This window comes from Myotis yumanensis, unplaced genomic scaffold (genome assembly GCF_028538775.1).
Source record: "Myotis yumanensis isolate MYYU_CA2020_CCGP unplaced genomic scaffold, mMyoYum1.0.hap1 SCAF_19, whole genome shotgun sequence".
NCBI lineage: Eukaryota > Metazoa > Chordata > Mammalia > Chiroptera > Vespertilionidae > Myotis > Myotis yumanensis.
Window position 1 is genome coordinate 17898481 of NW_027223770.1, and position 142224 is coordinate 18040704.

General features: G+C 48.2%; 2 protein-coding genes across 5 annotated transcripts; both read left to right on the top strand.

Annotated features, from left to right (window-relative positions):
- The first annotated feature begins 11484 nt into the window (after positions 1-11484).
- APLP2 (amyloid beta precursor like protein 2) lies at positions 11485-69192 on the top strand. 4 transcript variants are annotated; one of them, XM_070399773.1, is made up of 18 exons: positions 11485-11677; positions 39462-39635; positions 40481-40604; positions 45737-45849; positions 46549-46745; positions 47099-47310; positions 48367-48534; positions 51512-51642; positions 52803-52877; positions 54593-54751; positions 56057-56185; positions 59398-59497; positions 60988-61140; positions 62603-62638; positions 65223-65308; positions 66206-66280; positions 66502-66657; positions 67850-69192. In XM_070399773.1, exons 1-18 carry the CDS (start codon positions 11573-11575, stop codon positions 67949-67951), a joined length of 2295 nt encoding a protein of 764 aa, XP_070255874.1. In that variant the 5' UTR covers positions 11485-11572; the 3' UTR covers positions 67952-69192. The 4 variants fall into 4 exon arrangements, with proteins under 4 accessions (XP_070255874.1, XP_070255875.1, XP_070255876.1 ...); XM_070399774.1 differs by lacking the exon at positions 62603-62638; XM_070399775.1 differs by lacking the exon at positions 48367-48534.
- Positions 69193-80598: 11406 nt separating this feature from the next.
- Positions 80599-118581, top strand: ST14 (ST14 transmembrane serine protease matriptase). Its single transcript, XM_070399437.1, has 19 exons — positions 80599-80883; positions 99328-99487; positions 100223-100350; positions 100502-100572; positions 100892-101049; positions 101249-101284; positions 101555-101795; positions 105349-105488; positions 105811-105908; positions 106861-106970; positions 107135-107265; positions 108875-108979; positions 109310-109420; positions 109527-109640; positions 109946-110068; positions 110964-111150; positions 116458-116732; positions 117724-117860; positions 117936-118581. Exons 2-19 carry the CDS (start codon positions 99331-99333, stop codon positions 118095-118097), a joined length of 2484 nt encoding a protein of 827 aa, XP_070255538.1. The 5' UTR covers positions 80599-80883; positions 99328-99330; the 3' UTR covers positions 118098-118581.
- The last annotated feature ends 23643 nt before the right edge of the window (positions 118582-142224 follow it).

Genomic DNA, 142224 nt, shown 5'->3' on the forward strand with positions numbered 1-142224 from the left:
CCCTTTCTTTCCTTTTCTCACTCCCAGATCTTGCTACGGCAGAATTTCTCAAGCAGGGGTAAATTGACTTTTTTTTTTTTTTTTTTACAAAAAGAAGTCCTTGCATTTCCTCAAGGGACTGGCTATAAAGGGAGTTAGCAGTTTGAGGAACTAAGAGGTCATGGATAACATAAAGTAGATGGACAACAATGGAGTGCTCACTTTGTTTGGTTTTCATCAGACACCTCTGAACTCAAATTAGAATTGACTTACAGCTGAGTGATAGAAAAACCGGAACGCAAGATTGAACACCCCAAAAAATTTCATAAAGAACTAAGCAAAATGGCATGATGAACAATTATATAGAAAACCTATTGTTGAAAGCACGGATTTTTAGACTTATCTGCTCCCTTTATCAGTGATTATTCAACCTCATGGGTCTTGAAAGCTTCAACCTTAATCTGTGGAGGGCAGCAGCCAAGAGCAAAAGATTAACAACAACAGTGACAAGAATAACTCCTCTTGCAAGGATGGGTTATTGCCCCATACATCGTCTTTACGACTTGAAATTGTTCTAATCTTTTTATTTGGTGATATTAACTTGATCTTCAAGTATTCAAGGATCACTTATCCTTACCAAACATGTCGGTTGATGCATTTGTCTTATAGTTTATCTTTACTGTTCTCTGTGCACTTCAGTGTAAATATTTCCAGCAGATCTGAAGGACTATACACACAGTCAAATCTCAATGATCCAGGTAATGCACTTTTAAATTACAGTTGACCCTCGAACAACACAGGTTTGAACTGTGAGGTCCACTTAGACGTGATTTTTTTCAATAAATACTGTAAATATATTTTCTCTTTCTTACAATTTTTTTTTCTTTGTTAATCCTCACCTGGTCATATTTTTTCCATTAATTTTCAGAGAGAGTAGAAGTGAGGGGGGGAGAGAGAGAAACATCAATGCGAGAGAGACACATCAATTGGTTGTCTCTTGCATGAGCTCTGACTGGGCCGGGGATCAAGCTTGCAACCGAGGTACATACCCTTGACCAGAATCGAACCCAAGACCCTTCAGTCCTCGGGCTGGCACTCTAATCACTGAGCTAACCGGCCAGGGCTTACAATTTTATTTATTTTTATTTTTTTATTTTTTTTGCTAAAAGTATTACAAAGGGTATTACATAAGTGTACAATTTTCTTAATAACATTTTCTTTTCTCTAGCTTACTTTATTGTAAGAATACAGTATACCATATATATAGCCTACACAATATGTGTTAAGCCACTGTTGACATTATTGGTACAGCTTGTGGTCAACAGCAGGCTATTAGCAGTTACGTTTTTGGGGAGTCAAAAGTGACATGTGAATTTTCAACTGCATGGGGATTGGTGTCCCCAACCCCCACATTGTTCAAGGATTAACTGTACTTGCATCAAACATTCCATTCTGCCTGCTCCTCAGAGGCTCTTCATCTAGGAGCCACCCCTTATTCATCAGTTTCACCCCTAGATACTTCTCAGTATGCATGTCAAAGGAGAAACATTTTCTCACATAACCACAATAATGTTGTCACATCTAACACACTTAACAAAGCTCCAATGAATCTTCGTTTCGTGACATTTTCTCATGGCTGTATAATTGAGTGTGTGCATACCGGCAACGTGCAGGTGCCACAACCCCGGTTTTCTGGAAAGATCTGGAGCCAATCTGGTCCTTCCGAGATCAGCAGCATCTGAAGGCATGACTCGGGGTTGCTCACCCCTCGGTGAAGAGCTCCTGTCTGGTCTGCCACCAACCACAAAAGGAGCGAGACCGGTTTGCTATCGCATTATCTGGAATCAGCTCGAGCCTGCAGCAGCCCTCCCTCATCATGTAAAATGGAACAGGGGTTTTACAAGCTGATTTCAACTATGTTGCTGGACTGCTGGATGCAGAGCTCTTTTCATCTCAAAATAGTACAGACATCATCCAACGTCCCCAGGGCAGGCGTCCAGGAGCCGCGCTGAAGGCTGCTGACTGTGCCTTAGAGGAGCTGCGCCAGAACATGGGATCAGAGCAATTGGTCCCACAAAAAAGAGCCCAGAATTTGGTTGCCAGGTCGCCTTCTGAGAGTGAAGCCACTGAGACTTAGCCCCTGCAGAAGGGACAGTGTTGTGGGTGAAGAGACGGGAAATGCCTGTTTCCGACAAACGGACAGGGAAATATTTGTGTTTAAAGCAGTATTTGTCTAGTCTGTACCCAAGAGAGACAGTTCTGGAAAGAGGCAGACCTAGGTTCAAATCCTATTGTTTCCACCGAATTTCTGTGTAACATGGAACAAGTGATCTAATCTCTCTAAGCCTCAGAGACTTGTTGTTAGTATTAAATTAAAAATTAAACGGCCCGGCTGGCGTGGCTCGGTGGTTGAGCGTCGACCTATGAACCAGGAGGTCACAGTTCCATTCCTGGTCAGGGCACATGCCTGGGTTGTGGGCTCAGTCCCCAGTGTGGGGCCTGCAGGAGGCAGCTGATCAATGATACTCTTTCATTATTGACGTTTCTCTCTCTCTCGCTCTCTCCTTCTCCCTTCCTCTTTGAAATCAATGCAAGTATATTTTAAAATAATAAATTAAAATTAAATGAAGTAATTTTTAGTTTCTCACATGCCTTGGCATGAAAAGGGTTCCCAAAATAGCTCGTGTGAGAATTCAAGTCTCCTGAAATCTGTAATCCCATCGTCAATTGGTGTATTATCTTTTAGTTCTATATGGCAAGCTCTTTGACTCTGGTTACCTTGAGATAGTACTGCAAAGGATCTAATAAGATCAAATTTCTAATCTGCAAAACAGAAGACCACCATGTGATCCAGAAATTCTACTTTTAGCTATGTACCCCAAAGAAATAAAAACATATATCCACACAAAAACCTGTACCCAAATGCCCATGAAATCATTATTCATAAAAGCTAAAAAGTAGAAACAACCGATGAATGGATAAATGAGATGTGATATACACATATAACAGAGTATTATTTGGCAATAAAAAGGAATGAAGCCCTAACACACACTGTCACATAGTTAAACCTTGAAAACATTATGCGTAGTGAAAGAAGCCAGTCACAAAAAGAGCACATATTTTATGATTCCATTTATAGGAAATGTCTACTAGAAGAGGCAATTCTGGAGATAGAGAAAGTAAATTAGTGGTTGCCTAAGGCTTGAGGGAGGGAGGCTGGGGGAAATGGAGAGCGACTACTAATGGGTTCAGTGTTTCTTTGGGGTGTAATGGAAATGTTCTGAAATTGATTGTGATCATACTTGCATAACGCCGAATAAACTGAAAAACAGTTGAGTTGTGAACTTTACATGGGTGAGTTGTGTGGTATGTAAACCACATCTCCATGAAGTCGTTATATATATGTTTAAAAATAGAGCAAAACAACAGCAAACAAACAAAAACAACCAGGAAGTGATGGAACTTGGGGCCCCACCAAATCCTTCTTACTCCGTGAGGCTCTCTCAGAGACAGGCCGGCTCACTCTCTGACATGTCTTAATTGAAACAACAAACAGACACTGCCAATATCTGTCCAGAAAGAAGAATATGACTTATTAGTTTGTTCTACATCTTATCTTCAACTCAAAGGTTTTCAAGTCATTTAAAGCTGAGTGGTTTCATAGACTACCTAATCAACATACATTTAGTGATGCACAGAACAATAAAGAGAGGACCAAAATGAGGACCCCAGGAAGGGCTTTTGGAAAGGAGGGAAGATGAAATTTGTGGCTAACCGGGCAGTGAGATCCAAGGTAAACTAAATGTTGAGAAATGTAGTCATTGACATTGTCAATTCCCTACCTAATATCTTCTTCCCAATTCTCCCTTCCTATTTGATTTTCAGCCTTCCCCCGAAGCTGCTCCCACTTCCATAGCCTTGGGAGGTCCTGGTTGACTTAGAACACCCAGCAGGTCATATTTTTGCCCCTCCCCCTGCACCATATCCCAGTTACTGATTCAGGAGCAAGTATGGGACCTAACTTGTTCAATCAGAGAACCTCAGGACTCTTGTTTGGGAGACTGGGGCAGGAGCTGTTTTTTCTTCTGGCCAATCTCCTGTGCTGATGTAGAGTAGGATCCAAAACCATTGCAGATGACTCATCGTCAGCCTGTGGATGAAGCTGCCCCATGAGGAGGACCAGGACAGAGGTGCAAACTGAACTCCTAGCTAGAGCGATGCCTGCTCTCTGCCCCTTCACCTCTAGATCTTTCCAGTTACATAAGCCAATAAGTACTATGTTTATTTAAGCCAGTTTGAGTAGACATTTCTATTATTACAGCCAAATACATAAAAATCAGACAATTCTAATAAATTCTAAACTCATATCTAAACATAATATACATTAAGATGCGTAGGACAATGCCTGGTACATGGTAAGTAGTAGGTAAGTGTTAATTATTATTATCAATAGAAGTGCTAGTATTATAAAATGGAGGTAATAATGATTAACCTATCTATTTAACAAGGCATTGTTAATAAGACAAAAAAGTGTACCGTTCCTCCCTCTATGCATATCCATTATAGAACATTTGAAAAACACAGAAATATATTTAGAAGAATAAAACAATTATTTACAATCCCAACTCTCCAGAAAAAATTCATATGTTGTTGTTTTTTTTCTTCCAGGTTACTTTAAATGTGTACTTGAAAGAAATCTATATATACAATTTTGCATTCTGCTTTTAAAAAATTTACCATATCTTAGAAGCATTTTCCATTATTTATTCACATTTTGGATTATTTTCCTTGAGTGGAGTCCTAGAAATGGAATAAGTGAAACTTACAGGGTTCTTCTGAACATGAAATGAGATAATGGATCCAAAAGAAATTTGAAAATTGAAAAGCACTATACAAAGATGAGCTCCTGCTGTAATCTCATTATCTCTTCCCCAAACTTGCATCTCCCCCTGAATTCTCTCTTTTGCTGAATTGCACCAGCATAATCACCACCATAAACAACCAACCACAATTACCGACTGTTCTGTGTTGAGCACTTATTATGTGCTACACAGTGGGCAAAACGTGTAAGAGCTTTATCCATTGTACCAATTAGTCTGTATAAGATCTCTGCTAAAAAGGCCTTATCTTATTTTGCAAGGAGAGAGCTAATCTTTGATGGAATTAAACCATTTAAAGTCACACAACCAGGAATTTTGGAATCCACATTTTTAGGGGCTGATAGGTGAATTAGAATGTCTACAGAGGCACATTGATGGCAAGAAAGTCTAGAAGCAATGTCACCAGAAACATAATGATAGAAATGAGTCTGTTCACATGAAAGAAAAGACTTTGAGAATGGGGAGGGGAGGGTGGGATATGACAGTCATCTTCAAATATATGATGAAGATTCGCTCAATAAAAGGACAACATTTCTAAGCACAGAGCTGTGTTTCTGCAGCCTTCCATTATGGATATTATAGAAAGAACATCTGCATGGGGTAGAAAGATGACCCAAATATCTTCAGACTGTTTGATTTGGGCGTCTCAAGCTGAGTTATTTCATATCAGCTTTTTTGGAAAAGCAATACCATATAGAAGTCACCAATAATAAGAAGTTTTAGCCCAGTCGGAGTGGCTCGGTGGTCGAGCATTGATCTATGAGCCAGGAGGTCACGGTTCGATTCCCGGTCAGGGCACATGCCCGAGTTGTGGGCTCTATCCTCAGTGTGGGGCAGTGATGGCGAACCTTTTGAGCTCGGCGTGTCAGCATTTTGAAAAACCCTAACTTAACTCTGGTGCTGTGTCACATATAGACATTTTTTGATATTTGCAACCATAGTAAAACAAAGACTTATATTTTTGATATTTATTTTATATATTTAAATGCCATTTAACAAAGAAAAATCAACCAAAAAAATGAGTTTGCATGTCACCTCTGACACGCGGGTCATAGGTTCACCGTTACTGGTGTGGGGCGTGCAGGAGGCAGCGGAGCAATGATTCTCTCTCATCATTGATGTTTCTATTTCTCTCTCCCCTTCCCTTCCTCTCTGAAATCAATAAAAAAAAATATTTCTTAAAAGAAGTCTTAGTGCAAGGAGTTCCCCACACTGAGGTTGTTTTGGTCCTCATTTGATATGTTTTACACGGAAAGCAGAAGAAATCGTTCAAAGAAACAGTGAACGAGAGCGCTAACACATGTGGCATCGTTCTGGGCAGCTGAGAAGTGGCCATTGCGTAGAGGCAGAACTCACCAAGTACAAGGAACAGGGGGCTTCTTTCAAATAAAGACTCGGGGACAACAACAAATGAAAGTCAGTAAAGAGACAGAGTCAGACGCAATAACAACTCCTTCAAAAGGGATTTGCAGCCAGAGGCAGTTTTCTCAGAGCTAATAAAGATTAAGCTTCGGTGCCACTCTTGCCCCAGTCTCCTCCAAGGCCCTGGCAGAGACCCACAACAACCTTACACTGTTTGTCTTTGCAAGGGCCCCCAAGAGTGTCATAAGTTTTAGGCCTTACAACCCTTATTCCCTTTAAGCCTGTAAACCAGTTCACCATCGAAACAAAACTTAGGATACGTGTAGTGTGTTTAGAATTGTTTTTCAAGCCTGTATTTTCAGACTTGCCCGCATACCCAGATTGTGATCAGTTAAATCGATATTATCTTTGGAAACAAAGGTATTTACATGTTTACTCCGGGGCCAGATTCCTTCCCAGGCCTAGACCCTGCTCTGGCATGACTGACTTTGGGTGTTCTGTCATCTAGACCGGTACGAGGTAGAAAAAAGACTCTAAGTTAAAATATTTAAATCGTAATTACCTAGTCATGTGGCAAAGATATGAATCATATAAGGTTAAACCTGTTCTGCTTCAAGCCCCATGTCCCTCTGAGAAGTGATTCCATCATCAGTAACAGGAAACACAGCAGCCTTCGAAGCAGAAGAGAAAGACGGGGCAGCTGGGAAACTTTCTAACCCCTTGAGTCACATTTTTATAGAGTGGCTTCTGTTTATGAATAGAAGTGTGATTTTAAAGAATATGGCAAAGCTACATTAAAATTCAAGCAAAAAGAATGGCCAATAAAACACACACACACACACACACACACACACATATATATAATATATATCCCACATTCAAAAGCTGTCAAATCTCATTGTTTACCCATATCTTCAGAAAAAAAATCACTTCTGTCGTAGTAAACAACCTGCTTCCCTATTTATAATGGTCTGGCAGTCTAGCAACTTCAGCGCGAAATTATAGCTAATTTGCCTACAAACATCAGGTGGTCATAATACTCTGGCATATATATATATATATATATATATATATATATATATATATATATATTAGAGAGAGGAAGTTGAGAGGGATAGAGAGATTAAAACATTGATCAACTGCCTCCTACACACCCCACACTGCGGATTGAGCCCAAAACCTGGGCATCTGCCCTGATCAGGAATTGAACTGGTGCATGAGCTGATGCTCAACCACTGAGCCACACCGGCTGGTCTCCACGGAGGGACTTTTTTTAGGTTAATATTTTCTGACATCTGATTCCTTTATATCACCTTATCCTTGGTGATTTAGAATTTCTGAGGTAGGGGCTTAGGAATTTGCCTTTTTATACAACTTTCTAGTTGCTTTGGAAAAGCATCCTGATTTGGGAGCAACAACCTGGTTCAACTCACCTGAATGGGTGTTAGGTAAGAAAGCATCAAATGAATGAGTGAGGGCTGCTCCTCTAAGTATACACCTAACTATACATCTAAGTATACATTTAGGGACAAAAACTTTACCTGCCCCCCACCCCCCAACAATGAAGTGCAAACTTCTGAAGTGTACATGGAAGAGAACTCTTAGAAAGTCTGATTTTTAAGAAGACAAAAGAAACAGGGGATTATTTTAGGACTTTTTGACGCACAGAGGGTGACAAAATGAAAACACAGTACTCTTCAAATGACTTGGTTACTGCCCTGAGCATATTTAGTATGAAAAATTATTGTTTGAGGATTGCAAGGATAGGTATGGGCCTCTCAGTGTCATTTAATAAAAAGAGGGTAGCACTTTAAAGTTAAGAATATTGGCCAAAACCGGTTTGGCTCAGTGGATAGAACGTCGGCCTGCGAACTGAAAGGTCCCAGGTTGGATTCCGGTCAAGGGCATGTACCTGGGCTGCGGGCACATCCCCAGTGGGAGATGTGCAGGAGGCGGCTGATCGATGTTTCTCTCTCATCGATGTTTCTGGCTCTCTATCTCTCTCCCTTCCTCTGTGTAAAAAAATCAATAAAATATATTTAAAAAAAGAATATTGATAAACGGGGCAATAAACTCCTATTAATGATCGTTCAGTGACTTAAAAATGAAACTAAACTTTTTTCAGGACCTAATTTTAGAAGGAACACTCCTTAAATCATTTTTCCATATTTGCTTGTCGAATCCCATGACACTAAAGCTCAGTCTTCAATAGACAGTCCCAAAAGCACAAATATCGGGGCCACCCCTCTGAACTCAGTAATGTCACTTGCATTTAGATTCACAGGAATAGAGAGACCCCCAAGTTCAAGTCTCTGATTTTTTGGGCAGGGAAACAGGCCCCAGAGGGACTACAAAACACACTCAAGGCTCCACAACAGATCTGCAACTTGCGCAGTCACTTGACACTGTTTCCACACATACTTTCTTAGAAACACTTGTACATGGTAATGTGTTGCTTCACCCTCCTTTCACCTCTTAAAGTTTCTTCATGATCTCCACTATTGTACATTCATTTTTCATGGAATTACACAAATTAGTGAAGTGAGACAGGTGTTTAATTTTTTTAATATATATTTTTATTGATTTCAGAGAGGAAGGGAGAGGCAGAGAGAGATAGAAACATCAATGATGTTGGCTGCCTCCTGCATGCCCCGCACTGGGGATGGAGCCCGCAACCCCGGGCATGTACCCTGACCAGGAGTCAAACCATGACCTACTGGTTCATAGGTCAATGCTAACCACTGAGCCATGCCGTCTGGCAGACAGGTGTTTAATTTTCACACTTGACAGAGGAGAGTCCAAGTGATGAAGGGTGTGGCTTGTTCACAGTTGCATAGCTGTACTTAGTCAGCTCTGGCTGCCATAGTGAATTACTGCAGACTGGGTGGCTTAAATCACAGGAATTGATTTCTACAGACTGGGAAGTCCAAGATCATGGTTTGTTGATGATAGCTCTCTTCCTGGCCTCCTTCTCACTCTGTCCTCACACGGGAGAGGGTTCGGGAAAGGGTGCGAGGAAGAAGCAAGTTCTCTGTTCTCTTCTTATAAGGGCACTAATCCCATCATGAGGGCCCCACCCTCAGGACATTTTCTAATTCTAATTATCTCCCAAAGACCCCACATCTAAACACCATCACAGTGGATGGTGGGGATGGAGTCAGGGCTTCAACATAAATGAATTTGGGGGAAGTTACACTTTCGTCCACAGCAATAGTACTAGGACCAGAACTCAGCATAATTGGTTTCATTTGGTATATGGACCCTGAGAGATGAGATACCTACTAAGACGGCGCCCTGGTGGTTAACTGCTCAAATTTAACAAACAAAAACAAACAAACAAAACAGAGTCAAACAGCCATTCCTCCACAGAGGCCTCTCACACAAACTGCACGTGAGGGCAAAGCCTGCACGGAACTACCATCGTCTGCTGAACTGCCTGCCTGCACTGTTTCTGCCATCTGAGCCAGCCCTAATAAAGGAGTTCCTGGAATCCTATTTCAACCAATAGGACTGAGGCTTTCCACATGCAGCTTCAACCAATCAGAGCAACTCTACCCTGACCAGACAAACTGAAAGGATTTGGAGTCCTCATTTGCATGAGGACAGATCCATCAGGGATGCCGTGAAGGGGGCACTTCTGTCTATATAACCCAGCTCCCCTCTGGCGCTGGAAACACACTTGTCCTTTCCACTGAAGACTTGCTACCCTGGCTGGAGCAGCCTGGAGCAGCCTGGAGCGCAGGTGCAGTGCAGGACAGAGTGGAGTGGACCAGACCAGAGTGGGACAGGGCTGCCTCGCTGAAGCAGGGGCCTCGCCCAGGGCTGCGAACGAGGATGGGTGGACAAGTGACGCTGCAGAAGCATGTTGAGGTCTCCCCTGCGTGGGGGCCCTGCAGTATGACCTTCTGAAGTCTCCTCAGTGTCATAAGCAAAGTATGGGAATCATTAAGGGAGCAAGCGCTATGGTGGGAAACGGCACTCTCAGGCTTCCGGAAGTGATGCTCTGACATCTAATTGAACAGAGGAAGAAGGCAGATGCTTTCAACAGGTAGAGGTTGGAGAGTGGAATTGCAGGCCCAGAAAGGGCTATCATGGAAAGGTGTGGGTTGTCTTTGGGGAATGGGGCAGAGCCTGTTTAACCGGCAGGAACGGTGCAGGGCGTGCACCGAGGCTGGAAAAATCCAGTGCTCTCCCTGCTCCGCTCTGTTTCATCTATGGACCCCGGCCTGTTCCTTTTTACTGTTTTCTGGGACAGAGGCCCTGCCGTTTATTTGGTTGAACCTTAAAGGGACTAGCGAGGACTCTAAGAGGGTGGGTTATAAATCACATGGCTACTGAAAGAAAACAAAGCCTGGTGAGGGCGTGCCAATTGTGAAATGGGGCGGCAGAACGTTCTCCCAGCTGAAACACAGTGGAGCAAGAAGGCACAGAGGAGCTGTTCTCTTGCCAATGATCTTGACTCGAAGGAGAAAGCAACACGATCTTTTTACCTATAACACAGGAAAGGCGACCTGTCTGGGTTTAAGGTCAAACGTGGTCCTTGCAACCACTGGGCTCCAGTGGGAGGCAGCCAAATCTGGCGCGAGTGGCCTGGGAAGGAAGGGCAAGCAGAGGGCCCAAGGAACAGAGGTCAAAAGCGTGCAAAACACCGCCCAGGACCGCGGGGAGGAAAGGGCGAAGCCGGCTCCGGGCGAGCGGCTGGGAAGGGGCGCGCCCTGCGCAGGGGTCGGGAGAGGAGGAAACTGCCTCATTTACCCTTCCCTGTTTAGGGGAGGGCCCCCGGTAACCTGCCAGGACTGGGGAAAAAAATGTATCCTGGCTTTTAAATCCTGTTTTGCATAAAACCATTTTTCAGAACCCAAAGGAGGGCGGTACCCAAAGGAATCTGAAAATACCCCGCAGGGGCGGGGGGGCGGGGCGTGACCAGCGCGGCGGGGACCGACCAGCGCGCGGCGTGGAGGCGGTCTGTGCGAGCTCGAACCCTGGGCCGAAGCGGGCAGGGAGCCCATCCGACGCACACCTCCGCGCACACTCCCGCACCTCGCGGCCCCGGGTCGGGCGGGGGCGGGGCTGCCAGCGGCCGGGGGCGGAGTCTGGCGCGCGGCCGGGCAGGCTCTCTCGCTCTCTGATTGGGTCCGGGATGACCAAGAGGCGGTGTCTTGGAGAGGTTCCACGAGCCGGCATTGGGCTGTGAAGGGGGAGGGCGTGGCTTTGTGAAGTCAGTTCCGGTCGCTGTAAAACCCCCTGGGCGGCGACGAACAGGCTTCAGATGCTTCTGGGTCGCGGAGCGAAAGGTCCTACTCCCCGTGTTTGAGCTTCAGGCCGAGCGCGAACGAGAGCGACCCGGAGGGATGGCGGCCACCGGGAGCGCGGCCGCAGCGGCCACGGGCAGGTTCCTAGTCCTGCTGCTGCTCGGGCTCACGGCACCCGCCGCGGCGCTGGCCGGCTACATCGAGGTGGGCAGCGGACAAGCGCCCGAGCGCAGCCTTCTTCACCCGCCGTGGGAGCGCGGCCTGCGGGCGGGCGGGCGGGCTGGGGGCGAGCCGCGCGGGGAGGCGGGGGTCCGGGCTGCGGCGGGTCCGGCGCTCCCTCCCCCGCCCCTGCGTGGTGCAGTGCTGAGCGCTGGATGGATGTCGGGCCGCCTCGGTCGCCGCAGAGGCCAAATGAAAGGCATCGGGGCTGCGGGGGGCGGCAGACCGCCTCGGCCGCCGCAGCCTCCATCCCGCCTGTGGCCCCGCGCGGTCCAGACGCCACCGCGTTTCCTCCCCCCCATCCCTCCCCGGGAGGAAGCGAGCTTCGGTCTGTCCGCAGCTCCGACCTCGGGGTGGCCGGTGGTGAGTGGGCAGCGCGCTCCCCGCGGGACAGTGCTGGCTTTCCCTCCGGGCAGCGGCGGGGGCATCCTTTGTGGGCGAGGTGGGCTCCGGTGTGGGGGGCAGCAGCTCCCCGGCGTGGCCCCGAGGAAGTGCCGAGGGTCCCGAGCACAGGGCGAGAGCGCTCCTGCCCAGCCGCGGGCGTCCCTCTGCCCGCCGCGCGCCTGCCTCCCTCTCCGGGAGGTCCTCCGCGCTGGCACCCGGCCTCGGAGGGGAATTCTTAAATAGCGCTGTTTGCCTGAGTCTGGAAAAGGGGGGATGGGGGGATCCTTCTCTGGGGGCCGGGGTGGCTCCCTTTTGAGAGTGGGTTTCCCCGAGGAGGGAAGGTGAAGGCTCTTTTTTGGTTACCCTACTTTTTTTGCTGTCATTTTCCAAAAGTCCTAGTAGTTGTGCATCTGATAAGCCCTGTAAGCATTTTTGTGCCGCGAGGTGGGTCAGTGGCCTGGGTTGCGGGCGATGCTGGCGTCGCGGCCGCGGGACTGCGGGTCCCTGGGTGCGGGTGGGCTCTGCCTGGTCGCCGCCGCGCCACGGCAACCCTTCTCGCTCGCGGGGGACCGGGGACCCCGTTTCCACCTGCCTTCTGGAAATGGCGCTTGGGCGGTGGGGCTGGCTGGAATGAGTGTGTTTCTGCTGTGTCGTTGGTATTTCTTTTTCCCTGTTCACTGTTTTAAAAAGGACAGTTTCTGCATCGTTAGCTGATCTTAGAGAGAAGTGGGACTGGATCTGATGACATAGGAATTGACAGACTCTCTAATAAAAACCGCAAGTTAGAATGTGTTCTACAGAAGGCTTAACTATTTCCACGGGTGAAAAGAAATCTAACCAGGAACAAACTTTTGCAGATGGACTGGCTGAACACGTTTGTATTTATTCTGCTTAAAGCTTTAAGGAAAGGTTTAGGGGGAAAGACACGATTCTGTAGGGAGAAAGGGAACTTAAATTTTAATAGTAGAAATAGTTCATGTTGATATAAAAATACTTTTCAATGATGATTATTTTAGCTTCTGCACAATGGTTAGTTAGATATATGTCTTTAACACACACACCCCCCCCCCCCCAATATGATGTCGCATGAAAGCAAGTTAGATCAGTGGGAGGGGAAGGGAAAAAGGGATTTTGTATAGAATATAGAACTTAAAAGCTGACAAAAACCATTGTTCACCCTCTTACCTCACTTCTCAGGGGTATGAGTAACATCAGGCACTGGTGAATTCACAATAAAGGATTCATCAGTTGTAAAGAACATCGTCCTTTCGAGTTTAAGCAGAATATTAACAACGGTATGCCTGCAGAGAAAGAACTAACAATATGAGGATTTGTTGTGGATTAGATTTTGATGGTTACCCACAATATTGTTCAGTTGAAAAGTCTGGCTAGGCAGTAGGAAGTAGACGTTTCCCAGGAACGGTTTCTAAATGCTATTTTATGATAACGCCTGTTCTTGGGAACTATATCTTTGCCCGCACTAAATTATTTTTCAAATGTTTTTGTTTTTTTTTTCATTTGTCAAGCAGGCAGAATTTTATTCATTTGCGTATATCTTGATTTTACTTCTTTGTTGTCAGGCAAAAGATTGCCTGAGCCTTAATTTAGATGAGAATGGCCTAAGCGTGGATGTCTCTGGGAAGGTCCTTATTGAGATTAGCCAAAGGGATTCTAGCCAAATCCACGATCAAGTTGCTTGGCACAGAATTATTAATTGGAGAATCTTTAGTGTTGCTTGGTGTTGACTGAATTAATCTCTTACACCTGTTTAAAAAGAAAAAAAAACACCTCTGTACTCAGGGTCACTTCCTCTTTTAAATCCAAGACAAATCCTGTTGTGTGCAAGCTTCCATTTGGGATTCTCAAATGGCATTTGTGCTGAAACTCTGCACTGTATAAAGTGGACATTGAGACTTACGAGAGCCAGAGCTGGAGTTCTTTCTGCCACATTTAAAAGTTAGTGGGCCCATTGATAGCCAGTTTTCAGAAAAGTCAAACTCAAAGTGTGACAGCTGCAGCCAGAAGGTAAAGAAGCTTTGTGTTGGGATATTTCTGAGTGGTGGTATAGGGAATGTCTGATTATGACTTGCAGGTAGGAATATCAGTCATTTTATCATAACTGTCTTAGAAATCTTTTGGTAACTATGATAAACTAAGTGTTAACAGTCAGGTCCTCCTTTCATAGAGGGAATTCGTTTCATCATCTAAACCCGTCTGCCCCCTGTTGTAGCCACATGTGGCTACCGAGCTTGCAGTTGTGGATAGTGAGATTGAGGAATGAATTTTCCATTATATTTAATTTTAATTAATTTACTTTTCCATTTAAAGACTGACACTCAAATCAGTGATTGGAAAACTTTTAGCTATGTTTGAAATAGCTTGGCTATGTGAATCCACATCCTAAACTGTACATTTTATTGAATATAAATGCAGATCAGATATTTCCTATGAAAATTTAGCATCTGCCTGGAGGTGTGCTGTAATTGTAAAATACGCACCAGATTTTGAAGACTTAGTATGAAAAAATGCAAAATATCTCAATACTTTTTACATTGATTATATTAAAATGATAATATTTTATTTTTTTAATGTTTTTGTTTTTGTTTTGATTTATTGCTTAAAGTATTACAAAGAGTATTACATAATATTTTAGAATTGGCAGAGTAAAATATATTAATATTAGTTTTAGTTGTTTCTTTTAATTTTTAATATGGCCACTAGAAAATACTACATCTAGGGCTCACATATTTCTACTAGATTGCTCCTTTAAAAAAATTTTTTTATTGATTTCAGAGAGGAAGGGAGAGAGAAAGAGAGAAACATCAATGATGAGAGAGACTCATTGATCTTTTGCCTCCTGCCCGCCCCACACTGGGGATCCAGCCTGCAACCTGGGCATGTGCTCGGACCTGGAATCAAACTGTGACCTCCTGGTTCATAGGTTGATGCTCAATCCCTGAGCCATGCTGGCTGGCCTGGATTGCTAATTTCATGTCTTGCTTGAGTTGGTCCTGCATGTGTTTTTATTAGCACAATTTAAATATATTGCTTTCCAACCCCTCTTCCCCCAATAAACTCTTGCTTGAAGTCAGTCCAGTGTGATGGTATTTTCTTAGGACAATTTTGAATGTTATTTTATCTCTATTGTCGTTTTTTTTTCAATTAAATTTTATTTAGAAATTTCAAGCTTACATAAAATTGTACAAACAGCTCTCATACCCTTTACCCAGATTCACCAGTTAACATTTCCCCTACTTAGCATGTGCTTTATCATTCATTCTGTTATGCATTTTTTTGCTGAACTGTTTGAAATTAAGTTGCATATATCATGCCTGTTTACCTTTGGAAACTTCCTTGTATGTTTCCTAAGAACCAAGGACATTGTCTTGCATAACCTTAGAATAGTTATCAACTTAATGAAATTTAACATTGATGCAGTGATTCAATCAAATCAAATACTGTCTGTATTTGTTTGTCAGTTGACCCAATAATATAAAGCATTTGAAAACATGGTTATTTTTAAAGCTAAAGAGCTTTAGAATTCTTGGCAGAATATGTGAAATGTTATTAATTTTCTCCAAATAGAAAAATCAGTTTTTTAAACTCCTCTGATATTGTTGACTTTGGAAAATAAAACCTTTTAGCATTCTTTATATTATGTACCCTTACTGAATTCTCAGGCTTTTGCATTTTCTTCTCTTTTTTAAAAATATATTTTTATTGAGTTCAGAGAGGAAGGGAGAGGGAGAGAGAGATCGAAACATCAGTGATGAGAGAGAATCATTGATCGGCTGTCTCCTGCATGCCCCACCCAGGATAGAGCCTGCTACCCTGATCTGGAATCAAACCATGACCTCCTGGTTCATAAGTCGATGCTCAACCACTGAGCCACGCCAGCCTGCATTTTCTTCTTGAAATAAGAACTTAAAGCTTAAATATTACATAGGTAGTGCTGTTCATTATAAAAATAAAAATAAAATACATGTAAGCATGAGAAATGAAAAAGAATCTGAAATCCTGTTACTCAGGGAAACCTCACAGCAGACATTCTGTGGTGCATAGCTTTCTGGATCTTCCAGATACATGTGTTCTATATCAGTGGCACATGTTGCATATTGAAGCTGGTACCTAACAAGTATTCATTTGAATTGTCCTAAACTGAACTATTGAAAGAAAATAAAGTTACCTGTGTGATAAAAAATAGGGATAAAATTTTGCCCAGTCATGTAGTCTCTATGGAGGGGGCAATTTGAGAGGATTTGAAATCTCCCACAATCTAGTTTTCATGAGTTGTTTTTTAAAAATGAAATTACTCTAATGCTTACTGCTGTAATGTAGTATACCTTGATCTGTGGCCCGAGATGGAAGGGGAACCATGGAGGTGCATTGGGATAGAAATGAGTTCCAGTCCTTTGTTTCAAATGTAACTAATAATTCCTTTTGCTAAGGGACGTTTTCTTCCATAAGTACCATGAAGTCTCTTTTAGTGACATCTTTTTAAGCATAACGGAAATCTATTTTTAAAATAGGAATTCTCATTTGTTATTCACACTCCTGGTGTCAGCTGTTACACAGCACAGCAGTAAAAACAAGTCCTGCACAGTGCTTTTTACTCTAGTGAATGCCCTTGCTTGTGATTTCTAGGCCACCCCAGGGATTCTCAGTGAGGGCATCTGGGACTCTCATTTCCAAATGCTTCCTAGGTGATTCTTCTGAGCAAGAAGAGAAAAACAAAACAAAACAAAACAAAGCTCCAGCAAATAAAAACCCCACTAGCACACTGTCTCAGAAATGTTCCCAAACAGGCTGGTGAAGTAGGTATTCTTATCTCACCTAAAAATGGAGTCAGTGGAGGCCAAGGGTTTATGGTTGCGCATCAGTGCCAGGGTTGAGTCTGTTTGTCCTGTTCTCAAGTCTGTTGCTCTTTCTTTTCCTCTACATCAGGATGTTTCATAATCTTGCCCTTTTGGCTGCAGATTTCCTTTTATGTATATCTACCTATCTTTCCCAGGACCAAAAATCCTGATAGGAGTATTTTCTTTGAAAAAAACTAATTTCATAGGAACTACTACCTATCATGAATCAAAATATGCCAAACTTTTACCAACGGTTATCTTTGAAGGATGTAATTACTGGGAACTCTGTGTTTTACATTTTCTATGGCTTTTTAAAAACTTTTAGTGCCTTTTTTTTTTAAAATCTTACCAGAGGATATGTTTATTGACTTTAGAGGGAGGGACAGACACATACACACACAGACATCGAATGGTTATATGCTCCCTGACCTGGGATTGAACCTGCAACCTAGATATGTGCTCTGATCAGGAATTGAACCCACAACCTTTTTGGTCTCTGGGACAATGGTCCAACCAACTGAGCCACCCAGCCAGGGCAAACTTTGAATTTTAATGCCTTTTAAATATGCAGGTTCTTTTTTGTTTTGTTTTGTTTCTTAATCCTCAACCAAGGATATTTTTCTTTCTTTTTTTTTTTTTCTTTTTTAGAGAGAGAGAGAGAGTGGAAAGGGAAGAGGGAGTGGGAGAGAGAAACGTTTATGTGAAAGAGACACATCGATTGGTTGTCTCCTGAACATGCCTCAACCGGGGCAGGGGATCAAACCTGCAATCCAAGTACATGCTCTTGACCAGGAATCAGACTCACAACCCTTCAGTTTGTGGGCCAAGGCTCCAAGCACTGAGTCACACTGGCCAGGGCATGTGCAGGTTCCTTTTTAAAAATAATAATCTTGCTTCATCTTTGTATTCAGCAAAAAAATTTAAGAAAACATGTGGAGAGTCTTACAAAACTCTCGGTATGGGGTTATTCGGAAGAGAAAATACTACGGGTACCAGATTGACAATCACTGGCCTCGTTGATAGACAAAACATTGGGAAGAAGTTGATTCAATAGCCAATGACTGGGATAAGATTGTGGTCTAGAGAAAAGATACCCAGCATTTGGAGTAGGCCACCCATAGGGGTGGTTTGTCGAGAGCTCAGCACAACCTTTTCAGTCTGCCTTCGCCTAAAGCAGTGATGGCGAACCTATGACACGTGTGTCAGAGGTGACACGCGAACTCATTTTTTTGGGTTGATTTTTCTTTGTTAAATGGCACTTAAATATATAATATAAATATCAAAAAATATAAATCTTTGTTTTACTATGGTTGCAAATATTAAAAAATGTCTATATGTGACATGGCACCAGAGTGAAGTTAGGGTTTTTCAAAACGCTAACACGCCGAGCTCAAAAGGTTCGCCATCACTGGCCTAAAGCCTCGTGATTGCAACATGGCTCTTTCAGTTCCACAGGGCATGCTCTGATGTGCCGGCATTCAGAAGAAGAAGAGACTGTCTCTTCTTGTATATCTCCTTTTAAGAGTGAAGAAACCTTTTTCCAAGCCCACCAGCACAAGACCCCCTGCGGGGGTCTTACTGGGCAGAATTGTGTCAGATGCTTCTAGCCAAACCGGAGGGGAATGGGACCTCTGTGATCACTTAGACTTCGGGTTGGGTTCTGTTGCGAAAGAAGGCTGTGGATACTGGGTAGATAACCCAGTGCTTACTACAATTTGGGTAGTTCTATAGCTGGGCTAACTGGAAAGAAAAAGACCTAATTTTTTCTTACCAGGAGTGTCCGTGAATTAAAAGGCGAAATGAGACATTGGAGGAAACACACACAGTGCAGTTATTAGGATGTTGGCACTTCATTTTGGGGGGTATTCAGAATAAAATGGCCGGGATGATGAAGTATGTGAAAAATTGGATATGAGACCCGGATGATAGTTAGCCTAGAGAAGAAGAAAACCTGGGATTTAGTGGTGGTGGTCTAGAACATAGTATTTTTGAATATTTTAGACTTTGTTTCTGGAAGGCTAACTGATGACTTGCTTAAGTTGAAGCAGAATTTTTACCTGGAAAAATGAGCTGATAAGAGTGTAGGACCTTTTATTTTACTCCCTTTAATTATGAACATTTCCAACATAATGTAATAAATATATAAAAGATACTCATATATTCACCACCCCATCTAGTTTAATTTTAACACTTCCATATTTGTCTTAGCCTTTCTTTTTGAAACAACTAAAGTATTATAGATATGGAAATAAAACATTACGATAGGCCTTTAAACTTTTCCACATGCCAGTAACCTTCCTTCCTTCCAGAGGTAACTCTTATTTTGAGTTGGGAGTTGAGCATTCCTATTCCTGTTTGCATGCAGAGAGAGCTCTGTCATCTCTTTGGATTCCAGAGAAACTTGCTCTGGCTCTTAGTTGTAATAAATATTGGTTTATCAGTGTAGTGTTCATTGTTTGATGGTGTTTTGTGATATTTTAGAAGGTAAGATGGCTAAGATACTTGAACTGTAAGTAGAGGTAGTGCCATACTCCTGAAAACACCCAGCATACAGAGCACCATTCCTGGCCACCCAACATCAGAAGCCCCTGGGTATTTTTGAGTTTTTAAAATTTAAAAGTACACACACACACACACACACACACACACACACCAGTGTATTTTCATAAAACATGATTTGTGCAACTACCACCAAGGTCAAGAAATAGAACAGCCCCCCTCACCCTTTCCAGTAACTGTTACCCTGACTTTTATTGCATGTAATTGCTTCCTGCTTTTCTTTATAGTTTTACTGCCTAAGCATTCATTCCTTAACACCATATTTGAGTTTTTTCCTGTTCTCTAGTTTTATGTAAATGCAATCCTTCAGTATGTATTCTTTAGCATCTGGCCTCTTTCACTAAACATGGTTTTGAGAGTCTGTATTGTTGAGTATAGCTGTGGTTCATTTGTTTCCATTGCTGTGTAGTACTCCATTGTGTATGAAGAAACCACAATTTGTTCTGCTATTGATGGACATTTGGGATGTTTCCAGATTGAGGTTATTGAGATAATACTGTTCTCTCCCTGCTTGCCTTTTCACTCTCTTAATGATGTCTTTTGAAGTTCTTAATTTTAATGTCTAATTTACCAGTTTGTTTTCTTTTTAAATTATTTTCTTTCAAAGTAATTTAAAATTACAGTAGGTGCTTTTTGTGTCTGATTTGAACAGTCCTTTCCTACTCTGAGGATATAGTTATTATTCTACTGTGGTTGTGGATTAGAAGCCTTTTGTTTTGCCTGTCACATTTGAAAGTACAGTTTACCTGGAACTGATTTTTGTTTAGTTATGAAGCATCAGTTTTTTTATTTCTCTTTTCCATATGAATATCTAGCATAAACCAGCTTGCACCATTATTGTCAAGGTCATCATTTTCTTTCTATTTTCCCATGACACCTTTGTTGTTAATATCTCTACTGTATATGGATGAGTCTGTTCCAGGTCACTGATCCATTCTTTTGTATTAGGTCATCTGACGTTGATTCTTTCTAATGTATTTTTCATTTCAGTTATTGTATTCTTCGGGTCTGTTGACTTTTTTTTTTTTTTTTTTGGTCTACTTAGTTCTTTATACTTTCTAACGCTTAGTTGAAATTCCAAGTTCCTATATTCCACTCTCTAGTATGGTAAGCATTCTTATGACCATTTCTTTGAATTTGTTATTAAGTAAATTATTTATCTACATTTCTTATAAGAATTAGACAAAATAGCTATTTCTCCACATCTTGAAAATAGTGGTCTTATGGAGAAGCAGCCTCTGTATAGGCTCTGAATGCCAGGTGGTTTTGGCAGGCCAGTAGGAACCGAGGGGGTGTCTAAGGTGTTGGGGCCACTGGCCTATGAGCAGGAGCAGCTCTGGGTGGGGAGGGCAGGTGTAATAATGCCCTGTTGGTCCTACTTGCTCTGTTTGTTTGACCTGAAATGGGCGTGGGAGGTGTCTGGGAATGTGCTGCAGGGACTTAGCAGGCAGGCTAGGGCACCTCGGTAGAGCCCCTACCCACCCTATGGAGGTGGAGGCCAGCTTAAATCACCTCTAACCCTGGAGTGTTTTCACATCTCCTGGGAGCATCCGCGGCTCCTCAGCTTTCTCTGTATAAAGTGTTCTCTGTAGAAGTGACCTCTGTCCAGGTGCTGTGCGCCTGATGGTTTTGGGAAGCCAGTGGGAGCAGAGCAGGTCCTTTATGGTGCCTGAGGCACTGGTCTTCGGACTGGGGTGGCTCCCAGCAGAGGCCAGGACCCTGTTGTTCTGCTTGCTTAGGAGCCAGAAGGCTCCAGGCATTGTAGCCTGGAACGCCCTGCATTTGATCTTGCACGTGGGCCAAAGCCCCCAAGTAGAGCTCCTGCCAGCCCTCAGTGGAGGGGACATAAACAATGGCCTTCCAGAGCCAGCGGCAGCTCCCATAGTTTACCTCCTTCTCTAGCCCATCTCTTCTCTTGTTTGTTGTTCAGAAGCTGTTCATCCAGCCGTTTGTCTCACAGGAGAAATTGCTCTCTCTAGTCATATATATTTGAGTTTGTTCATGGAAGGGGGTGAGTTCAGCATCTGCCTGTGCTGCAGCCATCTTGGGCCTCCTAATAGTCTTTTTAAATAATCAGCTTTGGGTTTTGTTGATTGTCTCTGTATTTTAATTTTATTACTTCCTGCACATTATTTTCTCCTTTCTATAATTCATGGGATTAATTTGTTCTTTTTCTAACAATTTGAGATGACTGCTGAATTAAAATTTTTTCAACCTTCTTTTCTAATGCGTTTATGTAAAGCTATAAATTTTTTTCTGAACAGGGCTTGCGCTGCAGTTCACATGTTTTTTCAAGCTTTCTACTTAATTTTTTTAAAATATATTTTATTGATTTTTTACAGAGAGGAAGGGAGAGAGATAGTTAGAAACATCGATGAGAGAGAAACATTGATCAGCTGCCTCCTGCACATCTCCTACTGGGGATGTGCCCGCAACCCAGGTACATGCCCTTGACCGGAATCGAACCTGGGACCTTTTAGTCCGCAGGCTGACGCTCTATCCACTGAGCCAAACCGGTTTCAGCCTTAATTTTTAAAATTGAGTTATAATTGACATAGAACATTTTGTAAGTTTAAGATGTACGGTGTGTCAGCATAAGAAATGTCCAAACTGGTAAGAATTTTAATGAGTTTATTTGAGCCAAACTTTTAAAATTTACTCTAAGCAACTTTCAAATATACAATGCAATATTATTAACTGTTGTCACTGGACTATTAAAAGTTTTGTACTTACCATTGTGTTACAGTTGCCTACAGTATTCAGTACAGTTACATGCTGTACAGGCTTATAGCCTTACAGCCTAGGTGTGTAGTAGGCTAGACCCGTGGTTGGCAAACTGCGGCTCGCGAGCCACATGCGGCTTTTTGGCCCCTTGAGTGTGGCTCTTCCTAAGCCTTAGGAGTACCCTAATTAAGTTAATAACAGTGTACCTATCTATATAGTTTAAGTTTAAAAAAATTGGCTCTCAAAAGAAATTTCAATCGTTGTACTGTTGATATTTGGCTCTGCTGACTAATGAGTTTGCCGACCACTGGGCTAGACCATCTAGGATTGTGTAAGTGCCCTTGTGATATTCCCACAGCACCCATCCCTGTCATTAAGCGGTGCATGACTATTTTTTAAATACTCCTCAGATAATTCAAATTTTCAGTGAGGTTGAGAGCCTCTGATTTAGATTTACATATTCTCTTTGTTATTCTTCGTGTCTCTTGTATCTCTCACCTTTCTGGGATAAGTTTTTTCTTCCAAAACACACTTTAGAATTTCTTTAAGGGTAGGTTGTTTGATGACATTCTTTTACCAAATATCTTTCTCACTACCTTCCTTGCAAGGTAGGTTCATTGGGAATAGAATTTCTTTCATCATTTGAAAGATCTCACTTTCCTGCTCATATTTAATGAAACCAGTATCCTACTGTTGAATATAACCCACAACTTGACTTAGCCGTCAGCATAGTTGTTGCTCCTTTAAAGGTAATGTGTTCTTTATCTCTGGCTACTTTTAAGTTTTTCTCTTTGAATCTGGTTTTTAGCAATTTTGCTGTCTAGCTAAGTGTGGATTTTTAAAAAAATGTACAGTTGATCGTGGGTGTGAGGGGCTTTGACCCCAGTGGAGTCAAAAATCCTTGTATAACTTTTGACTCCCCCTAAACTTAACTACCCTTGGTGTCTACAGGGGGTTGGTTCCAGGACCCCTGTGTATACCGAAATTTGTTGGTGCTCAAGTCCCCCATATAAACTGGTGTAGATCAGCGATTTTCAGCCTCCTCCTTCTCACAGCACATGTAAAGTAATTACTAAAATTCTGTGGCTTACCAAAAAACCTACTTTTTGCTGATATGACAAAAAATAGGTATAATTTTGATTCATTCACACCAGATGGCTATTGTTGGCTGTTGTCATTTTTTGACAGTCTAATGGAAGAGTCAAGTATTGCATGTTTTTAAATTTCTAGCAGCACATCGGTGTGCCAAGGCACACAGGTCGAGAATTGCTGGTGTAGATCAATACACACACTTCGCCGTCCAACTTGCAGTAAGCATCTATTACTCATGGCGATTTCAAGTGAACTAAAAGCCACATTTGATAACAGAATTTTCTTTGATTGGCTGCTTGGACTCTGCCCTGCCCCACCCCCTTTTGAAGAAGCTTTCTGCTTAATGCTATACGAATGTTTTTCTTTATAGAAATTCCCCCTCCCCCCAGCAACTTTTAAGAAAAATTACTATTTGAGGCTTGATTAGCTTCCACAGGATCTACATTAATAAAATATCCAGCTGGGCTGTCATTTGAAAGAGTAATCTTGTGAATTGATGCAAGTCATTGAGGCTGAATGTTGTCTGGTGGTGCTTTTAAACAATGGAAATAGTAAGCAGGACAGATTAAAATGTTTTAAATATTGATGGAAAAAGATTAAATGCAAAGCACAGACTCAAACCTGATACGCTCCCAGTCACGTTGAGCCATTACAGGTGGTTTTGTGTGTTTATGTGTAGTGAGTGAAGACGCTGAACTTGTCACAGAATGGTGGTAAGTGCACATTGCAGATCTAGTACCAATCGCTATGGGTGAATGGGTCCTCATTGAACTATCCCCGTGGTGGTCTGATAGCTATACGAGCTGTATCGATGTCTGTCTCCGGAAAGCCAGGAGAAGATAAAGTAGAACATAAACTCCAAGTCTAGTTTGAGGTCAGGAAGGTTGCTTCAGTAAACATTATCAAGAAGAACACCCTTTTGGCATTCTTTTTACTTGGTAATTTATGAAGATAAAAAGATAAATTTCTTTTGGAAATTTGTCAGTCCTACATCAGTTTTTGGAACATTTTGGAGTTTTATGGCAAAAATGTTTGGAAGAAAGTAAAGAGGCAAAGTGACCAGAAGGGTAAAAAATGTCTTATACAAATATAGATAAGATTACATCATTTTATGCGAGCATATGTTGGCCAAGTAAAATTTCATCATGTTAAGTATTACTGAGACAAAGATACAGCGGCTTCGGTGATGTTAGATTTACATACATTTGGAAATGTTTGAAATCAATTTTTTTTTACAGGGCCAGAGAAGTCACTTTAATATGAACACGTGTTTTCATCCTGGCATTAAGTTTTACAAATGAATTGCAAAATTTTTTCCATTGAGCTTGTTAATAACTGTTTCTAAGAGATGAGCAGGGCAAAGGAAAATCATTTTAGTACAAGTCAACATGGATCGTCCAAATGTGGCTTGGGTACCGAGTTACCAGATAGTGTTACAGACCTAAATAGCTGCTTGACTTGCCTGTTTCTGAAGGGCTCAAGGTGAACTATTTATTTCTGATGACTTCGTAAGACTATTTAGAAGAAAAACAAGGAGGGATTTTTGTAGACTGTGTGCTAACACGTGCTGTTGGAAATTACTGAGGAGACTTTTTTTTGGTAAAGGCACTATATATGGTGGCAAAATAATTTTCTTCTTACAATGTTTGGATTGAATGTCATTTAGAGGCTGATCTAAGGACATGAACAATTGTAGTAGTGTATGTGTAGTAGTATCTATGTGTACATATATAAAAATATATATGTATTGTTGTGGATTGTAGTTATATATTAAAGAATAAAGACGAGCCCTGGCTGGTTTGGTTCAGTGGTTAGAGCGTTGGCCGTGAACTAAAGGGTCTCAGGTTCAATTCCAGTCAAGGGCATGGACTGTGGTTGCAGGCTTGATCCCTGGCCCTGGTTGGGGCGAATGCAGGAGGCAACCAGTCGATGTGTCTCTCTCACATCAATATTTCTGTCTCTTCCCTTCCCTTCCACTCTCTCTAAAAATCCTCGGGTGGGCATTAACAACAACAAAAAGAATAAAGACCATGTGGGAGTTCTTAACTATAAAATACATAAAATGAATTTAATAAGGTGGTTGTCTTTTTTTTTTATCCAAAGTATAATGGTTTAGAATTTGCCAATGGTTGCCATGCTCTCACCTACTTTTTATTGATTTGCTTTTATGGAGTATCTGAATTCAAATAAAAGTGGCATGTTATTATACAGAGTAATTGTAAATGGCTGTAAATCATCAAAGGAAGAAAGTTTTAGCACGAGGAATAGGATAGTTTTGATTACTCCAGGGGGAGAAAAAGATTAGACGGATTTGAAGAAAATCCGTGTTCAGGGAAGGCTACAAGCACGGCTACAGAGACATCACTGAGTTGTCCAGGAAAACTAGTTGAAATTGGGAGGATTAAGTCACTGAACATGCATCTTCGGAGAAATGCCTGGCTCCATCTTTGACATGACTGAGGCATTCAGGTGCTACAATGAATTGGCATTGAGAATCATCCAAGCTTGTAAACTTGAAGGAAATAACAAGGTTCTCAGAGCAACAAAGGACTACTCAGGCTTGCTCCAGAGAAGTTTGCAAGGAAAAGAAGTCCCCTTTCTGTACTTCACTAAATTTTTAAAAATATGTATTTTAATAGATTACAGAGAGGAAGGGAGAGGGTAAGAGAGATAGAAACATCAATGATGAGAGAGAATCGCTGATTTGCTGCCTCCTGCACGCCCCCCACTGGGGACTGAGCCTGCAACCTGGGCATGTGCCCTTGACCAGAATCGAACCCGGGACCCTTCAGTCCGAAGGCCGACACTTTATCCACTGAGCCAAACCAGTTAGGGCACTAGATTTTTTAAAAAATATATTTTTATTGATTTCAAAGAGGACAGGAGAGGGAGAGAGAGAAACATCAATGATGAGAGAGAGTCATTGATTGGCTGCCTTCTGCATGCCCCACACTGGGGATCAAGCCCGCAACCCAGGCATGTGCCCTGACTGGGAGTCAAACCATGACCTCCTGGTTCATAGGTCGAAGCTCCACCACTGAGCCACACCAGCCGGTCATACTTCACTAGATTTTGAGAAGCTTCAGCCACTCTCGCCCATAAAGCAAGCATTCCAAAAGGACTTCTATGATCTAGATATGTATGTTTAGATACATTTGTGTCTGTTCTTTTTTCTCTTTATTTTCATATTCAGGAATAGACTTCCAATTTGTAATATTATGCCTATAGAAAATAGAGGTATTAGTGTACCTTTCATTGTGGCTGCTTTTGACTGCCATTTAGGAAGCGATCAAACAGCAGTTGGGGATCTCTTATGGCAGTTTGAGACTCGTTCCCTTTTTATTAGGGCTGTTTTGTTTATATGCTGTCTCCCTACCGCACCAAGCCTCCGACAGTTGAGGTCTTTGAGGACTTGTGACCCATTCATCTTGTTATTACTGGAGCCTAATATATACTTTATCTGTTCTGGTTATTATTGTTGTCTTTAGGAGGCCTTTGGATTTTGTTCTGTGGGTGTCAGAAGCCTGGGAGCGGGGGTTTTGTTTGATTGTTTGTTTCAATCAGACGTGAACATATAAGTGAATCTAAAGAGTTGGGGGCGGAGGAGACTGTCACCCTGTGTGTGTGTCCCCTTCTCCCTGGCTCAGCAATTGGATAAAATAAGAACTTTGGCTCTTGGCACCTTACTCATTTACATAACCAATCTTTTTAAGAAGAAATGTCTCAAGGTCCTTTTTCTGTCTAATTCCTGTTCCTTACTTTACTTATAACCGCTTGTCTCTTGAGCTAGCCTGGCCTCTTCAGACAGCCTTTGTGGCTCTCACCCACTTAACTCTTGTCAACTTGAGGATTTCTCGGTCCTCAAGGAACCATGTGAGTACATTCCTGCGTCACCAGGAACACTTGCTAGTCTTCATGATGGAAGAAAGGAAAGTGCATTTATGTTATTTCATTATTATATTTTTGTGCGTTTTGTTAATCTTCACCCGAGGATATTTTTTCCAATTGATTTTTTCCCCCCCAGAGAGAGTGGAAGAGAGGGTGGGGAGGAGAGAGAGAATGGGAGGGAAGGAGGGAGAGAGGGAGGGAGAGAGAGAGAGAGAGAGAGAGAGCGAGCTGACACTCTAACCCCTTTGATGTGTGAGCTGACACTCTAACCACTGAGCACACTGGTCAGGGGGAAAGTGCATTTAAATGGCATGTACAGGTGAAAGAAAAAAAATCATTCAGGTCATGTCTTTCTTAGTACAGTGTTAACTGAACATTCAGCACTGCACGTCCAATAGAAATAAATGCAAGCCACATGTGCAATGTAAATTTTTCTAGTTGGCATTTTCTTTAAAAGCAAAAATACATGAAATTAGTTTTAACAATATATGTTATTTAACTCATGGCTGAAATTTTATCACTTCTACATGTATAATCATATTATAAAATCAACATGTAATATAATTAATGAGAAACCTGACGCTTTTCAATTTACATACTAAATCTTTGAAGTTCAGCATATATTTACCTTTATAGCCACATCTCAATTTGGATGCTAATCTTCTTGGGAAGTCCTTGATCCAGTAGACCCACCTTCTGTCTGCACTCAGCCTGTTTCCTCACCTCTCGTGTCTCCTGGGCTCAGAGTGGCCTTGTTTCTGCCCCTTTCACCACACTGAAGTGACGAGTGCTCCGTAACCTTGGGAAATGGTGGGCTGGCATTTCAGTTGGTACAGTTTTCTCTCCTGGTTTCTCCCTCAGCAGTGGACTTTCTGTACGCCTTCATGTTGATAGTTCTTTTTTAAAATATATTTTTATTGATTCTAGAGCAGCCGTGGGCAAACTACGGCCCGTGGGCCGGATCCAGCCCGTTTGAAATGAATAAAACTAAAAAAAAAAAAGACCGTACCCTTTTATGTAATGATGTTTACTTTGAATTTATATTAGTTCACACAAACACTCCATCCAGGCTTTTGTTCCAGCCCTCCGGTCCAGATTAAGAACCCATTGTGGCCCTCGAGTCAAAAAGTTTGCCCACCCCTGTTCTAGAGAAAGAGGATGGGAGAGGAATAGAGAGATAGAAACATTGATAAGAGAAACATCAATCAGCTGCCTCCTCCGTGCTCCCCTACTGGGGATTGAGCCCCAATCCCAGCATGTGCCCTAAATGGGAATCAAGCTGGTGACCTTTGGTTCATGGGTTGATGCTCAATCACTGACCCATACCATCTGGGCAAATGTTGATATTTCTTACGGTTCTGTTCTCCATTTCAGCTGCAGTCTCCCCAGATGACCCTACCTAATCTCGGGGTTTAACATTCTTTCAGCTTGTTACTGAATTGCAAATTCATAATTCCAGCCCATAATTGCAAATGCATAATTCCAGCTCTGGAGTTCCTGACCTATATTTTTGTCTGGGAAATATCTTCACTATTGCCACTTGGATAACCTTTGAATACTCAAAATACAAGGCACCCACATCGGAAACCTGACATCTGACCACCTCCCAGCCCATGGGTTGGAGGGCTGCATTCTCCTGTGAGCCTCGTGTTATGTGACTTTTCAGGCTGTGTACATGGATTCACTTGGCAAAAAAATCCAAACTTGCCATACTGCATAAGCTTCTTTTTTAAACTTTAATTTGGCATTCATTATCGATCTACTTGGGTGTAAATGATTACCCTCTATTCTCGTGCTGTTTCCAGATACTGTGTTTAGAAAACAGATGAGGGTCTCCCCTTGAGGACTGACTCACATTCTAATGGAGGGAGCTGGACAATGCAGGTAGTTTCAGATTGCTGGGGGAGGAGGGGAGGGGAGGGTGGGGACAGGGGGAGGGGGAGGGGGAGGCAGCCATGGCTTGGGGACTATCCTCAGGAAGGCCCCTCAGGACGCACATTTTGGTGAGAATGTGTCTGTCTCCTCAGGAAGAGCAGGGGAAGGGAGTTCTAGGTGGAGAAACTTGAGGTTGGAAAGACCCTGGCTGGTGTGTGGACACAAGGACGGGTGGTGGAGTGAGGCAGGGGTCATTGGTAAAGGCTGGGAATCCCTTGGAACCGAAGAGCGATGTGTGCTGAGATCATTCCGAAGGTGTGTGGGGAACAGATCATAGAGGGCAAGGGTGTGGCCACAGCTCCCCAGAGGCCGCCTGACAAGGGGAACAATAGTGCTGTTGTACTTTCCACTGTGGGTGTGGGTGTGTTTGCGCGCATTTACATCCTTCTTATTCGTTCTCTTTACTTGAGTGTAGCTTTTCTTCTCCTTTATGCATTTGTTTAGTAGGTAGGTGGCTTGATCCTAGGGAGGTTCTGAGCAGGTCTGCCTAGGGCTGGCCTGTAGTGTGTGGGTTCTTCACAGCATGAGCCCAGGTGATTTTGAGAGTAGTTATTAAAGCTGGGGACAGTGAAATAGGGAAGGGCTTAGCGTAAAAGGAGCCACAGGAGAGTCTAGGCGGGGTTGCTTTGGCTCACTGGGAAGTCAGAGAGAAGGGGGCCTTGGAGACAGGTTCAGGGGTTGAGCCTGGGATGAGCTGCTGTTACCCATTGCTCCCCTGGTTGCAAGTCTCCTGGAGTCCCTTTGAGTTTAGGAGATGCACGCCTCCCCCTCCCTCTCCCCCTGTCCCCACCATTCCCTCCCCTCCTCCCCCAGCAATCTGAAACTACCTGCATTGTCCAGCTCCCTCCATTAGAATGTGAGTCAGTCCTCAAGGGGAGACCCTCATCTGTTTTCTAAACACAGTATCTGGAAACAGCACGAGAATAGAGGGTAATCATTTACACCCAAGTAGATCGATAATGAATGCCAAATTAAAGTTTAAAAAAGAAGCTTATGCAGTATGGCAAGTTTGGATTTTTTTGCCAAGTGAAAAAGAAGAGGGGGAAGAAGAGGGGGAAGAAGAGGGGGGAGGGGAAAGTGCTGGCATGCTCCTGGGAGGGAGAGTGCTTGCTGGGGTCCTTTGTTTTGTTTTGAGGGTTTGTTTTTTTTAAAATATATTTTATTGATTTTTTACAGAGAGGAAGGGAGAGAGATAGTTAGAAACATCAATGAGAGAGAAACATCGATCAGCTGCCTCCTGCACATCTCCCACTGGGGATGTGCCCACAACCCAGGTACATGCCCTTGACCGGAATCGAACCTGGGACCTTTCAGTCCGCAGGCCGATGCTCTATCCACTGAGCCAAACCAGTTTCGGCATGTTTTGAGGGTTTTTAAAGGCTGGCAGTTTAGGGGAGAATTTCAGTAGAATAGTCATCAGCTTTTCCAGGTGGACCCTGGGGGTCATGAGCCATTGCAGCTGGTCCTGGTGTCACCCACCTGGTTTTGCTGCTTTTCAGGGCCTGGAGCTAAAGTACAACTGAGGCCTAGATGTTATCTCCAGGGAGGGGACCTTCTGGATCTGGCTGTAAATTGCTTGGCCAGTTTGTTCAGCTATCTTAGTTTCCCCATGCTACTTGCCAAGGGATTTTCCCAGCTTCTTACTCTCTATCCTGCCTCAGTGGCAGCATGCAATACACATACCGACCAGCAGCTCATACTAGCTTTATTACTTTATTTTTAAAATTGCTGATAATTACAATAATGCACATGGATGGGCATAGGTCCCAGACAGGAAGCATTATTGTCTGCAAGCAGATCTGGAGTGAGCTGATAATACAGCCTCTATTTACTTTCAGATTTAGATGCTGTGTAAATCATAGGAAAGATGCCTTTTGACTGTTTTGAACTAGGAGAGGGTGGGGCACTTTCATATTTTCGTTATTTTTACAATTGTTTTGTTGGATATTAGTAGTTAAAAGTGAGCTCTAGCCGGTTTGGCTCGGTGGATAGAGCATCGGCCTGTGGACTGAAGCGTCCTGGGTTTGATTCCGGTCAAGGGTACGTACCTAGGTTGCAGGCTCCATCCCAGGCCCTGGTCAGTGGCATGTGCAGGAGGCAGCCAATCCAACCAATCTATGTGTCTCTCTCACATCGATGTTTCTCTCTCTCTGTCTCTCCTCCTCCCTTCCACTCTCACTAAAAATTAATGGAAAAATATCCTTGGGTGAGGATTGACAAAAAATATAATAATAAAAGTAAAAAATAAAGAAGTTAAAAGTGAGTTGTGACAATCAAGATTGGTATCCGAATATTGCTTGCACCTAGTAAACATAGTGAAACAGTTAGCAGAATAGCATGTAGAAATTGCTACTTGTGTTTTAAAATAGAAATTTGCCTCTTTCTACCCTGTGAAAGTCATTTGGCAAATTGTCTTATTTTTACTTATAAACAAAGATAAGGATTATTCACTTAAGAATTTCTGCCCTTTCTTGCCTTTTTGGCATCACAGAACCTTAGAGAGTTAATAATAAGCCTTTGGTTTTCATGGGCTAGTAAAAACTAAGAAAAAATTTTTAGAAAGATAAGGTCAATTCTTAATATTACGGAATGTTATTTTAAAAAAGACCACCCATTTACCAATGCTGTCGTTTTATGAAAAACATTTTAAAGGTGGAAAGGAAGTAATGTTAGAATTCAGGACAGTCATTTCTCAAGAGAGAACAGTTAGCAATTCTGTTGTCCTCTAATCATGTGTGCACACAAATGCACCTTAGACCTTATTCTTCAGGAGGCCACTGAAAACCTGTTGCAGACCTTACTAGCCCCCTAGTGAATGTCAGGGAACCCCTGCTTTAACACAGCAATAAAAACCATTCTACACATTAAAACATGAATGTTTTCAGCTGCATGGATTTGTTTTCTTTCCCTGGATGTATGAAAGGAAAAGGGATCCAGTAGAATCCATTTGAGATCTCTGACACTGGCCTTTCTTGTTTGTGGTTGTAACTTTTTTTTTTTTAGTTGATTTTAGAGGGAAGGAGGAAGAAAGGGAGAGAGAGAAACATCGATGTGAGAGAGACACATAGATCGGTTGCCTTTGTGTATGTGCCCTGACCAGGAATCCAACCCACAGCCTTTTGGTGTATGGGATGACTCTCCACCCAACTGAGGCACCTGGCCAGGGCTGTGGTTGTAACATCTCGAAGTCAGATAGAGCTCTGCAGCCAGAGCAGACATGTTGGATAGTTTCCTGACTTAACCTTGGTAAATTCACTAGGTTGAGTGTTTATTTTAGTGAAATGGGTCTGTCTGAATACTTCTTTAAAAGGTGTAAGTTATTACATTTCAAGTACATGAAATTTTGAAATATGCTAAATAATTACCTAATTTTTAATGGCTGTGAGAATGCATTTAATAAACACAGTATCACAGAGCTTCAGATCAGCCAGAAGTATGTTTATAATTTCTGATAATATTGCCAGGTTTGTGCTTGGAATTCCACAGAAAACCTCCCATCAGTTGTATTTCTATCGTCTGTGACTCAATAGTAATGATTTAGAATGAACGTATTTAATTATTAATATTTAATCAGCAATACTTCTGGGTGTTTTTTAACTTGAATCATTTTACCCTTTGAAGGTTTAGAAAGCATTTTCCAATATAAATTCCCCCGGGCTTGCACACACTTTATTTAGTACATTCTTAGTAAATAATTGTTTAAGTAATACTGGCCCTGAGTTCAAAGGTTAAGCCCAAGTTCACACCATTAACATCATCTTATATTAATGCTCAAGCCTCCTGGCTTTTTGACCTCTGCGTTCAAAGAATGACAGATTGCTGCCTAGCTTAGGAATCATGCAGAATCTCATTCAAGGAAACCTCTTTGTTTCCCAGCCATGTTTCTTAGATATCAGGAGTTTTTGGAAAGTGGAGTTCTGTCCGTTCTAATGTGAACCAAAGTCCAAAGTTAATATTGTAGGTGTCATTTATTGTAATATCTAAAATTTGAGTAATGCCGTAGTTAGACTGCCCTCAAGTGATAGCTAAGATCAAGAGAGTGAGGAAATAACTTCCATGTAGAAGGAATATCTCTTAAGAAGACTCATTTAGAGAAATAATTTGCATAGTGCTTTTTTTAAAAAATCACAACAGCGACTTTAATAGTAACTGCAGATGCCACTTCTCAGCCAATGGAAAGCTAGACCAGATCCAGGAAGCCAGCAAGCCAGCAGCTCCTGGTGATTTTCCCTTAAATAAATAGGGCAGCATTAAAATGTTTATGTAAACATTTGGCAACTGAATTCCCACAGAATGAAGTGTAGAGAATTATTGCAGCCTGCTCTAGGCATGTTCAGTTTAATCTGTAAAAAGCAATGTGCAGTCCTTTAACCCCATTTCATGCTCCTCCTGGCTTTGCGGATGACTGGCCACTGAAGGATCTCACGTGTTCTTTCGTCCCTGGGTGCCCGTGGTTTAAGCCCCCGTTCTGTGTAATGGTAGCCACAGAGAATTAAATCCTTAGGAACCAGCCCTGCGGTAAGCAGGCTCACATTTGAGTGCGTGCTCTGAGGTCGGCATCGTGCTTAGTGCATTATCTCCATTTAATCCCCACAAACAGCCTGGGAGCAGTGTGTATGTTAGCAGCCCTGTTGTACAGATAAAGCAGCGCATCGCACACTTCTTCTGAGATCAGCAGTGGGTGAACAGACGCCTGATGGTTGGACAGGGCACGTCGTCCTGCCTGCGGGAATCAGTTTCTCACGATTCCTGTTTTATTATGGGACATTGGAAAGAAACAGGAGCCAGTAAAAAACTTGAGAATTTTAGGTCCATAAACACTGTTCTGCATCTTTTTTTTTTTAAATATAAAAGTACTGCCTGTGTTTTTCAATAACTTCTTTTATAAAAGACTTCCTGCTCATCTCAGAGACACAGGCGTAAAGACAGACCTTGCGTAAATCTTGGTGCTTGGACCCGACCAGTGTAATCCAGATGGACAAATTACAGGGACCCTGTAAAAAGCCTCGGAGACCGTGTAAGCCACTTTTAGTCTTGGCAGTGATACCTCACGTATGCTTTCATATTAGAGCTCTAATAAAAGCAGGGATTATTTGTATAAAGTAGTGCCTATGAAAATCACACATAATAGCTGGTATATGTCAGTGGAAGGATATCAGCCTTTTATATTTGGAATTTTTCTCTCCTAACCCTAATTCACCAGCTTCTCATTAGAAGTTCAAATGTAAAAAGAGGTCAATGATTTTCAACCGGTGTGATGAAAACTCATTTTTAAGAGTAGGTTTTGCTTCGTTTGCTGGAAAATGCTTGACAAGAATCCTGCTGTTTTATTCAGTAGCGGGTTAAAGTGTTTGAAGCTTGGATCTTTGTTTTTTTCATTGAAAGCTTCACTTTTGTACAGTTGATGAAGATACTTTAAAGGCTCCAAACTATAGGCACCTCTTTGACAGTAACAAGAGTGGACTTTCTTATGTCTTAGGCTCTAAGCAGAACTGCAGTTGTCCTCCCATTGGAGAGAAATCAGACTTAATGTTTGTACACATGGGATTTTACCACGTTAGAATGTGTGCTCATGTGTTCAGAATAAAACAGTATGTTTTGTAGGTATTGGGCCTGCTCTGATTATACTTACTATTTGCCTTTCTCTTTTGACAGATTGAATCCATGTAATCATGATTGAAATTCAGGCAGGCAATGAACAGGATTAAGAAACCAAAACCAGTGAATTTTGAACTAATTTTAGAGTTTTTTTAAAAAAGTTGCAAAAATACTATAGAGGGTCCCCTATACCCTTAGCCCACCTCCCTTAATATTAACATCTGATATAACCACGGTGCAGCTATCAAAACTGGGGGATTGACATTGGTTCAGTGCTATTAACAGATTTACAGCCCTGAGTCCAGTAATTTCTCCGCTTCTCCCATTAATGTCCTGTCCCTATTTCAGGCCCCCCCTTTGCATTTACTTGTCATTTCTCCTTCGTCTTTTCCAGTCTCTAAGTCCCTCTGTCTTGCCCAAGTCTTTCCTGTTGGTATTCTTAAATGTCTTTTTGCTGGTAAGGTTCATGTTGGTGCCTCCACTGTGAAGTAATTTGTTTCCCTTTTTGTAGTCGGTGAATATCTTAGGGAACTATCTTGACACTATGGATTTTAAGTCATGTTGACTACAAATCACTAGTATCCAGATAGTAAATAGATGTTCCAAAGGCGCTTACCATTGCTCAGATTTATAAGAACTAGAACTGAGTTAACTTGACTTTGCAGGGTGAAGCTTGGACACCTGAGAGGCTGGCATACAGCACCTTCCTGTCCAAGGAGACATGATTCACTCAGTCATAGGAGGAAGCAGCGCCCTCCCCGCAGGCACCCTCACAAACCCTAGAGCCAGGTTAGATGCAGCAGTAGCTTCCGTGAGGGAGGAGGTAATGGGCTTGCTTATTTGCTTGGATTGGGAGCCTGCCCTGGTCCCGAGTGGCCCTGTGAAAGGAGGCGGGGCTTAGCTGGGGGTGTGGGGTGCAACTCTCCAGTGATGATTAAAGGGCTGGGGATAAGTTAGGTTCAGACTTAGATTTATTTATTGCCTTCAGCCATTTCAGGTTTTCAACCAAGTTTCTAGAAGCACTTTTTACCAAGTTGAATTTCTGTCCCTAAATAGCTAAACTCTCTTTTCCTGATCCAAATTAATACAATGGAATTTCTTATTAAGAATGAATTATTAAGCAAAATGGAAGCACTGGGCTAGGACAGCAATTGATGTAATTTGTTTTCAAAGCCTTCAAAGTGCTGCAGCGCGCATAGATCACAGGCACTGGCTTAAGTGCCAAAGCACGGGCATTAATTTCCTTTCGGAGTGGATTCCAGGTTCACAGGATGTCAGAACTGCTGACTTGGCAGTGACGTCCCATTTGTAACATGTTAGATCAGGAAACAGATTGATTTATACGTTGATGTAATGGATCAAGGCACAGTGTGCGCTTAAGAAAATGGAGAGCCCATTAAATAAAAGCATTTTCAGAGGGAAGAAGTACAAACATAGAAAAGACCCGATTATTCTCTAGATAAGGTGGGGTACGTTTGATTAGTGGATTCCTAGACACAGTCCACAGAGGCTTTTTGTATTTCAGATGATACCTTCTTGAGAGTCTCTTATGACCACAAGGATTAATCTTTCTGAACTCAGAAGTGAATCACTGCAGCAGATGAGCTGTCTGGAATGGTGCCAGTTACTCTCCCTTTTCTTGGTGGTAACTGATGTGAGGGTGTCGCTGCTTAGCTGCCTCTTCCTGTTGCTTTAACCTCTGGTATTTTAGATTCTCTTTAGGGAAGGGAATGCTGACCATCTCAGCACAGAGATCAAATGCACTTACACTGCTGTGTTGACCTCAGCGGTTGACCCACACACTGAACATTTATGCAGCTGGAACCCTTGCGGTCTTTTATCTAACAGCTATAATGAGTAACACGTGGAACATAATCTTCGGTGCTGATAAATAGAGGGCTGCCTGCACAGTTCCGACCACTCCGCAGCTGGGCCTTGGGTGACCTCACATAACTAACTGACCCTGTGTCTTACGTGTATTCATTTTTGGAATCTAAGAGGTAAATCTCCATCCCAGCCCACCCCCCACTCCCCACTTGAAAGATTGCACATCACACCCAGAATTCTATTTGTTTAATAGCTGTCTTTTAATGTTAAAAATATACAAGGCCAGCCCTGGCCAGTGTGGCTCAGTTGGTTGAGCGTTGTCTTATGCACCGAGAGGTCCCCAGTTCGATTCCCAGTCAGGGCACATGCTGGGGTTGCGGGCTGGATCCCCAGTGGGGGGCATGCAGGAGGCGGCTGATCGTAATCTCGGTTTCTAGCCATAATCCTTAGATATGGCTCCAAAGGAAGAAAGGCCACCACGAGAGGCATTTTGGTGCATGTTTTGAACTCATTGTGAGAATTCACACATTTGTCTTGTGCATCCTTTTACCATTTAATAAACACCATTAGTGTCCTTTTAAATGTTTTTTTTTTTCCCTTTGGGGGAGATAGGACTCAACACCAATCTGTAGCTTCACATGCAGTTACACTGAAGGCACAGGATCTTCCTTCTGCTTTAATAAGTGACTATCATCACAGGGTTATAGTCGATTCTAGTTCATAAAGTTGCAAATTGTTCTCCTGATTGGGTTTAATAGGTAGTTTTCAACCCAGGCAACGTTTTACTTCAAATGCCCTTTCTCCCAGCTGTCCAGCAGGTGTTTGTGCTTCCTTCTCTCATACTAGTGGAGAGCAGGCTAATTTTCATAAGTTTCACAGCAAAAGGTGTAGGATGGTAAATTTGTCCTGGAAAAGGATCGTAATGTATTTCATAATCTAAAGTAGGCTCCTAATGGGGAGGACCATTCGTGTCTGTGTTGTCCATCAGCACAGATAAGTAAGAACTGCTTGGAAAGCACACATTTTCCATGTACTCAAGTCAGGCCTACCTTTCTTTACAGAAAACCATTTTATGTTAATTGCTCTCTTTTTTTAAAAATATATTTTATTGATTTTTTTAGAGAGAGTAAAAAAGAGGGATAGAGAGTTAGAAACATCAATGAGAGAGAAACATTGATCAGCTGCCTCCTGCACACTCCCTACTGGGGATGTGCCCACAACCAAGGTACATGCCCTTGACCGGAATCGAACCCGGGACCCTTCAGTCCTCAGGCCGACGCTCTATCCACTGAGCCAAACCAGTCAGGGCTAATTGCTCTCTTTAAAAAGAACAATAGAATAGCCCTGGTCAGGTATCTCAGTTGTTAGAGTCCCAGTACACCAGAGTTGTGGGTTCAATTCCCAGTCAGGGCACATACAAGAATCAACCAGTGAATGCATAAATGAGTGGAACAACAAATCTCTCTCTCCCTTCCTTTCTCTCTCAAAAAAATATAGAACAATATAATCATGCAATTTAACCCTCCTACCCCCGCCTCCACAATCCAAGTTTTAACATTTTTTTAAAAGCTATTTAATTTTTATTTTGAAAGAACTTTCACTAGGAAAGACCACCGAACTCCGCTGTGGATCAGCCAGCAGTGTGGGCCTATTTCTAGATGTTGGGATGCCTGTGCTTTTTTCCTGCTGCCAGAGACTTTGCAGGAGCCTTACTGTCCTCAGGCCTAGATGTTGTTTCTCACCTGTAACTTAGGAGTTGTTAATGGCTGTGATCTTTTGCAAAGAAGAGAATGCTAGCCAGAAAAAGATTTTCTGCAGTAGTTGATTCTTTTTAACTAACACAAGGTAAAATTGTTCATGAAATCCCTTTTAGTGTTCAGTTTCACAAATGACACCATCACTTCTTAAGTAACATTAATCCGTCACCAAGTCTTGCTTGTTTTGCTCTCTGTGATCTCTTGACTCTGTCTCTCCATCACCCTCCTTTAGCCCAAGCTACCATCGCTCACATTTGGACTGTGCAGCTCCAGCTTCCTGAGCCATTGCCCTGCATATACTCTGGGTTCCTTTCACTCTGTTCTTCACCCTCAACCAGAGAAAGCATCAGAGCTGCATTTTGAAAATACTAACTTTGTGCTTAAAACCTCTCCACACTTCCGGTGATAAAGACCAAAGTCCTTTCTTGGTCTGCAGACTGTCCAGTCTGTCCCTGTATGCTCCCCTCCCACCTGTACCACTGTCCACTTCCTCTCTGCTTACGATGCTCAAAGCTCTGCTCCACTCAGTGCCATTCTCTTCAGGAAGCAGTCCTGATCATCTCATCCAAGTCCAAGGCCGGTTCCCTTTTCAAATACTTCTTCAGTGCTGTGTTCTTTTCCTCCTCAGGATGTCTGGGCATGGGATCACGCTTTTTGGGTGTATGGACTGCTGCTCTAGACCTCAAGCCCCGTGAGAGCAGGGGTCATAGCTTTCTGCTCACCCTTGTGTCCTAAGCATTTTGCTTGTTGGTTTGCATAATAGTAGCTGCTCAATAAAATTTGTGTAAGTGAATTGAATAAAATGACTGGAACTTAGACATGTTATGCTTTTGTGGTACGATTTATTAAGGAACAGAAAGTAGATTTGCTTGTAATAGAGGAGACCGCAGTTATGTTATAGGTTTCCAAGTCAGAAGTATTCGAGTGGGGGGAGTGGGGGATAAATTTACCATTGATCTTTCACTCTGATCATGTATATCCAGAGGTCATTTTTATTCTGGGTTAGTTCCTGGGAAGGGGGTTTGTTTATGACATAATAGTTACAGTGAAAAATTTTAAAAGATCGGTTCTACTGTCCCAGACAACTGAATATGACTGCCTTGGTGTGGCCTTCTTGCAGTAAACGTGTTTTTTGCCCCCCTTTCGTAGGCTCTTGCGGCCAATGCTGGAACAGGATTTGCTGTCGCCGAGCCTCAGATTGCAATGTTTTGTGGAAAATTAAATATGCACGTGAACATTCAGACTGGGGAGTGGGAACCTGACCCATCAGGCACCAAGAGCTGCTTTGGAACAAAAGAAGAAGTTCTTCAGTACTGTCAGGAGGTAAGAGTGTTGCCAGAAACTTAAAACCGCTTTGTTTCTGGGTCACATTTGAGCCTATTTGCATTAGAAATGGATATTCTATCATTCTTTTCTTTTGACCTAAGACTAAGTGGCTAAAGACTGGTACACTGGGCCTTTGTTTCTAAGCTGTGAGGTGACTGAGTCTTCTCGAAAAGGCTTTTGCCTTTGTGTGCTGTGAACCTCAGTTCTCTGAGGAAGGAATACTGTGGAAGGAATTCTGTACAGCCTGCTTCTCTCGGCTTCCACTTGTTATAGGAAGATACGAAGCAGACATGTCATGTGTGTGCTTGTGGTTTCCACTTGCTGTAAATGATCATCTCAAGTCTGAGTCAACTTGGTTTTGGGTTAAAACTTGACCTAGAAAAGGATATAAGAGGTTTGAATGAACTTCTTACTTACCAAGACTGGCATATAGGGCCAGGGTCCTAGCATTGTTCTATAATTTTACTAACAGACACTTCCATGGACTTGCCTCTTAAATGTTTTAGTTCATGAACTCAGCTACTTACACGTACCCTACAAGCATCCTTGATGTCTAGCAGATTTATTGGGCTTAAAGCTTGCTGCTGTTGTATTAAAGAGTCCTTTTTTTTTTTTAAGAGAACGCATTAGTAGTCAGAAATCTGCCTTTCCCAAGAAAACTAATCGTTATGGTATCTTTTTACTTGAAGAGTTTATCTGGAGCCAGGGGCAGCCGAGTGGAACTTTAGATTTACATAGGATAACAGTGACACTGAGTAAACAGACACTCAGCCTTCCTGGGAGCGAATGTGCATTTATTAGAGACCCGTCCGCTCACTGCGAGTGTGCCTTTTCCTGTGCAGATGTACCCAGAGCTACAGATCACCAATGTGATGGAGGCCAACCAGCCAGCCAGCGTGGACAACTGGTGCCGGCGGGACAAGAAGCAGTGCAAGAGCCACATTGTGATTCCATTCAAGTGTCTCGGTGAGTGCTCTGTAGACATTCCTGGGTGCTTCTCAGGAAGTGGGGTCCCTCGTTTTTCAATTTAAGTTTCTCTTGACTCACAGTGAACTATCCACATCTGTTAAGAACCTGCGGGCTACACGGATTTATTGTGGGACTTCCTCTTTTGACTATTTATTGCTGTGTCGATAATGGACTTGTCTTCGCTGGTCGCTAACTCGCCCTCTCCCATCATGGGCATCCTTGTCTTTTAGGGGAGCATCTTTTCCGTGGCACTGATGAGAGTGCTGCCCTCAGAGCGGCCCAGCTCCACCTCCAGGGAGAGTGTGAGGTGTTAGAGTCCTAGTAGTGCGGGGGACCGAGCAGCCCATGGATACAGCACTAATGTGACATCCGGGGTAGTTCTGTAGATGTACATACTTTTAGGCATGAATTTAACTTTTTCCCTTCCCTCCCTTCTTTAAAACCTTTCCTCAAACGGAATATATTGCTTTTCTCATTCTCACATGCAGCAAAATAACAGGAAGAGTCAGCATCTGAATAACAGTATTTAAAATATGGAGCAATTACTTTGTTTTAAATACCCAGTTTAAATTTTTTGAGATGAGATTTAAGGATGTTCTTCCATTCCATTTGGCTCCAAAAAATCTCTGGGTATGAGGTTTCATTCATTCTCTATAAAATTCTCAAACTAGTATTCTTGACTATTTGTAGATAGCACTTGGAATCACTTCTGCCTTTTGCATCTTTACCCCTAAAGACCTTGCAGCCTGGTCTTCGCCCTCCTGTGTGTTCTGTGTCCCTTGCTGGCTCCACTACCCACCCAGAGCTCTGAGCTTGAGATCTGGGAGCCCTTTGTACATCCGGTCAGTTTTCAGGCCAGTCTGATTCTCGCCTCTGGAGTATGGCTTATGTCCATGTGTTAAGTGCACCGAGGCGCTCCAGGACATTGTAGCAGACTCACAGCGGCATTGTTGTGGGATGTTTGAGTTTTCAGGGGAAACATCTGTCAGACATCCCGAGAACTACTAGCTGGGAGTAATCACAGTTTCAACACCTGACCATTTTATTCCTTTCTATGACTTCATCTTTGTGGTTCCTGTAATAAAAGGCCAGCATCACACAAAATCACTATAGAAGAAAGAAACGTGAGTGTGGTCAATGGATTCCAAGGTTGGAAGAGTTGTGTAGGGCCCAGCAGGCCCTAAGGGGTTAGGACACAAGTACTTACTCACTTGTTGGCCTAACTACTTGGCTTTGGGGCATTCTTTTGCCCTAGGGGTGCTGTGACTCAAAAATTTGGGAACCTCTGGCTTACATCCTTTTCCAGCTGACTCCCCTGCTCTAGTTCAGCTCTCCCTCATTTCCTTCCTAGTCTAGGCTGACCACAGCCTCCATGCCTGTCCCTCAGGTCTGTTGTCAGTGTGTTGCCTTCTGATCTAAAGTGAAGATTGAATTAAAGGGTGTTATGCGCACATAACACCCCTTAGTAGCCCTTCTCTACTTAAAAAATCATCTTTAATTAAGCTCGTTAGCATGGGTTAAAACTCCATAAAGTGGCCCTTGCTTAACTCTACTTTTCTACAGCACCCTCATGTCCCCTTTCTGTGCTGCAGACTCTTCACCAACATGGACATCTCATGGCTCCTGGCCACTTACCATCCACCCATAGTTTGGAATGATTTTCCTCTATTTCACTTTACTTGGGAAGTTCTCCCTTTAAGACTTATCTCAGGGGATGCTTCCTTTAACAGAGCCACTTTTATTTTCGATAGAAATATCTGAAGTTCTCCATGTTGTTGCCATTACACCTGTCACACTGTACAACCAATGGTTTCTGTGTATGCATCTTTCTCTAACCTTGTTGTAAACACCGACCCAGCTTTAATTATTTTGTCTCCTCAGCACCATTGATTTTTTAGAAAGAGTGGAAGGGATAGAGAGAGAGAGAAAGAGAGACATTGATGTGAGAAAGACCCATCTATTGGTTGCCTTCTGCACTTGCCCTGCAATCAAGGTATGTGCCCTTGACTGGAATCTGACCTGGGACCCTTCAGCCTGCAGGCTGACACTCTGTCCACTGAGCCAAACTTGTTAGGACTTCCTGCTGGTTCCTGTGTCTTTTTACATGTCCCTGTCATTCTTTGAAAGCTTCCTTTCTGGTACAAAAAGGGTGCTCTAGGCTCCTCCTATACTTTCTCTACCTCACCCCTGGATTCAGCCATTTCTGCAAGAAGCCCTGGTTTCATTTAGTGGGAAAAATATTTAGACACCAAGATCTGGGCATTCGGTGTGCTTACTGCTATCACTACAGTGTTATTGCTTCTGGGCCCACTCAGGAGACAGAGCTGAGAAATAGTGCATATACATTACATGCACACACAAATGCATTTTCTAGATCTATGTGCATGTGTTAAAAACAGTGAGCTCATATTGATAACCTACAATTTCATTATCTTCAGTATATTTTTAAATTTTCTCAATATCCCCTGTAAATAAGTCTCTCTACTTTTTAAGTGTAGGTTTGTTGAGATATAATGGTTTAATGGTGTAGTCACTGAGTTATGCAACCATATTCAATTCTTTTAACATACAAACTGTACTGAAAAATTAATGCAGTAAAAAGTGAGAGTCTTGTATATTTTATTCACCAGGAGTAACCACAGTGAGTCCTTTTATACATATTAAGGTAAATAAATACCACATATTGCCGTAAAGAGATGGTAGTGTGGTTAGCTTCAGCTCTGAAACCCCCTTTAAATATTGCTGCCCTAGCAAACCCAAATCATAGGCAAGCCAGAAGGGCGGGGAGATGGGGACTGGGGAAAATAGGATGTACTTATATTGGTTGGGTGCCTCTATTAATTGGTTTGAGTGTTCCAGGGCCCTTATCTGTGTACTCAGGTACTATTTTTGTTGTTTTTGCAAGGTTGAGGGGAATGATGTGTCGTGATTAGGATGCTTGAAAGCAGTTTGAGGAGGAATTTCAGTTGCTGGCAATGTTTGCATCACATCTGATGTCACGCTATCTGTAGACATCTGTGTCCAGTCATGTTTAATTACCCACCAATGTGATTCTCTTAACTGATATTTAGTATATTTGGTGAGAAGTTACAGATCAGTCTCCTCAAAATGAACATTTTATTTCCCGTTACTACTAATTGCCTCCTGCTTATCTATAAAAATGTATCTAAATAAATTGGATGATCCGAGTAGGACACAGTTGGTGATGTGCTGGTGTTTGTGGGAAGGAGTTAGTCATCTTTGACGTTTATATATAGACTGGCTCCGGCACTAAAAGAAGCAAGCTTCGCAAGCCCAGGGCAGTGTTTGCATTTGGTTATTTTGGAAGGAGATGGGCACAGAGGTTTGCTGTGATGTGAAGGAAGTTGCACAGTCAGGCTTTGAGATGCAGTCCTCAGCAGCTGCGCCTTGGTGTCTCGGAGCTGCTCACTCGTCCATTGCAGGCGTCTGTTTGCAAGTCACCTTCTACCTTGGAATTCACCATAGGCCACCAGCAGTTCACCTTGTTCCAGTATGAATGCTTCTGCAAGGTGTGTTTCTGCTCGAGACAATTATTCTAGGTCTTTTAAGTTCTCACAGCCCTATTTACCTCAGAGACATCGTCTAGGGAGGGCCACTAGATCCCACAAAAACTTGCCTTGGGTGGTCAGATTGTGGGTTTGCAAATTGATGCAGCCACTATGGAAAACACTATGGGGCCTCCTCAGAAAATTAAAAATAGAACTCCTTATGAGCCAGCAATTCCACTTCTGGATATTTATGCAAAGAAATCCAAAACACTAATTTGAATAGACAGATACACCTCTATGTTCATTGCAGCATTATTTACAATAGCTAGGATATGGAAGCAACCTAAGTGCCAGTTGATAGACAGTTGGATGAAGAAGAGGTGGTACATATATACAATGGAATATTACTCAGCCATAAAAAAAAAATGAAATCTTACCATTTGTGGCAACATGGATGGGCCTAGAGGTTATTATGTTCAGTGACATAAATCCGAGAAAGACAAATACCATATGATTTCACTTAACTGGAATTTAAAGAGCAAAATAAATGAATAAACAAAATAGAAACAGACTCATAGATATAGAGGTCAGACTCATGGTTGACAGAGAGGATGAGGGGTAGTGGGACCTGGGTGAAAAAGGTAAAGGGATTAACAAGTACAAATTGGTAGTTACAAAATAGGATCCTATTTTCTAAACAGCTACTAGTATGTATTTTTTTCTCCAGCTCATTAGATATGTGTGTGTGCATATCACATACTTTTTATTGTTGTTGTTGTTAAACTGAAAGTAAGTTTGAGACATCATGATAGTTCACCTTAAAATTAAAGGTCCAGGTCATTTGTTTGACGGAATATCCCTGGATTTGAATTTATCTTACTGTTTCATTATGATTAGGTTGAAATGACATATTTTGGCAGAAAGACTACGTAGGTAGTATGTTCTTCTTAGGACATCGTCAGTCTGTGATTGGCAATGTTAGACAGGTCGCCTGGTCAAGGCAGTGTCTTCCAGAGTTTTCTCTTGCCAGGGCCACGTTCCCCTTGTAATTAGCTCTCCATTGATGATTTGTACGTGAATAAGTTATTGCAATGGTGGCTGCTCTTAGAGCTACTAGTATGTGTCTTTAGGTCCACAAAGGGCTAACATAAGAATTACCTGTACTTCAGGAGAACACCCAATCTTAGTTTCTTGGGCATTTTGTTATCAGAACCAATAATAGGCAGAAATGTGGATGTAAAGAGGCCAAGAATATTGTTTATGTGAAATCTGGGGGGCAGAACCTGTGTGTGTGTGTGTGTGTGTGTGTGTGTGTCTGTCTCTCTGTCTCTGAGGTCGTGGGAGGGGACCCTATTCCTAGTCTCCTCATGTGCTGTGCGCCTGTGCCTGGATTGGAGGGGTTGGAGTTGGGGAGAGAGGCCAGTCCTGGGCTTAGTGGCCTAACGAATGTCGAGCTCTTGTGGCTGCTTGCTTGGAGGTGTCGCATTCAGTGGGCCTTTGAGGATGAAAGCTAGTACACCTGTCTACATCTGACTATGTAATTAAGAATCTGCAGGGGGGGGGTTGTTTTCTCCTTGAATTATGCTCAGATTTGCTTCTGATAAAGCTTCTCTTTTCCAGTGGGTGAGTTTGTGAGTGACGTTCTGCTGGTTCCAGAGAAGTGCCAGTTTTTCCACAAGGAGCGGATGGATGTGTGCGAGAACCACCAGCACTGGCACACTCTGGTCAAAGAGGTAAAGGGCGGATGGCAAAGCCACCCTGGTTTCAAATCAATTTCCTTTATTTTCCTTTCCTCCCTTCAAAGTTAGCAATGACTTGCACCTTCTAAAATAAAAATATTGGGGAGCAGAATTGGTATTTTTACAGGGGAGTTCGGTGCTAACAATCCAGACCCTAAAGTTAAGGATATTAAAAACGATGTGAAGCAAGGATGCGCTCAGCAGGGCTCCCGAGAAGGTCTTCTGAACCCTAAGGCCTGAGGATGGAAATGGCCAATTATGGAAGGGCTGTGTCTGCTCACACGCTGACAGGATTGGATGGCACTTCCTCCTTCTAGCGGAGAAACCCCTTTCGTGGCTTGTCTCTGTAGTTAAGTTGGTTCTCCCGTCGCTTGTCTTCCTCTGGTCAGATTCTGAAGGCGTGCCCTCCCTCCCCAGGGACGAGTGTAAATTCACGCGGACGACCTCGATCTGCTTGGCAATTACCAGAAAAAACTCCCTTTCCTTCTTTTTTTCCAACTTTGGGCTTTCATTGTTTATGGTCCAGATGTTTCCCTAGTACAAGTGAAGAAAATGTGTCATAATACCGTCACACTTTTTGACAGAAAATCTCTTGGCCATGAGAGGCAGCATTACAGAGCGATCTGGTAGGGTTCCTTTAGGCTAAAGCTCGGGTCAGGTGTGTTCTGACGTCGGCCTGCGGGTCTCTTTCAGGCCTGTCTGACCCAGGGGATGACCTTGTACAGCTACGGCATGCTGCTGCCCTGCGGGGTCGACCAGTTCCACGGCACCGAGTACGTGTGCTGCCCTCAGACCAAGGCCATGGAGTTGGCTGTGTCAAAAGAAGAGGAGGACGAGGAGGACGAGGACGGAGAGGAAGAGGAGGAGGAAGACTATGATGTTTATAAAAGGTGAACTCTTGTCCTGAGTCTGGGATTTGTTTTGCCGGGGGCTGGGAGCTGCTGGGTGAAGAGGGTGTTGCCTTGGTCCTGCTGAGCTGAGCCAGCCTGCATTTCATGGCAGCTGGAGCCGGTCACGGGAGTGCTGGAGGCTGGGCCGCCCTGCTTTCCACGGGTCCACGTGGTCCCTGTTCACCGGCTCTTCCCTTTTGCTGGCAGAGCCAGGCCGAGGGCTTCACGGCCTAGTTCAGGGCACGCTGAGCTTACTTCCTGTCTCTGTTTGTGTTTCAGAACAGGGAGCAGACTCATTGTTGTGCTGTGCGTAGGAACTGGCATTAACCTTCCTCTTCTGCTGTGACCCTTAGTGAATTTCCTACCGAAGCAGATTTGGAAGACTTCACCGAGGCAGCTGCGGATGAGGATGGCGAGGACGAGGACGAGGAGGAGGAGGAAGTGGTGGAAGACCGAGACTACTACTATGACACCTTTAAAGGGGACGACTACAACGAAGAGACCCCGACGGCGCCCAGCAGCGACGGGGCCATCTCAGCAAAGGAAATGACTCACGACGTTAAAGGTAACGCCATGTGAGCAGAGGCAGTACCATCCATACGGGAATTGCTTACTTAGAATTGTGTGCTGCATTCACCACCGGTGAGTTACAGGAGAGGCGGGCTTCTGTGCGCGGAAGGAGGCCAGCTCCTCAGGGTGCTGGTGGTGCCAGCTTCTTGGCGGCTGGGCCGCGGCAGGGCCTGCCATGGACACACCCAGGGAGAGTGCAGACTGAATCAGAGAACTGTTCTCTGCGTGGCAAGGACTTAACCGGAGAATAAGAGACAACCTGGTCTCTCCTGAGGGGCACCCCCTCCCCCATACTGCTAAAGCCCTGACCCTGTGGAGTGGAAATCACTCCCTTAGTTCTTCTCTTTCTGAGTGGGTTCCAGTGGGTCGGCCACCCTGTTTGCCATTGGAAAGCCGTTTGCAACTGGGAGGGTGGAATTGAATGAGCTGCTGGGAAGGGATTGGGACCAGCAGTGTTTTCATCTTCCCAGTTTTAAAAAAAAGGTGGTGATGGTTCTAGAGCCATTCCCACACAACCTCCTGGATCTGAAACCAGTGAAGATCTGAAGAATTATTTAGGACCCACCTAAGGGAAATGATTTAATGAGCCTAGAAATTGATTCACCTGGGAGACCATACAAGTGTGCACGCGTCCTTTTTAGATGCTTGAGTAGTGCTTCCACTGTCTCCACGCACAGAGCCCGTCCACCTGCGTTCCCTGCAGGCTGTGACCCATCACGATAGGCAAACCAGGCAAATACCTCCACCGATCAGCTCAGCAGGGTGGGCTCACGGAGCTACGATGTAGGGAATTCCTCTCTGCCAACCTGTGCATCTAGCCTGAAGACAGCACAGAACACTTTCAGTTCCACAATGTATTGCCTTCGAGTGGAAACGACTGGCTTGAGCTGGTGAGCCAGTTAGCCAGGCGCTGAGGGTCTGTCCAGCCCTAGCCTCCTGATGTTGAGTGTCCCCGGGCCTTCCTCGCCCGGCCCGGCCCTGCGCTCTGTAGGTTGTGACGCGTCTGCAGCTGCCACCTATGTCCCGCTGACATCTGACCATTTTCACACAGCTGTCTGCTCCCAGGAGGCGATGACGGGGCCCTGCCGGGCCGTGATGCCCCGTTGGTACTTCGACCTCTCCAAGGGAAAGTGCGTGCGCTTTATATATGGCGGCTGCGGAGGCAACAGGAACAATTTTGAGTCTGAGGATTATTGTATGGCTGTGTGTAAAGCGATGAGTAAGTCCGCCACGCTGGCTCTGTGCAGCAGGCTGTCCTGTCCGGCGTTTTGTCTTTCCCGGCCGTCCACGTGACTGCATCTGTTAGTGCTCCCTGCCCTCAGGTGTTCGCTGTTGGTCGTGTTTCCCTCATCTTGTGCTTTCTAGATCTGAGCTTGCTTTCCTGTGGGCAGCTGTAAGCTCAGTTCTCCGTGTCCTGTGCTCACCGTGGGTGCTGGTGGTGGTGGTGGTGATGGTGGTGGTGGTGATGATGGTGTGTTCCCTCCCTGGCACTGCGGGAGTGCCCAGGCCTTGCTCTTTCTCAGCCCTCTGTTACCCCGGGCGCTGTGTGTTGGCTCGGAAGACAGCCTTGCCCTGGTTGTCTCTAGTTGAAAGGCACCAAAGGGGAAGCAGGGCAGCCAGGAGTTCCGCATATGATCGCTCCAGGCTTTGCCTCTCATCCTTGACTTTGAACTACCCTGTCACCAACCCTGTGATGCCTGCTCTCTGAAGCAGTGACGATGGGGATGCTTGGGAGTCCAGAAAATTGAGCCGCCTCGCTTTATGTCTCTAGGGAGAGAGCTTTGCAGCCAGGAGGTGGTACCTGTTTCTCTGTATTCAGCAGCCCTGGGTCGTGCAGAGATTTGGGGGGAGAGAAGGAACTTTAGTTTATGTGTTCTTAACTCCCAAGGAAACTCCGTGGCTCAGTTGGGTTGGGTTTACTAAGGTAGGAAAAGTTTTCGTTTTCTCCATGGTTGCCCCTTTTCCTGTTTTAAGACCCCCTTTCTCTTACTTTGAGGTGCTAACCCTGTGTTTGGAAAATCCTCAGGCCAAGTTCCTAATCTGGGTTTCGTTAGAATGATGATTCCTGGTATTTGGCTGTAGCTTCTGATGGTTGTCATTCAGATGCCTTCATGGTCCCTTTTCCCCCCCACCCCCCTCACCAAAAGATGTCTGAAATCTTAATATAATATGGTATGCTTTTAGCACTTCCACTCCAGCTGCTGCTCTGTGGAAAGGCTGTTTTTATTTCATACACTTGAAAAGGTGAAAAAAATATGAATCCTTAGGGAACTTTGGCAGAAAGATTTTTATTCAAGAAAGATGTAGAGATAGAAATGGATATTTTCAGCTCTGTGGAACTACTTCAAATAAGAGGCAACAAAAACATTGCTTTGGGTTGAAGCCTGAGGAATCGGGGTTTGGATGAGATTTTACTGAATATGCAGATGGTGATCTTTTCCCAAAGGATCAGAGAGATAGTGCCTTAAGACACGATGGAATTTTGGCAGCTCTTCAGAGCGTTAACAAAGTCTGCCAAATGGTGGTTTCTGGTTACGTATGTAAGGGAGACTTGCCAAGGGGATGCACGTGTTCATGGGCTTTTGGGGCCCTGGCTGGAGTGCTTGGGTGGCCCAGAAACATCGCTGTTCCCATGGTCAAGGTTGTGTCCCTCCTCGAAGGGGATTGAGATGGGCCAGTGAGCTGGTGGTTTTCACACGGACAGAGGGCGTGGTGCTGGGTGGGAGATTTGTGTCTGCAGAACCAAACCTCTAGGCCCGCTGCCCCCTTTCCCTTTAGTTTCCAGAGGGTGGAGGCAGCTTACGTTTGGTATTACCTTCATCCAGCCCAGTCATGTGAACAAAGCTCTTCTCTAACACACAGACCTTTAAGCTGCAGGCCTGCGCCCCTGGTGGCGATGTGCTCGGTGGCACGGACGGACTTCAGTGCTTTGAAATTCTCCCAGCTGAACTTTTGCGTATCCTGGGGACTGTGGTCTGTGAAGCCATATATTAGTTAACTTAGTTCATTTGAAAATTGGCTGTTGTAGCTTTTAGGTTTAGTAACTAAAATGAGGGAAATAGAAGATGCGCTGATGGAAGACTGGAGCGGCTGATGCATTTGTAGTTACATTGGTCACTTATACCTTTGTTTTCAAGTTCTGCTGAACGTACGCAGTTCTGGAAGTCAAGTGGATTTGTTTGAATTAAAGGTTGTTGAATTGGGCTTTTACTCCCCGCTTGGCTCTAACATGATGTCATGATGCAGCAGGTTGTGCAGCAGGTTGCGTGTTGGTCCTGTGTCAGTCCTCCCTGGCCGGGAATGTGTCGGGAATTGGGCGAGGAAGTTGCCATGAGTATTCCTGAGAGGCTGGCTGGGGAACCTGTCCTCCCAGTCCTTCCCTTAGGAGAGAAAGCTCCCTGGTGCAGCATTGCCTCGCGGGGCCAGTAGGAAGCTGCTGGACTGGCAGAGAGGGGTGGTTATGCTAACGGGTCTGCCTCGGGGTGGTGGCCTGTTGGGGCCAATGGATGTCTTGGGTGTCTTCACACTGGGCAATCCTTGTTGAATAGCAGCTCTGTCCTGTCACATACAGCAACTTAGCTTTACCTGTCATCTCTGCTATTGGGGGTTCAATGCTATTGAATACTGAGACACTAGATGGGCTTTCCCAGTATGCAAAGAACATTGAGTTGAGTTAGTTCCCCATAGTAGGTTCTCACCTAAAATAGCAAGAAGAAAGGAGCCCTGAGCCCTCAAGTTCCCTTCAAAATAGAGAGTATGGAAGTACTCGGCCGGTCTGACTTCAGCCCTCGTCTCTGGTCAGATGCCATCGGTGACAGCAGTAAGGCAGTTACTTTTTAGGGTTTAAGATTTCAAGAACTGAGGGGTAATTAGAAGAAGCGATTTCCTTTGCTGCCTCTGAAGTCCTCAGTGAATGCCTGGCTGGCACAGTAGTTGCCAGGGTACCTGGACTGGCCTGGTGGGTGAATCTCGGATCAGGCAGGTAGACCAGTGCAGCCTAACCACTGGCAGACAGGAGCACCCCATCCTTGGAGGTAGGAGCTTGGCAGACAGGAGCCCCCCATCCTTGGAGCGCAGTACCAGTCAGACGAGCCCGCTCTGCGCTCCTGAGCTCAGTGTCCTCCCGGAGCGCAGTGCTGTCCGGTTCAGCAGGGGCCTCGCCCCCAAAGAGACCGCCCTCTGTCATTCCGTTCCAGTTCCCCCAACTCCTCTGCCGACCAGCGATGTGGACGTGTATTTCGAGACCTCTGCGGATGATAACGAGCACGCCCGCTTCCAGAAGGCTAAGGAGCAGCTAGAAATTCGGCACCGCAACCGGATGGACAGGGTAAACTGCAGCCTCCCGTATCCGCATGGCGTCGGGCATTGGGGACATGGTTCTCATAGTTGAAGAAAAGGGACACCATCTCCCTAGACTGTCACGCTAACATGTCGCCTAGGAGAGGTGAGGTGTGCAAGTATCAGGGGACCTCAGTGTGACAAGGCCTCCCCCCTCCCCCAGCTCCACGGCAGCATAATTCCCTCGGCGCACTGCGTTTCACACTCGGTGGCGAGCACTTACGCTATTATGTTCTTATTAGTATTAGTATTATTTTTTTGTCATTAACTTGCTTAAAAAATGTATTTTAAAGAAGGGAACTTCATGCCATGGTTGTAAAGAGCTAGTGTCATTTGCTGTTAGAGAAAGGTAAGTGTGAAAATGTATTACATGAGAGCAAGACACTAGCTAGTGTTGCCTGTTGAAGGTTCTGAGTCTTGGGATGTTTTCTTTTCCCTGGAAGGGTTGTGTTAGAGCAACATGCGCCCCATAGTGGGCTTTCTCCCAGACTCGCTCAAGGATTGAGAGAAAATCAGAGGGAGTCCTTGCTAGGTCTCAGTGACCACCTGAAATCCCACACATCACCTGAGCTGGGCTTACACTTTGGGAGAAATGGTCGTTATTCTGTATTATCCACATCAGTTCTGAGAAAGGGGTATTAACCACCTCCTGCTCTCTCTTTTTGGTGAGGAGACTAAGGCATAGAGACTTTTTTAAAAATATATTTTTATTGATTTCAGAGAGGAAGGGAGAGGGAGAAAGAAATAGAAACATCAACGATGAGAGAGAATCGCTGACCAGCTGCCTCCTGCATGCCCCCTACTGGGGATCGAGCCTGCAACCCGGGCATGTGCCCTTGACTGCAATCGAACCCGGGACCCTTCAGTCCACAGGCCAATGCTCTGTGCACTGAGCCAAACCAGCTAGGGCGACACAGAGACTTTTAAATAACGTGCCCAAGGAGATAGAACAAAGAGGTGTGGGATTGAGACTCCAGTGGGGGACAGTGAGGCAGAGCCTCGGAGGCAGTGCTCTGGGAACAAGCTAAACGGCCCTGAGCTCATGAGGGATCACATGTGCGATTTCCTTCTGCACAGTTTCCTGTGTGAGATGCGGGGGATTGTTCTAGAGACTACTCCCTGGTTAGAGAACTCTGCCTTTCGTTCTAGGTAAAGAAGGAATGGGAAGAGGCCGAGCTTCAAGCGAAGAACCTCCCTAAAGCAGAGAGGCAGACGCTGATCCAGGTGAGACGTGCCTTCCAGGGCGGGGCTCCCAGCCTGGCCCTCAGATGCGGTCAGCACCAACTCCCCGGAAGTGAGGGCTTCACAGCTCCGTTCAGTCGGGAGCTTATGTTACCAGGAAGTTCTAACCTCCCAGCTGGTGTTCTCTAGAATAGCTCGCCTGTGGCAGAAGGAAAACAAACCCCCAGCCAGAGCGCACCTCATTCACGCCAGGAAGCAACCTTATCCGCTGCGTTTGTTCATTCTGCTCTCCTGGCTCAAGTCCTCGGTCATCTTCCTTCTTGGGCTGCGACTTGCCTTTCAGCAGCACTGAATTCTTGCTTTTACAGACTTGTTGAAAAGTCGAAAGGCAGAGAAGAAATAACTCTGTGAGAATGTCACCTTAGAATCACAGCAGCAACTGCCTCCTCCTTGCGGAGAAGAGAGTGTTGATAGGAATAGGGATACAGGTGTGGGTCTCGTGACACTTAGACATTTTAAATCCGTTGGTGTTTGTTTAGCAGAAATCCCTCTTCACGATGACCCTTCCTCAGACAGAGCACCTAGAAACTCCAGTCGTGTTCGTTTCTGCACAGCCAATGCATTCGTGCAGGGACGTGAACCCCGCAGCCTTAGCCAGGCCTTCAGATGTGGCCGGGACTTACAGCTCACTGCTTGCCCCTCGGGACTGCAGTGGGAATGACTCAGAGGAACCCGCCATGCACTGGGACGTGCTTCGCAGCACGTCTCCTGTTAGGCTGCGGTTTGGGGATGAGGAAGTGGGCGCCTGGCCACCGTGTGGGAAGTCAGCGTTTCTTGCCTTGCAGTGCACGTGCAGAGGCCAGCGGTGCCCGGGAGGTCTGAGGAGCCCTGGCACTCGCTTTACCACACTGTCACTAGGCAAGGAAGGATTGTTCTAACAGAGCAGACGAAGTGCAGCAGCTCCTCGGATCACGCCTTTTCATTAACATCGTTTCATGATGTTTCTGAGATGCTGTAGCAACTTAAGCCTCGTTTTATTTATTTATTTATTTATTTGTTTGTTTTAAAACATATTTTTATTGATTTCAGAGAGGAAAGGAGAGGGAGAGCGAGAAACATCAATGATGGGAAAGAATTGTTGATTGGCTGCCTCCTGCACGCCCCACCATGGGGATCGAGCCCGCAACCCAGGCACGTGCCCTGACTGGGAATCGAACTGTGACCTCCTGGTTCATAGGTCGACGCTCAACCACTCAACCACACCGGCGGGGCTTAACCCTTGTTTATATCAGTTAGCCCAGCCATGGGCAAACTACGGCCCGCGGGCCGGATTCGGCCCATTTGAAATGAATAAAACTAAAAAAAAAAAAAAAAAGACCGTACCCTTTTATGTAATAATGTTTACTTTGAATTTATATTAGTTCACACAAACACTCCATCCATGCTTTTGTTCCGGCCCTCCGGTCCAGTTTAAGAACCCATTGTGGCCCTCGCGTCAAAAAGTTTGCCCACCTCTGAGTTAGCCTATGGTAAAATTGGTCGAGTTATATGTCGTTTTGCTTAAAGTCAGAGAAGCTGGTGCTGACAAGTGAGGACTTCGTGTATACAGTGCTTAGATCTGAACCTGCTCCACTCTGTGGACCCGCTGCAGCTCACACACGCCCTGGGCAGGGAGAAGCCAGTGCTGGGCTCTGTAGGTGTTTGCCTAGACTTCTCTGCCTGCCATGACTTACATGTTGTCTGCTTTCTGGGCGTAGCACTTCCAGGCGATGGTGAAAGCTTTAGAGAAAGAAGCCGCCAGCGAGAAGCAGCAGCTGGTGGAAACCCACCTGGCCCGGGTGGAAGCTATGCTGAACGACCGCCGCCGCATGGCGCTGGAGAACTACCTGGCTGCCTTGCAGGCCGACCCGCCGCGGGTGAGTTGCGGGCAGCAGGTCACTGGTGAAGCGTGCCCCAGTGTGGCCTGCCCCCAATAGTGTTTATGTGGAACCATCGTGACATGGGTCCATAAAATGATGTGTTTATGACAGGCTCTGGCAAAGCTGGAAGTGAGGAAAGAAGAGGAGGGAGGGAAGGGAATTACGTCGCAGTATCTGCTTACATTGGCTTAGCATTGCACTGCCTGCGTGTGCACCTGTGGCACCGGGTGTGACCCAGAGAAAGCACAGCCTCAGCACTTGGTTGGTAGTTATCCGGTTACCAAGTTGTTAACAGCCTCACTTTGAAAGAATAAAAACACCTTCCACAGACAAAGGCTTTGAACCAGTTCTACTTTTTTTTTTTTTAAATATATTTCTTTATTGATTTCAGAGAGAAAGGGAGAAGGGGAGAGAGAGAGAAACATCAACGATGAGAATCATTGATTGGCTGCCTCCAGCAGGTCCCCTACTGGGGATTGAGCCCAAAACCCAGGCATGTGCCCTTGGCCAGATTCGAACCTGGGACCCTTCAGTCCGCAGGCTGACACTCTATCCACTGAGCCAAACCAGCTAGGGCGAACCAGTTCTACTTTAAATGAAATTGTGAACAAAGGGGTAAAGTAGTTTATATAGAAACCCTTTTGTGCTGACAGTCTCAGACTTTTTTAAAGAATATATTTTTATTGATTTCAAAGAGAAAGGGAGAGGGAGAGAGAGAGACATCGATGATGAGAATCATTGATCGGCTGCCTCCTGCAGGCCCCATACTGGGGATCGAGCCCGAAACCCAGGCATGTGCCCTGACTGGGAATCAAACCACAACTTCCTGGTTCATGGTGCTCTATCCACTGAGACACACAGGCCGGACAGTGTCAGGCTTTTTTATCCCTTAACTCTGTCTACCCTGTCTTGCTGTGGGGGGTGGACAGTATTGGAAAGGAGGATATTTGTATCCTTCTAAGGAAGCAAGTACAGTCATTTCTGGGTGACACAGAGACTGCCTGTTTTGTAATGAAGGTGTCAGAGGCTGAGCCCGTGAAAAAGTACCCATTGGAGGAGGACAGTGGGCTAGAAATTATGGAAAACACTTGTTTGTGAAGGCTTATACAACTTGGGAACCTCGATTTGGGTACTTAGAAAGGTGGCTCCTTGTTACTAAAAGCTAAAAGCGTTTGAAAGGAGAACTTTCATTCTTGTGCCTCACTGAGCTTTACATTCTTAAGGGAATTTTTAAAGCCTTTTTTTTCTGTCTATTTTCAATGCCCTCATCTCTGGATATCGAAACAACTGTCTGTCTTGCAGCCTCATCGCATTCTCCAGGCCTTGCGGAGGTATGTCCGCGCTGAGAACAAAGATCGCCTGCACACCATCCGTCACTACCAGCATGTGTTGGCTGTGGACCCAGAAAAGGCGGCCCAGATGAAATCCCAGGTACACCAGGCGGAGTCCAGGTTGCTCTGGGAGAGTTTCTAGTGGGGGGGCTGCTGTGACTGACGGTCGGTCAGCACTGATGCTTGATATCAGTCCTTTGAAAGTGTCTCTCATTTCCAGAGACATTAGGTACAAGAGTTGGTTTAGGAATAGTTTATTGATTTTTAGAGAGAGGAAGGGAGAGGGGAAGAGAGAGGAACATCAATGTGAGAATGCAACATTGATCACCTGCCTCCTGCACACCCCCTACTGAGCTTCAAGCCTGCAACCCAGGCATGTGCCCAGACCGGGAATCAAACTGGCAATATTAAGTACAGTTTCTGAAAGTTTAGTAATGGGTGATTATATTGTAAGTCAGTATCTAACAGTTTATTTTTATTTAGGGTATCACTGGAATGAATATTGGAAATCATTTTCTAGGCTGCGATATCAAGCAGATCATAAAGATTGGTATCTTTTGTACATTACATTTTTGTTTAGACAGACACTTTTAGATTCCTGGGATTTTTCTCACGCTGGGTCTAGCTTTTTTTTAAAGTCATCTATAGCCCTAGCCGGTTTGGCTTAGTGGATAGAGCATCTGCGGACTGAAGGGTCCCGGGTTCGATTCCGGTCAAGGGCACATGCCTAGGTTGTGGGCTCTGTCCCCAGTGGTGGGCATGGAGGAGGCAGCCGATCAATGATTCCCTCTCATCATTGATGTTTCTATCTCTCTCTTCCTCTCCCTTCCTCTCTGAAATCAATAAAAATATATTAAAATAAAGTCATCTATAAAAGTTTATTTCTGGACCCTTTCTAAATTTGATATTGTCCATATATTCAGTTGAGTTTTACTCTGGTATTCATAGAAAATGAACTTGCCTGTAAGACTGCTAGCTCCCTTTTGATCACAGTCTAATAGTTCAGCCCATTAGTGGTTTTGTTTTGTGTTGAGTCTTTTGTTTCTTCTTTAGCCTGTTAGTTTCTAGAGGGCCCTATAATGACATGACTGATCTTACCTTATTTCCTCCCATATTATAAACCTAGTGCTGTGCTATTGTGGGTATTACAAGTGTGGGCACTTGTCCATCATCCCAGGAACTCCCCTCCCAGCCTCCGTGCTTGTGTGTTATGAATGGAAGGTAATCTGCCCACAGGCCTAGCAGTGCTGCGGCGAGGGCACTGCTCCTTCGTTGAGCAGATGTTTGTGTGCTTCCTGTCCACCTGCCAGACTCTGCCCTCACATCTGACGCCACAGAGTCCAGTCCCTGTGTGCCCTTGAGCAGCTCCCAGTGCGCACAGGATTAATTACATTAATTGTAAAGATGAAGAGTAATTGTCCTCAAACATAGCTGCACTTCAGCAGTTGCGTGTTTGGGCTAATGAAGGAACTCAGGCTCCTAAAGAGGGAAGAATGAAAGGGACCAGGTCTGGGACCAGAAGGGACCCCTGCTATGGCCCTGGGGCAGTGCTTTAAGCTGGATGCAGTAGCAGGAAGGAGAAAGGCAAGAACCTCCTAGAGTGGCTTCCAGGAAGCTCAGGGGGAGCAACGCATGCATCTTGACTGGGGTAGGTTTTGTAGGTCGGCTTGATTTGTATTTTTAAGTGATCATTTTTAAAATTTTTGTGTGTGGAAGAACTAGACTATTGTGTAGGATCTTACAGAGAACATGGCCTGTTCTGTGTGGTGAGATCTGATCAGTATATTAAATCAATACTTAGGGGAAGACTCACCTGCCAGCAGGACTAAAGTGCCCCACCAAGTCACACAGGAAGCAGAGCCCTCCTCAGAACACCACGGGGAAACCCAGCTCTGCTGTGTGATGTTTACTGTCTGCTCTGAGCCCCGCTGAATCCCATTAGCCTTTCGTCTGTTCCCTATTCTGTTCCCTGAACTCCAGAGAGCCCTGAATGCATTCAGCCGTTTTCACGTGCGGATATGGTTTGGGTGTGTGACGTGCCTTTGCCCCTCGTGTGCAGCTCCAAGGTCCAGCACAGACACCGGTGTGCAGCCTTCCCCTCACAGTGCAGTTCTGTCCTCATGGGTGGGGGCCTTCCTCCCTCAGATGGCTCCTCAGTTCATGTGAAGAAGTGGAACGATGCCAGCACATGCTCAGACGGGGGTGGGCCACGTTTTCCTTTCTAGGCATTTTCTCTCTGAGGCATTCCCTCTTTTCTTTCCTGTCAGTCTACTTGATTGAAAGAATGGCAGATATAAAATTAAATTGCTCCATCCTGGCTTCTAATGGTCAGAGAGATATCCGTCTACAATAAAAGCATCTTGCCAGTTAACTCTTCCAGCCCACCCACCCCCATTTTGACCCTTCATGTTAATGGATTGTAGCCCACATAATGAATCCATGGGTTTAGCTCGCCCTCTGTAGGAAGAGCTTGGTAACTGCAAGTGTAGCCAGGCAGGAGTAACCTCAAATAGCTTGTGTGAGCTGCAGCGTGTCTCGCTGTGTCACTGGGGTGGCAGTTACCCCAAATCACCTTTCTTTCCCACCAGAAGCTTTAAAAGTAAGTGACCAGTTGTAATGGCAACCTTGGAAATTTGCATTCAGAAAGGGTAGTGAGCCATGGAAGACGGACGGGTGGTAGATAAATCTTATTTGACGCCCTTAAAATCAGGTTTGTATATACCTTAGCGTAAGTTTTTGAAAGAATAGCTAATTTAGTTAAATAGGAATAAACTGGTTATCACCATGAAAATCATTTTAAGCAGTTACTTCACAAAGCAGTGTCTGTGGCTGGTTTCTTCTCCCCCCAAATCTACTTTCTAGCCAGTGGTTTCCTTCTCTTTTTTATCCCATCTAATCTGCCCAGTGGTAGAAATTGGCCAACTCTTTCCTGGTTCACTCAGAAAAACCTTACTGAGTACCTGGCATTGTGCAAACTAGGGTTCTTTGTAACTCATTCAGCACAGTAAGTTATATGAAAGGCAAGTCAGCAGCTGGCTAGTGAGGATTCCTAATTTTCTTTAACTTGAAGGACTCTGGTCAGTTCTCAGATCGCTGAGGGGTATTGCACGGTCTGCACAGTGCTTCACTTCAGTGGTCAGTACGTGCATGGGGATTAGTGCATTCCCTCTGCCAGCTGCTCTGCTGGGCGCTGTGGAGGACTGGCCTTGCAGCTGGCCTTGCGGAGTGTGTGTGGCTGTCCCTGCGGGAGTGTGTGTGGCTAGTCCTCCCTGGCTGTGTTGCTGACAGGTCTCTCACGTACTATCCTTCCAGGTGATGACACATCTCCACGTGATCGAAGAAAGGAGGAACCAGAGCCTCTCTCTGCTCTACAAAGTGCCCTATGTAGCCCAGGAAATCCAAGAGGAAATTGGTGGGTGCTGACTGTGTTGTATCAGAGTCAGGTGGGGTCTTGTGAAGGCTTGCGAGTGATGGCCGAGAGAGATTAGAGAACTAGGCCGCAGGAAGCCATGAGGCTGGGTGTTAGCACCCCAGGGGTTCAGAAGTCTGGAATTCACGTGTCCAGGTCAAGGACTGGCTGTGAGCCACTGAGCCTTGAGTTTCATTGACCTTCACTCTGTTACCGGAAGAAAACTCTAGGGTGTAAAATTGCAAGGGCCTGGGGGAGTCTCCTGTTACCTTTTCCCCCTTGTGCTGATGTATTTCAAGGCACCTATTTTACACACGTTCTCACTTCCTCTCCCTCTTGGTCTCTACCTTCTCTGTTCATTCAGTGAATATTTATTATCTGCCCTGTGTCACAGTGTAAGCCGTGCACAGCAGACAGCATCTCCTAGAGCTCAGTTAGCGTAGGAGAGACAGACAGGAAAACAAGTTTCAGCAGGTGGTGTGAGCTGTGGAGGCGGGTAAACTCGGGTAGTGGTGGTGAGTGGCTGGGTGGTCAGGGAGGCTGTCTCAGGGCCAGTAACCCGAGACCCCAGGGCAGAGAACATCCCTATCACAGGCAGCACTCCAGCAGGGGCCTGGCGTGTAAATCAAGCGGCAGGCACATTGGAGTAGATCAGGGAGAAGCGAAGCCAAAGAAGTAGGCAGAGGCCAATTTGTTAAGAGATTTTAGCAAAATCTAGGGGTTTGGATTTTAGTTCAGGATAATAGAAAACCATTAGAGGCTTTTAAACGAGTAAGTGACTAGATCTGGATTATGCTTTTAAAAGAACATGAATTTTTAAAAAAATTACTTAGATGCTGTGTGGAGAGCCGATTAAAATTGGAGCCCACCGGGAAGCGGTTGTAAAAGTCCGGGCGAGAGCTGGTGGTTGTGTGCACTCGGGTGGTCATGGAGGAGAGAGAGTTGTGGGTGGTCTCAGGATATGGTTCAGAAGGAGGTGGACAGGCCGTGCAGTGGGTCGGATCGAGGTTGAGGGGAAGAAAAGCATCAAGGATGATGCTCAGGTCTTCATTGCGAGCAGTGAGTGGGTGGCGGTGCCAGAGTTTACTGAGGCAGAGCGGTGTCTACACTCGTTTTATATGGAAGTTGCTCTTGGACGTGGAGTGGGCGTGTCACGTAGGCCCGTAGCCTCATGAGCCAGGGCTCAGGCGTTAGTTAAGGTACAGATTTGGGAGCCACGCTGGGTGCGTGGTGTTTAAGACTGTGCCTTAGATGAAATTAGTAGAGAAGACGGGTGCCCAGGATGGAGCCTGGGCCCCCCGTGCTGGGGTTCTGCAGCACCACAGAATCAGAAGGCGTGTCAGGCCGTTGGTGACAGTTGTCAGCTGGCGAGCTGCTCCTCGAGGCAGGTCTCTCGAGCTGTGATCACATGAACTCGTCCTGTTCGAACTCTGGTCCTATGGAACCTAGAGCCTTCTGAAAACCTGACTCCCTGCCGTGTCTGTCTTTGTCAGATGAGCTGCTTCAAGAACAGCGTGCAGACATGGACCAGTTCACGTCCTCCATCTCAGAGACCCCTGTGGACGTCCGGGTGAGCTCTGAAGAAAGTGATGAGATCCCACCATTCCGCCCCTTCCATCCCTTCCCGTCCTTACCTGAGAATGAAGGTGTGTATGATTGACAGTGCAACTTCTTGGCGGTGGGGGTAGGGTGGGGTGGGGGTGGGTGGAGGTGGGGGCAAGAAGGGAGAAGACTACAGTTAGAAAATTGAAGTCAGATTTTTGGACCTGGATTGTATTGGTGAGGCTGTGTTCCTAGTGAAAGTCGGGCAGGGCAAGGGAGACTTGAGTCATTGAGCACCTACTATGTGCGGGCACCGTAGTGGGAGCTTTCAGATAGCTGGTTTCATTATCACCATGAGGTTAGTCCTATTTCTGACAGTTTATAGATGGTTTGCTTAAAGACTACAGTTTTTCCTGGGCCTATCAGCTACCTCCAGTATGTGTAAAACTTATTACATGTGGAAGTCATTTTACCGTGGACACAGCACTTTGATGTTAAATTATGTCCTTTTCATAGCAGTCTTGAGAGTCAGATAATGGAGAGGCTATAGAGATGACACAACTTACTGTGCTATTGGGTGTGGATAGGAAGCTGTGTCCCTGTCCTTCCGGCCAGGCATGCCAACTGCTACCCCTTGCTGGATCTTGCATTCCAAGGGGACCTCTGGGTCTGCACCAGCAACACCAAGTGCAGAGGGAGAGCAGGCCCTGGACCAGGGTGTGGAATCAGTCTCTGGATTTGTCTGCTACTCTTGCTGATGGTGTGGTTATAAGAATAGAGGCCATAGCTATAGAGTCCTTATCGAATGCCAGCTTCACTAAGCATCGTTCCCGGGTGCTCTCAGTTAAGCCTCAGAGCTTCCCCATTGGGGTTCCAAGGTTCAGAGGTTGTCTGCCCAGGGTCCTGTAGCTTGTAGGTGGAGAGTGAGGATTTGAGCCCACCTGATTCGGTGCCACAGGCCTCGGACCTGGTACAGTAGTGCTGGCGGAGGCCTGGGGAGGCCCCAGAGGGGGGAGGGGCCTCCAGCTTAGCCTCCAGACCTTAATCGTTTTCTGAACTAGTTACCTCGGAGCTGCCAACTCAGTTGACCTTCCAGTAACAGCAGAATCTGAGAAAGGAGCTGATTAAGGAGGCACCACTGCCCCTCCCCAAACCTGCCCTCCCAACCCCAGGCTCCGTGGCAAGCATGGCGGCCATGCCTACACAGCTCCTTGGGGTGGGAGCATCAGGGCGTATTTGAAGTAAGACCTTGTCTCCTTTTCAGAAAACTGCAATCTACCAACTTCTGATTTTGTTATTTTTCTAAGAAAAAGAATTTTGTGGGCTGAGCTAAATAATTTTGGAATCTCACAGATTTTTCCCCAGAAGACCCAAGACAGACCTCCTTTCTCTCTCACCTTCCAGCCCTCACTGCTGTTTGGTCTGTGGGACTTTCAGGCCGGGTTTTAAGGAAGAGGAGTTTTGGTTCACACTGTAGAGGAATTCTAAAGTAGGAAATTTGAAAGCCATTTTCCTTCTTAATCTCCTTTTGTGCTATTTTGTTTTTATTGTTTTCCTTTCTGCTAGACACCCAGCCGGAGTTGTACCACCCAATGAAAAAAGGTTGGTTTGTCAGAGATGTTCCCTTTAAGACCTTCATCCCTGTCACTTCCCCAGTGTGTCCGAATCTCATGTTCTGTTTCATAACATCACCGACTGTTTCCACCTCCTTCCTCCACTGTGGCTGTGCGTGGGGCCACAGCAGTCCTGTCTCCAGCATCCAGCCCAGTGGCAGTGACCTTGGTCACCAGGTGGCCATCCCAAGTTTGCCCTCTGGGTGCCCAGAGAACAGAGTAACCAGAGGTGTTTCCTAAGTCCTTTAATCCGGGAGACTTTGACCATATGAAAGCAAATAGGCTTAATCTCCGTCAGGTAGAGAGTCTTTTTTTTTTAATCTTTTTCTCTGCTGCTCCCACTTATGTCTTTTCCCTCTTTGCCTGTCCTTGCCCTTCGTGCCCACCTGTCCACTGCAGTTGTCTCATGTCCCCTGGTTGTTGCATTAAGCAGAGCATTCTAGAAGCCGATGGGTGCAGCAGGTGGAGACTCTGCGGTGAGTCTCGTGTCAGGAAGAGGTAACATACGGGCACTGTAGGTGGGATTTTTAGCTGTTTCCTAGATGAGGCAGTCGGAGAAGCCTTAGAGTTACAGAACTTGCTCAAAGTAATGAGTTTAAGAGGCAGAGAAACCAGAATTTGAACCCAGCTCCTCTGTCTTCAAAGCCTCTGCTGTTTCTGTTGCATAAAATGCAATGTTGGCTGCTGAATGTCCCAGGTTGCTGGGTCGCCCAGTGTCTGCAGTCACCGGGAGCCATTCTGAGGGTTTGTGTTCTCAGTGTATGTCTGCGAGCCCACGGTGGGCTTTGCAGACAGGCTGTGGCGGGCCAGGTGTTGCTCCCGGGCCAGCATGGGGTGGTGGGGGTGCCCCAGCTTATCTCAGAAGTACGACTCCAGCCTTCTAATGTGAATGCTTCACTATGACCTACCTCTTCGTCGCTGTGGTTACATTGCTCTGAACAGCACACCCTAGATGTTTACAGGTCACGCCTAAGATGTTCACAGATCAAGATACTTTTTTTAGGAGGTTAGCTGGCTTTCACCCTCGAACCCCAACTGTTACTAGTTGGGATAATTGAAACATGTTTCACCAAATCAAAATGGTTTTGGTTAGTATTTAAGAAACACGTGGGTTATATCACCAAAAAAGTATTGAAACTGTGGACTAGTAGCGGATCCAGTGCCACGTTAGTTCCCGAATAGGATCCTGCCCCCTGACCTTCCCAGTTTTAAGGAGGAGATGTGAGAGATGGTGGAAGGTCAGTCACAGTGGCTCAGGCTTGGCAGGCGCATGCTTGCTGAGGGGGCACCATTCCTCTCCCTCAAATAGTGGAGGTGCCGTTTCATTGGCATTTTGAGACAACAAACGCCAGCCCTGGCTTAACTTCCCCTAGAATCCAGCTGTGAAATTAATTCTTTAAAATGAAAGCCCTAGAGAAAACTGGCATCATTGTTGGCTGTGCGCTCACGAGGGGCTGCGTCAGCGTCCTGCGGGGTCAGCAGTAGCTGTTACCCATTGCTCCGTGGCGAGAGCAGGTCTGGTGTGAGCTGGAACGCTCCCCGGTGGCTGGCCGGCTTTGCAGATGCTCTTGTTGGAATGTTCCTCGCTGGCAGGTGGCCGCTTTGAATGCCGAGCATCCTGTCAGGTCGCTCTGTTTATAAGAGGTTCAAATCAGACGTCTGTAAGAACTGGGTAGGTTTTTATTAATGAGCAAGTGTTAGGGTAGCTGGGAATCACATGCTTTGGAGCTAAAAATAAAAAAGAGAGGCTTGCTCCTCGCTTCCTCTTGCTGGGACTGCGCTGGCTTGTCTCTGGTGCGGCCGTTTGGAGTGCCACGCACAAGTGACGTCGGCTCAGGCCATGTCTGACCTTGACAAGAGGAGTGGTGCTATTGTTGCTTCCTTTATAGAAAGGTGCCTTCCGCCCTGACGTCAGGATTCCGCCTTTTTATGGAACACTTCCTTCCTGTCCATGCTCTCATGACCATCAGGGATGTGATCATCTGTGATCTAGGTCCAGAGAGGGGACAGCCTGGTGGGAAACAGGAGAAAATCCATGATTACAGATGGTGCTGGAGGTGCTATAACCTGGGGGTGTCTCCCAAGAGCAGCTGTAGCTTGAAGGACAAAGGGAAGGGGTTAAGGTCAAGGAGGTTCTTTCAAGCAGAAAGAATTGCCTGTGGGGTAAAAGATGCCGGAGGTCTGACAGTTGTTCGTGGGAAGGGAGCCCCAGCTGTTGGAGGAGGAGGGGTCAGTAGTGTCACCTGGGGCGTCCCGTGGGTTCCATGCTGGAAGGCCGTGGCTCTAGCTTCGTGCTCTTACAATAAGCACTGTCTTCTGAAGGCTTGTGCTCCATCTCTCCCATCTGGTCCAGTCAGCGCGCTCCTCTCCATTACTCCATCAGCCTCTGGAAACCGCCCGCTCCATCCATCCTGCCAGCACAGCGCTTCCTCCGCACGGGAGCCGAGGAGCGCCTTGCACTGCTGGGAGGCACTCGGGGGCGCTGGCCCAGGAGGGCTCCCCCAGCAGGACATTGCTACTGCTGTGAGGGGCACAGATGCCCTGGGAAATGCAGCTGCGCTCTCTCCACACAGGCTCTGGCTTGGGCGAGCAGGACGGAGGGCTGATAGGCGCCGAGGAGAAGGTGATCAACAGCAAGAACAAAGTGGATGAAAACATGGTGAGCCATTTCTCTCTCTTGCCCTGCCCTGTTTTCATGTGGAGAGTAATGTGCATGCGTGGCCTTGTTTCGGGTGCCCTCCAGGTGGCCCGCGTGTTCCTTTTCCGCACGGTGGCAGGCGGGTGGGCCCCCGCTGCTCCCACTGTTCCCGTGTTTAGCCTCTGGCTGTAACAGGGATGAAGAATTACTTCTCAGCAGTAGCCCCTTCCTTGCTGTGCAGTGGGAAAATATATTTGTAACTAAAGAGACGAGTAGAATGTCAGAGGCCGTTTTCCAGTGAGGAGAGACTCATAGTGTGAACGTGGAGGAGACTGGCTTCGGCGCGGTGCTGCATTAGGTTCACATCTCCCGTTAACCATTCTAGCATTTTCTCTCTCTCCTATTTCTGGATTATTCTTAACTGAGTTTGATGTTTCAACTGGGCTTCCTGGTAATCTGTCCTGAAATACCTCTCACAACAGTTCCCTAAGGGGAGATGCAGGTAGAGGCCCTGGAAGGACCCTCTGCTTTACATGACCCTGCACCCACATGCTTCTTCCAGGGGTTCGTGTGGGTGTAGGCCAGTGGTCGGCAAACTGCGGCTCGCGAGCCACGTGCGGCTCTTTGGCCCCTTGAGTGTGGCTCTTCCACAAAATACCAACTTCTGCGCATGGGCCACGAAGTTTCAATCACACTGTATGTGCGCACCCGCACGTGGTATTTTGTGGAAGAGCCACACTCAAGGGGCCAAAGAGCCGCATGTGGCTCATAAGCCGCGGTTTGCCGACCACTGGTAGGTGAATGAGGCAGAACTCGTGGGTGTGGTGTCCACCGGTATCTGCTTCCCTCCACCACACGTAATAGCGTTACATTTACACTAGATTCCACCCCAGTTACTGACGTTTCCATGTGTTGCAGGTCATTGATGAGACTCTGGATGTGAAGGAGATGATCTTCAATTCTGAGAGAGTTGGAGGCCTTGAGGAAGAGCCGGTATGTGTTTAGCCCCAGAACCTAATGGGGGGTTAATCTTCATGGAGATAGAAAATGGGAGTCCTCCCAGGTGGGTGGTACCTGGAAAGCTGGGCCCTGGAGCTGCTCGGGCTTCGGGACAGGACTGGAGGGCACGGCCCTGACTGAGGGCATCTCGGTGCCTGCCTTCCACGCCGTGCAAGTGGTCATGGGCTTTCCTGCACGTCTGCCTTGTCCCGTAGGAATCTGTGGGGCCGCTGCGGGAGGACTTCAGTCTGAGCAGCAGTGCCCTCATCGGCCTGCTGGTCATTGCGGTGGCCATTGCTACGGTCATAGTCATCAGCCTGGTGATGCTGAGGAAGAGGCAGTACGGCACCATCAGCCATGGGATCGTGGAGGTGAGTGGCTGGGCTTCTCCCGCTGGCCCCGAGTTGGGGGCTTGCCCTCTGCTGGCGGGGCTTGCTGGCATTCAGATGTCTGTTGTTGGGCGCTGCCCGTCAGCTAGATCGCTCACTGGATCATTAGCTCATGTTTTGAAAGTCAGCCCCAACTGAATTATGTTGATTCTGTGACAAAGGGCTGTTACCGACATTTAACATTAATTTGGCTTTGACTGTGAATGTGAGGAAATCCTAAGAGCATTTTATGTTGCAGAGGGTGGACCTGTCTCTCCGATTCTTAGTGTTTCCTTTTTTTAGGCATGTTGGGTATCTGAGCATGGAGGACTGTAATATTCTTCTTTGTTCTTGACTTGTTTTATAAAGAACAAGTCAGGTCTGTGGCAGATCACGCAACAGTGGTAATCATGAGTGGTTCAGTCTTAAAACTATAACCAGGACTAATACTATTCTTTTTTAATATGTTTTTTAATTCATTTCAGAGGGAGGAATGGAGAGGGAGAGAGAAACATCAATGATGAGAGAGAATCACTGATCGGCTGCCTCCTGCATACCCCCCACTGAAGAGCAAGTCCACAACCCAGGCATGTGCCCTGACCAGGAATCGAACTGTGACTTCCTGGTTCATAGGTCAACGCTCAACCACTGAGCCGTGCCAGCCGAGCTATTCTTATTTTTTAATGGGAAAGAAAGGCAACAAGAAATGTAGAAAGCAGAGCAGATTGTTTCTCTCCATCCTGATGGGTAGTTAGAACTCACCACTCGGTGGAAATGCTAGGGTCTCTCGATTCTGGAAAGTGAGTGCAATAAAGAACGTAGCGCGTTTGGAAAATTAGCTCCAGACATGTCTCAGTTACTGGGTAGCACAGGGCCTGGTGTTAGAGCTTCTGAGCTGGGAAGACTCGGCAGAGCATCGGCCTCAGCCCTGTTTTATAGGGATGTTCCCCTCGGCTGTCCCAGGTGGCAGGGAGCAGAACTGAGACTCGCTCTTGGCTGTGGAGCTAGGAAATTCAGCTCACTGTTCTCCAACTTGGACTAGGCTTTTAGGGCTCCAGCGTGCAGAAGCATTGCCTCTTGTCCTGTGTCCTCACTCATTTTGTTCACCCACTGGGCTGGTGGTGATCCCAGGTTTTCTGAGCCCTGTGCTGTCTCCTGGGTGCCCTGCTGTGACCCACATTCTCTGTTCCTGCAGGTCGACCCCATGCTCACCCCTGAGGAGCGCCACCTGAACAAGATGCAGAACCACGGTTATGAAAACCCGACCTACAAGTATCTTGAGCAGATGCAGGTCTAAGGGGGAGAAGGCGCATGTCCCCCCCACTGGAGTGGGGGTGCAGGTGGGCCAGGAGGTCCGTGTGTTGGATCGACTGCTGACCGACAGTTACTTCCAGAGGAGCTCATCTTACATTCAGACCTCTTGGATCACTAAGACTATAAAGTACTACTGTAGGATCACAATTTCCATTCTTTTAAATGGGTGAAAATGTTAATATAACTATATGATATATAAACCTTAAAGAAGTGAGAAAATGGTCTATTGCAGATACCTGACTGATGTAGCTTTCTTTTTTAAATTAACCAGGCATCCCCTTCTGTTGTGTTGTCTCACGTGCTCTCCATCGATGTGGGGGTGCTGGTTTGCAGTGACACTGTCCGTGCAGGGCGATGTCCCGGTTGCGTTAATAAGTCACCGAGGCTCATCCACTGTCCTGGTTCTTAGTTTTTAAAAGGCAGTATTTCCTTTTCCAATGAGCTTCAGGAAGTCGCTGAGAAACTAAGTGGGTAGGGAACTGTGAGACCATTGAAGCACATCTGATCCCTCTCCAAGTCATTGTAAAGGACCAGTTTCCTGGGATCTAGCGTTCCCGCTGCTGGTTCCTCAGTGTCACCAAGGAGTTAAAGCATTTGCGTCCCAGCATCTTTGAGCGGAGCCCGTGTACACAGAATGGGCGCCCACACTCCTCTCCTTCGAAATCCAGTTCTTCCACGGATAGTAGCCTGTAGTGTGTATATGACCTCACCGTCCACCGTTCACCCACCGTAGCTTTTTACACCCCACTCCCTCCACGTAATGTCCGATGTGCTGTCTTTACCTCCGTGGGCATTTCCCTCTGAAGGCACTGACCCGCCTCCCGCTGTCCCCTGACTGCCTGCCCTCCCCCCGCACCCGCCTGGTGTTCACTCAGAAGATGACCATCACGGGGCAGTGCCCGGAGACACGGGGCTGGCTTTGCGTAGCAGGGGGCCGGGCGATGCCTGGCACATGCAGCGCGGCGAGGCTTCGTTCCTTCCACGCCTCTGTCATGCTTGTGTAGTTGATGTTGATGTCACCGCTTCCTCTTTTTTTTTATTCTGAAGGTTCTGGTAACCTGTGGTGTATTTTTTTCTATTTCCCTGTGACTGTTTTTCCCCCTCCCTTCCCCTTATCCATGTCTCTCCCCACTATGCACAGGTAAACTTCACCTACAAACTCCTTAATCTGATCTGTGGAGAATGTACAGAGTTTAAACACATCAATAAATACTCTAACTTCCACCAGGACTCCTTGTGTGATTGGCCTGGCGTCACTCTGTGATGGTTTTGACCCTCTTGCCTCCGGGACGGTGGGACTCGCCCTCCCTGCAGGTGACAGCCGCTGACGGGCGCGAATTACTCTACTCAGCACACGCGGCGGACTCTTGAGTTTGAATTCTATCAAAATAACACCCGGCCAGCGTGGTTCAGTAGTTGAGCATCGACCTATGAACCAGGAGGTCACGGTTCAATTCCTGGTCAGGGCACATGCCAGGGTTGAGAGCTGATGTGAGACAATGAATAGGGCTTGTGGCTAAATTTTCAGAGAGATGTTTGTGGGGCGTGCAGGAGGCAGCCAACCAGTGATTCTCTCTCATCATTGATGTGGCTCTTCTCCTTCTCCTTTCCTCTCTAAAATCAATAAAAATACATTTAAAAAAAAAAAATAACAGGGAAAGTGGTTTCAACCTAGTGGCATGTGTCTTTTATGAATCTCAGAGAAATAATTTTGTTATTTCTTCAATGCTTTCCTCCATTATAACTTAAGTATGTTCTAAAATTCTAATTGGTTAGACCCGAACCTCCCTGATTGCTTCTTTTTCTTTAGCTTTATTCTAGAATCTGAACAATTGCTTTGCTTTTGTCTTCCAGTGTTTCTAGTGAATGTTGTCATCCTATTTTAAAATTTCTTAAGAACCGGTTTGGCTCAGTGGATAGAGCGTCGGCCTGTGGACTGAGGGGTCCCGGGTTCGATTCCGGTCAAGGACATGTACCTGGGTTGCGGGCACTTCCCCAGTAGGAGATGTGCAGGAGGCAGCTGATCGGTGTTTCTCTCTCATCGATGTTTCTAACTCTCTATCTCTCTCCCTTCCTCTCTGTAAAAAAATCAATAAAATATATTTTAAAAAAAAAATTTCTTAAGAGCTGCTTCCTCCTACTATTTCTTGTAGCATTCTTTATATGATGGCAGATTCATCTGAGTTTATGTTAATTATTTTTCCTTAATTCTCACTTGAGGACATTTTCCCCATTGCTTTTTAGAAAGAGTGGGAGGGAGAGAAGACAGAGGAACATCGATGTGAGAGAGACATTGATTAGTTGCCCCGACTGGGTAGGGGATCAAACTTCCAAGGTGTGTGCTCTTGACTGGGAATCGAACCTGAGACTCTGGTGTGCAGGCTGACATCCTAACCACTGGGACACACTGGCCACGGTTATAAAGATTTCCTTTTCTAAATTACCTGTGTCCTTTGTGCTGTTGGTTTCCTGTAAATGTGCAGTGGTCATTTGTTTGATCAAACTTAAGAATAAAGTACAGCCCAGCTGGCATGGCTCAGTGGTTGAGCATTGATCTATGAACCAGGAGGTCACAGTTCCATTCTCTGTCAGGGCACATGCCTGGGTTGCGGGCTCGATCGCCAGTGGGGTGGGTAGGAGGCGGCCGATCCATGATTCTCATCATTGATGTTTCTATCGCTCTCTCTCTCTCCCTCTCCTTCCCTTTTCAAGGCAATAAAAATATTTTTTTTTTTAAAAAATAGAATAAAGTACAAATTAGCTTTAAAAAAAATGTAAGAGAGAAAGCCAGCCAAGAGTTTTGTCCGGCAAAGTTTATTTATTAAATGAGACTTTTCTTGGTACTGGAGACAATGAATAGGTCTTGTGGCTAAGTTTTCAGAGACGTGTTTGCAGCCTTCATTTTTGAGTTACTTTTTTTCTTTCATTTTTCAGTTACAGTTGACATTCAGTGTAATGCCAGTTTACCTATGTGGTGCATTATAAGCAGAGCAGGCATGTGTATGTGTAAATGTCCATGTGTGCACACATGTGAGGCATCTTCCCTAGGATACTAGAATAAGGAGTGTGCATTTTAAGAGCCTCTGGCCAGGAAGTACCTTGGGGCGAACCAGTTCAACAGGCTGGTTCTTTGTAACCGTCAGTACTTCCTCATCTGCCTCTCCCTTCTGCACCGGCCACTCACGTTGCTGCCAGGAAGGCTGTAGAAAAGATGAAACCTGAAAGAATTTTTTGACTCTAGTTTCTACCAGAGTGAGAAGAGTGAAGCCACTTAACCCTGTGCAGGGTCAGTTGGAAAGTGTGGATCCAGCATTCAGAAGTCCAAGTCTCACAGGCCAGCTTCGTTCCTTTCTTATGTGCCTGCCCCCTGCTGGCCGCTTTACAGGCGTTGTCTCATTTAACTGTTTAAGCCTTTCTAGCCTGGCTTTCTCCTAGAGAGCTGAGGTTGTCCGAGTCCAGGGGTGAGGGATGGAGCAGAGAGCAGGCCCAGGTAGCTGTCCGTCAGCCCTTGTTCGGTACACGTGTCAGTCATCCTACAAGCTGGTGAGTGTCAGTGAGGACCTATCCGCTGGTCAACTGTTGGGACTTTGACCATCACCAGCTCTCCTATTGCTGGACGTTGGAGAAGTTTGGGCTGGTGAACTTGCAGTGAGTTCTGTTCACCCATTCACGACTCAGATGGGGCCCGTACAGAGGCATTCAGGGTTAGAGGTGAATGTCAGTGCAACCAAGCCCACATCTCTCCCTCACCCTGAATGGATGGAGGGCTGTACATGTGGTAGAGAAAGTTTAATTTTGAAAGAAAATGCCATGGGGATGGTGTAAGTCAGGGACTGGCCAGCAGGCCTGGCCCTAGACCAGCCCCTCACCGAACCTTTGACACATGCTGAGAGAAACTCACTCACCTCTCAGTTTCTCCCTGGTGACTCAGCCTGCTGTCTGAGGAATGTGGCCCTGCCCACCTCACTGTGCTGTCAGCTGCAGGTGCCGGCAGCTCTCAGCTGACTGGTCCCTTGTCCTCCTGCCTCTGTCGCCTACAGTGACAAACGAGCCAGCCCAGTATCCTGGGAATCTGCTCAGTTTCAGTTGCTCTGACACTGACATTCATTATTTTTTAATATATTTTTATTGATTTCAGGGAGGAAGGGAGGAGCAGAAGAGTTAAAAACATCAATGACGAAAGAGAATCATTGATTGGCTGCCTCCTGCATGCCCCACACTGGGGATCGAGCCCACAATCCAGGCATGTGCCCTGACCAGGAATCGAACCGTGACCTCCTGGTTCATAGGTCAACGCTCAACCACTGAGCCATGCTGGCCAGGCTGACACTGACATTCTTGTTTTAGGAGACCCAGATTGTGATGTGATGAGTCCCTAAAATTTGGGGAGGTCCAGGGGTCTACTCTACTCTCTTGGTACTCGTTGGAAGTGATGGACACGGACAAGGTGGATGGTGGGAACTAGAAGGGCCCGTATGGCTTGTCCTCTCATTTTACAGCTATGTTATGGCCACCGAGTCCCTGCTGTTCAGCCCAGAGCCCAGTCTGTGGCTTGTGCAGCAGGCTCTGTTTTCTGGGACGAAGAGTCAAGTCCTTTTAAAACAAGGAGGGCGGTATCTTGCCTTGTTACCCTCTATGCAAAAGGAAATGGTGTCTGTCCTCTGTGGGCACTTCCACGGGGCATCCCTACTGCGGAGCAGCTCCAGTGCACAGAGAATGGGACCGGAGACATAATTAACATTTTTCTAGAAATGGTTGGGGCATGACTTCCTTGAGGAATCCTTGGGAGTTCTCTGGCCACATTCACCAGGTCTGGTGGAGATTAAAATACTGAGATTAGAGTAGGAGCCTCCAGCAATGAAACACTTTTTGTACCTGCCTGTATGTATAGTTATTTTAAAATTATAAACATGTACTGACATAAGTAAAAACTTGAAAGGCGTAAGAAGATGACTCCCCCCCCGCCCCCCACCTTAAGTTGTTAAGAGTACAAAGCCTTTTGGGTCCAGTAAAATATTGCTGATTTTAGTTCAAGCAAAGAGATGGCCTCAGCCAGGTGGTCAGGGCCAGCGTCACAGTGACATGATGACAGCAGGTGCCCTTGATCCTTTGTGACAAGCATGGCACCTTACCTCTGGTCTTCCTCCCCAATAACGCACAACCTCAGGATCTTATGAGGAAAAACCCCAAATCGAGGGGCGCCCTGCAAAATATCCAACCAGCACGCCTGCACACCGCCCAAGTCATCAAAAACAAGGTAAGTGAGGAACGGCCGCGGTCCACAGGAGCTTAAAGAAGCACTAAATACAAGTTGGTGTCCTGGGACATTGAAGGACACCAGGAGGAAACTGAATAAACGAAGGGCTTCAGCTGAGAGTGAAGGAAGGAAAGTGTGTGTCAATGTCTCTTACAGTTTCCCTCCCCCTTCTCTGGAAGATCACTGCCTCCCACGCAGAGAGTTACTCCGCTGCCCCTGCCTTTTGATTTTCTAAATTGGGATTTAACACTTTGAAGTTGAGCAATTAGAAAGCCGGGTTCAAAGGTCTATTCAAAGCTGAGAGTTTTGATTGCCGCGATGGTTTCACAGGTGTACACGGACGTCTCACTTACCAGGCTGTGCACCTTTAATATGTGCAGTTTTATTGTACGTCAGTCATACCTCAGTGAAGCTTTCTTTAAAGAGCCAGAGGGTAGACGCCTCACAGAAGGTCGCAATGGAAGAGGCGCCTGTTACAGACAACACTGCACTTGCAATCCTCTCCACCGAGGCTTTTTTCAAGTTAAAGGATACAAGCAGGTCCTTTAGGTCGGACATGCTTCCAACAGCAAAATTACCCAGAACGGACATCTTTCCAGACTTTTGTTTCCAAATTCCCCATAGCATACTCTTCTTTATTTTTTATTATCTTGTTAATCCTCACCGGAGGATGTCTCCATTGGTTTTTAGAGAGCGTGGAAGGGAGGGGAAGAGACAGAGGGAGAAACATGGATGTGAGAGACACACATTGATTGGTTGTCTCCGGCACATGCCCCAACTGGGACCAGGATGGAACCTACAACCAAGGTACATGACCTTGACCAAAATCGAACCCAGGACCCTTCAGTCTGCGGGCTGACACTCTGTCCACCAAGCCAAACCAGCTAGGGCACATAAGTTTTTTTAGGAAAAAAAAAAAAAGTCAGCCCTAGCTGGTTTGGCTCGGTGGATAGAGTGTCAGCCTGCAGACTGAAGGGTCCTGGGTTCGATTTCAGTCAAGGGCATATGCCTGGGTTGGAGACAGCCGATCAATGATTCTCTCTCATCATTGATATTTCTATCTCTTCCTCTCCTTTCCTCTCTGAAATCAATAAAAAATATATTTTAAAAAATCAAAACAGGTGCTTTTTAGCTTTAAAAACAAACTAAAAACAGTGTGACATCTTTAAGCTCAACAAATCAATTCGGTATAAAATATTTTATTGGTCACATAATCTTATTAAAAATATTGCAAGGATTCTCACATTTTTAAAGTTCTGGATTCTTATCAAAATAACCACATTGTAGCTGTTTTGTAGCATAGTGTGCATTTATGGTTCCCAGGTGGGCTAGCACCAGAGTCTGATTTGGAAATATTTCTTTACTCCAGCCAGAGCCGTCAGCCCATCAGTATTACAGTTTTCCTGTATTTTACATAACACGGTATTTACCATAAAATACGAGTGAAATTTAAGAGTCAGCCATAATGTTACAGGTGGGGATTCTGAAACCATATTTCCTGGTTCTTTTTCTAATTCGGCCACTTCCTCAATGACCTTGAGGAGGTAAAACCTAATTTCTCCATCTGAAAAAAGTGGGTTTGGTGATAGTACTTGCCTGGGTGAGGAGGGAGTGACCCACAGGTAGAGCGCCTAAACCTAGATGGGTGCCCGGCACAGAGCAGGTGCCCGATTAATGTTAGATATTATTTTTAACTCTTGAGAACAAACCCCCCCCCCCCCCCCCCCCAGTACATAGGGCTCGCTTGAAAAGTGGTATTTGTGTGCTTTGTGATTCATACAATTGGCTGGGCTGTACTAGTGTCAACCAATGGTCATTGGCACCAATTCAGTGCCAACCGGAATCCCCAATTTGAGGGAACTATTCAGTGCCAACCGTTCAGTTGTGGTACAGCACGACTGTGGAGCAGCAGCCCAGCTGTGATGCAGCTGTGAGGAGGCCCTACAGTGGTTCTCAACCTTCTGGCCCTTTCAATACAGTTCCTCATGTTGTGACTCAACCATAAAATTATTTTCGTTGCTACTTCATAACTGTAATGTTGCTACTGTTATGAATCGTCATGTAAATATCTGATATGTAGGATGGTCTTAGGCGACCCCTGTGAAAGGGTCGTTCAACCGCCAAAGGGGTCGCGACCCACAGGTTGAGAACTGCTGCCCTAGGAGGTGGCCCTGCTAGCTAGACACCTCTGCTCTGTTGATATAGAGAGAAGTCCCTGCCTCTGGTCCCTGATTGGCCTGTCCTCATGCAAACAAGGACTCCAAGTCCTCAGTTTGATTGGTCCAAAAAGCACAGTCCTGCGGAGCAGCTGCTCTGATTGGTTGGTGAAGATGCTAAATGAGATATAGCTGGCCAGGTCTGACTGGATGGGGAAAGTCTCCGTCCTATTGGTTGAAACAGGATTCTGGGAACTCCTTTAAGAAGGTGGCTCAGAAGGTAGGACCACAGCACAGGCTGGCAGGTGGCAAGGCTGGCCTGAGAGGTCCCTGTTTAGCAATACCTGCTGGGCTCTGTTTGTAAATTTGAGCCCAGTTTGCCACCAGGAGCCCTTATTGGTAGGTATCTTCTTTCCCGGGGTCAATAATAGAAACATCTGTGCTCTCATCTGAACCTCTGTTAGTCTAACATTATTTTTGTTAGCGTCTTCAAATCTGTGCATCTCCCAACAGCATTTATGGCAGAAAAATGGACCACAGAGTTGCTGTGTTGTTTTCTGTGTATTCAGCCATTTAGACTGTGGCAAGAAAAAGTCATTCTATCATGGTTTTATGGCTTTTTACCTTTGGCTTTTATAATTAGGAAACCTCAAGCTGTACATTATCATTCCTTAATGATATTTTGTAAATTACTAAATTGAATATTGCACGACTTTAAGCACTAAAAATGTTGTAGTGGCTTGTCTTCGTGCACTTGACATTTATTTTTCAAGTCTCATTAATGAAGTTGGCCTCATAATATTTATTAACAACTCCAAACCAAAAACACACTTAGAGAGAGGACCATCATTATTTAGGAGTAAATGTAAATTTGTGGTCTTGCTAATTTAAAACACTTTTGCCAACTTATTGGATGATAATTGTTTTACCTTCATGACAGGGATGTTGAAAAGCTTGTACAGGAGTAGAAATGTCAGTCTTGATCACTCTTGTTCTATGCTTGCAACATTATTATCTTCAATCACAGTGAAGATAAGACCTTGCAAGAATTTTTAAAATACACAAGACATATATTTTCATTATTCAATTAAAATTTAAGTTCATTTAACTAGCACTTGGCATTGAGCTCAGAATGTAAGCAAATGAGTCAGCACACTTTGATTTTAAAAAGCCCCTGTCGGCCCCTGTAGGCTGGTCAGCACCATGGGTCAAAGAGTGGGCTGGGCATAGCTACACATAGCAGATGGGAGAAGGGGTGGACTGGGATGTGCTGATTGTGTGGACGGCAAGGAGGGTGAGAGAAAGGGAACATTTCAATGATGCTCTCAAGACAGAGCATCGAGGAAGTAGCCCAGGGAAATAGAATGCATTTCCCGAAAGGCTCCAAGGATACCCCCAGACTACCAGCCCAGAGCCCAGTGTGTGGACACCAGGGTGTCTTTTGAGCAGCCCTCCTGTATTTGGAGGATTTCCATGTGATAAGTTCTGCCTACCCAAGGCAGGAACCAGACCTCGGCTTAGCAGGCTGGTGGGTGAGCCAATGAACTGCACTCACAGGAGACTTATTCAAGAGGGAACAAAGGTCAAAGACCACTCCGGCCAGGGGCGTGAAGCCAGCGGTGGTAACATCACTGGTGCCCAGGTGATGAGCTGGAGGTGTATCCCTGGGCTGGAGAAGTGGGGGCTTTGGGAGCAGCACTGTGGTTGGAGTAGCTGGCCTGGATCCTGGCTGGGTTTCCTCCCCTCTTGCCTTTGTGGCCCTCTCAGAGATTCTATAAGCTTTCTACAAAGCTTTTAATAATTTCCTCTTTTTTTTTCTTCCTCAAATTAGTTAGAGTATGCTGTGCGTGAGCTGGCAAGTTGACAAAAACTCCATTAAGGGCAAATTCACTGAACTCTCATGAGAAAATTGTACCTGTTACTGTCATTTCATAAAGGAGATAGGACTTAAAAAAAAAAGTGACGTGAGAACAAGGACTCTCGGGGTGGGGAAAAGTAAATACAGATGCAAAATAGAATAAGTTGAGTCAATATTTGAATTGAAAGTATTAATATAAACATGTTGTGTATTTTATCTCTAAAAAATTCCTACATTTGTCCACCAAAAGCCCCAGAAACAATGGATTGTCTTGAAATATCATTTTCCACTAAAAGACGGTAGGATGTCTTGAAGAAATGGCTAACTGCATGTCGGGGCAGGAAATGTGCAAGACGAACCTGGCACATCTTACCAGAAAGCCCAGAAACAAAGAGAGTAGGATTGGGTCCAAAGAACTCAGAGCCAGTGAAGGGGGCTCCCACTGCCCAAAGAGGAGACCATGTGAACATCAACGAGCATAAAAATGGCAATGGACCAAAACATATCAAACATGCTTAAATCCGGCGGGCCCCGGTGGCTCAGTGGTTGAGCGTCGACCTATGAACCAGGGGGTTGCGATTCGACTCGCACATGTCCAGATTGTGGGCTTGATCCCCAGTGTGGGGCGTGCAGGAGGCAGCCAATCAATGATTCTCATCGTTAATGTCTCTATCTCCCTCTCCCTTTCCTCTCTGAAATCAATTTAAAAAATATTTTTTTTAAAAAGCACTTAATTCACATATCATAATGTTATGAGGATGGAACCAAGTGGGTTTGGTGTCCATGGACATGACACAGCGGCCGTAGGGGAAGGGTCCGGGATTCACAGTAAATGCACTGCACGTGTGTTGCGTCCAAATGACAGCACCGTGCGCCTTCTCTGTGCAAGGCGTTCATTAGCCAAGAGCGGAAAGGTGACGCTCCAGGAACCTGGGAGACGATATGAGACACTCCTCTGGCTGCGGAACAGCAGGTTTCAGAGTCATGAATGCCACTCACGTTACTTTGAAACCGGCTACTTTCAATCACCCACATTCGCTGAAAGATCTTGTGCCTTTGGTAACTATAGTCCCGATGCACTACCTAGGAGGGACACAGGGGATTTTTGTCCCAATAGGCAGAAACTTGTGTTTTATATCTTCTAGTTAGCTCTGGAATGCTTTACATGGTGGAAGGCAGCAGGTCTACTTTCTATTATAAAACTGACATGAATTATGATGCCAGTTGTCGTGCTGGGCTCCGAGGGCTCAACGAATGAGTAAGACACTGATGGGCCTGCAAAGGAAAGGTGGTCAATTCCACGACGGAGGTACAAGCAGACCTAGTTGTGGTTTGGAGGGAAGGAAAATCTCAAGGAGAGGACAGAGCATCAGTCAGGATGGGCTAGGCTTGCTGCAACAATGAGCAACCCTCAACTCTCAGGGGCTTACCATCCCCAAAGCTTAATTCTTATTCATGCACCATGTCCGGGGCACATCAGAGGGGTCTCTGCACGTGGCAGCCGCTTAGGGTCACAGGACCATAGAGGTTTTATCTCAACCTGTGCTCCCAGGGTGACTGCAGGGAGAAGGGGTGCAATGCTAGCCCGTGCTGGGAAAGGAGAGAGCTAGGAACTGTCGGTGCATACCACTGATGACTACCCATGACTACGATGACTCCGTAGGTGACTTGGTCTCAATACCCGAGGTGGGTGTGAGGGAGGAGGGCCTCCCAGTGAATGAGAAGCATGAGGGAAGGTGCACAGGTGGGAAAGCCTGGCTGAGAGGAGCCCCTAGGAATGCTGGGAAGCCAGGTTGCCGGGGAGGGCAGGTGGCGTTGTGAAAGCCATGCTGAGGAGGTTGGGCTGGATCCAGGAGACACTGCAGCCTGTAAAGCTGTGGTTGAGGAAGAGGAACCTGATTGCTGTGTGTGGAAGAGATCAGAGGGCAGAGGCGGCAGACTGGAGGCAGGAGATCGCTTGCTTCATAACAAATCCAGGCAAAGGGTGATGGGGGTGTACATAGGGATCTTCTAAGTGGAGGGGAAAGAAAGGGCTCTACATACAGCTCCCTGAGAGAAAGGCTTGACCGGCGTTGGGACTAATTGGATAGAAGATGTAAGGGGGAGCCCTGGCCGGTGTGGCTCAGTTGGTTGGGCATCATCCTGTGCACCAGGAGGTTGCCGGTTCGATTCCCAGTCAAGGGCACATGCCTGGATTGCAGGCTCGAAACCAGGTAGGGGGCATGCAGGAGGCAGCCGCTCGAAGTTGCCCTCTCACATCGATGTTTCTCTCGCCCTCTCCTTTCCTCTGTCTCTAAAAATCACTAACTATTCTTTAAAAAAAAGGGGGGGGGGGTGATGAAAGGGGGAGGTGGGAAGTCCAAGATGATTCCAAGGTTTTGAGCCTAGGAGAATGACACTATCACAACCAGAGAAAACCGTGGAAGATGGGCGAGTCTGGAAAGGAAGTCTGGGGCTGGAGGACTGCAAAGCAGGGATTTTCTTTACTCTTGTCTCCCGGCACCTAGAGGAGTGCTCAGTAGTACTTGCTGACTGTGTATACCAGTAGAACACAACTGGAGAAGTTCCCAGGCCACCGTTAGTACAGAGCTGGCACTCCACGACGCCAACGCTAGGAAGGTACAGCCACCTATATAAAGCCCTAAGACGAGATGCCAAGAACGTGTAGAGAAAAAGGGAGGAGGCTGAAGGGAGAACTTGGAAACCATTTAGGGGCCCAAAAGTAGGACCGGAATCCGGGCTAGGTGGGCATCTGAGGATGGAATCAATCCGTGTCAGAGGCTGCAATTGGGTAAAGGATGCTGGGAACAGGTAAGAGGGCGTTTGGGTGAGCAACTCCGGACTCTGGTGACCCCACCCTCCCCCCCACTCCCCCAGGGAGAGCTGGAAGCAGGCCAGCAAGGGCCTCTAACAATGAGAACGGGCAGCTCCGGGGGCGCGGGGGAGGCTGCGGGAGGCTGGGCCGGGGCAGTCCGGTTTTTGTTTGGGTTTGGAGAGGTGGTAATTGAGACCTAGTCGCGCCGCCAGGTGGACACTGTAGTTGCAAGAGGGCGGGAGAGAAACCAGGGCTGGCATCCAGGAAGCGGGTGGAAGGGAAAGGGGAAAGGCCACTCCTCCCAGGAGGGGAGGGGAGCGCGCACAGCCCCTGCTGCTGTGGTCGGGTGCCTGCTATTACGTGCGGGGCGCAGTCAGTGCTCACGGCCACCGCCCATGAAGCCGTCGCATCTCACGTCCCCGTCACCCGCGGGCCGGTGGCCTGATTTTCCCCTTTACCGGAGGGAGGCGGGTCCGGGAAAGGTGCTGGCGAGAGCGGCGCGGGGCGGGGCGGCCCGGGAGGCCACACCCTGAAACTACCTGCGCGGGACAGGAAGAGCCGGGCCAGACCGCCCCGCACACCGCTGCTGGCCGGGCACCGGGCCTGCGACCGGACTCCCCACCGCCTGCGCCCGCCACCCCTCGCCTCCTGCGCCGCGCGCCCCGCGACCCGCCGGACCCGGCGGCGATGGGAGCCAGCCGCCCGCGGGGACCACGCCTCTGAGACCCGCGAGCCGCCACCGGGACCATGAAGAGCGATCGGGGGTCGCAAGGGCGGAGGGGGCTCCAAGGACCTCGGCGCCGGACTCAAGTACAGCTCGCGGCCGGAGGTGGGCGCGGGCGCGGGCGGCGGGGAGCCGGGACCCCTCGCGCCGGGGCCAGGGCCGCGGGCTTTGCAGGCGCCGTCCGGGCGGGGCGCCCGGGTGCGGCGGCAGCTGGACGGCCCGCACCTGCCGCGCTTTGTCTCGGCCCGGGGACCGCTCCACTGCCCTCTGTGGCCCGGGAGCTGGCCCGACAGGTGGAATTTCCTGTTCGGCGGGTGCCTGGCCACAGGACCTTTGGTACCTGTTCTGCTGCGCGCCAGCCACGGGGGAGGCGGGAAGGCGCAGGTGTTTGGAGATGCGGACTCCCCACGGAAAAAAAGGGACCCTCTCGGTCCCTCCGGGGACTCCGCGCTATCAGAGCAACCCCCAGAGGAGCCGGGGGCGGAGGCTTGGAGCGGGTGGTGTGACGGGGAGAAGGGAGGTCTCCGGGGGGCTTGGGGTCGTAGCCTCGCTTGGCCTCCGCAGGAATTTGTTTTTTCCTTACTGGCCAGGGGCATTGGGGGCCCTTTGCAGAGGGCATCCGGGCACCCGGGAGACTAGACCCTTGGCTGCTGTGAGCTTGGAGCTAAGGACTCCACGGCGGGGCTTGTCTGGGCGTCTCCAGGGGAGGACGGAGCTTTTGGGGAAGGTGACTCCATGGGAAAGGATGTAGGTACTTGTCTTGAGCCTTTAGGTGACAGGGAAGCTGGGAGCCCTTGTTTGGCAGGAAGAACAGTGGGAGACCTGAGGTTGCGCTGGGATGGGCTGCTAGTTGCCTTGCAGCCAGGTCCCCACCTCTGCCCAGCGGGGTCCCAGGTTTCCTGGAGGCCAGGTGAGGGCCAGCTGCAAAAGCCAGGCGGCCCGGAGCCCCTGCTCTCGCTGTCCCATGCTCCTGGCCCAGGCTTCCTGTGGCCCGCGCTGTGGCATTGCCCCACGCCAGGTCCGATGGTGGAGCTCCTAAAACCACTTCCTTTGCTCCGGCGGCATCCTGGCTTAGGCAGCCTGCAGAAGCCGAGAACCACCAACAAAATTTGTTTCTTCCCCTTTTCACTGCCCCTCCTTGTCCGAGCAAGCGTGGGCCTGGGCGGCCAGCCTGCGGGGCCTGGGCTGCTGGCCTCTCTCTGCCCGCTGGAGGCACTTCGCCCGGATGGGTACCTGTTTTCCTTCCTGTAATTGCCGTGTTTATGAACCCTGGGTAATTGCCTACCGAGGCTCTGCCGCCTCGGTGTGAGCCTGCGATGGGTGTTTGTTATTTCAGGGCGGGTTTTTCTCGGTGACTTCCCTTTCTGGGACTCTCTCCTGCTGGCGCTGGGAGAGCAGGGTCTTCCCCGAGCCTCCTCTGAGTCATCTCTGACCATGCGCACCCCAGCCCCACCCCACGGGGCCAGGCGTGGGGCGGCTCACCTCCACGTTCTGCCCTGAGCTCCAAGGGCACCACGGACAGACGTCTCCTGCCCCCTGCAAGCCCTGGCTTTCTTCTCCTCTTGGCCCCCGCCCAGTGTCTCATGTTCCGTGGAGCTCGTCCACTCTCCACCCCACTGCGCTCTTCCTCCCACTTCCGACGAGCTGCTTCCCTTCTCGTGGATCACTTTGTCTTTTCCCTGCCGAGCTCCATGGAACCAGCTCTGTACCTCGTTCTGTGCCGGGCACCGTGGCAGGGAGGGCTCTGAAGGCCAGTAGGACATGGTTGCTTCTCTTAAGGAGCTTACAAAGTCTTGAGCGCCGTGTAAGAGGTGTGGGTGAATAGATGAGGCACGATGTACCCTGCAGGGAGTGGCCTGCTGTGCCCAAAGCCCATTCCATTTCCCCAGGAAGTTCTCAGTATCCCTGCCCAAGAAGTATCCCTGCCTCCTGCCCTTCCCAACCCCCCCGCTCCCCCTAGCGCCCGCCTCACCAGCAGTCCCAGTCCCTGGGCCACGGACAGTGTTTGGACAGTCTGGTCTGCAGACTCTGCCTTCACTTGCTCCCTGACCAGGAGGGGCGGCTGCCGCCCTGGGTTTGTCCTCTGCATCTGCAGAGCCTCGTTGGCCATGCAGCCCCACAGGGCACTGTGCTTCTGGGAACGGTTCTACTCGGCGGTGCTTGCGTCTGGCTGTGTGCTTCCCGAGGCTGCCACTCCGGCCTCTGCCGCACCCCCACCTGTTCCCGGGCAGCGGGAGGTGGCCGCTCGGTGCTCCGCGCACACACACCGTGTCTGGGATTGTGCGAGCCCTGGTGCACGAGAGCAGGTGCATGACGCCGGTAACAAGAACTGGGGGGCCTGCTCACTCAGAGTCCTGGCCTCTGTTGAAGATGTGATGGTGGCCGGGAAGTCGCTCTGGCACCCAGGGGTTCCTTCTCAGGGCTGCCCCATGTAAGACTCGGTGTGCCCTAGGCATAGGGAAGCCAGGGTTGGGAATCAGACGTGGAGGCTGGCTAGGGCTGTGGTCGGCAAACTCATCAGTCAACAGAGCCAAATATCAACAGTACAATGATTGAAATTTCTTTTGAGAGCCAAATTTTTTAAACTTAAACTATATAGGTAGGTACATTGTTATTAACTTAATTAGGGTGCTCCTAAGGCTTAGGAAGAGCCACATCAAGGGGCCAAAGAGCCACATGTGGCTCGCGAGCCGCAGTTTGCTGACCACGGAGGCGGTACAGCCCTGCCTCTTCAGAGAGGCATCTCTTTGTTAATTGGTCATTCACTCATCCACCTGGCAGATGTCAGTTAGGTCCCCGCCGACGGAGCCTGGGCCCGGTATGGGACACCAGCACTGGGAAAGACCCAGGGACACAGGCTCTGCCCTCGGGGAGCACCCAGTGTAGTGTGGGGGACAGGGGCTTAAATTCTGTGTGGTAAGAACGAGGTTCCAGAGAAACCCCGGTGGGCACTAAAGACGGGCAGCTAACCCAGGCTTGAGGAGTCAGAGTAGACGAATGGGGCGGAGGCCGTCGGTGATGTGGTGGCAGGAGCGACCAACATGGAGGCAAGACCTGGTGCGGCGGCTTTTCCTGCTCAGAGACGTTACCTAATCTCTGAGCCTCAGCTTCTGAGACTGTAAAATGGGGATGGCATATAGGTTATAGGGTTGTTGCAAGGATCAAAAGGGATACTTTACAAAATGAAAGCCATCTGTGAGCTGCAGCGTGGTGTCTAAATCATAGTTTGAATTTATGAGTCGAGACCAACAGTAGGGTGATGTGGTGTTAGGAGAATGGATGCACATGGAGAGGCTCACAGCCAGGTTGTCCGCGGGCTCTGACCTCGCAGAAGGGCCGGCCTGCCCCGCTGGGCACAGGGAGTCTCTCTGAGGAACTTGGGGCACAGATTCCAGAGATCGGGACCCTCCTCCCAGGGTTCCACTTGCCATTTCCCTCCCTTTACGCGGCTACTGTGAACATGATCCTCTGCAAAATGGAAACGTGTGCCAAGTCCATGGCACTGGCTGCTGGTCCCTTTCTCCCCCTTATTCCCTTCTGCCCCTTCCATCACACAAAGCAAAACTTTTAAATGCTTCCTTCTCTCTTGGGGCTCCCAGAGGCTCCTATGCTGGAAGGTGTGTGCAAAGGGTGAGGGGCGGGCAGGGAAGGTAGTCAGCGGGACACTAAGATGGTTCTTTAGGTGGGGACTCGCCTCCCAGGTGCTGCAGGTGGCCAAGCAGCCTGCCTTCTCTGGGCTTTGTCCACCTTGGTCCGGGGAAGACCTGGAATTCATGGCCCTCATTTAGGAGAGGTGGACACTGAGGCATAAGAGAAAGCAGTCCTCCCTTGATAGCTGCCCACTCCCTGTGGGAATGCACTGAGGGTGGGTCTGCCCTGAGCAGGCGCCGTGTCATCACAGCTTCCCCCACAGGGTCCATGTATGGCCTCTCACTCTGCTCCCCGGGAGCCGGGCGCGAGACTGTATGCGCTGTGGCCTGTGGCCACCCTGGCCACTGTGGTCTTGGAGTTCCTCTGGCATGAGTTCCTTATCTGGCTTGTGGCTCTGCCCAGGCTGTTGGCTCATGTCTCTCCTGAGGGAGAAAGTCTGTTCTTGGAAGAGGAAGGAGGTGGGATGCAGCCCCCAAGACGCCGTTGCTTCTGACACTGTGCACATGCTCCTGGGTGTTTAGAGGACTATTAATCATCGCCAGCGTCTGCTGAGCCTGTGTCATATACGCCTCTTAGTCATTTCCCTCCCTTTACACGGCTACTGTGAACATGATCCTCTGTAAAATGTGTGTCAAGACCATGGCACTGCCTGCTGGTCCCTTTCTCCTTTTTATTCCCCTCGGCCCCTCCCATCACACAAAACAAAACTTTTAAACGCTTCCTTCTCTCTTGGGGCTTCCCGAGGCTCCTGTGCTGGAAGGTGTGTGCAAAGGGTGAGGGGCGGGCAGGGAAGGTAGTCAGTGGGACTCACCTATTATCATTATCCTTTTGTAGGTGAGGAAAATGGATCCATAGCCAAAGAGTAGTGGGAGTGGGATTTGAACTCGGGTCGTCTGGCTCTGCTGTGTTTTGCTTGGACTGCTCTAGTGCAAGACAGGGCTGTCGGCCCAGTGGGCTCAGGAAGGGATGGATTAGTAAGAGTTGATTTGATTTGAGTAAGAGACTGGATTTCTCTCCTTGGGATGTTTCTGAGATGCCTGGGGCTTAGCAAAATGACAGTAGCATTTGCATGGGAATGAGAATGAGTCTGGGCTCCTCAGAGAATGCTAATCCAGCTGGCAGTGGTGAGAAGCGGTGAGAAGCGTGTCTGGGGTTTGCTCAGAGCTTGTGGCCAACAGTTGCCCTTTTCTTGTTTGTTAAGAACTTTTCTAGAAGCAGGTCACCTACTAAAAATTCTGTCTTAGAATCTCATCGTTTCAGAATTTGCTTGTTCTTTCCAGGCTTAGCAACAGAATCCTTAGAATCTTGGTGATGATTGTCTGACTGGTCAAAATCTTGGCTCCTTTGTCTCTGAGATGGTGATGATGATGATGATGGTGAAAAGGAGAAGAATATGGTGTCAGTCATTCTATGCCTCATTAGATATGCACACTTAAATCCATGACCTCTGTTTATCCTCATAGCAACGGTGTGAGGACAAAATGCCTAGTTCACAGATGAGAAGACTGAGGCTCAGAGAATTTGATTTGCATAATGGCCCAAAGGCAGAGGTAGAACAAGGACTCAAACCCAGATCTGAGACCTCAAAGCCTATGATTTACCCGCAACGCCATTATACAGTTGTATTCCACAGACGATGGTGATTGATGCCTTTTCCCAGCCGAATCCTGGAACACACCATTAAGCACTGTGGTGAGCACCAGGCGCCAACACAAGTCCACTAAACACCTCTCACCCCACACTCGTCTGGTTTCTCCTTTTAATGAGTTACTCATGTGGTAGACCAGCAGTCCGGCCGGGGATGCGCTTTCAACAAAGGCTTTGAACGAAATGTTCCTTTATTCATTTATACACATGAATAAACGTCATAATGGAAATTTTTAAATTAAAAATAATTTACCCCTTCAAGCCAACAAATCGGGTTGCTTACATATTTTTATGCCTTTTTCCATTTCTTACCCTATGTGTATGTTTTATCCAGTTTGTTGCTAGGCACACACCAGTTTGTGTTCTGGGAAAGGCATTGTGTCAGCCTCCTATCTGCTGGGCACGGTGGAGGACTGGGGGCTGGAGAACCGTAAGGTCCGGAAGGCTTGCGTCTGATTGAAGGACCGTGCCAACAGGGTCCAAGTCACTGGCCTGCTCCTAACTCCTTCCTGGGTTCTGCGGCATTTCTTATTTAGTAGCAACTCCGATGAGGTCTTGGAGCATTTGCTTATCATCTTTGTTGATGGATGACACCCTCCTGGGGGAAAGGCCGTACCTTGGATGACTTAATTATGAGTCAGAAAGACATGGACAGCCTGTAGGGTAGGCTGCCAAGAGCAGAATTGTGTCCATCTCTGTTAGGAGTAAGTCATGCTCTTACTGTACCACCCTGACAACGGACACTAAAGCCACTTCCCTCCCCCTGTGGTGATGTGACTGTGCTGTGCTGTGAGCCAGGATGCTAAAGGCAAGTGGAGATCCGGACTGTAGAGCTGACGCCAAGCTCCGTAAAAGCCAGGCATTTGTGTGGCTTCCCTAGAATCTAAAGTAAATCCCCTCATATTTTTATTTGGTTGTAACTTTAAATTGTTATTAAAAGGTTAATATGTACTAGTACATATTTAAAGAGAATTTGGCTCAGATAAGTAGAAAGAATTTTAAAATGGGAAAGTACCCTAGAGAAGCATTTTACTAGCTTGGTATTGCCTATGCATGTTTTCTCAAAGAAGTTGCTTTTTTTTTTTTCCCTACTACAAAAGTTAAGAAGGGTTTTTTGGTTTGTTTTTCTTTTTAAGGCAAGCAATACAGATATATACAAAATAGAAGGTGAAATTCCTCTGAAATTCTCTCTCCCAGATTTAAAAAATATATTTTTATTTTTATTTTTATTGATTTCAGAGAGGAAGGGAGAGGGAGAGAGAGATAGAAACATCAAGGAAGAGAGAATCACTGATTAGCTGCCTCCTGCATGCCCCACACTGGGGATCGAGCCTGCAACCCAGGCATGTGCCCTGACTGGGAATCCAACCATGTTCCTAGGTCGACGCTCAACCATTGAGCCATGCTGGCCGGGCTTACCTACTCTTTTAAAACCCCTTTTTGATCGCTGCATAAGCTTCCAACAAGTGGCTATATCCTTGCTTATTTATTGTTTTATTTTGTGTGTGTGCTAATTGAATATGTTCATGTCAGCAGCGCGATCAGGAGAAGGTGGGTAACTGATGAACAGCTCCCAGGGAGACCACACTGGTCAGGCCTCTTTTGGATTATGCTGTCGAGTGCTGGGCTCCACGTCTTTATGGGAATATTGCTAGCTAGTAATTGTGAGGTTGAACCAGATGGCCAGGGGCTTAGGAAACACTTTGATGTCTAGGTGATTGAGTTGAGCGGGTTTAGCGAGAGGAGAGGAGGAGCCGACTCAGCATGGGGACCTGGAAGTACTTCGGGAGCTGCCTGAGCTGCCTGAGCTGCCGGCCCCATTGCCACACTCACGTGCCGGGCATTGTGATGCTGATCGCACCTGGGGGAGGAAGGATTTGTAATGTTGGCACCAAATGAAAATGCTATTTCTCCCAGAAAGGCTGGCCGGGGGAGGATGGGAGATGGGATGATAGCTAAAAATTGTCCCAGCTCTAAGAATCCAAGTCCAAGGATATGGGTCTGCAGTTCTCCTGGGGCTCCTATCCTGTTACCTCCGCCACAGGGTTCTGGTTATGACCTTGGACTTGGGTCCCCAGGCCCCCTCCCTTGTGGTGGTGCTTCCTTTCCTGTTTGCATATTCAGTTCTTTCCCCGCAAACAGCCACTTAGAGTGTATCCCAGCCTGCCTGGGAGCGACTCAGGAGGTGGGAGAGATGTTTTTTAACGCAGTCAGTGCCAGGAGGCACGTGGGCTTGGCGCTCTTCCACTAACTTCTGCAGATCCTGGGTTCACCAACACAGCTGTTCAAAAAGGTTCAACACACGTATCATGGAATACTACTCGGCAATAAAAGGAACAAGCTACTGATGCGTGCAATGACTTGAGTCATGCTCCAGGGAATTTTGCTGCGTGACAAAAGCCAGCAATCCCTACATTTATATACTGGGTAATTCATTTCTATAACGTTTGAAAGGATAGCTTTAGCCCTCGCTGGCTTGGCTCAGTGGATAGAGCATCAGCTTGCGGACTGAAGGGTCCCAGGTTCGATTCCGGCCAAGGGCACATGCCTGGGTTGCGGGCTCAATCCCCAGTGGGGGGTGTGCAGGAAGCATCCAATCAATGATTCTCTCTCATCATTGATGTTTCTAACTCTCTCTCCTTCTCCCTTCCTCTCTGAAATCAATAAAAATATTTAAAAAAAAAAAAAAAGGACAGCTTTAGGACCGGAAGATAGGTTAGTGGGGAGGGGCCAGGGGGGAGGTGGGCATGGTCACACCCAGGCAGCAAGAGGGTCAGAATCTCCACTTTGCCAGTGAATATAAGAAAGGACATCAGTGATAACAGAGCGTGGAACTTCATGCTGACACACAAAGGAACACGAGCAAAACGGGAAATGAGACTAAGATCAATGGATTATGTTAATGTTGTGATCGTGTAATATAGTTTCATACGATGTTAGAATTGGGGGAACCTGGGCAGAGTGTCCAAGGGACCCCTTGGTGTTATTTCTTATAAACTGCACATGGTTCTGTCGTGATCTCAACAAAAATGTCAATAATTCAGAAAGCACTAGCCTGTGAAATCAAAATGTGGGCTCAAGAAAAAGAATGAGAAGAAGTTACACGGCGCTGCCTTTACTTCCTGTTTCTCTTGCTGGGTTTCTGGGGGGATCCGCCTGGCTGTCGCTGCAGGCGGGTGCTTCTTCTCACTCTCTGGTGACGCATGGGCAGGTGGGAAGGTCGGGGGCCAGGAAGAGGACCTCTGGCAAGTGAGGATGGGTGGTGCAGACCTCCTGGGACCCAAGAGCCCAGGGAGGGGAAGGAAAGGGGCAGCGGGGCTTTGGGGCAGAGGATGGAGGGGGAACTTGGAAGCTAGATGGAATTCTCTGGTGGAATTAAAAAGAGGATGTGTCCTGGGCGTAGCTTTTAACTGGGAGAGGAAGAGACTCGGAGAGACCAAATTGGAGGGGGCGCTGGAAGCAGAACTAGGATGCGAGCTGAGCATTCTCTCCCCTTCCAGCGCCCGACACACGTTCGGAAAGTCTCCTGGGCCGTGGCACCTGGGAGATGATCCCAGCTTGCTTCAGGTGCGCTCTCTACACCTGGCTGTGGAGAGAGATGTCTTTCAAGCAATCAGTCAACCAATCAGTTGCTAATGTTGGCAAGGTCAAGGGTAAAGGGATGGTGAAAGAAGCAGGACAAGTAGGAACTGGGGCACCCTGACCTCCCAGGGCTGCCTGGTGTGCTCACCGTGTCAGTGGGGTATCACGGATGCCAAGTGGGTGGTGCAGGTCATAGGGGAGGCGAGGGCCCAGGAGAAGGTACTGTGGATTGAGGCAGTCCGCAGAGGTTTCCCGCAGGGGTGTGGCCTTGGCTGTGTCCTCAAGGGCAGGCAGGTTTGGTAGGTGGTGAGAGGAGTCCTTCTGAGTGGGCAGGAGGGGCCCAGCCTCCTGGGTTCATGCAGGATTGGGGGGCCTCCTGGCTGGGGGCAGGGTGAGAGGTGGGGGCCGTCAGCACCCCTAGATCAGATGTGTAAACCGAGACCTGAAGCGTGCTCGGGCAGACTCCCTGGCTTTGCTGGGAAAATGGCCTCAGGGCCGAGAATGGGCGACAAGACCCCAAGGAGGGCTTTATCTCCCCCCACCCCCCATCTTCCGCCCCCTGCAGTCCCTGCTGGCCTCTGCGAGGCGGGGAGGAGGGGAGAGGAGAAGAGGGAGGCAAGACAGCAGCAGCAGGAGGAGGAGGCCCTCAGGGTGCCAGGATGGGCTGGCCTTGGTTTGTGGCTCCCAGGGGCTTCCTGTGTGAGGCCTCCAGGCAGACTTTTGCTGTGAAGGGGTTTTTTGTTTGTTTGTTTGTTTTGTTTGAATGTTTGAACTTGGATTCCAGCTGCTCCATAAGACCTGGAGGGAGAAATGGGCCTTGCTTGGCTTTGGGCAGATGATGGACTGTGTGTGGGTGGAGAAATCAAAACTGGAGGGAGATGGTAGGTAGGCCCTTGTCATTAGCATGAGTCAGGTAATTTGTTTTTACAACACCTCCACTTAGAAGGCTGCAAGGGGTCATTAACCCACTTTTTAGAGAGGAGACCAGAACAGGGAGGCATATCTGCCCCAATGGTTCCGAGTTCCCAGGCCCCACACCCCATGTAGGTCCCACCCACCCTGATCCCTCAAAAGGGAAGGAAGGGACTTGCATGGGGGTCCTCCCCAGTCTATGGTCTGTCCCCTTTGGGGGTCGTGTTGCAGGTGTGTGTGGTCCTAGGACCCTGCTCTGTGGGCCGGGCCCGGGCAGTGCAGGGAGTTGGGGAGGGAGCCATGCTGGCTGGGAGGGGCCCAGCCCTGGGTTTCTTGCTGACACAGGGCCCGGTTGGCTGAGTCAGGCCCCCGCAACTTCTCTTCCTGCCCCGACCAGGTGTGCAGCTTTCTTTGATTCCTTTCCTTCACTGGGAACTTAGCTGGGGGTCAGCGTTCTGTTCCCCTGGACGGCTCGGGGCCACGGATCTCAGGTAATTCTGGGCTTCTTCTTCTGGTGGGAGGACAGTGACGGGTCAAGGGCAAGTGTGAGAGGGTTGGGCGACAAGACGCAGCAGGTTCCGAAGTCCACCTCCAGCTGACCCCACCTCGGCTGGGCGTGTGTCTCCGAGGAACTCCGGTGGCCGCCTAGGAGACCAGGGGCTGCCCCGAGTCTGTGGTGGGAGGGCCCCAGGCACGGGAGCGAAGGCCCGCCCCGTCCAGCTGAAACTGAAACTGACCGGCTGGCACCTCTCTCTGTGGTCGGTCGGACGTGGGCGAGCCCAGCCTCCGCTTCGGGGAAATGAAGGCTGAGTTGCTGGGACTGGAAGTTCCTAAGAATGACCTGGCCCCGCTCCTGGCTGCTGTGTCAGCCTCTCCGTGGAGAGGGGCTTGGGAATGTGGATGCTGGAAGCACGTTGCTGGCCTCACTTCATTTTTATTGTTATTTTGCGTGCCCAGGCCGGTCGGGAAACGCTGGGGTGGGACCATCCATGGGATCCTGAGACTCTGGCTTCTCCTGAGATCAGTTGTTGGGGCTGCTGAGTGGGCGGAGGCTTCTGATGTGGTTCTTTTCCCTTCTCCTGTATCCCTTTGGTCATCCTGTGATGAATAAACTGAGTGTCCTCTCTGTGCTGGTCGTTGTGCTGGGCCGGGGCTACAACGGCGGCAGGACGGCTGAAGAAGTCTTGCTCCCGGGAGCCTGTGCATGGGCTGCTGCTCTCTGACCACAGGTGCCCGAGGTGTCCTAGGTGTGGGTGGTGACATAAGTAGAGAGACATATTTGCCCAGGAGGTCACGGTTCGATTCCCGGTCAGGACACATGCCCGGGTTGTGGGCTCGATCCCCGGCAGGGGGTGTGCGGGAGGCAGCCGATCAGTGATTCACTCATCATTGATGTTTCTGTTTCTCTCTGCCTCTGCCTTCCTCTCTGAAATCAAGAAAAATATTTATTTATTTATTTATTTATTTATTTTTAATATATTTTATTGATTTTTTACAGAGAGGAAGGGAGAGAGATAGAGAGTCAGAAACATCGATGAGAGAGAAACATCGATCAGCTGCCTCCTGCACATCTCCTACTGGGGATGTGCCAGCAACCCAGGTACATGCCCTTGACCGGAATCGAACCTGGGACCTTTCACAGTCCGCAGGCCGACGCTCTATCCACTGAGCCAAACCGGTTTCGGCAAGAAAAATATATTTAAAAAAAATAGTAGAGAGAGCCACCCTAAGTAGGGCCCCTCCCGCCTGGAGACAGGGTCCCCTGATAATCAGCCACTTAAAAAAGAGGCCTGTCTCCAGTTTCACCTTGGAATCTCAATGCTCTGCGGCCCTACTGTGCTCAGCATCGCCTGGGAAGACAAAGGCGGCGTTAGTTTGTGGAATTCATTTCTTGCGCTGTCGTCTTAGGTGGCCCGTGTTTCTGGGGACTCTGGCCAGGATCTCACAGGGACTGGCATCCAGGAGGGGCTGTGAGAGTTATGCTGGCTTTGTCTTTCTCCTTGTAGAGGAAGGCACGTGCCTTCGAGTGCCGCAGAACACAACACTCCTCTCCTTGGGGAACCATTGCAGATGCTCAGACAGTCCTTTCTTGCTTGAACAATCTCAGGGATATTTTATGGCTCTAATGACCATAGTGACAGTGATGACATCACGGAGCCGAATGAAATCCACCCTGTCTGGTGTCGGGTGCACTGAGTCACCGGACCCATACGTGAATAGCACCTGCCACAAATCAACGGCAGAATCGGCAGTGGCGCGTGGAGCCGGCCACCCTGTTCTAGTCTCAGGTCTGAGCAACACACCTTTGTCTCCAGCCAGTGACATCACCCCTGCCCCTTGACCTTGGTCTCCAGCAGCAAAAGCAGGTCACCAGTTGCGGTGTGATGGTCTTTCACGGTACCTCCCAGGACTCTGAGCGACCTTTTCTGTTTTCAGGTTCATTTCCCTTCCCAGCAGGTCACACCCAACCTTAGCCTAATGAGCAACGATCTTTAAAAAAAACACACACAACCATCTGGCATGAAGATTTCTTTATTCCTCATCTACTTACATGGGAATCTTGCATGGATTTTCAGATTGTTGTTATTTTTAAAATTTTTTTAATTTGTTTTTTATTGATTTCAGAGAGGAAGGGAGAGGGAGAAGAGAAACATCAATGATGAGAGAGAATCATTTATCGGCTGCCTCCTGCTCACCCCCTCCTACTGGGGATCAAGCCCAAAACCCAGGCCTGTGCCCTTGACCGAGAATTGAACCGTGACCTCCTGGCTCCTAGGTCCACTCTCAACCACTGAGCCATGCCGGCCGAGCAGTTAGTGTTATTTTTGCCATTTACAGTGGGGCCTTGACTTACGAGTGTCCCGACTAACGAGTTTTTCGAGATACGAGCCGTCTCTCGGCCGATTTTTTGCTTTGAGTTGCGAGCTAAAATTCGGGTCACGAGCCAGCTTCAGATACCCCACCGCTAGTTGGCGCAGCGAACGTCACAGTGAACGCCACAACATCAGCCCTGCATCACGTGTCTCACTTGTTCACTTTATGATTTGACATACGAGTAATTTGAGTTACAAGCTCCGTCACGGAACGAATTAAACTCGTAAGTCAAGGCCCCACTGTATTAATGTCAACACTCACCAGGTGCTTTTCTCTCATGAGGCCCAGACCGGTGACAAGGGTAGCTCTGGATTCACTGGTCCTAGAGCCAGTGGGAGCGTGGGCCCCAGAGCGTTGGGAGCTGGTGGCTGGCCTGCCAGCGTTGCTTGGGAGCCGGGAGCCGGTCCCTCTGGGGTGGGAGGATTGTTTGGTTGACTTGGACACGGTTTTGTTTGCCTAGTATTGAGCTTTCATCCCTGGTGAGTTTCTTACTTAATGGGAGTCAGGGACGACAGGGGTCTTTCTTCTGTCAAAAATAGCTTTTGTACATCAGTTTATCAGGACAACCACTGGCCTTGGGGAGGAGATGAGTCGCTTAAAGCAACAGGAAACAGGAGACTGAAGGGCTGCTACATGCTCCTGGATTTCTGGACCATCCCCTCTATCCCTCTAATAAGTTGGATGGCAATAAATAAATAAATAAATAAATAATAAATAAAATAAGAAGTTGGATGGGAATGGCGATCATCTGACCCTGTCCCTGCAACCTGCCCCTTGGGTCGTCCCCCTTCATCCCTCCAGGTTCTTCACTCTTCATGTACCTCCCCCCCACCCTCAGCTTTTCACGCCCACCTGTCCTCCAGGAAGTCATTCCTGGCTTCTTGTCTGAGCTGGCGTTGAGCCCTGCAGGGTGTCTGGGCCTGTGGCTGGCCGGTGGCCATTGGCCTTTCTGTCTGTTTGTAGTAAGCAAGCATCTGGCTTTTGTATGTCCACAGCGCGGGGTTTTGTATGTACACCTGCCAATGTGTTTACTTCTATGAAAGAGCAGGAAGAGGCAAAAGCAGGCACCGGCATGCGTTCTGGCTCCGTGGCCCTGCAGAGAGATTGTTATGTGGAGGGAGATGGTGTGTGTAGCCGAGCCGAATGGATGCAGCTCCCCGCCCCCTCCTCCACCGGAGCACGCCTGAAACTTGTCTGCGTGGGAGGGCGTGGCTCTCGGCCTGGCTTTGCTGCCTTACTGACTTCACTACCTTTTTGACTTTGTACAGGTCACTCCCTCTCCGCCTCAGTTTCCTTATCAATAAAACCACTGGATTAGGCACAGTAATCTCTAACATGCTAAAAATGGAGCAGAGAGTAGGGTCATAAAAGGAAGCAGTCTAATTACTGATTAAACAGCTTTTCTGGGCTGAGTGGAGCCCAGCAGTCACACTGCAGGGACCATCAAGGCTCTGCCATTGAGCCTGTCCCACGGCTGATGGCCTTGCTCCAAGGCCAGGCCTGGGGTGCCCTGGGGTGCCCTGTCCATGGGGCTTGCTGTCCCTCTTCCCTGAATACTTGCTTCCTGAGTTCTGGAAGCTGACCACTCTGGGAGGCAGAGACCAGGGCCAGCTGGCTGCATGATCCTGCAGAGTCCTCATTTCTCCCGGCCTTGTCTGTAGGACAGGGTGGTGGCACCACTCATGAGCGATTCCAGGATTGTTGCGAGGCTCAAGTAAGAAAATAGTTGTGAAATTACTCTGTAAATTGAAAATAAAAACAATAAACAATTATTTTCTTACATTTCTTCTAACACATACATGTATATACAGTCTGTTTAGAGAGTCTAGCTCTAAAGCCTTATTTTTTTTTAAATCTTTAAATATGATTAGACAACGAAGAACCATTGGCCATTGAAAGAAAACCCACAGCCTGAAAGAGAAAGACAAAGTTCTGAAGAGAATTACGACATATATATAGTTGGCAACCTCAGAAAGAGCCAGAAGGTAGTGCATTCATAAAATAAGAAAAGACTGCCCAATGAAGTAACCATCAAAGAATAAAGCATCATTCTTGGAAATGAAATAGATGATTTTTGAAATTTAAAGAAAAACATGCATTGTCTTTATCAGGTGATTTTAGTCCTCCAGTTTTGTTCTTCTTTTCATGGGCTGCTGCATTTCCATATGAACTTCAGAGCAGAGAGCTCATTAAAAAGCCGGCTGAAATTTGATCAAGATTTGCCGAAACCGGTTTGGCTCAGTGGATAGAGCGTCGGCTTGCGGACTGAAAGGTCCCAGGTTCGATTCCGGTCAAGGGCATGTACCTGGGTTGCGGGCACATCCCCAGTGGGAGATGTGCAGGAGGCAGCTGATCGATGTTTCTCTCTCATCGATGTTTCTAACTCTCTATCTCTCTCCCTTCCTCTCTGTAAAAAATCAATAAAATATTTTTTTAAAAAAAAATTTAAAAAAAAAGATTATATTGGATCTCTAGACAAACTTGAGAATAGACATCTTTACTATATTGACTCTTGCAATCCGTGAACACGAGATGTTGCTTGATTTATTTTGGTTGTTTAAAATTTCTCTCAGCAATGTTTTATATATTTTAAAATATTTTTGTTGATTTCAGAGAGGAAGGGAGAGGGAGCAAGATATAGAAACATCAATGGTGAGAGAATCACTGCCTACTACACACCCCCTACTGGGGATCGAGCTGTATTTCTTTGAGACTATCCTCAGCCAGGCTCTAGAATTGTGCTCTGGTGTCACAGGAGACAGAGGTGAGAAGGGAAGGACATTGTTAGAAATCCTCAGATCCCCACTTCTGTCTCAAGCAAAAACACCCCATCCCACCAGCACCAGTCCCTCATCAGGGGTGAGAAATTGATTTCTCTGACATGTTCTGGAATGTTAGTGGCTTGGTTTAAATTGCTCCATTCAAGACATTAAAAAAAAAAATTCTCTGGAGCAATTAAAGCACCCCATAGAAAAGATCTGCAATAGCTTAACTGTTGGGAATGTCCAGTAAAAAAGCCACTTGTGCCAAGCCATTCACACAAAGCTTCTAAATAGCCTTTCGGACCTCATTCCTAAATATTCATGAGCAACTAAGCATCCTTGGGCATTGGGGGGAAGCCTTCAACATGAAAGAGAAAAGGCACTCAACAGAAATACAAAGATGAGAAGACTGTCCACCCAAAATTCAGAGAACAAGAAGAGTAAAATTCAGAGAACAAGAAAGGACTGTTGGAAATTAAAGTTTTAAAGGAGAAATGAAAAACTCAACAGAAGGATTAAGAAACAAGGTGGATAATTGCGGAGAAAGAATAAGTAGGAGATCAATACATACAATAAAAATTGCAGAAAGGTAGAGCAGAGGATATGAAGGGGAGGATATAATTAAGAAATAATACAAGAAAGTTTTCCAAGCGGAAAGAGAAGAGTTCTCAAATTCAAAGGGCAGGTGGAGATGTCAGCTCACGAAATTAAAAAAAAAAACAACAAAAAAACCAACCACACAATTCAAAGCACATCCTCTAGGCTTTCAGAAAAAGATGAAAAATCATGAATAAAAAATAATGGATGTATACTATTATCATACGTCTCAAAAGCCAAATTAAAAGCTAAAAAACGATGGAGCCTTCAAAATTCTAAATGAAAATTATTTGACACCTGTAGTTCTATACCCAGCCAAACTATCAACACATGTGACTGCAGAATTAAGGTACTTCCAGGAATATCCAAAGTCTCACATTTCTCCGGAAGCTACTGAAGTATGTGATCCACCAAAATGAAATCATCCAAGAGAGATGAAGACATAGAATCCGGGAAATGGGTTTTAACACAAGAGGGAGATGAAGGGAATTCCCAGGATGATGGTGAAGGAGATTCCAGACAATAGCTATGAGAAAGGACATAGGGCTGTAGGAGGGAGGTCCCCAGGGGGAAAATGAAATGAGAGGTTATTTGACAGACTTTATCTGTGGAAGATTAGAAGAGTATTACAGAGCTCTTCGATTGTAAGGAAAGACTTGGGTGTGTGTTAAAAAGAAACCCAAGTGAAAGAATATTTGCAGCAGGAAAAACAAAATATAGCCGTACTGGGAAGGAAACAATAGTGAATAATATTTTCAGAGTCTAATAATGAAAACACAGAGTATGGGTGTATTTTTTTTTTAAACTTTAGCCCTAGCACTAGGGGGAGGTTGGGTGAGAGCAAAGGAAGGACATTGAAATCCACATGATCATAAAAAAAGTCAGTTGATTATATTTTAAATAGATGAATCAAGAGATCGTAGTACTGGCATATAATGTAGAAATATGGGGGCAAATTCCAGAGCAAGCAGTTTGCCTCGGGGGTGTGTGTCTTATCTTTTATAAAAATTTATTTTTATTGAGGTATAATTGACATACAATAATGCGTAAGTTTAAGGTGTACAGCGTGTTGATTTGATACATTTATGTACTGTGATATGATTACCATGGTCAGGTCGGCTGTGGAGTGTGTTTCTGTGTGCGATGTTACATAAAGTCACAGATACAACCAGTTAGGAAACTAAAAACTTAGAGATAAAAGTATCTAAATGTGACAGGAGTGGGGAGAATCTTTCATAGAGAAGGTTTAAATGTGACAAACCAAGAAATGTCCGTTCAAGCAGGTTGTTTAGAGTTCTGGGGTTAACACCAGAAGAGCCACATCTGGACAGGGTTAAAAATGGCCCATCTGTGGAATTTGGGGTGTGGGCTCTCGCTTTTATTACAGTTCCTTTTGCCGTGGATATGAGGTAGTTAAGCCTATGAACTGTTCAATTTCATGACACACGGATTGAAGGCTGGAAGATCCCGTGTTAGAAAAGTTCACCTGTTGCCCTGGCCGCTTTGGCTCAGTGGATGGAGCGTCAGCCTGCGGACTCAAGGGTCCCAGGTTCGATTCCGGTCAAGGGCATGTACCTGGGTTGCGGGCACATCTCCAGTGGGGGGTGTGCAGGAGGCAGCTGATCGATGTTTCGCTCTCATCGATGTTTCTGACTCTCTGTCCCTCTCCCTTCCTCTCCGTAAATAATCAATAAAAATATATTTATAATAAAAAAAAGAAAAGTTCACCTGTCGTGGCATGCTGGCCCCGCACCTGCCCCATCCACACATGCTCCTCCCCCCCCCGCCCCCCACTTCCTGATGCCCCTTTATAGGGAGGACGCCAGGAAGCTGCCATCCTGTTTGTGGGAAGGTGTTTTGTTGTTGTTGTTGTTGTTGTTTAATATACTTTTATTATTGATTTCAGAGGAAGGGACAGAGATAGAAACATCAATGATGAGAGAGAATCATTGATCGGCTGCCTCCTGCACGCCCCACGCTGGGGATGGAGCCCGCAACCTGGGCATGTGCCCTGACCGGGAATTGAACGGTGACCTCCTGGTTCATAGGTCAACTACCGAGCCACACCAGCCAGACTGTGGGACATTTTGTTGTTTTTTCCGGTTCTTGGGTCTGAGCATGAGTATGGATTCCAGTAGAGTCATGACCTCCTCACCTCACCTTGAAATCCTGCCCTCAGTCACCTAAGCCTGAAAGCAAGGTGGCTTGTTCCACGGTGGCACGGCCAACTGGTTAAACATTGGCGAAGCAAGGCCACTGGGTAGGGTGTACAGTGTACTAGTATGTGCTGCCCACAGGGGCAGGGGATCGGTGGGGCCTGGGGCCGTGGGGGCTGGAGGAGGGGCAGCCTTTAGAAGCTTGCACCGAGGCACCTGGTGGCCAGTCATGGCCCTGGGCTGGGCCCCACTCCTGGGCCTCTCCGTGTGTCGGAGCGGATTCATGTACGTGGAGAGCTGCAGTGACTGGGTTTGCAAGGCGGGGCAGGCGGGAGAGTGTCTGAGCGGCTGTGTCTTCCTTTGTGCAGAGCATGCATGCCTTTGAGGAAGGCCTGGAGTTCCTGCCGGTCAACAACACCAAGAAGATGGAGAAAGGAGGCCTCAAGCCCTGGGTGGTGCCCGTGGCTGCTGTGCTTGTGATCCTCCTGGTCTCTCTCGTGGCTGGTTTCCTGGTGTGGCACTTCAAGTGTGAGTAAAGCTGTGTGTGTGTGTGTGTGTGTGGCGGGGGGGTGGGGGGGTGCTGAGGAGGGCGATGTGGGGATGGCCCATCTCCCCCCTCAGGGACAGACCCAGGGCCCGAGTCTTAAGGACACGAAGGAGAGAACGGAGGTGCAGCGGGGTGGGTGAGGGGGGTCTAAGACTGCCTCCCCTTTCCAGCAGTGGGCGGTGGGTGAGGAATTGGTCAGAGCTGGCCCGTAGCGCTCAAGTCCACTGGCCCCTCCTGGCACCCACTGCCCTGGTTGTCAGCAGTTCTGTTGCTTTTCATGCGTGGGTCTGAGCATGGGTGTAGACCCCACAGGGACCTGGCCCACCATTTCCACGCCCTTTATTTATTTTTTTAAAATATATTTTATTGATTTTTTACAGAGAGGAAGGGAGAGGGATAGAGAGTTAGAAAAATTGATGAGAGAGAAACATTGATCAGCTGCCTCCTGCATACTCCCTACTGGGGATGTGCCCGCAACCAAGGTACATGCCCTTGACCGGAACTGAACCTGGGACCATCGAGTCCGAAGGCCGACGCTCTATCCACTGAGCCAAACCGGTTAGGGCTCCACGCCCTTTATTGTCATCCCCCCCCCCCCCCCCCCCCCCCCCACACACACACACCCAGGGCTGCTGAGGGCAGCTTGTGGACACTGGGGGACGGGACAGGGATGATGTCACTTCCTCTGACTCCTCTCCTTCCCTGGCCTTGCACAGACCGGGATGTGCGGATCCAGAAGGTCTTTAATGGCTACCTGAGGGTCACAAACGAGAACTTTCTGGACGCCTATGAGAACCCGAACTCCACTGAATTTGTAGAGCTGGCCAGCAAAGTGAAGGAGGCGGTGAGTCCACGTCCTGGGCTGGAGCCCTGTCCTGGCTGTATCTCCCTGGGCTGGTGTGGGGCACGGAAGGGCACCAGGTCCCAGGAGGGAGGGAGCGGCCGGGGCTGGGGGCAGAGGTACTGGCCTCACTGAGCCTCCTCTTTTTCCGCAGCTGAAGCAACTGTACAGTGAGATCCCCGTCCTGCGGCCCTACTACAGGGAGTCGACAGTGACTGCCTTCAGGTGGGTGGTGTGGAGAAGGCGGGGGCTGGGGAGGTGCTGGGAATGGGATCCGTGTGCTGTTGTAGGGGGACAGGTGCCTGGTGGCCAGCAGGGTGATGCAGCCATGAGGCCCTGGCTTGGGGAACCAAGTCCTGTTCTGTCCATGACTGCGACAGCTCCTGTCTGGGCCGTGTCGCTCTGACGGAGGGCGCCAGGCAGGAGGGCACCGGGCCTGCCCCGTAAACCGCTCCGGGTTTGGGTCTGCACCGGGCATCGGGGAGGGTGGGGCCCAGCGGGTGCCCAGAGCCCACCCGCATCTCAGACTCGGGCCTCCCCGCAGCGAGGGCAGCGTCATCGCCTACTACTGGTCGGAGTTCAGCATCCCCAGCCACCTGGTGGAGGAGGCCGAGCGCATCATGGCCGAGGAGCGCGCCATCCGCCTGCCGCCCCGCGCCCGCACCCTGAGCTCCTTCCTGCTGACCTCGGTGGTGGCCTTCCGTGAGTCCGGGCCTTCGGTCTGCGGGGGTGGCCACTGGCGGGCTGGCCCGGGCGGAGCAGGGGACTGCGCCAGGAACTCCCTCTCCTCCGCAGGAAGATAAGACAGCGAGCCGCTGGCTCCTCCCCTGGGGAATAAGGAAGCAGGAACGAGGAAATAGGACAGACCAGTAAAACCTCGATTCTCCCTCTTGTTTTTCAGCCACTGACCCCAGAACAGTGCAGACCGCCCAGGACAGTAAGTACCACGCCCTCCTCCGAGTGGCGGGTTGGGGTGTGGCCAGACGCCCTTTGATTCAGGTGTGCCCACAAGTCACACCTTGGTGACAGCCAGCACATCCCTTCGCCTGTCCCCAGGCCATGAGATGCTGCTTCCTGGTCCCATCTGGGCCCATGACAACCTGGGGCGCCTTGGAGAGGCCAGCCCTGGGGGTACCCCTGCAGGGTTCTGGGCTGCTGGCCCGCCCGGCTCTGCCCGGCTCTGCCTCTCCTCCTCTGTTTCCCACAGACAGATGCAAATTCGCCCTGCACGCCCGATGGGGGGAACGGACTCGCTTCACCACGCCCGGCTTTCCCGACAGCCCCTACCCAGCCTTCGCCCGCTGCCAGTGGACCCTGCGGGGCGATGCCAACTCCGTGCTGAGCCTCACCTTCCGAAGCTTTGATGTCGCGGCCTGTGACTCCAAAGGCAATGACCTGGTCGTGGTATATGACACCCTGAGCCCTGTGGAACCCCGCATGGTGAAACAGTGAGTGTTCCCGGGGCACAGAGGTGGGCTGTGGGAGCTGGGCTGCTGCCTCTGGTGGGCGGGGCCTCTGGACCAAGTTGGAGACAGTGTGTGTCACCGGCCACTGCAGACTGACAGGCAGCAGAGGGCAGGCGTGGCGCCGTCCTCAGCATGAGCTCAGCGGAGCATGGCGGAGGCGACGTCTCTGCCTTGGGCAGGGTGAGGAGGGCAATGGGTTCCCTGGACACCAGTAAGCAGGGTGTCCTTTACCGCAGAGCCACGCTGTGCCCTGCGGTGATAAAATGTGGTTTTGTGGAGGCCTATAGGTCGGGGGAGGCTGCCATTGAAAAGATAGTTTGTTGCTCGGCTGGCGTCGACCAATGAACCAGGAGGTCGAGGTTCGATTCCCAGTCAGGGCACATGCCCTAGTTTCGGGACCAATCCTCAGGGAGGGGGAGTGCAGGAGGCGGCTGATGAGTGATTCTCTGTCTCATTGATGTTTCTATCTCTCTCTCCATCTGCCTTCCTCTCTGAAATCAATAAAAATATCTATACTAATAAAAGGATAATATGCTACGCCGAAACCGGTTTGGCTCAGTGGATAGAGTGTCGGCCTGCAGACTGGAAGGTCCCAGGTTCGATTCCGGTCAAGGGCATGTACCTGGGTTTCGGGCACATCCCCAGTAGGAGATGTGCAGGAGGCGGCTGATCGATGTTTCTCTCTCATCGATGTTTCTGACTCTCTATCTCTCTCCCTTCCTTTCTGTAAAAAATCAATAAAATATATATATTTTTTTAAATAAAGGATAATATGCTAATTAGACCGGGTCGACCGGACATCTTCCGGTTGTCCTGCCTGCCTTCTGGACAAAGCCACGGTGGCGGAGGCCAAGGCAGAGGCATGTAGGAGCGATCAGGCCAGCAGGGGCAGGCAGTTAAAGGCAATCAGGCTGGCGGGGGGAGCAGTTAGGGGTGATCAGGCTGGCGGGGGGGAGCAGTTAGGGGTGATCAGACTGGCAGGGAAGAGCAGTTAGGGGCAATTAGGTAGGCAGGCAGAGGGGTTAGGGGCAATCAGGCAGGCAGGCAGTGAGCGGTTAGGAGCCAGTGGTCCCGGATTGCGAGAGGGTGCAGGCCGGGCTGATGCCCCGCCCCCCTGCACAAATTTTGTGCACCGGGCCTCTAAAAAAAAAAAATATATATATATATATATATATATATATATATAGCCTTTAAACCTTAAAAAAGAAAGGAAAGGAAAGAAAAGAGTTTGCTACTCACAATTCCCAAACAGAGAGCCTCCCCTGGGGAAGCACCAGGGTGGTCGGGAGGCGAGGACATGGTGGCAAACGTGGTAATGCTGTTTTGTGTGGTTCCTGCAGGAAAGGTGAGGCAGGGAGGTGCTCTAAGTACCTCCAATGGGCTCTGGGGCCTGGGGCTGTCTCTCCGGGACTGGGGCCTGGTTGTGGGGTGATTAGACCAGTGGGTGGTGGCCAGGAATGTGGGAGCCCCAGGGAGGAGATGCGGGGTGGGCTCTGGATGGGTTGGCTTACACGTGAAAGGCTTGGCCGTGGGTGTGTCTAGACCAGCCGTGGGCAAACTACGGCCCGCGGGCCGGATTCGGCCCGTTTGAAATGAATAAAACTAAAAAAAAAAAAGACCGTACCCTTTTATGTAATGATGTTTACTTTGAATTTATATTAGTTCACACAAACACTCCATCCATGCTTTTGTTCTGGCCCTCCGGTCCAGTTTAAGAACCCATTGTGGCCCTCGAGTCAAAAAGTTTGCCCACCCCTGGTCTAGACTATCTCTAGGAATGGCCTGACCTTGGGAGGGCCCTCTCTCCAGTCAGCAAGGTCCCAGGTGCGAAAGCATCGCAATTGCAGGGACTTAAAAGACATCATGCACCTGCCACGGAGGTTGGGGTGCGAGATGAACGCCACCCCCGCCAGCCGCAGGTCGGGCAGGAGCTGCCCTCGGGGGCACTACAGGCGGCAGGCAGACTGCCCCCTCCCCAGCTCTGCCTACATCTCAGGATGAATGATAGGCTAAAAGTCAAGCCCAAACCCAGGGGGAACCATCTGCTGCCACAGCTTAGCATCAGGACCTCTGTCCACACCCCTTTGGGTGCAGGGTTCTCTCCCTCCTACTTTACTAACTGTACTAAAAATAAACACATCTCCTGGGAGGCAGGAGTGGAAAACAGGCATGCGTAAGGGGGACCTACATCGTTCATAATCTTACTTTCCAGAAACAATCACTGCTGATTTTGTGATGTCTGTTCTTCCAGACTTTTCTGCTGTGTGAGTGTCTGTTTGTGATTATATTTAAACTAGAGGCCCGGTGGACGAAATTCATGCACTTTGGGGTGGGGGTCCCTCAGTCCAGCCTGCACCCTCTTGCAGTCCGGGAGCCCTCGGGGGATGTCCAACTGATGGCTTAGGCCTGCTCCTCACTCAGTCCCAATTGGCCAGACCCTAGCAGCAAGCTATCCTACCGGTTGGAGCATCTGCCCCCCCGTGGTCAGTGCATGTCATAGCAAGCAGTTGAGCAGCCTTAGCATATCATTAGCATATTACTCATTGATTGGTTGAACGGAGGACTGGACACTTAGCATATTAGGCTTTTATTATATAGGATATAGGGTTATACAGCACCTTTGGTTTTGTTATCTGCTTTTAAAAAATGAAGTTTAAAATAAAATGAAGGGAAAATAAAAGAATAAATAAAAATGAAGTATACAGAATAGGGCAAAAGTAGGTTTACGGTTGTTTGTATGGAAACTCTGTAATAATAAAAGTGTAATATGCTAATTAGGCCGGACTTCCTTCCGGACAAAGCCCGGGCTGCCAGGGAAGCCCCGGTCCCGGGTGCCAGAGGGAAGCCGGTGCCGGCAGCCAGGTGAAGGAAGGCCTACTCTTGCACGAATTTCGTGCACCAGGCCTCTAGTAATACAACAATTCATGAATAATACAAGAATAAAGCCTTCCGTTTCACGTACTCACAATTTTAAACCTACATTTGCCCCACCCTTGATTGTGATGGTCTTTCCAAATCTCTAATTCTGTCTCTGAGCCTCGTTTTCCGGTGGGACAGACGTGGTGTAGCTGAGAGGCAGCAAGACATGGTCCTTGGCCACGTGGGCTCCGGAGCCTGATGCCCGGGCTTGAATTCAGCCCCGACACTGACTGACTGTGGAATCATTAGTTCACCTCTCCATGCCTCAGTGTCCTTATCTGTAAAATGGGGCTGATCGTCTGTACTGTACGCAGTGGCTGTGAAGCCACCGGAGTTAATGGCTATAAAAGCAATGAATGTCAGTAGTTCGTAGTGTTGCGACTCCTGTTACTGCTATGAGTTAGCCTGTAGTTTAACGAACCCTCCAGTGTTAGGCAGTCAGTGTTTCTGAGGTTTTGCTATTTCAGACGGACCGTCTTACCATTAAATCCTTCCTGAGGTCCTGTGTGGGGCGGGCCTTTTGTGAAGGGGCTCAGGGTTAGGGGCGGGGTCCTTGGGTCCCCTCTGCGTGGCTTCTGTTTGCCCTCACTAACGCCCGCCTCTTTTGCCCCCACAGGCTGTGTGGCACCTACACCTCCTCCTACAACCTGACCTTCATCTCCTCCCAGAATGTCCTGCTCGTCACGCTGATAACCAACACGGAGCGGCGACACCCTGGCTTTGAAGCCGTGTTCTTCCAGCTGCCCAAGATGAGTGGTAAGAAGGGGAGGGGTGGGGGCAGGGGCAGGAGGGCCAGGGGCAGGGGTGGGCAGAGGGGGAAGGGGACAGCAGGCAGTGGTGGGCTGGCCAGGTCGGTGACAGAGGCTGGAAACTTAAGCCATAGACCATTAGCCCTTCACCTGGGTCCGGAGCCCTGCCAACGCCGTCAGCCTCCCAGCACTGGCTGTGGAGCCTCCCGGTGCCCAGCTGCCAGGCCTGCAGCGGACAGCCCTGGCTTGGCCTCAGGCCGCTCCGCCTGCCCCTCCGTCTGGCCCAGCCCGTGCTCAGTCCTCGTGCTCTTTCTCCTCTTCCCTCTCAGGCTGTGGAGGCTACTTATATGATACCCATGGGACATTCAGCAGCCCCTACCACCCGGGCCACTACCCTCCCAACATCAACTGCACGTGGCAGATCGAGGTAGGAGCTGTGGGGGGAGGCGAGGGAGGGGTCAGAGAGGTGGATGAGAGAGAGAGAGGCAGAGGGAGGAAGGGACGCTCCGGATGGCACGTGAGGAGCGCAGAGTGGGTGAGCTCCTTGGCCGCCCCGCAAGGCTGCAGGTGTGAATCGCACGGGTGGCAGGGTCGTGCGTGGCAGGGTTGTGTGGGGCTGACCTGCTGCGAAGTCAGGCAGACCCAGACTCAGGTCCCAGCTCCTCCGTGGCTGTCTGGGGGCCGTGGGCAGGGGCGGGGGTAGCTTGCTCTGGGTCATGTAGGAGGGCTGGTGGCTGCTCCCAGCCAGAGGTGCGGTGGGGCCGACGAGGTTGGAGTGGGCATGTGCCGCTGAGCGCACTTGCTGAATGGCTCTGGGACAAGAGTCCCGCCCACGGCACTGCTTCTCACGCCCTCCCAATCCCAGATCCATCTCCTTTTCCTCCCTCGAAAATAATGGGAGGACCTTTCAGCCCCTTTTTTTTTTTTTTAATATGTTTTTATTGATTTCAGAAAGAGGAAGGGAGAGGGAGAGAGAAATAGTAACATAAATGATGAGAGAGAATCATTGATTGGTTGCCTCCTGCACGCCCCACACTAGGGATCGAGCCGCAACCCGGGCATGTGCCCTTGACTGGGAATCGAACCATAACCTCCTGGTTCATAGGTCAACACGCCAACCACTGAGCCACACTGGCCGGGCCCAGCCTGCTTTAGCGCTATAACCGTGTCTCTTGCTCCTGAGTCTAGAGGTTCTTCCAAACACGGCCCCCGACCCCTCCTGCTCTGGGTGGCATGTTGCCTCCGTGGCCCGAGAGGAGAAGCAGCAGCCACGTTCCCTGCCCACCCCCTCCTCCCAGCCCCATGGCCGCCGCGGACACCCTCGGGTTTGGGAAAGAGGGAAAGAAGCCGCGGAGACCCAGCAGCGTGTCTTTCTGCAGGTGCCCCACAACCGAAACGTGAAGGTGTCCTTCAAAGTCTTCTACCTGTGGGAGCCCAATGTGCCCGTGGGCACGTGCCCCAAGGACTATGTGGAGGTCAACGGGGAGAAGTGAGTGCCTGGGGGAGGGGGGTCGGCTGGGGAGTGGGGGAGCAAGCCGGCGAGTGGGGGCACTGGCCGGGGAGTCAGGGAGCGGGCCTGGTGCCCATGTGGGGGGGGGGTGCCCATGTCCTGGGAGGGGGGGATCCTCTGCCTACAGTTGGCTTCCCCCCCAGGTTCTGCGGAGAGAAGTCCCAGTTTGTGGTCGCCAGCAAGAGCAGCAGGATCACGGTACGCTTCCATTCGGACCAGTCCTACACCGACACGGGCTTCTTGGCCGAGTACCTGTCCTATGACTCCAGTGACCGTGAGTGGCTTCTTCGGAAGGAGGAACCTGGCTGGAGGGAAGGGTCCTCCGTGCTGCATCTTCTTAGCGTCGGGCCTTCCTCATCCTAAGACACCAGGCAGTGTGAGGCGCCTGTCCCTCTGGCAGCCTTCTGAGCGGAAAAAGGCTACCTTACATGCATGAATTTTTTTTAAATCTATTTTTTTTAAAGATATTTTTATTGATTTCAGAGAGGAAGGGAGAGGGAGAGAGAGAGAAACGTCATTGATCGCTGCCTCCTGCGTGCCCCCTACTGGGGATCGAGCCGGCCACCCGGGCATGTGCCCTGACTGGGAATCCAATCATGACCTCCTGGTTCATAGGTCGACGCTCAACCACTGAGCCACACCGGCTGGGCCGTGCATGTAAGAAAGACCCCCGTTGCCAAAACCGGTTTGGCTCAGTGGATAGAGCGTCGGCCTGCGGACTGAAAGGTCCCGGGTTCGATTCCGGTCAAGGGCATGTACCTGGGTTGCGGGCACATCCCCTGTGGGGGATGTGCAGGAGGCAGCTGGTCGATCTTTCTCTCCCATCGATGTTTCTAACTATCTATCTCTCTCCCTTCCTCTCTGTAAAAAATCAATAAAATATATTTAAAAAAAAAAAAGAAAGACCCCCGTGAACACGGGCACATACCACGCCCGTCGGCCCCAGATGCGGCCCCTCAGCCCGAGGACCCTGGGTGCCTTTGGACCACCTGTCCCTGTGGTTCGGTATCACTGATCATCAGTGCTTGGCCTTTTAGCACCTTTATGGTTAATAGCATAATTTTGAGACGTTAGAAACTTCTGGGCGTGAACACCACGCTAACTGCTCCTGGCTCTGACAGGTGCATGAGCTGCCCCTGAGGGATCTAGCAGTTTCTGTTGCCTTTAATCTCACTGTCTGTGGTGTGAGTAGCGGTTCTTCCACATACAACTGTTTGTTTTTTTGTGTGTCGGCCCTTCATCGGAGAATAACCTTTTGAAAGACATTTTAACTGTACACAGGAGTCCAAGGTTTTAATTTAAAATTCTACTGCATGGCTCTCCACCAAGAGAAACTGGCTGAGCAAACCCCTAGGATAGGTGACTAAGCTACCGATGCAGACAAAGTGACAATGGTCTCCCCGAACCTCGCCGTCTGCCTGATGACATAGGTGTCAGACACCTTCCCATTTCAGAAACACGGGAATTCGGGAAATGCCTTGATTAGGGAAATGTGGGACAGGACACCCACATTCCCGAGCTGCCCAGCTGCTGTTGCTCTGTGTCGCTCTGGGGTGCCTGGCACTCGGGGGCCACAGAACACCCAGCCAGCCCCTCTCTGCTTTGCCCTGAGCTCCCGGGGTTGGGCCAAGGGCCGTCGGGAGGGACCTGGGCCAGCCTTCCTGTTTCGGCTGTAAGCACCCCCTGGCCATGCTTGGTGAACCCGGAGACCCTGCCCTCTGGTGCCCGTGGCAGCCTGCTGCCCTCCATTCAGGGCTGGACTGGCCAGTTTTCGTTACTCCTCAGTGTGGCTGCGAGGTTGGCTCTGGGGAGGGAGGTGAGGCGGGGAACCGGCTGTGGAGGCGGGTGGAGGCCCGGACCTCAGGCCTGTCCTCTCCCCGCAGCGTGCCCAGGGAAGTTCATGTGCAACACGGGGCGCTGCATTGGGAACGAGCTGCGCTGCGATGGCTGGGCCGACTGCGCCGACCACAGCGACGAGCTCGACTGCAGTGAGTGGGGCCGTGGGCCGGGACGTCCTCTCTTGCCCTTGCTGTGCCCTGGCGCCTGTCAGCTGGTCCCGGTGGCCTGAGGTGGCGGGAGGTGGCGGGAAGTGGTGGGAGGTTGTGCCCATCCCCGAGTAGACATCTAGCCCTCCCTCGCTCGGCTGTGTGGAGCCTTGGCCCCGTGGAGCAGCTCCCTAGGCGGTGAGCGGGGCACCCGGATACTCTCCAGGGACCAGGTCCCCCGGCAGCTTCCCAGGGAAGCAGTGAGTGACGAGTGAGCTGGGGGCTCACATCCCGCTGAGCCCCCCCAGCTGACTGCCGCCCTCGCCCCCCCAGAATGCAACGCCACCTACCAGTTCACGTGCAAGAACAAGTTCTGCAAGCCCCTCTTCTGGGTGTGCGACACCGTGAACGACTGCGGGGACAACAGCGACGAGCTGGAGTGCAGTGAGTGCCCATGGGGGCTGCCCAGGGGGGGTCCCCGGGGGGGCCCGGCTCCCTGCGGTCCACTCAGCTGGGACTTGGACCCCTGACAGTGCTTTCTGCTTCCTAGGTTGTCCAGATAAGAACTTCAAGTGTGGCAACGGGAAGTGCATTCCGGAGAGCCAGCGATGTGATGGGAAGGACAACTGTGGGGACGGGTCCGATGAGGCCAAGTGCAGCGGCGGTAAGGCCTGGCCCCGCCCTCTGACCTTTAGGGGGTTCCTCCTGCTCCCGGGAAGCCGCCCAAGCACACTCACATGCAGTACGTACAGAGCTTAATAAACACAAACTGCCTTCTTGACGCAAGGGCGTCCGCAGAGGGAGAACCTTCCAGAATGTGGAGGACCCTGGGCAGGGCTGGAAGGACAGTGGACAGTGGGGTGGCGGGTGGGCCGGGCCTGAGTGAGGGGCGTAGATGGCTGGATGGCAGGCTGCTGACGAGGTCCCCAGTGGAACTGACTTGCTCCCCATGTCCTGCTCCCCACGCAGGGGCTGTCGTCACCTGCACCAAACACACCTACCGCTGCCACAACGGGCTCTGCTTGAGCAAGACCAACCCCGAGTGTGACGGGAAGAAGGACTGTAGCGACGGCTCGGATGAGAAGAACTGCGGTGAGCGGGCCCGCCCTCGGGCACAGGGGGTCCACGGTGCGGGCACAGATAGAGGCGGAACCCGCCAGGGCCTCCCGAACCCATTTCTGCCCTGGCTGCTGCCCGGAGGAAGGGATGACCTTGCCGACTTGTTGACTGGCACGAGGGGTGTGCTCTGGGTCCGGGAGGCAAGGCCCAAGGCAGCCAGCAGCTCAGTTGTCCTGGTCCCGGCGGGGCTGCCAGGGAGAGGGCAGCCACGGGCTTCCTGAGAGACAGGGCCTGTGGCACCACGGAGTTCCCAGGTGCAGATGTGGGCATCGTCTGCACCACCTAAGTCGGTGTTGGCCTCTGCTTCTGGACCTGGCTTTCCTGTCCTGCCCAGGGGAGGGGGCACAGTTCCCCAGCCTTCACCAGTGTTTGCCTGCACCCCACCCCATGCTTTAGTTTGCAGCCTCGTGTGTGTGTGCCAGAAGCCCTGGTCCAAGTTATATCTGAGCATAGCAGCTGTTCTCTGACTTCATGTCACCCGCCCGTGCTCCCTCTGAGCTGTGTCTTCAGCGTTTGCCAGGGAAATCTAGGCAAATGGCACCCCTGGTCATCTAAGCAAACCAGCAGGTGTCTGCAGGCGCCCGAATGCATTTGTTCAGGGTGCGGGGAAGGCTGGGGGGATGTGAGGGTATTGACCTTGGGAGCAGGGAAGGGGCCCCGTGGAAGTCAGTGGGTCTGAGGCTCAGAGATCCTCGCTTGTAGGGTCTGTCATGCCACAATGGCACCAGCAGTGCTGTGCCCACTGCGAGGCGACCGCCGCCCCCCCCCCCCCCCCCCCCCCACGGGCTCTCCCTGGGCCTGAGGCGGGGCCTGGAGCTGGCACCCACCCTAACTCCCTGCTCTTCCTTCGGGTCCCGGCCCCTCGCAGACTGCGGGCTGCGGGCCTTCAGCAGGCAGTCCCGGGTGGTCGGAGGCAAGGATGCTGAAGAAGGCGAGTGGCCCTGGCAGGTGAGCCTGCATGGGCTGGGCCAGGGCCACGTGTGCGGGGCCTCGCTCATCTCCCCCAGCTGGATGGTGTCCGCCGCGCACTGCTTCGTCGACGACCGAGGATTCAAGTGAGCTACGGGGTGGGGTTCTGGGTTTGGAAGGCCTGTGTCTGAGTCATGAAGGTGGGCTGGCGCTGGGGCCGGGCTGGAGGGCGCAGACACCCAGGATGCGGCTACCCACAGCAATAATGAAAACAGGCGTCTCGTAGGGGACCCCTCTCAGGCAAGCACCACCTAAGTCAGTGTTGGCGAACCTATGACACCTCTGACACGTGAACTCATTTTTTTGGTTGATTTTTCTTTGTTAAATGGCATTTAAATATATAAAATAAATATCAAAAATATAAGTGTTTTACTATGATTGCAAAGATCAAAAAATTTCTAGATGTGACACGGCACCAGAGTTAAGTTAGGGTTTTTCAAAATGCTGACACGCCGAGCTCAAAAGGTTCGCCATCACTGACCTAAGTGTTTTCCTAGCGACCCGGTCAGGCAGGTCTGCTCACCCGGCATTGTACAGAAACATAGGTTCAGGGAGGTAAGCCCGTTTGCTCAGGGGTGCCCAGGTACTGAGTGGCAGAGCGAGACCCGGGCCCAGGTGTGTGGACCCACAGCCTGCTGGGCCGTCGCTGCACTTAACGGGCTCCCCGGGACTTGCTCAGACCAGCTGAGCAGGGACCGGCAGGTGGCCACGGGCAGGTATTCACACTCCCGGGCCTCAGGCTTCTCGGTGGCACTGGGAGTTCGTAGCCTTCGATGGTGAGGATTAAACATGAAGTGCTGGGCTCTGCGTCTGTGCACAGTAGGTGCTCGGCACATTGTAACCGCAGGTCCGGCTCAGCCTCGATCCCAGCACCGGGACAGTCCCTAGGAAGGCTTGTGCTGGGGTCTCAGGACGGGCTGGCCAGCGGCTTCAGGAGGGAGTCTAGGGGACAGCTTGCTCCTGGCGCTGCGGGCACAGGGCACAGACATTCCCACGCTCCAGGGGTTCCCACGCTCGGGGCCTTCCTGTGAGTTTGTGCTGGTCCGCCACACGCTCCGTGAGGAGCCGGGTTGCCAGGGAGAGGGCAGCCATGGGATTCCCGAGGGACAGGGCCTATGGCACCACGGAGTTCCCAGGCGCAGATGTGGGCATGGCCAGACGGCACGTGGGTGGCGGGAATGGAGTCGGCACTGTGGTCCTTGGGGCCTCGCTGGGCAGTGCGGCCTTGCGCACCTGACTGTCCTTCCTCTTCCCATTCTGTCAACTTCACTCCAACTCCACCATGGGCAGAAGTGACTAGAATTCTGCCCGAGGTCTGGGGAGGGCGGCTGTGAGGCATGCCTTGTGGGCAGGGGCGTCTGGTCTGGGTGTGACATGCGAGGGCGTTTGTCACTGGACCAGGAGACAGACTGAGACAGAGGGAGAGCTGTGAGCAGAGGCAGGTGTGGAGAGTGCAGGGACCTAGAGAGCGGTTGCTATGGACGCATTTCTAGGTCTCAGATGCTCGCAGTCCTTCCCGAGAGGAGGTATCATGTTGTGGCTGAGGGCCTAGGTTGCTGGTTTGGATCATCTGTGACTTGCTAGCTGTGTGATCTTGGGTGAGCAAGTTACTTCGCCTCTTTGTGCGTGAGTCCTCATCTGAGAATGGGCGGCCCCGCCTGGAAGGGCTGTTCGGGAGAGAAAATGACATGATCTGTGGACCTAGAAGGAGCGCTTGGCGAGCAGTCAGCCCCGTCCGACTGTTTACTTCCCCCAGTGTCCTCTCCCACACCAGGGCAGTCACCGGGACCTCGGCTTCTGTTACCGGTAGGGTGTGACCTGAAACAGGTAGAGACGAGGTTGGCTCAGACCGTCCTCAGCTGGGTACCATGGGCTTTATGGGGAAGACGCTGTGGCTGGAGTTGGGGTTGCTGGGTGGGTGGGCCTGGCTGGGGCAGGGGTGGAGAGTCTTGGGGCACAGGGCTCCGCAGCAGCACAGGGCTGACAGAGGGACGTCCGTGGCAGGTGATGGGATCCCAGGAAGATGGAGCCAGAGGGGACAGGGGACTCCCCTCCTCCCCCACCCTGTCGTATCCTTCCATCCGCAGGCCCTGGCCTCCTCCGTATCCCGAGAGCTGCTCTGCCCTTTCCCACTCACAAGGCCTCCGCCTCGGCACCCCGGCCCAGGTGGCTGCAGCAGCCCTGCCTGATCTTGTCGCTTCCTCTGAGCACTTCCAGTCTGTACTCCCCAGTGGCAGAGCCGTCTTTCCAATGAGCTACCCTGATCCTGTCAACCCTTCCTTATATGCCAGCCGTGGCTTGCAGGGTGGCGTAGAAATGCCGCAGCGTGACCCACACGCCACTCCATCCGGTCTCTTCAACCTCAGCCGCCTGTCCTGGCCTCACACTGTCCATATGTTCAATTTGGGGGGCTGTCTACACATTCCCTTTGCTCTCTCTGTTTTTTTTAAAGTATATTTTATTGATTTCAGAGAGGAAGGGAGAGGCAGAGATAGAAACATCAATGATGAGAGAGAATCATTGATCAGCTGCCTCCTGCACACCCCACACTGGGGATCAAGCCCGCAACCCAGGCATGTGCCCTGACCGGGAATTGAACCGTGACCTCCTGGTTCCTAGGTCGACCCTCAACCACTGAGCCACGCCGGGCCCTCTTTGCTCTCTCTCTGAATATGCTGCTTTCTCCCCACCTGTCGATCTGACCAAGTCCTATTAGGTCTCCAAGGCCTGCTCCATGACCCGCTCCCTGTCCCGCCTCCCGCCTCCACTCCACGCTCTCCTGTAGGGTCTGCCCACCCCTCTGAGGGACACTTCGTGCACTGTGTCGTGGCCGTTCTCCTGGGTCCTTCCCCATGTTCACTGTGAACTCAAAGACTCGGTCTAGTGCAATTCCTAGAACATCAGAGATGCCCAGTAATTATTGAGTAAAGAAATAGATGAATGGATGAGGACATGGTTGACTATGAGGATGACGGGGAGGAAAGTTAGAAAGGGTGAGGCAGAATTAGTGGGGGATGTGGAATGCCAGTTGGTGAGGTGAGGCTGACTGGGTAAGTCTGGGGACTCAGGTTAGGCTGTCGAGTATGACAAAGAGGTCCTTAGGGAGCTGTTATCTGGCAGCAACAGATTAGAGTGAACCTAGAGGCCAAAAGTTCTGGGTGTGAGACTCCGTAGGGAGGGGCGGCAAGAATGGAGGGGTGGGGGTGGGTGCTGAGTCAGCAGAGGGTTGCCGGACCTGGCTCTGGGCAGGGCTCTGGGAAGGGACGGGGTGACAGGCGCCCAAGGGTGAGTCTGCAGGGCTGGGTTGAGTAGCCTCCTGACTTCCCGAGAGGTTTGAGATCATATACGTTTTCTGTTTTAAAGACCTATTTTCCCAGTTTTTTATTTTGAAAAAAAAAATTCAAACCTACAACAAAGTTGCGAGTATCATGAAAGAATAAAAAGTACAGTGGACTCCCTCATATCCTTGACCTGTTTCACTAATTATTGAATTTTACCACATTTGTTTTAGTTTTATCTCTTCGCGCATGCCCATGCACACACATATTTTGTTTTAAACTTCACGTTATATTTTATTTTCTATTTTTTTATTGATTTCAGAGGAGAAGGGAGAGGGAGAGAGAGATAGAAACGTCACTGATGAGAGAGAATCATTGACTGGCTGCCTTCGGCACGCCCCACACTGGGGATCGAACCTGAAACCCAGCCGTGTTCCCTGACTGGGAATCGAACCGTGACCACCTGGTTCATAGGTCGGTGCTCAACCACTGAGCCACGCCGGCCAGGCCTCATTGGTTTTCTTTAGTCTCTTTTAAGTCTGAAACAGCTCCCCCAAGCCTTTAATTTTTGGTCTATGTTGGCATTGCATTTTTTAAAAGTCCCGCCCAGTTGTTTTATAGACTGTCTCTCAGTTTGGGTTTTTCTGATTGTTGTTTCTCGATTAGAGTTCAGTTACACATTTTTGTAGGAAATACTGCCTCGGTGATATTGTGTCCTCAGGAAGCAGACGGTATCCGACTGGGAGGAAAGTTGGATTATGTGGTGTCCCTGGGTTTCCCCACCCTAGAGGTACTTCCCCCCGGGGCTGTGAATAAGTAATCTTGGATGACACTTTGAGTCAGTGTGAATATCAAGTGTTCCCCAACAATCTTTTATCCAGTGGTTGTAGCATTCCTCAATGATTCGTTTATTTATATATATTTGATTTCAGAGAGGAAGGGAGAAGGAGAGAGAGATAGAAACATCAATGATGAGAGAGAAACATTGATTGGCTGCCTCCTGCACGCCTCACGTTGGGGATTGAGCCTGCAACCCGGGCATGTGCCCTGACCGGGAGTTGAACCATGACCTTCTGGTTCATAGGTCGATGCTCAACCACTGAACCACGCTAGCCGGGCTCCTCAATGATTCTTGCATGTGTTGGTTACTGCTGTGGTGGGTGCAAAATGCGATTTATCATCCACCCTTTCTTCTGTATTTATTAGCTGGTTTTTCTGTAAAGCATACCTTTCCTCCTCCTCATTAATTTTTTGGAATGATTTTTTAGACTCAGGATGAACTCATGGGCTTCCGTTCCCCCTTCTCTGTTATTCAGCGTGTGCAGTAACGAAGCCTGTTGTGTATGTGCGTGTTCAGAGGATCCTGAGTTTGGCCCGTGAGCGCCTTGCCCTGCTGGCTCATCACTGTTTCAGAACCCACTCACTTCCGTTAAATACATGGTCTAGGCTGGCTTTATTGTTTCCTTGCTCCAGACCTGAAAACAGCCATTTCTCCAGGGAGCCTTGGTTCCTTTGAATGGAGAAGGATATTTAGAAACCAAGTTCTGGCTGGTATTGGGGATGTTACTGCTTTTAGGGTGCGTTTGTGGAAAAATCAGGAGTGTGTCCTGCTACCCTGTGTGTCAGCAGCACAGGGCTCTTCCTCTGCCCCCTCCTGATTTGTGGCCCCCTTTTCCCACGTCAGAATTTGACCCCCAACATCAATGTCTTGTCGTTATGTGTTCAGCCCTCTAGTAAACACGAGACACTTCCAGAATTGCTACCGCGATCCTGCTACCAGCAGCAAACCCGATAGGTCAAGTTCAATGCATTTTTTTCAAGTCTGTTGGTACCTACAGTAGACGCCACTGTATTAGAAAAGCATTTGGATTGAGTTCTGTGTTATTCCTTCTGTGAAAGATGAGATTAGTAAGATACAATAAGGTATTTTTTTGGTAAACAGATAAAAAATGAATTAAAAGAGGGATTGGGGGTTGAGTGAGGTGGTAGGAGGCACCTAGCTTCCAGTTGAGGGCGGCGGCCAAGCAGGAGCCACACTCCCCTCACAGTGTGTGGCAGGTGAGGGGCAGGTGAGTGGCAGGTAGCTCACGGGGTGCTCTCTGGCTCCCTCTGCAGGTACTCCGACCACACCATGTGGAAGGCCTTCCTGGGCCTACACGACCAGAGCAAGCGCAGCGCCTCGGGGGTGCAGGAGCGCGGCCTGAAGCGCATCATCACCCACCCTTCCTTCAACGACTTCACCTTCGACTACGACATCGCGCTGCTGGAGCTGGAGCGGCCGGTCGAGTACAGCAACACCGTGCGGCCCATCTGCCTGCCCGACACCTCGCACGACTTCCCCACGGGCAAGGCCATCTGGGTCACCGGCTGGGGCCACACCTACGAGGGAGGTGAGCTGGCCTGCCCCGCCTCCCTCCCCTGGTAGGACCTGACTGTCCAGAGTGAGGGGGGTGTTGCGGGGGGGGGGGGTGGGGGGCAGATTGGGAGGCCGGGCTTTGGATGGACATCCTGGTTGCATGACTTTGGCGAGTTGCTTAAACTCTGAGCCTGTTTGTTCGCCTGTAAAATGAAGATAAAGGGTGTCAGGGAACATAAGAGCACTGTGTGGAAACAGTGTGATTTAGGGGCCTGTGGAGCGGTGCCTGTATCGGGGACCAGTGTTGGGGGAGCCTGGCCTCTTCTCTCCTTCTGCCTCCATGAGGGCCCTTAATTGGTAAATGTTGTATTGAAGCACTCGGTTCTGATCTGCTATACTAGCTGCTAGAATCTGTAGGCTATGGAGAGGAAAGAAAAATAACCTGACTTAAGGCATTTTATGGTCCTTTCTTCCTCCTTTTTTTTTTTTTTTTAATCCTCACCTGAGGATATTTTCCCCATTGATTTCTAGAGAGAGTGGAAGGGAGGGGAGAGGAGAGATAGAGAAAGAGAGAGAGAGAGAGAGAGAGAGAGAGAAACATCGAAGTGAAAGAAACACATCGATTGGTTGCCTTCCGCATGCGCCCCTACCTGGGGAACCTGCAACCAAGGTACATGCCCTTGACTGGGAATCGAACCTGCGACCCTTCAGTCCAAGGGTCAGTACTCTAACCACTGAGCAAACTGCCAGGGCCGCTTTCTGTTCCTTATTCTCAAAGCTGTTCCGTGGTGTATAGGGGGTCTTTTGGGGCCTGCCGCCTAATGGCTTACGTGGCTGCACAATCTCCGACGGCAGATGCGTCATCAGTTGCTTAGCCGTTTGTCCGCCTCAGGCTTGGGTTGTGTCCAGAATGTTGTTAGTCTAGTTATTGCTGCGGGAGCACCTTGGAGGGTGCCGTCCCCATGTGGCGTGGCCCCAGGAGCCCACCTGCCCACCCAGCTCAGCCCGCCCTGCCCTCTCGACAGGCACCGTGGTGCTGATCCTGCAGAAGGGCGAGATCCGCATCATCAACCAGACGACCTGCGAGAAGCTGTTGCCCCAGCAGATCACCCCGCGCATGATGTGCGTGGGCTACCTGAGCGGGGGCGTGGACGCCTGCCAGGTGGGTGCTGGGAGCCGGGCGGGCGGGGTGGGCCTGGGAAGGTGGGCAGGACACTCAGGACTTGTCTCTCCTCAGGGCGATTCCGGGGGCCCCCTGTCCAGCGTGGAGGCGGATGGGCGGATCTTCCAGGCCGGCGTGGTGAGCTGGGGCGAAGGCTGCGCTCAGAGGGACAAGCCGGGCGTGTACACGAGGCTCCCGATTTTTCGGGACTGGATTAAAGAGCAGACTGGGGTGTAGAGGCAGGGGCCATCCACTGGTCACCCCGACGTGCACCCCTGTGGGCTGAGCACCGGTCGCTACCTGCACCCCTGCCTCAGGCCCCCCACAGACTGAGCTGAATCCCCAGGACTCTGCAGATGGAGGACCAGCCAGCAGAGCCTCTCACCTCCCTCAATCTCCGAAGTGGGGCTGGGAGGTGGGGAGAGGAGGTTGCCGGCGCTGACCTGGAGCAGAAGCCTGAGACCGCAGCCGGTCCCTCCAGACCGAGGCAGCCGGGCCCGTCCCTGGACATCGGCTTCCTCACCTCTGATCCAGGCCCAGCCCCCATGCTGCCCCAGAGTGGGTCTGGGCGCTGTGGCTCCTGGGGACACGCTCTTCAGGAAGCCGGGCCCGGAGGACCCTGGATGACAGACAGGTCTACGACGCGAACTGTTCTACCAGCTCCCAGCTGGGGTTCAGAGTGTGTTTGTGTGTTTGAGTAAAATACTTTATTTCTTTTTAAGTATTTTTGTTCTTACTGCAGTGCTGACCCTGGAGCCAGGCTGAGAGTGGGGGCCACAGGGCTCAGGGCCTTCTCCGGCCAGCAAGGGCTGGGTTTCTGTTCGTACCTGTAGCTTCCGAGAACAGGGCCTGGTGCCCTGCTTTGTCTCAGAAAGAAAGGAGGAAGTAGAACTTTCCATTAGGTGGGGAGGTAGTTACATATACGGTGCGTGTGCATGTGCTTACATGTGTGTGTGCTTACACATGTGTGTGCGTGCTTACACGTGTGTTTGTGGGCGTGCTTACACATGCAGGCATGAGGGGTCCTGCGACCTTGGAGGAGTCGTGCTGCCTTGCTTACAGGCTCTCACCTCTCTAGTCCATCCATAATCCTTTGAGTTTTAATTGATTATTTAAAACTAGAGCCCCGATGCACAAAATTCGTGCAAGAGTAGGCCTTCTTTCCCCCAGCTGCCGGCACTGGCTTCCCTCGGCACCCGGGACCCGAGCTTCCCTTGCAGCCCTGGCTTCGTCCAGAAGGTTGTCTGGAAGGACATCCAGAAGGATGTCTGGTCTAATTAGCATATTACGCTTTTATTCTTATAGATGTTCTCCTTGCTTGGGGTGACCCAGAGGGACAGTGTCAAGGACCTAGGGAGGACTTTGGGAGTTCTTTTTTAAAAAATATGTTTTTATTGATTTCAGAGAGGAAGGGGGAGGGAGAGAGAGATAGAAGCATCAATGATGAGAGAGAAACATTGGTTGGCTGCCTCCTGCACACCCCACACTGGGGATGGAGCCAGCAACCCGGGCATGTGCCCTGATGGGGAATCAAACCGTGACTTCCTGGTTCGTAGGTCAGTGCTCAACCACTGAGCCACACCGGCTGGGCAAATGCTTAATTTTTGAACAAGAGGCCCTGCATTTTCATTTTGTACAGGCCCCATAAACGGTGTAGTTCATCCTGCAGCCTTACACAGGTGGCATCTCTGGGGACCCTAAGGGGGCTACAGAGTGTGAACGGGGCAGGAGCAGGGCCTGCGAAGGCTCTGATGGGGTGGAGCGAGGCCTGCAGTCAGCCGGGAGGTGGAAACGACTTCTTCCAATCCCCTAGCTGCGGCCCTGTGGTGTGGGCTCTGGGGGGTCTGCAGGCCCCTTCCACTGGGAGAGGTGGCAGGTAACTGCTCTCAGGTCTGGCCCTGGTCACCGGGCTGGGATTCTTCAGGGTGACAATGAGGATGGGAGTCTGGAAAGCCACCAGATAACACAGAGAAAGGTGAGGCTAATCCCCAAAGCAGGAGCATGAATGTTTATCGCCTCTTGCTATGCGGGGGGATTGCCTGGAGGATGGCTCAAGCCTCTTCCATGGGACAGGCATTGGCCTCGACGGCAGGGAGGGAAGATGCCCACAGGTTTGTGCCCCGGTCTTCCCTCCATGTCTATGTGGGGGCACAGGCTCCTGCGACCCAGCTGGCAGCCAGGGATCGGCCTGGCTCTCCTCGGAGGTGCCCTTCTGAGCCGTGCCAGGGCCAGGAGAGGAGAGGGAGCTGCAGCAGCACATCGGGGAGAGCAGGAGTGAGCGGGGCCTGGCACCGCTGAGCACAAGGGGAGGCCTGTCTACAGTGTCTTTATGTTCAGGTGCCCCACCCCTTCCCAGGAAAGATGCAGAAGAAAGAGCAGCTCCGATCCTCAGAGCAGCGTTGGCACATTGCCTTGTGGCCTATTCTGCCTCCAGAGATGACACGATGCTGGATGGAACCCTAACTCTTAGGACTTCAAGGAATTCCATTACCTCTTCCTGCTTCCCCCCCATTCCCTGTTCCCCAGTTCCAGCGTCCTGTGTGGGCAGCTCCGAGGCTCCCTTCTGTCCTCACCCCTCCCCTCATTGTTCCCTGAAGTCACGCCCAGAGCTGTTTCCCCATGGAGGAGGAGGAAAAGGACCGATTTTTAAGTATTGTTCTTCCCTTGATTCTCTCCCGTCATTGATGTTTCCATCTCTCCCTCTTCCTTCCTCTCTGAAATCAATAAAAATATATTTTTAAAAAATTAAAAGAAACTGTCTGTTTCTTCCACAGCCGCTCCCAGAGGGAGGGTGTGTGTATTTTCCTGGGATGCTGACCACACTTTCCCTCTCCCTTGGCGCTGTGCTTACTCCACTGCATGTGTCCTTCACCTTGGACATGTCACCATTTCCCTGCCCACACCCCTGAGATGGAGAATAACAGTCTCTGAGCCAGACCCCTCCCCTGGAACTGCATGTGGACTCGTTTAACTCAAAAAGGGCGTTCTTGCATCCTCTGCCTGCGCTTTTTCCAAAGAGCTACAAGAACACGGTGGAGTGTGTGTGTGTGTGTGTTGGGGGTGGTGGGGAGGATAGGAACCAGGTCCAGTAAGTCTCTTGACCTCTTAATTTTTTTTTTTTTTATTGATTTCAGAGAGAGAGGGAGAGGGAAGATAGAAGCATCAATGATGAGAGAATCATTGATCAGCTGTCTCCTGCACGCCCTCTATTGGGGATCAAGCCTGCAACCTGGGCATGTGCCCTGACCAGGAATGGAGCCATGACCTCCTGGTTCATAGGTCGATGCTCAACCACTGAGCCACACTGGCCGGGTGCCTCTCAATCTCTTCACACGGCAGTACCTTCAGAAAACAGTCCACAAAATCAAAAGGGCATCAGACACCTTTGAATTTCATAATCTAATATGAAATACCTGATAGGACAGGAAAATAGCCCAGAAACAAACTAGAAAAATGGAAATAAGTGTTTAGAACATGTGACTGTTGGGGAGACCTGGTGACAAACTTGTTTACAGAAACCAGAGGAATGGATGAGGAGTCTTTGTTGTGGGCCCTCTGTGCCACTTGTGATGGGGAAGGGCAATCAATGTAGGATGTGGGGCTGCTACCGGCTCATCAGGCCCAGACCAGGCAGACACCTAGAAGCAGGTCCTGGTCCCGGCCGGGTAGCTCAGTTGGTTGCAGCATCATCCTGTACACTAAATAGTGGCGGGTTCGATTCCTGGTCAGGGCACATGCCTGGGTTTCAGGCTCAATCAATTCCCATTGTGGGGCATGCAGGAGGCAGCCAATCAATGATCCTCATCATTGATGTTTCTATCTCTCTCTCTCCCTCTCCCTCTCTGAAATCAATAAAAATATAAGTAAAATAAAAATCAATTAAAAAGAAAGAAAGAACGAAAGAGAGAAAGAAAGAAAGCAGGTCCAGGGCTGGGGAGAGTTCACATTCCTAGTCCCTTAGTCCGTGTGAGGTCCCAGGGCCTGAGGTCACAGGGCCTGCCTGCCTGGGCTGAGTTCAGGGAGAGGGGCCTTTTCAGATGCGCAGGGACTTTCCCATGATCCTCCAGTTGCTCAGTGGGAAGTAGTTCCTGGGATGACAGCCGCCCGAGGCACCCTGTTAGACCTGGAAGAATGCCGCATTCAACTCCACAGGTGAAAGAACTCCCAACCTGCGCTGGAGGTATGTGGGTCCCCGCCCCAACGCTGCGAGAGCACAGACAGGCTTGTAGCGGCAGGAACTTGCTGCACCCCTCGGTCTGTGCCTCTGCCTGATGGTGTTCCGGGTTATCTCGATGGCTCCCACTGGGTGTCTGTGCTGGTGGGACCCTGGGGGGTCATCGGCGCCTCCGTGGTGCATAACCAGGAACACCCAGCAGGATAGCCAGGTGCCTTGCCCAAGATTCCTTCGTAAGAGGAGGAAGGATGCAAACCAGCTGCTACACTGAGTCCTGTGCTGCCTCTGGAAGCCCCCGGGGCCCCTGGGATGCTGGGCCAGGCCCTCTCCTGCCTGGAATAAACTCACTGGCTCAGGCCACGAGGAAAAGGCCAAAATACACTTCCACTAGCTGGCCTCCGAAATGGCTCCTTCAGCATTTCAAAAATCGTTCCCTCCCCCATTTCCTTGGCAGCCCCAGGCATTTCCCTTCCTCAGGGGCCAACTGTCTTCCTCCTGTTCCTCTGCCCGGGCCAGTGTGGACGGGAGGTCTTGGCGGTGAGCAGAGGAACAACACGTTCTGACCTGGACCCGAAGGGTCAGCGCTGCCCCTCGCCTTCCTCCCTCCGCCATCCATGTCTGCTGACCGCTGGCTGGCTGTGTGCGAAGCTGGAGGTGAAGGGAACAGGAGCCAACAGAGATGGGGGCACCTTGGCCTGGAGCAGTGAGTAGAAAAGGAGGAGAGTCCTGCGGAGCCTGGAGGAGTCCCCTCCGCTCAGATTCCCAGACCTGGAGAAGATCCCCAAAGGGAGCCCAAGGGCAGGAGGCCTCTGTCTCACTCCCCAGTGACCAGGCTGTTCGCTGGGACCCAGGGGGATGTAGCATCAGAGCTGAAAAGACAAGTCCGCTCTGTTCTAGTTCAAAGGCTTTTGAAAAATGAGTGAGTGGCCCTAGCTGGTTTGGCTCAGTGGATAGAGCATCGGCCTGCAGACTAAAGGGTCTCGAGTTCGATTCCAGTCAAGGGCACAGGCGGGGTTGCGGGTAATTCCCCAGTAGCGGGTGTGCAGGAGGTAGCCGATCAATGAGTCTCTCTCATCATTGATGTTTCTACCTCTCTCTCCCTCTCCCTTCCTCTCTGAAATCAATAAAAATATATTTTTTTTAAAAATGAGTGAGTGGCTAACAGTTTGAGCTGCTTCATCGAGTATGTATTTTAAACGAAAGCCTTTTACTTTGATTTACAAACGTATTTTGTAAGTTTGGATTTAAAGGCAAAGAAAGATTACTTTGAGTCCCTGCCCTGGGGCTCAATTCTAGGTGCGAGCAGTAGGGGGCGCTCACACACTGCGTCTCATTCATAAACTAAGCAGCCGGATGTCCAGGGGGAAGTTTGGGGTAGCTCGCCCCTCTCCTCGGCCCCCTCCCATCAAGTTTATGGTGAGTCCTGGGCGCACGGAGGAAGAAGCCGTGTTCCCTCGTGTGGAAGCGGCAGGTTCCTGGCCCCTCGCCCGAGGTGTGGGCACAGGCAGCGGGGCAGTGGGCTGCGGCACCCAGGGGAGAAGTCAGCCTGCGTGGAGCCCGCCTCACCATGTGCCCTGGAGAGGATAGCGGGTCTGTGAGCGCAGGACCCGCACAGAGCCCTGGGCTGGGACAGGTCTGCGAGGCCAGGATCTTCCTGGTTGTGGTCACCACGAGGGGAACCAGCATTGACTTCTCTTTTCTTCGAAGTGTGGAGGCCCCAGAAACCAACAGACCCTCGTTCCAGAGCATGGACTTCATCCAGTTTCATGTCTGAACATTCACATCCCTAACGCTCTTATCTCCGAGGTTAAATAACGTAACCGCTTGGGCTTTCTCCACTGTCAGTTTCCCGCCAACTTCCCATCACAGTCTCCCTAAACAGCTCACAATGAGGCGTTTCTTCATGATAGAGAATGAAAGTGATGGAGGCCGGAAGTCTATTGAGACTCACATTATACTTTTTTAGATCAACTCTGAGCTGATAAACAGACTGCCCTCGTTCTGACCCCACATGCTGCCTGCACGCTCACCCCTCCTCATTTAAAAAAAAATATACAGTGGGGCCTTGTCTTACGAGTGTCCCGACTAACCAGTTTTTTGAGATACCAGCTGTCTCTCGGCCAATTTTTTGCATTGAGTTGATAGAGTAATTTGAGTTAACGAGCTCCGTAATGAGCTCGGTCTCGGAACGAATTAAACTCGTAAGTCAGGGCCCCACTGTATTTTATTGATTTTTTACAGAGAGGAAGGGAGAGGGATAGAGAGTTAGAAGCATCAATGAGAGAGATACATCGATCAGCTGCCTCCTGCACACTCCCCACTGGGGATGTGCCCGCAACCAAGGTACATGCCCTTGACCGGAATCGAACCTGGGACCCTTGAGTCCGCAGGCTGATGCTCTTATCCACTGAGCCAAACCGGTCAGGGCTCACCCCTCCTCATTTACGGACTTCCAACTGTGCTGGGCACCGGGGCACAGCGACGATCCTGGAATAACTCCAGGAGGGGAGTGAGGCTTCGGGAAGTTAAGTGGCTTGCTCAGGAGCTGGACTCCAAGTGTCCTGACCCCACACACAGTGCCTCCGTCCGGTGCCATCTGTCACAGGAGGGAAGATAGGAACCTTAAAAAGGCAGGGAGTAGGACTGATGTTTCATACAAAGAATGCCCAGCTATTAAAAGATGAGTTTGGGGCCCTGGCCAGTGTGGCTCAATAGGTTGAGTGTCATCCTATGCACCAAGAGGTTGCTGGTTCGATTCCTGGTCAGGGCACATGCCCGGTTGCAGGCCTGATCCCCAGTGGAGGGCGTGCCTGAGGCAGCTGATCAAGGTTGCCCTCTCCCATTGGTGTTTCTCTCTCTCTCCCTCTCCCTTCCCCCCCTCTCTCTAAAATAAATAAAAACATATTAAAAATAATAATTAAAAAGAAAATAGGTGAGTTTGGGGCTCTGGAAAGGTGAGCATTTTTGTTACCAGGGGTTCCTGTCCCCTAGATTGACATTCTCTCGGACTGAGTCTGAATTACATTCAGCCTGGACCTCCCCGGGGCTTTCCCTCCTCCTCGGGCCTGGCGAACCTCTTCTGCTCTGTACGTAGGTTGTTCACTGGACTGCGTTCCAATTCCCGGGAAACCAGGACCGAACGTGCAGGTCTACACTGAAAACAGGTTCTACAACTTCTTCAAATGGTTGCACAGGCTGCTAGGAATGGTGCGTGGGGAGAAGCAGGCGGAGGCCCGGCTCCAGGTGTAGGAGCTCAGGTGCTGAGTGTTGGGCTGGCTGGGCCTTGACGAGGCATCGGATTCCCATTGGAGACGGGATGGAGGTGGGGTGGGGAGGTTGCTGGGCAAAACTGGGGAGTTGCTCGATTTTTCCTTGGTTCTTGGCTCTGCTCATCCCTTCCCCCTCCACCCACCACCCTCCTTCACTTCCTGGTGCAGAGCTGGAAAACCCACCCACACGGAAGCTGATGCTCGCCCAATGACCCATGGCTGTGAGTGAGAGGGTCCAGGTGAGAATCCTCAAATCGGGGCAAACGCCCACACCTGGCGCCTGTGAACAGAGCCAGGCATTTAGTCCGGCTCTGGGATGGCGGGCGCTGCTGACAGCGGGGAGAGGAGTGTGAGAAGGGGGACGGCGGGCGGCCCCTCATCCACTGAACATGGCAGGCTTCTGCTCCCAGGTAACCCAGGGGTGGAGCTCAGGCCCACCCCACAGGGAGGATCTGGTGGCGGGCAGGGAGCGGGCTCTTGGGCGGCCTGGGCTACACAGTAGGACTGCAGTGACGGGGGCCAGGGGGGTGGGCGCTCTGAGCTACAGGGGTGCCTTCCCACCGAAGGAGAGAGCACACATTTCTTCAGATATTCCTGCTTTTCATTGAGAGAAGTTGTGTGTATTAACAGACATAGCCCTCCGAAGCCACCGGTTCTGCATGGGGCAGGTTCACAACCTCGGTCAAAAATACCCTGAAAAGTTACGCTGTTGCTGACGTGTACGGTGTAGGTAGCCGGCGATGGTTGGGTGTTTGTTTGCACCGGTACTGAAGATGTACGGACTTTTTTCTTGTCATTATTCACTAAACAACACGGCACAACGATTGACGTAGCATGTACCTTGGTGTTAGGTATTTTATAGAGCTGTTTTAGAGTTGATGGGAGGATGTGCGTAGGTTATAGGCAAATACGACATTTGAGTGAGCGTCCATGGGGGCCCTGGAACCCATACCCGAGGATACAGAGGGAGGGCTGTGTGTGGATTTCTGTGTATAGGTATATGCGTACGTATATTTGTGTGTGGGGGGGCACTTATAATGTGCGAGGGGAAGTTAACGTCTCCCCCAGGGCTACTCTGGCCCATCCTCTCCTAGGACCTGAATTCTCACAGGTATCACGTGTGCCGTGGGACGCAGGGATGGTGGGAAAGCCCGGCTCTGGAGAGAGGTTATGCACGATGTACCTGGCACACACTGGGCACTTAGGGTGAATCGTGCTTCGTTTTTCCACGAATATGCACAGTTTCCTGTGGAAACCTCAGCCCTTGCACGGGCCTTCCTCGCTCCGTTTCTTTAAAAGCCACTCAATCAAACTTTCCAGGGCAGCTGATGCGTATCTCCTCACCTGCCGGACGTTCGTGGGGAAAAGAAACTGCCCTACCAACGCCACTCGTGTTTCCTGGCTGAAGGCCGGTTCCGTGCTGACGGTGCGTGTGCAGCTCTGGGCTCGGTGCACATGTATGTAGGCGTGTGGTCACCCCCCGCGGAAAAGAGAGCGCCTGGGGACTGGATGCGTGCAGGTCTTTGAAATGGCATTTTCAACTCCCATCAGCCAAAGATCTGGAGAGGGAGAAGGAGCTTGGCTTTCCAAAAAAATCCAAACCTGCAGCTGCTCGTTGAGGCGGGAGGGATGGTAAGCAGGACGTTAGGACGTGAGAAATGTCCTTGGAACTCCCACCCCCACCACCCTGTTTGGTAGAAGCCGGAGAGCTGCTAGGAAGGACCACCCAGCTAAGCAAGTTTATTTGCATGACTGGGGTGGGGGGTGGGGGTGGGGGTTGGGGGGGGGGCAGGGGTCTCTCCTCAGCCTCCCTGTGAGCTCAGCTCTGGAACCTGGCTCACACTTGCCCACTTCTGACCCTGTTTTCTCCTCAAACACAAAGGGACGTTGCCTAAGGATTTGATGAGGTCAAGTGGGTAGCACCGATAGGCCCTGTAGAGCAGACTTTGTCCGCTGTTCAGACAGGAGACCGGGTCTTGGGGTGGCAGGCTCACCTCTCACCCGCCCTCTGGCTCTGCTTCGGGCTCTTGCCTGAACCAGAGTCATTGGGAGCTAGGAGATCTCAGTTCAGTCGCATGCCTTCTCTCCAGTCTCCTCTACGCTTGTTCTCAATCTCCCTAGAGCGAGCGCTGATGGAGTTGTTCCTCTGCCTGAACGTGGGCGATGGTTGTGTCCCACCAAACTCCGTTCCTCTTCTCCAGGCCCCCTCCGATCTGCGTCCAGCCGACACTCACATGTCCCTCCGTGCCTCCCCCCAGGGATCCAGCAAACTAAGCTCCTTCATCCCCTGGTCCCTCTGCCCTGTGCTCAGTGCTGCTCCTGGTGTGGCTGCCTCCCTCCCCCTGTCTCTGCCCGTGGGTCCCTGCTCCAGGCAGGCCAGGGGTCATGCTCCCCTTCCCCCCTGGCCCTCCATAAATCATGTTCTTCCGTGGCAGTTATTTCTATATTAGTTTTATTTCTACAATTCTTTTTTATTCAGAAACCATAAGCTCCTAAGGTCAGAGACGATTGATTCATTCAAGCAGCTCGGATCTGAGGACAGCTTGCCCTAATGGAACTTAATTGAATGGAGTTTGGTCCAGCTGATGCTAAATAATCGATACCAATGTAATAGAAGTATAGGATGCTGCCCTGACCGGTTTGGCTCAGTGGATAGAGCGTCAGCCTGTGGACTGAAGGGTCCCAGGTTGGATTCCGGTCAAGGGCTTGTACCTTGGTTGTGGGCACATCCCCAGTAGGGGGTGTGCAGGAGGCAGCTGATCGATGTTTCTCTCTCATCGATGTTTCTAACTCTCTATCCCTCTCCCTTCCTCTCTGTAAAAAAATCAATAAAATATATTTTTTTAAAAAAGAAGTATAGGATGCTATCGGAACCTAATAGGAAACCCCGGCCTGGTGGGGAACCAGACGAAGGGAAGAACAGGGCAGGGCCAGACTTCCAGAGGGAAATTTGGGGAAAATGTGGCCAGGCAATGGCGGTTGTTCTGAGGATTAAAATTAATGCTCATTCATAACCCCACATAGCCTTGTATTTCCGATCCTCATTTAAAAGTGAGTAAGACTCGGATATACAGGAAGCAAGAGTTGAGGCAAATCCTGGGGTGACGTGATGAGAGTTTTGTATGCTCTGTCCTAAGGTCCCTGGGCAAGTCCCTGAGCATTATGGGAAACAGCCGATGACCACTGCTCGGTAATGTCCACTCACTCTGGTGTTCGGAGTTCTGTGTGCCAGGCACTGCGGGGGAGACACAGTAAGACAGTCCCTGATGCCGGGAGCTGTCAGGCGAGGGAGAGCCCGAGCAGGAGCAAACTTAGTTACTGCGCACATTGCATTTCGCATGCAATTCATTGAATTCTCAGGAGGCAGACTTACAAGACAGTGACTGAGAACTGGTTTGGAGCTCAACAAAATCTGCATGAGGCCAAAACCGGTTTGGCTCAGTGGATAGAGCGTCGGCCTGCGGACTGAAGGGTCCCGGGTTCGATTCCGGTCAAGGGCATGTACCTGGGTTGCGGGCACATCCCCAGTGGGAGATGTGCAGGAGGCAGCTAGTCGATGATTCTCTCTCATCGATGTTTCTAACTCTCTATCTTTCTCCCTTCCTCTCTGTAAAAAATCAATAAAATATATTAAAAAAAAAAATCTGCATGAGGACCGATAGGAGGACCTTAAGCCCAAACTGGGGTGGGGGAGTGGGGACTGAGGGGTGGGTTCCTGAGGTGATGCCTCACCTGTGTGGATGCAACTGTGAGAGCAGGCAGAGCGGGCTGGGAGGGCCTCGGGGAGGGAGCAGGCAGAATTAGGAAGGGCAGAGGCCTGGGTGGAGAGCTGACAGGCAGCATGTGAGGGGCAGACTAGAGGGGCCCAGCTGTAGAGGGAAGGGCAGCCAGGGGGCCGGTTTTGTTAGGCCGGAAACACAGGTTTGAATTCAGTGACCAGCAGTAGGAGGGGGAAAGTATTCAAACTGTTATCAAGAGAGCCAAGTGGAGGTAACTAGGTAAGAGCACATGACCAGTCCACATCTTTAGAGCAAGGCCATATGCAATTTTTTTTTAAAAATATATTTTATTGATTTTTTACAGAGAGGAAGGGAGAGAGATAGAGAGTCAGAAACATCGATGAGAGAGAAACATCGACCAGCTGCCTCCTGCACATCTCCCACTGGGGATGTGCCCGCAACCCAGGTACATGCCCTTGACCGGAATCGAACCCGGGACCCTTCAGTCCACAGGCTGACGCTCTATCCACTGAGCCAAACCGGTTTCGGCCATATGCAATTTTTTTACATTGTAAGGTAACCCCTTACTCTAGAGAACTAGATCCTGGCATAAGAGATAAAACCACTCATCTGCATTATTATATTTTTTTCCAAGAAAAAAAGATTTTAAATATAATATTACCAAAACTGTACTAACATAGTATCATGTCACAAAAGTTGTAGGAAATGTTAGAAATCTGCAAATAACAAGATTACCTCTATTCTAAAATATTTTTGTTCATCAGTTTATGTTGTTCATTATATTCCACAAATGAGTGAGATCATGTGGTATTTATCTTTCTCTGACTGACTTATTTCGCTTAGTATAATGCTCTCCAGGTCCATCCATGCTGTTGCAAATGGTAAGAATTTCTTCTTTTTTATAGCAGCGCAGTATTCCATTGCATAGATGTACCACTGTTTTTGAATACACTCATCTGCTGATGGCACTTAGGCTGTTTCTAAATCTTAGCTATTGTAAATTGTGCTGCTATGAACATAGGGATGCATATATCCTTTCTGATTGATGTTTCTGATTCCTAGAAGTGGGATTACTGGGTCAAATGGGAGCTCCAATTTTAATTTTTTGAGGAAACTCCATACTGTTTTCCTCAGTGGTTGCACCAGTCTGCATTCCCACCAGCAGTGCAAGAGGGTTCCTTTTTCTCTGCATCCTCGCCAGCACTTGTCGTTTGTTGATGATAGCCATTCTGACAGGTGTGAGATGGTACCTCATTGTTGTTTTGATTTGCATCTCTCGGATGATTAGTGACTTTGAGCATGTTTTCATATGTCTCTTGGCCTTCTGTATGTCCTCTTTCGAAAGTGTCTATTTAGGTCCTTTGCCCATTTTTTGATGGATTGTTTATCTTCCCTTTGTTGAGTTGTCTGAGCTCCCTGTAAATTTTGGAGATTAAACCCTTATCAGAGATAACATTGGCAAATATTCTCCCATGCAGTGGGCTTTCTTGTTTTATTGAAGGTTTCTTTTGCTGTGCAGAAGCTTTTTATTTTAATGTAGTCTATTTTCTCCTTATTTTCCATTGCCTTAGGAACTGTATCAGTAAAGATATTGCTACGACATATGTCTGATATTTTGCTGCCTGTGGCTTCTTCTAATATTTTTATGGTTCCTCATCTTCCATTTAAGTTCTTTATCCATTTTGAGTTTATTTTTGTGTATGGTGTAAGTTGGTGGTCTAGTTTCACTTTTTTTTGCATGTATCTGTCCAATTTTCCCAACATTTATTGAAGAGATTATCTTGACTTCATTGTATGCTCTTGCCTCCTTTGTCAAATATTAATTGAACATAATGGCTTGGGTCGACTTCTGGGTTCTCTGTTCTGTTCCATTGGTCTATATGTCTGTTCTTGTGCCAGTACTAGGCAATTTTGAGAACCGTGGCTTTGTAATATAGCTTGATATCTGGTATTGTGATCCCTCCAACTTTGTTCTCCTTTCTCAGGATTGCTGCCGCTATCGGGGTCTTTTTTTATTCCACATGAATTTTTGGAGAGTTTGTTTTAGGTCTGTGAAATATTCCATTGGTATCTTAATGGGGGTTGAATTGAATCTATAGATTGCTTTGGGTAGTATGGACATTTTAATGATATTGATTCTACCAATCCATGAACACAGTATATTCTTCCATTTGTTTATGTCTTCCTCTATCTTTTTTTTCAACATCCTGTAGTTTTCCAAGTACAGGTTTTACCTCCTTAGTTAAGTTTATTCCTAGGTATCTTTTTTTGTTGTTGCAATGGTAAATTGAATTTTTGTTTGTTTGTTTCTCTTTCTGTGAGTTCATTATTGGTGAATAAAAAAAGCCATAGATTTCTGGGTGTTAATTTTGTATCCTGCTACATTGCCAAATTCTTTATTAAGTCTAGTAGTTTTTTGGTGGAATCTTTGGGGTTTTCTACGTACAATATCATATCATCTGCGAATAATGAGTTTTACTTCTTCTTTTATAATTTGGATGCCTTTTATTTCTTCTTCTTGTCTGATCGCTATGGCTAACACTTCCAGTACTTTGTCAGACAGGAGTAGTGAAAGTGGGCATCCCTGTCTTGTTCCTGTTCTTAAGGGAAATGGTTTTAGTTTTTGCTGAGCGTTTTTTTTTTTTTTAATAAAAAATGGGTATTGGATTTTGTTGAATGCTTTTTCTGCATCTATTGATATGATCATGTGATTTTTGTCTTTCAGTTTGTTTATGTGATGTATCACATTTATTGATTTGGGATATTGTACCAGCCTTGCATCCCTGGAATAAATCCCATTTGATCATGGTGTATGATCTTTTTAATATATTGCTGGATGTGATTTGCTAATATTTTGAGGATTTTTAGCATCTATGTTCATCAGGGATATTGGCCTGTAATTCTCTTTATTTGTAGTGTCTTTTCTGGTTTTGGAATTAGGATAATGCTGGCCTCATAAAAAGAGTTTGGAAGTGTTCCTTCCTCTTGGGTTTTCTGAAATACAGTGGGGCCTTGACTATGAGTTTAATTCGTTCCGAGACCGAGCTCGTTAAGGAGCTCGTTAACTCAAATTACTCTATCAACTCGATGCAAAAAATCAGCTGGTAACTCAAAAAACTCGTTAGTCAGGACACTCGTAAGTCAAGGCCCCACTGTAGTTTGAGGAATATAGGTGTGTGTTCTTTGAATGTTTGGTAAAACTCCCCTCTGAAGCCTTCCAGACCTGGGCTTTTGTTTGGTGGGAGTTTTTGATTACTGCTTTTATTTCATTACTGGTTATTGGCCTATTCAGTTTTATTTTATATTCTTCCTGATTCAGTTTTGGGAGATTGTATCTTTCTAGGAATTTGTCTCTTTCATCCACATTGTCCAGCTTATTGGCATATAGTTGTTCATAGTATTTTCTTACAATCCTTTGTATTCCTGTGGTGTCAGTGGTTACTCCTCCATTTTTGTTTCTGATTTTGTTTATTTGCGTCCTCTCTCTTTGTTTCTTGATGAGTCTGGCTAATGGCTTATCAATTTTTTTTGTATTGTTTTTTTTAAACTCTATGTTATTTCTGCTCTAATCTTTATTATTTCCTTCCACTTACTCTGGGCTTTTCTTGTTCTCTTTTTAGTTCAAGTTGTAGGGTTAAATAGTTTATTGCTGATTTTTCTTGTTTTTTGAGGTATGCCTATAGTGCTATGAACTTTCCTCTCAGAACTGCTTTTGCTGTGTCCCAGAGATTTTAGGTTGTTGTGTGTTCATTTTCACTTGTTTCCAGGAAGTTTTTTTATTTCTTTCTTGATCTTGTAGGTAACCAATTCATTGTTTAATAACACGCTATTTAGCCTCCATGCATTTGAATGTTTTTACTGTAGTTGACTTCTAATTTCATTCCACTGTGATCCGAGGAGATGCTTGATATGATTTCAATCTTCTTGAACTTGTAGAGACTTTTTTTGTGTCCTAACATGTGGTCTATCTTTGTGAATGATCCATGTGCCCTTGAGAAGAATGTATATTCCGCATTGGGTGAAATGTTCTATAAATGTCAATTCAATCCATCTGATCCAGTGTGTCCCTTAAGAGCAGCAGTTCTCAACCTGTGGGTCGTGACCCCTTTGGGCAGGGTCCTCAAACTACGGCCCGTTGGGCCACATGCAAATACAAATAATGTATTTGTTCCCGTTTTGTTTTTTTACTTCAGAATAAGATATGTGCAGTGTGCATAGGAATTTGTTCATAGTTTTTTTTAAACTATAGTCCAGCCCTCCAACGGTCTGAGGGACAGTGAACTGGCCCCCTGTTTAAAAAGTTTGAGGACCCCTGCCTTTGGGGGTCGAACGACCCTTTCACAGGGGTCGCCTAAGACCATCCTGCATATCAGATATTTACATGACGATTCATAACAGTAGCAACATTACAGTTATGAAGTAGCAACGAAAATCATTTTATGGTTGGGTCACAACATGAGGAACTGTATTTAAAGGACCAGAATGTTGAGAACCACTGCTTCAGAGTCTCTATTTCCTTGTTAAGTTTTTTTGTCTGAAAGATCTATCCAGGGAAGACAGAGGGGTGTTAACGTCCCCTACTATGACTGTATTGTTGTCGTTCTCTCCATTAAAGTCCTCTAGAAGTTTTTAAAATATATTTAGGTGCTCTTATGTTGGGTGAATATATGTTTACCAGGGTTACATCCTCTTGTTGGATCTATCCCTTCAGTATTATGTACTGACCTTTGTTGTCTCTTGTGATGGCCTTCATTTTAAAGTCTATTTTGTCGGATATGGGTATTGCTACCCCAGCTTTTTTTTCTTTTCCATATGCATGGGAGATTTTTTTCCATCCCTTCACTCTCTTGTGTGTGTTTTTTGTTTTTAGGTGGGTCTCATGTAGACAGCATATAGTTGGGTCCATTCAACTACCCTACGCCTTTTGATTGGAGCATTTAGTCCATTTACATTTAGGGTTTTTATTGATAGATACTTATTTATTGACATTTTAATTGTGAATGGCTAGGTTTCTCCGTTTCTTCTTCTCATTACAGCAATCCCTTTAGCATTTCTTGTAATGCTGGCTTGGTGGTGATGCACTTCTTTAGCTTTTTTTTTTTTTTTTTTTGGTCTGGGAAGCTCTTTATTTGACCATCTATTTCGAATGATAGCCTTGCTGGATATAGTAATCTTGGTTTCAGATCCTTGCTTTCCATTACCTTGAGTACTTTATGCCATTCCCTTCTGGCCTGTAGAGTTTCTGATGAGAAATCAGGTGTCAGCCTTATGGGAGCTCCTTTGTAGGTAACAGTTTTCTTTTCTCTTGCTGCCGTTAAGACTCTTTGTGTTTAATTTTTGGCATTTTAATTATGATGTGTCTGGGCATGGGCCTGTTTGATTCTTCTTGTTTGGGGTTCTCTGTGCCTCCTGAACTTGTGTGACTTTTTCCTTTACCAGGTTAGGGGAAGTTTTCTGCCATTATTTCTTCTCTATGCCTTTCTCCCTTTCTGCCTCTTCTGACACACCTGCTATTCTAATAGTTATGTTTCACGTTGTCCCACAGCTCCTTAAACTGTCCTCCTGTTTTTTGTTTTTTCTTTCAACTCTGTCTTCTAATTCACTGAGTGATATTTTCAAGTCTGTCTTCTAATTCACTGATACGATTCTCAGCTTCTGCTGTGTATTCCTCCTAATATGTTCTTTGTGTTATGTCATTCTTTATCTCAGACTGTTCTTTTCTCAGTTACTATATCTTTTTTCATGCTGTTGAGCATTTTTACCATCACTACTCTGAACTGTTTCAGATAAATTTATCTCTGCTTCATTTCTCTCTTCTGGAGAATTCTCTAGTTCTTCCATTTGGGGGTTGTCTCCTCATTTTGGCTTTCTGACTATGTGTTAGGTAGATCCTCTACACCTCTCAATCTCTAATGCAGGACAGTGTTAAAGGCTGTTTCTAACTAACTAGATCAGGCAGACTCAAAGCCTCCAGAAACCACCTCTGCCTATAGACTGATAGGATTCTGACTTGAATTGCTCCCAGGCAATCGTCCTCAGATGTGGTGGGAGTTTTTTTTTCAACAGGGTGGGGCAGTTGCTTCTGCCTGGAGGGTAACTGTTATTTTTAATCTAAGTGGCCTCAGGGCAAGATGTTTTCCAATAGGGCAGTGGTTCTCAACCTTCTGGCCCTTTAAATATAGTTCCTCATGTTGTGACCCAACCATAAAATGATTTTCGTTGCTACTTCATAACTGTAATGTTGCTACTGTTATGAATCATAATGTAAATATCTGATATGCAGGATGGTCTCAGGTGACCCCTGTGAAAGGGTCGTTCGACCGCCAAAGGGGTCGCGACCCACAGGTTGAGAACCGCTGCAATAGGGTGACTGTCTTCCCTGCAGGCAAGGCAAATGTCTGTGTGGGAAAGATGCCCTCCACTGTGTGAGGGAATGACTCAGCCCAGGAAGCTTGGTGTCTACCTTCTGAGCTCTATCCCTCCAAGTACACCCCCCCCCCCCACCCCCCCGGTCCTGGCTTCTGCTCTCACGACTCCAGTCCACTTCACCTTCCCTCTGCAGGAGCACAAGGTGGGGGGCTCCACAGAGGATTTTGTGTGTTGGCCCTTTAAGAGGGTGCCTGAATTTTCAGCTGTTACTCTGGCAGATAGCACCCCGCTGTGCAGCGATGTTATGCGGGTACCCTCCTCAGTTTTGGTGCTCTCTGCTGGGTGGTCCAGCTTGGGGATTAGATCCCAGAGTTCTCAGTGGCAATGCCCCACAGCTGAGCTCTCTCTCTGGGACTTCAGTTGCTGTCTGTGTGCCCGGCCAGCCCTTTCTCCCCTCCGACCCTCCTACCAGTCTCTATGCAGTCTCCACTTTCGATCCTTGGGTATCGGGGTTCTCTCCTGAGAGTTTTCCCTTAATTATTCAGTAAGTTTTTCTGTATTTTAGCTGCAATACCAGTTTGTTGCTGGGAGCATGTCTGTGCAGCATCCAGTTACTCTGCCACCATTGTTAACCCACCAATTCGTCTGCATTATTTAATCCACATTTCTGCCAGCATCACCCGCTTCTCTCAGGGGTCTCTCCAATTGCTAGTGCCCAGGAAGAATCACACTAGACCAGGAGGGTAGAAGGTCCTGGCTTCTCTTCCCACCGCTGTGCCGGGGGATCCTGAGCCCATGGAAGGACTCAGGGGCAAGGCCAGTGGCTCTATCCCTGCCTGCAGCCTAACGGCCAAGAGAACCTGCCTCCCTTCCATGACGGGTGGGAAGGACCCTGTGTGGACCATGCATTTACTCCTCTCCCTCCTCTCACCGGGGCTTTGAGGGCCATATCACTAAAAGTGCTAGCACTTGATGAACTGTAGAACACCTGGAAAGGAATTTTTATGAATCTTGCAGGTAGATTCATTTGCATTCAATAAGGAATTCTGTTAGCAGACTGACAGGTGTGTGTGTGGGTGGGGGGGCGGCGGGACGGACTGGATGAAAAAGGTGAAGGGATTAAGCAAAAACAACAACAAAAACACCTGCTAGACACAGAAAACAGTATGGTGATTACCAGCGAGGGAAAGGAGGAGGGGGTAATGAGGCTGGGGGAGGAAGTAGAAGAGGGTAAAGGGATAAATGGCGATGGAAGGCGACTTGATTTGGGGTGGTGAACACACAATATACAGATGTAGTATAAACTGTATGCTTGAAAACTATATTTTATTAACTAGTGTCACCCCAATAAAAATGTTCTCAGACAAAAGTTAGCATGTACACAAGTCCTACTGTGTGCACTGTTTTTAAAAAATATATATTTTTATTTTTACAGAGAGGAAGGGAGAGGGATAGAGCGTTAGAAACAACAATGAGAGAGAAACACCAACCAGCTGCCTCCTGCACACCTCCTACTGGGGATTGCCTGCAACCAAGGTACATGCCCTTGACCGGAATTGAACCTGGGACCCTTCAGTCCACAGGCTGACGCTCTATGCACTGAGCCAAACCGGTCAGGGCGCGTGTGCACTGTTGATGCCAGAGAGCAGGCACCTGCCACAGCCCCTTGTTTTAATGGACTACAGAATGTATTTGGTTGCGATAATATTTTTATTAAAGCAACTTTTCCAACAGTCTCCAGATGGCAAGATTCATCAGAGGCCGTCCATTTGAGGCCTTTCCTGGAGTGTGTCCATGTGCATGTCCCACGTTGCTACACCTAATTTTCCAGGTTCTCTGGCCAGACTCATTAACTGACTTTCAGACAAAGGCAACCAGAAATGTCAGCTGTCCTTCCTACCCATCATAGGCAGGGTGAGAAGGGTGTGGGATCCTGTGGGAGCCCCACCCAGGGCCTCTGCCAGAACTCATCTGCTTACCTATAAATGGGTAGGTACAGAAACGTCAGGTATCTTTTGTAGGAAAATTCAAGCCAACCAATCAGAATTTAAGACACCAGTAAAACAGCCTTCCCTTTGTCTGTAGAGCTGTTCAGGCTCTAGTTCTATATCAGTTTGCTGGAAAGAAATTTCTATCTAGGCTGAAATGCCCTATCTTAGTTTTCCCACCTGTATAACAATTTATCCATACAAACATGATTTAGATTCACTTTTGGAATTTGATATTTCTAAGTTCCCTCCACTTAAATTCTTAGTATATTTGTAGATTTTTAACTTCCTCAGTTTAGTATTTAGAACAAATGTTCCTGTTCAAGAGATAATGCCCAAACTAGTAATTTTAACCTTCTCAGTCATGGGCATTGGTATCTTTGGTTATTACCTTTAGCATCATTCTCTGAAAAGGTTTTTTTCTAGAATGTAATTCATATGCAAATCCAACTCCAGGGTGTAATTACTTTAAATGATACACCTTGCGTTTATTTACACTGAGGGGCCCAACAGTGTGAATGGGCTGGAAGACCAGCATTGACACATCACACTCACTGAACGACAGCGAGTGCTTCTGACACTTTACCCTATTCCTCCCTGAACGTAACTCTAATGGGTCAATGGAATGACTTTCTCGGACTGATTATTGTGAAAACCCACCTCTAGATGAATGTAAAGTTAGAAAGTCTTTCCTTGAGGCTCTCACAGGCTCGCCACCTGTGCAATGAGCTGCTTTCCCCCTATTTTCTACTCCCTGCTTGTAAGACATTATTGAAAAGTCACCAATGGGTTTCTAATCAATAAAGAGTAACTTCTCAAGATGCAGCCCAGCACTCAGGAAGTAGCTTTGCAAAGAGCGGGTTCCATAGCTGTGGGACTTGATGCCTCTCTCGCTCCTCTATGGCCCCGTCGATCTTGGGGGTGGGGTGAGTGCAATCTTTGCACTTGCAGCTCTTCCTTATGCCCAGGAAGTTGACAGCTGCTGTCCAATGCAATGCTTTCTGGTCTGCACACTCATGGATGTTGACCTAGGTAGTGCATTATTCTGATGACTTTTCGTATCCACTTGATCTTAACCGATGCTACCAATTCTTCCTTCCAGCCAACATTAAATAACAACAGCAGGAAGTTTTATTCCATAAAGCATTAAGATATTTTAATGAGGAAAAACCCATATCTTAGTCTTATGTTTCTATTCAGACACTCAAATGTAATTTTTCCTTGCCTATCCCTTCAAACTTTATTTGTGACCATTGTAATAAAGGCCAGTTTAAAGATTTTTTTTAAAAAAAGTTTAAACCTTTTTAAAAAAGATTAAACAACCAAGCTAGCAAAAATGGTACTCAATACATACTTTCCTTATATCAAACAGGCTAGTATTTCAGTACAGTGTAACTATACAGAATATATACAATACACATGTGCACAAAGCAAACACTATAGGCTCAGAACAGATTTGAAAAAACAATATTCACATTGATTACAATAACTCTAAAAATGATTGTAACGTTCAAACGGCACTTAGTTTACAAAAAAGTCACAAAAATATATATATATATGTCATCACCAAGAACTATGGTTCCTGTAAAATACTAATAGCCAGAGACTAGTATACAAAATGTGAAGTTCTGACACCGTATACATTTTTAGGAAATAAAATCCCAAACCATTGTTGTTATAGTTGAAAGTCAAACATGCTAAGGAACTTGTAAGTGATGGCCACTGTCACCGAGAAAAGCCATACTTGAACGAGATGACTGGATACAGAGCTGGTGAACGGGGTGGGGGGCTGGCGCAGTGGAGAAAGCTGCGCTGGTTGTAGGAGGGGGTAGAAGACAAACACCATCTAAATAATTTAATTCACATTTCCTCCCCGGCACTACCCTCCCCCAAGGGTTTCACAAATGCCAGTGCCCCACAAAGAACCATAATGCTGTAACTAGCAGTCTCCCCAGCCTCCTTGATGCTGGGCTATAGGAAATAGGAAAGGATCCGTCCGCTGACTAAAGCAAGCCGCCCTGTGGGGCAGCTCCCTGCTGGGCTGGTGGTACTACAAAGTCCTCCAGTTTTAAATGAAGCCGGATTTACATGGTCGCTCTGTAAAATATTGAGCTAAGGTAGCAGCAAATAGGAAATTACAGAAACAAACCCACGATTTTATTTAAGAAATTCACCTGTTACATCAAAACAATTTTTTCCTTCATATCTGTCCCCTTTAACCAGACATCGACTTCTTCTACCACGGAATTATGATCTGTTGTCTCAGTCTGACTTTCTCATTTTGTCGCTATGGAAAAACATGTCCTAATCCTGGAAAGTTTAAATTTACTGTTAAAAATGGGAATACAGGAATTTTAAAGTAAAAGAACCAAGTCTGTTCTAAAAGTATCTCTCACAAATATATATATATATATATATTTAAATATTAAAATAGGCTACATAGACTCTTTATAAAATGGCTTTTGAAAAGATAGTAGAGACTCGAAGAAGCCACACACTATCCTCCGGTCGGACTAAGGTGCCATAGGGTGCCTTACACAGGCAGCGCTCTCCACTGCTGCAGGAGCACCAGGAAAACAACAGAAAAATCAGCTACTACTGGGACTTGGATTGAAACCAAATTCCACCCTTTTAGGACTATTATTTCTTGAAAATACCTTGAAATCTAGGCATTAGAAGCCATCACTCTGTACAAGGAACAAGTCTAAGGATCTGACTCCTTCCAAATAAATACCCGATGGCACTCACTCCAGGCACCTCAAAGACGAAGAGCAGTGCAACTTCCAACAAGCGCCGGACTCCTCTCAGCATGAGGGCCTTGACTCGGCACCTGCCACCTGCAACACCAGTGACTCAGAGAAAGCGCTCAGAGAAGCTGCCTGAATGCTCCCGGTCTTTGAATGACCAGCCCCACTGATACCCGGGGGAGAAGTGTGGGGAGACGAGGGCCCCTGGAGAACAGGAGGACTTCTCAGCAGGGGACAGACTGTGTTTGGTGACCTGAACATTCATTTACGATGAGATTTTTTTAAAGGTGACTGAATAATGAAACCTGGATATGGTTAGATGGCATTTGGGAAAAGGACAATTTAAAAGAAATTATGAAACTGTAGCCCCTTAAACCATCAGGCAGCAATTTTATCAATGAATCATCACAATTGAGCCCAGCGTTTTAAGCTAATCAGAAAAATTGTTCAACTGAGAAGAGAAAGGCAATAAAAAATTGATTTTAGAAAGAGGCACTTCAAACTAAAATTTAAATCCCCCCCACCCCCCCGCCAATGGTGTGGCTCAGAGGTTGAGCGTCAACCCAGGAGCCAAGAGGTCACCGGTTCATTCCCAGTCAGGACACATGCCCAAGTTGTAGGCTTGATCCCCAGTGGGGGGCATGCAGGAGACAGACAATCAAAGATGTTTCTCTCTCATTGAGGTTTCTATCCCTTTCCCTTCCTCTCTCTTTAAAAATCTTGGGGGGAAAATGAGTTTAAAAAATTTTAAATATGTTTTTGTTCTCTATCAATGGTCTGAACTCCTCGTTCTTTGTAAACGATCATGTAAACAGGAACCCTGGCATTGATTGGAACTGCCCAGGGCCTATGCAGAGGGAGGTTGCTCAACTCAGACTCTCAGGCAGGCCCATTGCTCAGACACTGCCAACTGAGTCCTGTGACATCGCCTTCCAGCGCGCAGAGGCTATTTGTAAAGGCAGAAATGCGTGGATCTATTACTTTTTTTATCATAAAAATATAACCACTATGATATAGTGAAACCATCTAACTGTATAGTTTACTATGAAGTAAAAAAAAAGTACACCTATGATGTCACCAAGTCTTCTCCCATAAGCTGACAGATTTAACTTTCTATTAATAAATCTCAAGATTCTTATAATTCTAAAAATGAAATATCCAGAGTGTCCGTTCCTTAGCTGAACCTGAAAGCTGGCTCACTTTCACTTCATTGTTTAATCTGAACCATTATTGCTCTTTGCAAATTTGTCTTGCTGAGGGCTATCCACATGGTAAGACAACCCAAAGATAAAAATGGGTCCAAGCAAAATAAGGAGTTACTTACGAGTTTGATGATTTTAACGTAAAGCCTGTAGGACTATGTTCAGCTATAACTATTCCTCACAGACGTGTTTACTATAATGGAGATTCCCCCAATTTTGTTTCATTACTTCAGAAAAAAAAATCATGCTTCTATATATTCTTTTAGTAACTTTCAAAACATAAATATAAATAAAGCATCTTATGTCAATAACTCACAGTGGAAAAACCACATTACCTTTTAGCAACTTTGGGTCCTTTCAAAGCGAACTTTGAGGCCTCCCCCCAATTAATATTACCACCTAGAAAACTATGATCCCTCACTCGGACGTATTTCAGTTATAACTTCATCTTTCCCAGGTGAGTGGAAATACTTAAGTGCTGCATGAAAGTTTCTCATTCTCTTCAATTCCTCAAATCTCAAACTTTTCAGTTAAATACAATTTTAGGGTTGTTCATTCATCAAGTACTAATTCTCTCCATGTACTATTCAGTATACATCACCACACAGTAATGTTGTTGTTTTTTCCCCAGGGACTACAAAACTGAAGAGATGAACACACGATCTGAGAGTCTTCAAAATAAAAGCCACTAAATCAGACAACTGGCCTCTATTTAGAATAAGGTAAGTACAAGAATAAAAAATAAGAAATAAAATACTGAAAGAGCAATACAGCTTTCAAAGGCTCCCGGGGAACGGTGTCCACATCAGGAGAGACTGACTCAGTAGTTTGCAGGTAACAGTGTTAGCAATAATAAATACATCACATGTGCTGGC

What these genes read in the sequence shown, in the direction of transcription:
- APLP2 (XM_070399773.1), top strand. Translation starts at nt 11,573, where the DNA reads ATGGCGGCCACCGGGAGCGCGGCCGCAGCGGCCACGGGCAGGTTCCTA. An exon ending in CGGCCCAGATGAAATCCCAG is followed by an intron (nt 56,186 to 59,397) that starts GTACACCAGGCG and finishes CTATCCTTCCAG; the next exon opens with GTGATGACACATCTCCACGT. An exon ending in GAGGCCTTGAGGAAGAGCCG is followed by an intron (nt 66,281 to 66,501) that starts GTATGTGTTTAG and finishes CTTGTCCCGTAG; the next exon opens with GAATCTGTGGGGCCGCTGCG.
- ST14 (XM_070399437.1), top strand. Translation starts at nt 99,331, where the DNA reads ATGCATGCCTTTGAGGAAGGCCTGGAGTTCCTGCCGGTCAACAACACC. An exon ending in AGTGCAGACCGCCCAGGACA is followed by an intron (nt 101,285 to 101,554) that starts GTAAGTACCACG and finishes TGTTTCCCACAG; the next exon opens with ACAGATGCAAATTCGCCCTG. An exon ending in GGGCCACACCTACGAGGGAG is followed by an intron (nt 116,733 to 117,723) that starts GTGAGCTGGCCT and finishes CCCTCTCGACAG; the next exon opens with GCACCGTGGTGCTGATCCTG.